Source organism: Notothenia rossii (assembly GCF_949606895.1).
Source record: "Notothenia rossii genome assembly, chromosome: 5".
In the NCBI taxonomy this organism is placed as follows: Eukaryota; Metazoa; Chordata; class Actinopteri; order Perciformes; family Nototheniidae; genus Notothenia; species Notothenia rossii.
Genome location: NC_136903.1, coordinates 50,069,014 through 50,202,732, shown reverse-complemented (window position 1 = coordinate 50,202,732; position 133,719 = coordinate 50,069,014). Strand labels below are relative to the sequence as shown.

At 41.2% G+C, this 133,719-nt stretch overlaps 5 protein-coding genes and 1 long non-coding RNA gene across 11 annotated transcripts; 3 read left to right on the top strand and 3 right to left on the bottom strand.

Moving 5' to 3' along the window:
- The first annotated feature begins 12,273 nt into the window (after window positions 1–12,273).
- Window positions 12,274–34,818, top strand: camk1ga (calcium/calmodulin-dependent protein kinase IGa). The gene is made up of 13 exons (XM_079681895.1): window positions 12,274–12,894; window positions 14,298–14,409; window positions 25,951–26,076; window positions 26,235–26,309; window positions 26,662–26,800; window positions 26,900–27,023; window positions 28,366–28,441; window positions 28,687–28,799; window positions 32,117–32,195; window positions 32,265–32,352; window positions 33,617–33,834; window positions 33,967–34,062; window positions 34,181–34,818. Exons 2-12 carry the CDS (start codon window positions 14,324–14,326, stop codon window positions 34,028–34,030), a joined length of 1,188 nt encoding a protein of 395 aa, XP_079538021.1. The 5' UTR covers window positions 12,274–12,894; window positions 14,298–14,323; the 3' UTR covers window positions 34,031–34,062; window positions 34,181–34,818.
- Window positions 34,819–34,951: 133 nt separating this feature from the next.
- Window positions 34,952–51,607, bottom strand: lamb3 (laminin subunit beta 3). Of its 2 annotated transcripts, XM_079681893.1 has the most exons (23): window positions 51,506–51,607; window positions 51,368–51,416; window positions 50,233–50,387; window positions 47,335–47,449; window positions 47,105–47,178; window positions 46,784–46,975; window positions 46,140–46,203; window positions 45,871–46,061; window positions 45,316–45,436; window positions 44,206–44,394; window positions 43,902–44,057; window positions 43,452–43,645; window positions 42,939–43,035; window positions 41,600–41,975; window positions 41,359–41,519; window positions 40,703–40,893; window positions 39,826–40,032; window positions 39,588–39,732; window positions 38,997–39,204; window positions 38,302–38,443; window positions 38,041–38,217; window positions 37,201–37,363; window positions 34,952–35,742 (listed from the first exon to the last, which is right to left on the bottom strand). In XM_079681893.1, exons 2-23 carry the CDS (start codon window positions 51,390–51,392, stop codon window positions 35,612–35,614), a joined length of 3,474 nt encoding a protein of 1,157 aa, XP_079538019.1. In that variant the 5' UTR covers window positions 51,393–51,416; window positions 51,506–51,607; the 3' UTR covers window positions 34,952–35,611. The 2 variants fall into 2 exon arrangements, with proteins under 2 accessions (XP_079538019.1, XP_079538020.1); XM_079681894.1 differs by lacking the exon at window positions 51,506–51,607 and having other exon boundaries at window positions 51,368–51,505.
- Window positions 51,608–60,068: 8,461 nt separating this feature from the next.
- LOC307040463 (G0/G1 switch protein 2-like) lies at window positions 60,069–61,705 on the top strand. Of its 2 annotated transcripts, none has more exons than XM_079683310.1 (2): window positions 60,069–60,176; window positions 60,522–61,705. In XM_079683310.1, exon 2 carries the CDS (start codon window positions 60,565–60,567, stop codon window positions 60,919–60,921), a length of 357 nt encoding a protein of 118 aa, XP_079539436.1. In that variant the 5' UTR covers window positions 60,069–60,176; window positions 60,522–60,564; the 3' UTR covers window positions 60,922–61,705. The 2 variants fall into 2 exon arrangements, with proteins under 2 accessions (XP_079539436.1, XP_079539437.1); XM_079683311.1 differs by having other exon boundaries at window positions 60,093–60,145.
- Window positions 61,487–114,616, bottom strand: LOC307040461 (uncharacterized protein). Of its 3 annotated transcripts, XM_079683309.1 has the most exons (4): window positions 113,039–114,616; window positions 107,341–112,529; window positions 105,659–106,114; window positions 61,487–61,583 (listed from the first exon to the last, which is right to left on the bottom strand). In XM_079683309.1, the coding sequence occupies exons 1-2, from the start codon at window positions 113,694–113,696 to the stop codon at window positions 111,301–111,303; spliced, it is 1,887 nt and encodes a 628-aa protein (XP_079539435.1). In that variant the 5' UTR covers window positions 113,697–114,616; the 3' UTR covers window positions 61,487–61,583; window positions 105,659–106,114; window positions 107,341–111,300. The 3 variants fall into 3 exon arrangements, with proteins under 3 accessions (XP_079539435.1, XP_079539433.1, XP_079539434.1); XM_079683307.1 differs by having other exon boundaries at window positions 105,659–112,529; XM_079683308.1 differs by having other exon boundaries at window positions 61,488–61,583; window positions 105,663–112,529.
- On the bottom strand, window positions 77,521–78,996 carry LOC307039294. The gene is made up of 2 exons (XR_013808197.1): window positions 77,890–78,996; window positions 77,521–77,669 (listed from the first exon to the last, which is right to left on the bottom strand). It is a non-coding gene; the product is annotated as an uncharacterized lncRNA (long non-coding RNA).
- Window positions 89,448–105,381, top strand: LOC307040460 (E3 SUMO-protein ligase ZBED1-like). Of its 2 annotated transcripts, none has more exons than XM_079683306.1 (2): window positions 89,448–101,986; window positions 102,284–105,381. In XM_079683306.1, exons 1-2 carry the CDS (start codon window positions 101,708–101,710, stop codon window positions 103,685–103,687), a joined length of 1,683 nt encoding a protein of 560 aa, XP_079539432.1. In that variant the 5' UTR covers window positions 89,448–101,707; the 3' UTR covers window positions 103,688–105,381. The 2 variants fall into 2 exon arrangements, 1 of the variants encoding a protein (XP_079539432.1); XR_013808501.1 differs by having other exon boundaries at window positions 89,821–101,986.
- Window positions 114,617–133,719: the final 19,103 nt, after the last annotated feature.

Below are 133,719 nucleotides of genomic sequence, written 5' to 3'. Positions count from 1 at the left end.
TTTATTCCTGCTCAAGATTAGATTCAACTTTATTGTTATTGCGCATATTACAGGTACTGAGACAACAAAATGCAGTTTAGCTTCTAACCAGGAGTGCAAAAAGCAATAAAGTGAAAAGTAATGTGCACAATCTACAGAATAAAATATAGAATGAATTGAATGATGAATAAACAGTGAGGAGTATGAATACACTATACCAGGGCTATTCAACTACACATTCAGTTGGGCCAGATTTTATAACTACAAAATTCAGCTGGGCCAGACATTCAGCGGCCTGTAAAAAGCGGGTAGTGACACATTTTAAACCAACACATATTACTGCGATGAAAAACATGCAATTTTTATTCATTGTTCATCTAGCAAAGGTAGGTCAAAAAGTGCATAAAAACACAACAAATTAGCATTAATTTAACAGAATCTGAAAAAAAAGTGCACAGTTGTAGCATTACATTTGTTTGCTTTAGAAGTCAAATATTCAGGTTATTTTTTTTGAACCAGGCACATCACAAAGTGCATTTACTGAATACAATAATAGCAGTCTTAATAAATGTCCTCACATACAAAAAAAACAGCTAAAGAGCTCCAATGCAACACAAAGAGGTAGTACTGTAGCAATATTTTTTCACTTTTCAAGTAACAACAACAAAATCATACGTTTTGGTCACATTTGACCCAGACACATTACAAAGTGCACTTAAATGAATACAGAAAGAACTGTCAAACCCTTCAGTGCACAAACCCATAAAAAGGGATACGGGTAACTATATGAATGAATACTACACAACACGTCTACTATAGTAAACTACTCTAGGTGCTTACTATCACCTCATTTGTGATTTGTCATCGCTGACTTTCTAAATGGGAGAAGGGACATTTTTAGTTTTGAACAAGAGCAGTGATTTTTGGCTCATAGGATGTCAATGCAATCCTAACGGCCCGTCTACACTACAGGCATGAAAAAATCTTGAAGCTGGGCGTGTCTGAAGCTTGGAGATTTTTTGCGAGCAACCAATCACATGAATCTCCCGCCCCCAACATACAAAGCAATAGCAATGTTAAAACGAAGTAAACTGGATATAAACTCTCCAAACAGGCGAAAAAACTATCAGTTTCACCCACTGTCTCTGCCACCTCCCTCCATGCCTGGTTCCTCCGGTTTGTATCCCGGTAAATAGTTCCGGTCGTAAAGAACCGGGTGATTTGCTACCGTAATATCTCGTTTGGAATATGAGGAAATGAACTGCGGTCTGGCTCTCCCAGCTTGCACGCGGTTTGATTGGCTGCGCTTGCACTGGCGGGATTTGCATAAACGGGATTTGATTGGCTGATGCCAAGCATCGAGCCTCAAAAGTTGAACATTGTTCAACTTTTGATGCCGATAGATGCTCGTGATGCTTGCAAAGCCATGCCATGCTCCCCACAATGCAGTTCGGCGAAGATTACAAATCTTCTACGTCACCCCGTTCAAGTGAATGCTTTCAACGCTTCGCCCATTCACTTGAACGGGGTGACGTAGAAGATTTGTAATCTTCGCCGAACTGCATTGTGGGGAGCATGGCATGGCTTTGCAAGCATCACGAGCATCTATCGGCATCAAAAGTTGAACAATGTTCAACTTTTGAGGCTCGATGCTTGGCATCAGCCAATCAAATCCCGTTTATGCAAATCCCGCCAGTGCAAGCGCAGCCAATCAAACCGCGTGCAAGCTGGGAGAGCCAGACCGCAGTTCATTTCCTCATATTCCAAACGAGATATTACGGTAGCAAATCACCCGGTTCTTTACGACCGGAACTATTTACCGGGATACAAACTGGAGGAACCAGGCATGGAGGGAGGTGGCAGAGACAGTGGGTGAAACTGATAGTTTTTTCACCTGTTTGGAGAGTTTATATCCAGTTTACTTCGTTTTAACATTGCTATTGCTTTGTATGTCGGGGGCGGGAGATTCATGTGATTGGTTGCTCGCAAAAAATCGCCAAGCTTCAGACACGCCCAGCTTCAAGATTTTTTCATGCCTGTAGTGTAGACGGGCCGTTAGACATTGGTGAAGAGTGCTGTCAGTCAGGGAGCAGCGAGTGCTACTTTTGATTGAGTTCATGTGTGAAAAGCTTGATTCACATGTGTACAGGACTGTCTCAGAAAATTAGAATATTGTGATAAAGTTCTTTATTTTCTGTAATGCAATTAAAAAAACAAAAATGTCATACATTCTGGATTCATTACAAATCAACTGAAATATTGCAAGCCTTTTATTATTTTAATATTGCTGATTATGGCATACAGCTTAAGAAAACTCAAAAATCCTATCTCAAAAAATTAGAATAGTTCCTCAGACCAAGTAAAAAAAAAAGATTTATAACAGCAAAACACAATCAAACATTTGAAAATGTCCATTAATGCACTCAGTACTTGGTTGGGAATCCTTTTGCACGGATTACTGCATCAATGCGGCGTGGCATGGAGGCAATCAGCCTGTGGCATTGCTGAGGTGTTATGGATGCCCAGGATGCTTCAATAGCGGCCTTTAGCTCATTAGCATTGTTGGGTCTGGTGTCTTTCAGCTTCTTCTTCACAATACCCCACATATTCTCTATGGGGTTCAGGTCAGGGGAATTTGCAGGCCAATCGAGGACAGTAATGCCATGGTCAGTACACCAGTTACTGGTGGTTTTGGCACTGTGGGCAGGGTGCCAGATCATGCTGGAAAATGAATTCCTCATCTCCATAGAGCTTTTCAGCAGACGGAAGCATGTAGTGCTCTAAAATCTCTTGGTACACAGCTGCATTTACTCTGGGCTTGATGAAACACAGTGGACCAACACCAGCAGCTGACATGGCTCCCCAAACCATCGCTGACTGTGGGAACTTCACACTGGATTTCAAGCAACTTGGATTTTGCTCCTCTCCAGCCTTTCTCCAGACTCTGGCGCCTTGACTTCCAAATGAAATACAAAACTTGCTTTCGTCTGAAAAGAGGACTTTGGACCACTGTGCAACTGTCCAGTGCTTCTTTTCCTTAGCCCAAGTCAGATGCCTCTTCCGTTCTCTTGAGTTCAGAAGTGGCTTGACCATGGGAATACGGCTATTGTAGCCCATTTCCCGGACACGTCTGTGAACAGTGACTTTTGATACCTGGACTCCAGCTTCAGTCCACTGTCTTTGAAGCTCCCCCAAATTCTGGAAGCGACTCTTCTTCACAATGCTGTTAAGGCTGCGGTCATCTCTCTTGGTTGTGCAGCGTTTCCTGCCACATTTCCCCCTTCCAACAGACTTTTTGTGGATGTGCTTTGAAACTGCACTCTGTGAACAGCTTGCTCTTTGAGAAATTTCTTTTTGTGTCTTACCCTCCTGATGGAGGGTGTCAATGACAGTCCTCTGGACAGCAGTCAGATCAGCAGTCTTCCCCATACTTGTGATTTAGTTTACTGAACCAAGCTGAGTGTTTTTCAAGGCTCAGGAAACCCTTGCAGGTGTTTCGAGTTAATTAGACGATTCAAGTGATTCGTTGAACACCCTGCTAGTATACTTTTTCATGATATTCTAATATTTAGAGATAGGATATTTGAGTTTTCTTAAGCTGTATGCCATAATCAGCAATATTAAAATAATAAAAGGCTTGCAATATTTCAGTTGATTTGTAATGAATCCAGAATGTATGACATTTTTGTTTTTTTTTAATTGCATTACAGAAAATAAAGAACTTTATCACAATATTCTAATTTTCTGAGACAGTCCTGTATGTTGATCCAAACATACTGAGCAAACAGATCGCTACTTTCTGAACGTTAGGGAACTGCTGTTTTTTGACATCACTCCAAAACTTCGCTGGCCCGTTAGTGCGCTGCATGTCAATAAGCTCCAGTGTATATTTCCCCTTGTCGATGCAGGGGACAACTTCCTTTGCTCCGGTTGATACGTCCCCCTCTATTGCAACAGTGAAGGGGTCTCTGGCAAAGCCCATCATCACGTCTGTGGGCAGAGCAAGTCCATCCAATCGACCGGCAAAGTTCTCTTTCAACCTCGCAATGAAATCTGTCATCACATCCGTGATTTGTGTCGGAGATGTGATGTGTTTGGGGAGCGTCGGAAAATGCAGTATCCGACCCGTGCTCAAGTCGGTAGCGAAAAGGTCCAGCTTGACTTGGATCTGCTCCACAAGATCAATTACCGTTTTGTCTCTGTTTACGCTTCAGAGTTGAGAGGGACATGTTTTAGAGTTGCTATCATAGGACCACCGTTACTAGCACCACTAGATGCACTTTCAAAAAACGTGCTGCGTTGTGGTTTGGTGGTTTCTTGCAACGCGGAGTGTTGCGTTCATGGTCTGTACTATTGTAGGAATTTGGCTACGGGAGGCTGGGCCACTCGGGAGTTGGTTCTGGGCCGCACCCGGCCCGCGGGCCGCCAGTTGAATAGGCCTGCACTATACACAGCAGCCTGTGAGCAGTATGAACAGTGTGTATGAATATGCTAAGATATATAAAGTATGAAAACGGTTAGCAGTGCAAGTATAGTATAACATATATAGATATTAATTTCATGAGGATAAACATTGTGGAACAATGATCAAAAATGTGAATGGAAGTGGCGACGTAAAACTGACACAAACAACAACAAACTTTTGCCGAGCCAATTGGAGAGTTTCACCACCAGCACGTGGTAAAAACCACCAATGAGCGATCAGCTCGAGATACCAGTGAGTCGCTTCCCATCAAGCATTTCGCTTCCGCAGCCAGTGGAGAGAAACTGCGCCGCCTCGCCGCGCCTTGCTCTCAAGTCTGCGGGCGTTTTTGTCCCCCGAGATTTCAACGTCTCATGTAGGCGAGCCTCCAGAGCAAGTCGGACAAAATGACTAACCATCATGCAACGCACTAGCAAGACGTTGATCGCAATTGCGCAGGTCTAGCTTGTCTCAAACAAGCCTACTGACACCGGCTCGCAGTTTTTGTTGATTTGAGCATATTTCCTGGACAGGCTACTTTGTACAGACAAAGTTAATAATAATTGTAATATTCCAGTTATAAAAATGCATTCATCATCATAATTATTCTATCTATATAATTTACACAGTGCCTGTAAACCGGAGGAGAACGCTGGCATTTCTCCTCCTACGTGAAAGACTACAGAGGGTTAGGGTCTGCAAAATTAGTTTGTGTGTGTGGGTTACGGCTGCTGCCTTCCTGATCGTCTTGAGTGTTTTCAGCTGTGTGTTCTATGTAAATGAGCTGTGCGGTTGCTCTCCCGTCATTGGCTGCCATCTCCTGGTCCGCCCCTGAAGATTGTGATTGGAGCACGCCGGGCCCGACGCACTCCAATCGCAGCGCACAGCCGGCGCACACCTGCTGGAGATTACTACAAAGCTTGGGGACGATCATCACTCAGGAGGCTCTGTATGTGGACAGACGCCTCTCGCTACGTGCTCCTTAGTGAATTATGTTGAACTGTGGTTAAACTTGTGTGAGTAGTAGTGTCTAGAGTAGCTTAGTTAGTGTTTAGATTAGCTTAGTGTTTAGAGTAGTTTAGGATTATGTGACGGTAGTGATGGCAAAATGAAGCTTTGAATGAAGCGTCGAACCACTTGGACAATTGTGTCGGAAATAGGTTCATTTCTCGAAGCTTCAGTTTCAGCGACCTCTCCTGGCGAAGTGCAAGGCTGCAGTGGGTTTAACGCATCTTTGCCTTGAAAAATATTCCACACACACACACACACAAACACACACACACACACACACACACACACACACACACACACACACACACACACACACACACTAAGACTGAATATCATGTTCTATTTGCAATTAAAGATTGATAATAGTGTGTATTGGGTTATTGAGAAGAGACTCGAGAGTGCTTGACATTTTTTTGGGCGGAGAGGGCCTTTTATCAGTTATTAAAGTATTAAAGTTGAAAAGCAATGATTAAAAGTTGAACTATTCCGAGCTTTGAACCAGCTGCGCGGAGGACATCGCCGCATCCTAGCTGCCGGCTCTATCCACTGGCTATCAATTCCTTAGACCAGGGGTGGGGAACCTCCGGCCCGCGGGCCGTATACGGCCCGCGAGACAATTTGATACGGCCCTCGAGGTAATTTATAAATACACGCAAAAAAGAAATCTAAACCGCAAAAGAATTAAACTAGCGAGAGCCTGTTTTTCCTGGCCAAGATCAGGGTCCTTGAACACAACACGAGCCTAACATGTCATCACGTGGTATATGTCTCGTTCATGGTCTCGTCTGACAGGGGTGCAGTTCTGACGGAGAGCACGGCTCCGGCACTTCAGATAATGAGCATGCAGCAGTTTTTGCGCGGCTGTGTCTTTAGTTGTGAGCCCAGTGGCGATCTGTCCATCTGTCATACTGATCAATCAATAATCAATAACTGATCAGTCAATAACTTTGTTGTTATTAGCATCTGGTTAGCTAGCTATGCTAACGAATATAAGAAGCTTTTTCTACAACCATTGAGGTAAAGGCACATCTTTATATGTTCATTATAGTTATAAAAAAAATAAGAGAACAAAGTAAACGGGTATAAAATACTATATGACAGTAAAAAAAAGTTGTTATTAATAAACAAGAATACAGTTTGAAAGGGGAGTGATTTGTAAAATATCCATAAAGAAAAATAAATCTCCTTACAGTTCTGTTTCATATGGGTGTTGAGAGATGTATCCATATATCTCTTAATGTTGCTCTCAAAGTGCAAAAGATTGATGGTTTTAACTTCAACATTTAAAAACAAATCTTCCCGGGGGAGCATGCCCCTATACCGCCCTAGAGGAGGTTAGGTTCCCCCCCCACACACACTTTAAATCATGTTCACATGGATAGGAAACTAAATTGCACATATCTTGCGTCCATATATTTCTTTTTGGTGGTCATGCCACAACCGTGCACGCATACGCGAGTCATGGTAAGATATCTGGATTAAGAGGTTGCTTTTTCTTTGCACAGCATGAAAGAAAGGCCAAATGAATGGGCTGTGATTTTATTATTTTTAAGCAGCGGTAAATAATTTGTACGGCCCTCGGAGGATGTTGAACAAATTGAAATGGCCCTTGAGAGGAAAAAGGTTCCCCACCCCTGCCTTAGACCATCGAAATGTTTTTATATTACTCATTGTCTTTTTGTTCACAACTTCTCCACATTTCGAAGTGTTTCACGAGCCAGAACGACCTATTTATCTTCCTCGCTTGCTCTATAATGATCCAATTAAAATACAATGCCAACAACAACTCAACAGCAACAATGCAAACTACGACAACAACCCACACATTGCGCATTGTTTAGAGTGGTTATAAAGTGTTGAAGCGCTCAAATGTGAAACTGTTTCAACCTGTCACCTGTCAGAATCGAGACGAGGCAGTGCATTGAATCACCTGATTGGACGGCGAACCAGTGAGTTGATTCATTCAGGAAATGAAGCAGTTGCTGGTTCGGACGTCACATGTCACGTGATTTGAAGCAGTTGCTGCTTCGGACGTCACATGTCACGTGATTTGAAGCAAGCTTCGAAGCACTGCTTCTATGGAATAGGTCTAGGAAATCCAGGGTTGAAGCTCCGTTCGAAGCTTCAGTGTCAAACTGCAATCACTATGTGACGGTTGCCTGTAGTTTAGTTGTGGTTTTGTATAGATTCTTTGGTTATTTGTACCACTTTTAAAGTGAGGTTTTGTTTCGTTCTTTATATTAGTATTTATTTTTCCCTGTATGCCATTCAACTCCTTTTTTAGAGTCCTCCTTTTGTTTGGTTATCAACGTGTGCCCTTTTGGCTCTTTTGTTTGTTTCAGGCTGCTTGCCTGCCATTTTGTTTCACCCGTTTATAATAAAGCCACTTATAATTATTACCAATTACATACTGGTTTGTGTTGCATTCTTCTTCCCCTAGTTGGGACGTAACAGTGTGTGTGTGTGTATATATATATATATATATATATGCTCTAAACATTCCACTTCCTGCCTGCCCGACATTACCTCACGGCTGCGTCGCATCAAAAATAGGATTCATCCTAATTTTAGACTTGCCCTGCGCCGAGACGCTTCTGAGCCGTAACGGTACATCTTCCAACGCTTCTCTGCCCATTGACTTTGAATGGGGATGACGTCACTTTGCCTCACTTTTCGCCGAACTGCTTTGTGGGGAAGCAAAGCGAAGATTTCCAGGATTTTCAGGATTTTCAGGATTCAAAAGTTGTGCAATGTTCAACTTTTGAAGCTGAGTTGGAAGCGTCAGCCAATCAAATCCTGTTTATGCAAATCTGACAGTACAAGCGCTAGCCAATCAAACCGCGTGCAAGCTGGGAGAGCCCGACCGCAGTTAATTTCCTCATATTCCAAACGAGAAATTACGGTAGCAAATCACCCGGTTCTTTACGACCAGAACTATTTACCGGGATACAAACCGGAGGAACCAGGCATGGAGGAAGGTGGCAGAGACAGTGGGTGAAACTGGTAGGTTTTTGCCTGTTTGGGGATTTTATATCCAGTTTACTTTGTTTAAACATTGCTAGCAAGCATAGACAGTATCTTTAGCCAGCATGGAATGTAGCATAAAATAGCACCATAGACATTAATCTAATACATGTTCATCATAGCCCTTCCCGCTGACACTTTACCTCTGCCACATCATAGACTATATTCATAACATTAATGCACACAATGTCATACTCCTTTCTGCACATATTCTGAGTGGAGAAGAACCGGGAGTTTTTGCTTTGTATGTCGGGGGCGGGATATTCATGTGATTGGTTGTTGGTCGCGTTGCTTGCAAAAATCCCCAAGCCCTCAGACACGCCCAGCTCCAAGATTTTCAAGGTTTTTTCAAAGCTGCTGTGTGGATGTACCGTAACGCGCCGCGTGTGGTGGAATAGCACCCATTGACTTGAGTGGCCGCGATCTTAGTGGCCGCGATCTTAGTGGCCGCGATCTTAGCGAACACTGCGGCGCAGCTGTAACGCGGCCGTAACGCGGCCGTAACGCGGCCGTAACGCGACGCAGACGGACCCGGTGGAAACTGGGGGTTACGCGGCACAAAGGGACCCGGTCTAATCTAGGGATAGTTTTAATATTAAAAGACAATGAAGGCAGGTTATATTGATTGACTGATGTGTATTATATTAAAAGGCAAATTAATACTTAGTCCCCTGAATAATGTACAATTCACAGCACAGCCTCACAACGTCAGGAACTTTTCATCTACAGATTGCTTTGGTCTGGCTTTACTCTTCACCAGGGGCGTCGCCTGGGGTGGGCATCCGGGGTTTGAGCCCCGGATGTTTTTTCTTTAGCCCCGGATAAATTCTCCCTCAATAATATAATACATTAACCGTACTTTACCTAGAGGACGGCAGGATTTAAATTTCCCGTGTTCAGTGAATGCAACAGAGGCAAGACACCAACAGACCAATCAGAGAGTCGCATGGAAATAAACGTGTTTTATTGGCTGACAGATACGTACCTCTCCTCTGTGACAATGTTTAAACTTTAAACTGTCAGCCGTGGACTCTGAGTTTCTAAAGATGGACTTAAGACCTTTTTTATCATGACAATTCACAAGTGGTGGCTCACACAACAACCCCAGAGCCACCACTTGAGCCAGGTGAACAAGGTATGTAAATGTCAGTAAACTTCCAAGTTATGTGAACATGCATAAATTACAGCCACGTTGACGTTACTTTGAGTCGCGCGGGTAAGCTAAACCGTTAGCAAGTAGCAATAGCTAGCCAGAGATATTAAATAAACACTTTCATACAATCTAAATGTTGTGTTTTTTAGCATTACCTGGTGATTTCAAATAAAGCTCTCTGGAAAATATTGACTTACTGTCAGTGTTCGACATGAAGCTAGAAGCTAACTTACAGTACACAGTTGATCCTGAGTCCTGTCAGTTAAAGTGTTTCATAGTTAGCTTAGCTAAGCATCAACCTAGCACTGAAATATATGGATGTTATGTGACAGTATTTCTGAGAAAAAGTCAGCTGAAATGGTGGCATAGTTGTCACTGCTTTACGTGTCGACAGCATGTTTGAACGTATTTGCAGCAGTTAATGTGGCTGTTTGGCCACTGACGTTGCCATAGCAACACCTGAATTTAAATTTTTGCATGACTCTCTGCACTGGTTGTTGAAGGAGCCTCTGGTTCACAAAGCCAGGTTGGACGTCAGCAGCAGCGAAACGCCCGGCCTGACGGTGGCGCTATGCTGATCCAATACCCTGTGCCTTTGGCAGCTGGTGGATGCAGTGGGGCCGGAGCTGAGCGATGCCCGGGCCTTGGGCTCTCTGCTGGGTCTGCACTCTGTCCGGGTGGCCGAGAGGATCCGACAACTCTGGAGCCAGATCCTCTGCCTTGATGAAAAAAGATGTTAAGGAGCTACGGACAGGGAAGAGCCAAGCCGGACCCAGCAGACCCCTTCCCGGAGATCTACCTGAGTCCAGGGCTCGGAGAACTGACCGGCCCCCTGCTCAAGGTCGCAAACCAAGAAAAATGTACTACCCACAAAGCTGACAAGAAAACAATTTACATGAACATTGTAAAGACAACACATTTTTTTTTGCTGAAGGACAGGGTGCAGGAAGCGGACCAGGCCCACAGTGGAGGATTTTATACAAACCTCCCATTAAAAAAACGTACTGCCGACCTCCAGTGGAGAATTTTACACGGTGCCATCGCCTGTAATTCTTTTATCTCCATTATTAATCCTGCTGTTTTTAACAAGTGTCCATTTTGTGGTTTTAGAGAGACTGTTTTCCATGTTTTTAAAGAGTGCATAAGACTCACGGGGTTCTTCTCTCTTTTAACATTGTTTTTTTGTCTTTTTAGTATAGCTTTTACCGAGAGTGTCTTTTTAGTATAGCTTTTACCGAGAGTGTTTTTATCATGGGGGCTTTATTATTTCAAATAAAGAAAAGTGGCAGCTCCTGAATTACCTCTCTAGCGAAGCAAAAATGGCCAGTAGAAAATAGGAAAGGAGAAGAATCAAAAGCAATCTGGCTGTGCAACATCAGAGCCAGACTCTGGCTGGATCATCGTTTTTATAAGCATGTGATTCTATTTTTTTATTTCACAATGAAGTACTTTATTTTAAGAATGAATAATCCTTCTTCTTCTTCTTCTTCTTCTTCTTCTTCTTCTTCTTCTTCTTCTTCTTCTTCTTCTTCTTCTTCTTCTTCTTCTTCAATTTAGCCTACAGAAGGATGACATGCAGTATGACCCATTTCAAATATATGAGGAGGACATAGTTATACCATGGATGTATTGGTGAAAAAAAGGAAGATGAAAATCAGTGTGAGTTTGGTGAATAGAAAAGATGCCTTCATAATTTGTATGACAAAAAAGAAAATAATGTTTAGTAGCCTATGTATTATTAGCCAGGGGTGGACTGGCCATTGGAGGGGTGTGCGCATTGAACGATCAGGAGTGAGTGACTGAGAGACCTAGCTGGCAGTTGCTTACAGGTGGATAAACAAACTCCAAAGCGTAAAGGCGTTTTTGTATAGTTTGTGTATACAGTATACAGTATTGTAGCGAGCCCTGGGTTCAGAGGGGGGGGCTTGCATAGGTGAGGGGGGGGGGGGGGGGGGGGGGGTTGGCAGGGAAACGGGGTTCAGGGGGAGTGGCTGTACCCGTAGAGGTCGCGCGGCTGTGGAGAAGAACGTGTGGCCGTTTCTCAATCGCGAGGATGCTTGCTTGGTAGCACATGTCTTCCGAGTCACTTCCTTATTATGCCAGCGTCAATCCTTCTTGGCATTCGGAAAACAAAGAGTGGAACAGGCTAGCAAGTGTGCAGGTGTGCGTTATATGAGACATACATTTTCTGCCACAGATTTGGGGAAATTGGTCCGTGCGCAAAGCATTGTGGGGATTTGAAGGACGCGAAGTCTACCCATGTGCAGCCTCGAAATTACCCTCAAACCAACGACACGGCCTTGATGGAATTCCAAGTATGCTGGAGATTGGAACAGTCCTTCGGCGGCACTCGATGACGTAGTATCCTTGAAATATTGGCTTGGAAGCGAGTTTCCTCGCGATTGAGAAATGGCCTGTTACTGAGTTTAGGCTAGTTAGCTAGCAGGTTTATTGTTTTGGGTGCAGTCACTTTTGCCTCACTTGCTGTTCAAATAAATGTTGAAAGAAAAAGTAAATATGTTTACAGTTCTGTTTTCATATGGGTGTTGAGAGATGTCTCCATATATTTAGTCCCTAATTTTGTTCTCAAAGTGCACCAGATTGATGCATTTAACTTCCGGGGGTGCATGCCCCCGGACCCCTCTAGAGGAGGTGAGGTCCACCACCTGCCCACACCCCCTGTTAAATTGTCTCACCCACATTGACGATGCTTCCTACGCCCAGTCAGGCAAATTGGGTCCAAATGTTATTGCATCAATGATCTGTTAAAATGAATAAATATATGCCTGTAACTATTTTGCTCTAGGCAACTCAAGGGCTCAGGTAGTGTGATTACTATATTAATAATGGTCCAAAATAACATTAAATGCATATGTTTTTTTGTTAAGTAACATACTTTCGTTGCCGGCCGGCCGATACATGCCGCGCATTAAGTTCCTCCCAGTCCGCATTAAGTTTCCTCCCAGTCCGCCCCTGTTATTAGCTAAATCTCTTAAAATTGTTGAATGGACATAAACTCAAATCAAGTGGAGAATGAACTATAATGAACACATTTATTGGCAAGAATTGTGTTTCAGTTTAATCAAAGGGGAACAACTTTGTAGATGGCATGAGGCAGTTGTCAAGGGTCTTTAAATGCAGCACGGTTGATTGACTGATGGCCGAGGCCCCGCCCCCCGCTCCTGAGCTCAGCAGCCTGTATTGTGTAGAGAAACAGTCAGGTGCCGCGGAAACCTCAGCGCTAACACCCTCCGCCGCCCGTCAGGTAAAAACTATTTTTATTACACCAAACAAAGTACATTTACTTTAAATGTAAGGTATTATGGATACAATTCGTTTCTCTTTGTTGTACAAATGTGCCTCATGCTCTCATCCTAATTGAGTTGTACCATTTAGCATCCTACCTAGGCTACATGTTTATTAGTAAACCCCCATAGACAGACCAACCTCCTCTTGACTTTAGACAAACTGCATTTCAACACAGGCTACTGTCAGTTCTTTACACGCTTTTCCCTGTTTGCTGGATTTTAGTATGCTTGTCTGTATATCTATCATTATATATCATCACACCTTGGTTCCCTTAATCATTTAATATTATAATAATATTGAAACAAATGTTTGACGTTTTAGTAGCTTGAAGAGTCTTAAGCAGCATTATAGCTTTAGGAAACAAAACAACTATTTTAGAGCAGGACTAAATTAGAGTTAAAGATATGTGCCAAATGGACAAATGTTCTTGTCTTATAAAGTTGAAGAATTCAGCGAACATATATATTGTGAATTATCACCTGATGATTATTTTTAAAAAGAAAGTAGTATATAATCAGAATGTAATCTCATAAATGTGAAAATGTTTTTCTGAAACATTGTCTTTCATTATTTTCATAATTTCAATGTCAATGTTTGGACGTGTCGCTGCATTTCAAATCATATTTATATCATGAAATTGTAAGGCAGAGTTCATTGGCCTTTCAATTCTAGGATATAATTGACCCAGTGTTTGTCCTGTCAGGGAATCAGCCTCTAATCTGTTCCCACAAACAGGGTGAGCACAGGTGGAAGGAGGGAGGGCAGGACGATAGGCTGGGAAGATTTATTAACCACTGCTTTTCACCTCTCTAATCTCCTGGCTTCTTGAATCGTGTGTAACTGATAGGTACAAATAGGCTTTACCCAGTCAGGGACTGACCTGAGTCTTAGAAATGTGATTGTTTATGTAAGCAAAACAGGTGGGGGGCTAGGAAACTGGGAATGGTGAGGGAGAAAGGCTTAGGACCCCCTCCCCTAATGACTTTGTTTATCAGGTATGTTTGACCATATCAAAGAAGGTGATTACAAAACATGTGTGTTTTCTGATCAGCTCCCCCTTTGAACAGCACACAACCTGCAATTATATGAATGAAGTGATGAATAATACGGCCGGAGATGCTGAGATGAAATGATGAATCAAATTCGGTTTGATTAATTTAGAAACATGTAAAAGGTATATACTACTTAACTCAGTGTGTAGTAAAACACATAATGCCAAGATGCATAAATTCACAGAATACGATTTTCTTTAGGGCTTAACTTTAGCTTAGCACATTCATGTGGGGACAGATAATGCATCATGAAGTCTCCCTGTTTCTTTATTAAATGTGTAAATCAGTCTTGTCATCTGTGCTTCAGGAGTCTACGGCAACGTCAGAGCCAGAATGAGGCGGAAGGAGATCATCTGCAGCTGGAAGAAAAGCACCAGTAATATCAGAGATGTGTTCGACTTTAAGGGGAAAATGGGATCGTAAGTACAGCCTTTTACGTGTGTGAAAATGGCCTTGCTAACAAGTGACTAGATGGGATACAGAGGTTATTAGCAAAGTTAAGTGTAAAACCCAGGGAAAATCCTTCACTCAGTGACCCATAACTCCAAAGACACTTTGGAGTCATGCGGCCATGGTTTAGTCCATATACAGTTAGCTTTTTCTTCTGTTATAAAATGTATATGTCAATTCAAAGATCATGAATCATAAAAATGGGTTAATTTTTGTGGATTATCTTGCTGAACAAAACACATAAGAATAATTATATTGGTTGTTTGTTAAGGCAATCAGGGAGATGCTGCCAACAGGTTGTAGTGTATTGGAATTCAACTTTAATACCATTTGTGGATGGTAATTGGCACAGACAGGAAGTGAGCTGTGTGCTGCAATGGGAACTTTATGTGTCCATGTCAATTTACCAGTCATGAGAATCATTAGCCAATGAAGAAAACATTGTGCAATGTCTTCTGGCACGGCACAGACAGAAAGGGGCAAAACAATTATGCTATTTAGATGCATTATAGCAAAGGTAGAATCTAATATGCTTGGGGTTGACCCAGCGTTTCCGCCAGGGGGGCGTCTTGCCGTCATTTGACGCCCTTATTCAGCTCGGGATGCCCTGGGCCCTCATTTATAACGCAGTGAGTAGGATTCACGTGGGAAGGTTGCTTACGTAGCCTAGTAGAAATCCAAAAAATAGATTTTGGTTATTTTGGGGAGGTCGAGATAAATCATATAGTTTGGTGAATGCAGTTTGAAACAGAGTAGCAGCATGGAGGTCGGATCGTCACCAAAATAAATAAATAAGTGGTTCGAAAAAGGTTAATGACAAAATAAATACACATAGCCTTCCTCAGGCAGTGTGTTTGTACCGGGACAGGAGACACCCCTTGATGAGAAACTGTAAGAAATGATCGGGGAATCCCTCCGGAGTGGAGTCATGACACGACTGGATCTGAATTATGTTTTTGCACAATTTGGGCGCGACGAGCAGTGAGAGTGGAGCACAAACCACCAAATACAAAAAAATCATTCAGATCCAGTCGTCATGACTCCACTCCGGAGGGATTCCCCGATCATTTCTTACAGTTTCTCATCAAGGGGGTGTCTCCTGTCCCCGGTACAAACACACTGCCTGAGGAAGGCTATGTGTATTTATTTTGTCATTAACCTTTTTCGGACCACTTATTTATTTATTTTGGTGACGATCCGACCTCCATGCTGCTACTCTGGTTCAAACTGAATCCTACGCACGGCGTTATAAATGAGGCCCCTGGTCTGGCGGAAACACTGTGTTGACCCATACTACTTGAACTTGAGACTTGTTTCATATCACCAGTCACAGTAAGAATGCTATTAACACCTGCTGTTAGGTTACCTGTAGGTGTCGACTCCTCAGAGCTGTCTTGCAAAGCTACTTAAAACCCTGTGTGTGTGTGTGTGTGTGTGTGTGTGTGTGTGTGTGTGTGTGTGTGTGTGTGTGTGTGTGTGTGTGTGTGTGTGTGTGTGTGTGTTTGTGTGTGTGTGTGTGTGTGTGTCCTAGTTCCTGAGCACTGACGTAAGAACGGGAACATCCTAGCACCACTTCATTATACGATTAAAAGCCTGACTCATTTAATTGCTGGATGAGTGCACCATATGAAGGGGGGTGTGTGAACAGGTATACCTAGGTGTGTGTTTGTGCCAACATTGTTAATCAATTAATGGCGTACTTACACTACTTAGCAAAGAGGCATTCAGTTTTCAATCAAAGGGGCACTGTATAATGCCTGGCCACATGCTCCAGATAAATAAGGGCAGCATTTTACTTTACGTTGAGAAGCCAACAGCACGGCAAGAATACACAAAAGTAGACGAAACTGAATTATAGCTGAAAGGCGGTCAAAATAAGACTGCTGTCTTGTAATTTTCACTGGTGGCACTGCCTATAGTTTGCCACCTGTGTGTAGCCGACTGTTTTCCCGCCTCCCAGCCACTAGAACACCAGAGAAACCTTCAGTTAGTGGCTGCAGCAACTCCAACCCAGCGCAGGAAGTCAGTGTTCTGGGGCCTCATTTATAACGCCGTGCGTAGGATTCATGTGGGAAGGTTGCTTACGTAGTAGAAATCCCAAAAATAGGTACAGAAATGTTCAGACATTTTCCGATTCACCAAACATTGCGTACCGGCGAGGAGAGTGCGTACAGCACTTCCTACGCCGGTTTCCCTTTTATAAATCACAATCGACTTGAAATGTAGTGCAGCTTTTGCGGGCTTCACGTAACGCCCATATTTGCCTATTAATAGTCAAAGAAACGCCCAATCATTCATTCATTTTGACTGACTTTATGAAGAAGATAGCAGGAAATGACGACAGAACAGCTAAAAAATACATCTCACACCGTGTCAGATTTTTGTTATTTTGGGGAGCTGGAGATAAATCATATTGTTTGGTGGATGCAGTTTGAACCAGAGTAGCAGCATGGAGGTCGGATTGTCGCCAAAATAAATAAATAAGCGGTCAGAAAAAGGTAGCCTACCGGGGACAGGAGACCCCCCCTTGATGAGAAACTGTAAGAAATGATCGGGGAATCCCTCCGGAGTGGAGTCATGACGACTGGATCTGAATTATTTGTTTTTATTTGGCGGTTTGTGTCCCAGCTGTCAATCAGCTGTGCGCAGCGTCTCCACTGCAGCAACTCTATATCCACCAGTTAAAGGAAATACAACTAATGTGTTGTGTTATATTAGCTGTAAAATTTACCAAATCAGGGGGGTATACTAAGAAGCAGGATTTTCGCTTAGCCGGCTAACTTCAGGGAAAACTCTGGGTTTCCGGTCCTACGAAGCTGGTTCTCTTTTTAGCAGGCTAGATCTCCATTGTAACTTATGCTGTGTGGCTAACCTGCCCCGGAGCAGGTTAGGTTGCAGGCTAAGAGCTCAACTCAGTGAAAGCACTGCCTGCTGACCAATCAGAGCTCAGTGTGCAGAGTTTAAAGCGATCAAGTCATATTACAGGAGAAAGGAAATACAGAAAAGCTGCTGTTGGAGGAAAGACGGCCGGCAAAAATGACCGACTGTGTGAACGTGAACATTAATAGAATATCACCTCCCATCTTCAGAGCAATCTGACTATTATAACATTAGCGTTAAGAAAGCTTACTTAAATATCTGCCACAACATAAGTAACCGGATCCGAGTAACATCAAGTACAGTCCGCGGCATATCACATCGTAATGTATCATATATTTCCTTATCTGAGTCAGCTGAGCCGTATCTGGCTGTGCAACACTAACAGTATCACATACTGTATGCAGAAGTATTATTTTAAGCAACACATTAAGTTGACGAAACACTCGAGTCAAATGTAATTAAAGTCAGATCCACTCGTGTCTTAGACGGGGCAGTGATATCATAAACCTGTTAATGTACGCATTCAAACACTTTTTCTTTTACCAGCTGTATTCACCTTGCAGGTGCAGCTATGTGGCTTTTATCCTGGATACAGTTTTTAAGTCATGGATTTTTAAAGTTTAACTTCTTCATATGTTTAATATTATAGTTGACTTTTCATTCAGGAAGTGTGACGCTGCGCTGTCAGTACGCTTCTCCATGTTTGTGATTGGTCGAATGCTCCAAATACCACCCCTTTCATGTGAACGCGCACCTAACTAAACGTGATAGTATATAAAACCATGCTCGTATCTACAACCTATAGAAATGCAAAACGGCGTCAGTTTAGACGTAATTCTCTTTCTCCAAGTTATGTTTTTGTGTGCACTGAGGATTCTCAAACAGGCGTTTGTTTAATCATTTTATGATTGGCTTTAATCAATTTGTGAAAATGAATTCTTCATATATGATAAATGAGAGGTAACATTTTATTTATGGTATTATTTCCACATATTTCTCTCCATTCTTTCTTCTGCCAACGGTGTCGCAGTTTCTCGTCTCTCCCCTTTTTGTGCGTACGCATGGGTTAGCGTTTGCGTGGTGGACCGCACGTTTTCCCGTCAAGTACGTAGAAACTGACGTACGCCATTTTTTGAGCGTATATCCCTTTTATAAATGAGCCCCCTGGTCTATAAGCCCTGACACACCGATTATACAACGGGTCAGTGACCAAGATGGGCATCTGTCGGCCATCTGCAATTTTTACACACTGCCTACATCTTCATCAGAGCTGTTATAGAGAGTTAGTTCCTTGCCTGCAGGCACAGAAAGTGTATGATTGTAGGCCATGGGCTGAACTCTTTGCGTTGTGTTCAAATGCAACTTTTTGGCAAAGACGCAGATAATGTGACCCCCTGGATCAGACAATTGGCTCTGAGGTTTGGGCTGGCTTTTTTTATTGTATCAGTTTTTTTTGTATCAAGGACAGCCAAAATATCCCCAAAAGATTATTGGTGGCTAAAAAGGTTATAGGGTATGGGCTCCAGTGACATTTCTAGGTTATAAAAGTTGATAATTTATATAAGTGTGCTTTAATTCTATGATAAAAGTCTCAGTATGAGTCTAACCCTAATTCAGAACACAGTGTACAATACAAGTATTGCAACAGCGTTTTAATATATGTATTGAGTCTCCTTTATTGGGATTGAGAGGTTAGGGTTAGAGCTGCAGTGTAAATCAAGCCTCAAGAAAGTGATATATACATACAATTTTGTGGTGATCAAATGGTGGTTGTACAACTTCCGTGTCAGTCACGTGACGTCATTGGGCTCCAAAATATTTGTTCACAATGGCTAACATTGGCAAAGAAATGTCTGTAAATCACAAGATGCGATGAACTAAATCAACCACCCAGCACAAACACTTGAATAGCCCTTATTAAATCACTAGCTCCTAAGTGTGTCAAATGCACTAAAAGCTGAATCCAGAGTTATTTTCCCTCTCCATTAATTTGAGCTGTGACGGAGTGGAGGCAGACAGGGCTTAAGGGAAACACAAGTGTGCATGTTCAGAGGGCCCAGGTCCCCCAATTATCATCAGAACAGATGCTTGACTTTTATTTATAGCCAATCACAGCACAGTAGGGCAGATCCGGCTGCAGTCAGGTTGCATTGTGAAAATCATAGGAGAGCAGAATATAAAAATCATAAAGTTAAAGGAGGTGGAATGGTTTGGTGTGTGAGTGAAAGCTACCTTCTGATTGCTTAGTGGAAAGATTTGAGGTGGTACCTAGATGGTGTGGACTGATCCCGATGGTAGCATAGAACTTGGTGAACTTTTTTCAAATCTGGTTAAAACTATTCTTTATTTAGACGTCATCAGCTCGCGCATCACAGAATGTAAACAACACTGTATAGAGCTCATTTACCAACGAACATTTTTACTAAAGACCGGGCAAAAAGTTGGGGGAAACTATTCTGCACCCCGTGCAACTGTGTGTTGCAGCATAAGAGAACATCGACGGTGGCGACCCACTTTGATTCATTCAAACATTCGAAAATGCTTTCTGCTGCTGCGGACAAGAAAGCCATTCAACTCCCGTTCACCGAGGGATCAACCTCCAAAACCCTTTCGAGGGCTACAAGAAACGAAGTGAGTAGCCTACAAGATTGAAGCTGGTCAGATAACGAACGAGTAAATGAAAACAGAATGAGGCGGAGAAGTGTGTGTGTGTGTGTGTGTGTGGGGGGGGGGGGGGGTGTGTGTGTGAGGTTAAAATAGCCCAATTGCTTTTACAATAAATAAACATTGAATGTGTTTAATTGAATGGTAAAGGGGTTTAACGTTAGTGGCAGGTTGTGTGTGAGAGACAATAAATAAGACAGCCCAATATTTAAAAAAATTGTTATTCTTTCCCCCCGCATTTTTAGCATATTTCGCAACTTTCCGCATATTTCCTAACTTATCGCAATTTCACCGCATAAAATCACATAAAACCCCGCATGTTTAATCGCATAATCAAGGATTTTAGCCCGCATAATCAAGGAATTTAGCCTGCATAATCAAGGATTTTTGCCCGTGTTTTTCTGGAGGGTCTACCTTATACATCCATGAGCAGAGCCGACAGGCAGGAAGACTCGAGCACACAGCTCGCACTTCATTATAATATATAAAAAAAGAACACCATGCGTGTCATGATGGCACATAACAGCTCACGGCCGCAGATTACTCCGGGTCCCAGACCCCCCCATACCCCAAAAATATTTTTATTGCAGATCTACATGAAATGTAGACATGAAATCACTGACAAATATATACTGTATTCAACTTCATTAAAACGTTATTAACGTGCCTAAACTCAGTAATTCACTAAAAATATTTATATTTTAATGGAGCCTCGTCGGCAGATCAGGATGCCAAAGCGTAGCGGATCCCGTTGTTACCGTTTTTTAAACAGTCTGAATGAAACGGCAGCTCTCAGCTGTGTATTTACACAACTAATGGCCCATCAACCACAGCTCTCTCCCCCCCCCTCCCCCCCTGATCTTTCTTCTCCAGCAGCTAAATTAACTGTAGGTTACTCTGAGTGACAAGCTTACAGTAGACACAACACTGTCATTGCAAGTGACCCTCAGTTAGTTGACTTTTATGTTCAACTGCTAAATGTGTTACTGATAAAAAAGGGCTTCTGCTGTACCTAATTACCTTAACACTAGAACCGCCAGAGGTTTTTGTATAGGCCTACCTAAACCCGTCAAATCCCGCTATTAGAATGCAATTTTTAACAACATAGGGTGCTACATAACACACTTTCAGGAAAAGTCACGGACTGGGAGACTTTAATATTTTATTGAAAAAAAGTTACATTGCACACACACAACAGTGTTGTGTGTGTGCAATGTAACTGTTGTGACAACACACATCACACAAATTGACCCGATTGGTGGTTCTAGTGTTAAATAAACTCACTAATTAATGAAACTAGTTCAATACGCATTATTCTTATTCTTATCATTCTTTATGAGCGCAGAAATAGTCTTAAAATCAGATCTGTTTTTTAAATGAAATCTGACGGCAGGCAGTTAGCTCTGATCACCTATGATAAATGCGCCACACCTAATCGCTGGGCATTCAGCCACAGAGCTCCCTCTATACAAATCAAACTGTAGACGGTGTGAAAGCACCTATTGTTTTAAATAATGGTCGGAATGTGACCTGTGAGCCTTCTGAATTACCGTGGGACAGCACATTCTAAACTAAAATGTTCAATCAATAAAGACATCTTATCTTATCTTAATAATATCTTCATATTAATAATAATAATAAATCATACAGTATGTGTCCGAAAGGGAGCAGGAGGAAGCAAACACAAAAATATAAAACAAATATACTGCATATTAAAGCAAACGATTGTAAAGGTAAAAGTATGAGCATAACAAATAAAGAAGTGTAATCTAAACATTTACATTATTATGATTATTTAATATATAAAGACTATATATTATTGAATTACAAGATTAGATATACTTTAGTATAGTATCTAAAATATTGACGTGTTCAAATGCTCTTCAAAACACAACTGAAAGTCCATGAAACTTGTCTTTCTGTATTTGTGAATGAAGCGCCATCTCCTGGTTAAAACCTGAAATTAAAAATCTGGCAACGCCCTCTTGGAAAATAGTGGGAGGGCTTAACATTCCGCTATACTGGTTTTAGGCAGGTCGTAGGCAGGAAGCTGTAAGCAGGAGTCTGAAATGAAGTGCTACATCTGTACATGTAATTGTTTACAGCTCCTGTACATTTTGTACTTTTTTTTCTGGGTTTATATCCTAAGTATTTTGTGTGTGTGTTTTGTATTATCTGTATGTGTTCTATGGTCAGAGTTAATACATATCTTGAAATGATAATGCTAGCACAGATTAGATTCTGATGCTTTACCTGGGAAGGTATTTAAAAGGGTTTGATTACAAAATCAATATCTGAATAGAGAAATTCTTAATTTAAGTCATGGTGTTTATTTCAAATATATTGAAGACATGAATATATATATATGGACAAGTGTTTATATTGAAGACAGAAAAGGGCATTAACAATTGTGTGTGTGTTGTATCAAATGGTTAAGGACATTAACAATTGTGTGTGTGTCAAATGAATAATAGATTCTGGCAAGACCCGCCAAACGAGCAGCTAAGGATTTCGTTGTTCATCATTTCTCCTGTTTTGCAGGAATACTATCTGTCATCGCGCCCTGCATAGCGGGGCGTGTTACAGAAACATCATGCTTTCGGGCTGTTTTTCTGCAAAGGGACCAGGACGACTGATCCGTGTAAAGGAAAGAATGAATGGGGCCATGTATCGTGAGATTTTGAGTGACAACCTCCTTCCATCAGCAAGGGCATTGAAGATGAAACGTGGCTGGGTCTTTCAGCATGACAATGATCCCAAACACACCGTCCGGGCAACGAAGGAGTGGCTTCGTAAGAAGCATTTCAAGGTCCTGGAGTGGCCTAGCCAGTCTCCAGATCTCAACCCCATAGAAAATCTTTGGAGGGAGTTGGAAGTCCGTGTTGCCCAGCGACAGCCCCAAAACATTGTGTGAAAACCTTGTGAAGACTTACAGAAAACGTTTGACCTCTGTCATTGCCAACAAAGGGTATAACAAAGTATTGAGATTAACTTTTGTTATTGACCAAATACTTATTTTCCACCATAAATATATTCTTTAAAAATCAAACAATGTGATTTTCTGGAATTTTTTTTCTTCTCATTTTGTCTCTCATAGTTCAGGTATACCTAGGATGAAAATTACAGGCTTCTTATCTTTTTATGTGGGAGAACTTGCACAATTGATGGCTGACTAAATACTTTTTTGCCCCACTGTATCTGTCACGATCACAGGTACAGATCAGAACCCAATAGCACGACACAGATACAACCAGTGTTTAGCAATGTTCAGTTAATCAGGTCAGGGACAGGCAGGGTCAAAACCAGGAAATCCAGCAGTAAGGCAAACAAATCCGAAAAGGGGCAGGCGGAACAGGGCTCAGAACCAGGTGATCCGTCCGACAGGCAACCAAATCAGGCAGGAACTCGAGGTCCGAATACAGGCAGGCAGGGGTCAAAACCGGGCAGGACAATAATCTAGGGAATAGAATAACAAACACTGGAGAGCTTGGCAGAAAAGACAAGACAATCTGGCAAAGGACAAGTGATGAGGGAATGAGTAACAGGTGAGGGGAAGGCAGGGCCGGCCCTTGGCATAGGCAGTATAGGCGAATGCTAAGGGCATATCAATCAATGGGGGGCGCCAACATTTAAAAAAAAAGAAGAAAAAAAAAGTTAGAAATAAAAGATAAATAAATAATATTTTATTTCATAACAACACAATTTCCCGATTTTGAATCAACAAAGTACATCTTATTATCTTATACTAACAGAACTACACCTATATTGCGGACAGCGCCCATAAACTATGGCACCCCCCCCCAAATCAAGTTGAACCGCCCCAGTAAAAACCAGGGGCCGTATTCACAAAGGATCTTAGGGCTAAAAGTAGCTCCTAACTGGCGAATTTAGGAGAAACTCCTAAACATAATGGGCGTGTCAGTCTTAAATGTAGGTCTCCTAATTTTATTCACTAAGAGCAATTCACAAAGTATTTTAGGCCTAAAAGTAGCACCTAAGTTTAGGAGAGCTTACAAGTCCTCGAGAGGATTCCTAACTCAGTAAGACCTATTCACAAAGAATCTGAAAATGGCTGCGAGACGAAATGTTTTGGAGACAATGGAAGACTGTGAATTGATCAAGAGATATAGGCAAAATCGTGAGGGTATCAAACTTGTTGTAGAATTAGTGCGGGATGCAATAAAATCCCCGACTAACAGGAATAACCCGATTAGTCCGGAAATAAAAATGTTGGCAACACTACGATATTTAGCAACAGGGAAAATGCAACTTTGCAATGCCGACGATTTAGGAATATCGCAAACATCAGTCAGCCGTGCCATAAACCAAACCATCAACGCGCTCTCTAGACCACATATCATCCAACAGTTTATCCGGTTTCCTTTGGACAATCAACAACTACACAGGATCAAAGCCAACTTCATCGCACTTGCAGGTATGCCCGGTGTGGTCGGTGCTATTGACGGGACGCACATAAAAATAATTGCGCCCTCAAAAGATGAGGACGTGTTCGTCAATAGAAAGAAAGTACATTCCATCAACACGCAGATTGTTTTCATTCATCATGATAGGGTGGCTTTAACGGCGGTATGGGCTGTTATTGAAAGTGTTTAAGTGCTGGAAATATGCTCATTGGATAATAGATTGCGGGGTGCTTTTAATTGCCTCCTTGATTTAATGCAATTTACGTATTTTTATTGTTTGCTCTCTCTCTTTAACGTGCATATACAACGTCATTATCGTGGTCTGCACAAACTTGTCATCATGCGTGTATTCTGCTAACTGCACTGTCCATAACTATTTGATAGGAATACATTTCTAGCCTAGGCTATTTCCTTGTTTTAGTGGGCTCGTTTGTGGGATGTTGCGGATGAGTTTCACCGAGACCGCCTGCTCTGAACAACCAATCACCGTACTGACCGCTTCTAAACTCATGCACGAGAATCGACGTAATCCATAGCAACGGCGCATCACTCTTAGTTCACTCTTAGTTCACTCTTAGTGATTTATCCTTAGTATGAGTAGGTCTCAGCGGCTTTGTGAATAACTTTTAAGAAAAAACTCCTACGTAAAATGTTTTAGCGCGAGTTAGGAGCACTCCTAGCGGTAAGATAAAATGCTTTGTGAATACGGCCCCAGAGGTTTATGTGAAATAGTAATTTTTTTTTAAATAATGCTTTTAGTGTGCAATTATAGGTTTTAATTTTGTATTTGTGTTAATTTAAAATAAATCAAACTCCCCAAAAAAGTATACAGCTTTTATTAACATTGGAATTTACTGTGTAAGCGGCCGCGGGGGGAGAGCTTTAGAGAACTCTCTCCTGAAAGACTGAGAGGCTCTGATAACCTCAGCTCAGTGAGGTAAAGGCACACCTTATTATAGTTATAAAAAAAATTAGAGAATAGATTTTCATCTATTCTCTTATAGTATAAAATACTATATGACAGTAAAAAGTTGTTATTAATAGAATACAGTTTAAAAGGGGAGTGATTTGTAAAATATCCATAAATAAAAAGAAAATCCGCTTACAGTTCTGTTTCATATGGGTGTTGAGAGATGTATCCATAGATCTCTTAATGTTGCCCTCAAAGTGCACCAGATTGATTTTTTAAACTTCAATATTAAAAAAAAAATCATCCCGGGGGAGCATGCCCCCGGACCCCAGAGGAGGTTAGGTCCACCCTCCACTTAAATCATGTTCAAATGGATAGGTTACTAAATACATTTGCACACATCTTGTGTCCATATATTTCTGTTTTGGTGGTCATGCCACAACCGTGCATGCATGCGTGAGTCATAGTGAGTGTACATTTTTTTTGGGGGGTGGCGCCAGCAAAAATCTTGCCTAGGGCAGCAAATTGGTCAGGGCCGGCGTGACCAGGTGAGGGAAGTGAGCTGATTGCAAGAGCCTGGAGGAAGGCACACTCTTCACTCTGTGTATTCTGTCCTCCCTGTTTTTGTGCAGGGGGTCCTTTTCCGAGGTTTTTATGGTGAGAGAGAAGAGAACAGGAAAAATGTACGCCCTGAAATGCCTGAAGAAGAAACATCTCGCTCATAGCAACCTCGAAAATGAAATCAATGTACTGAGAAGGTAAAAAGCACACACACACACACACACACACACACACACACACACACACACACACACACACACACACACACACACACACACACACACACACACACACACACACACACACACACACACACACACACACACACACACGCCTAATTCTCTTTCTCTTTCAGGATACAGCACGAGAATGTGGTAGGACTGGAGGATTTCTATGAGAGCCGGACACACTATTACCTGGTCATGCAACTGTAAGAGAACTCCTAACTGTCACAAACTATTACCTTGGTAAATCTAAATATTGACAATGGGTCTAATTGAGGGTAAAACAAATCTGCCAATAACAACAACATAGGGTTAGTGTGCTTCTTTTATGTATGGATGGCTTATAGTGTCTTTTCCCCCTTAAATTACTTTCACTCTAAAGTCAGAAAGGGATTCTAAATGTTGTGTGCATTATTTTGTACACATTTTCCCTCTTGGTATATTGTGGTGTGTGCGATCTTACACAAAGTTCTGAAGTGTGTGTGTGTGTGTGTGTGTGTGTGTGTGTGTGTGTGTGTGTGTGTGTGTGTGTGTGTGTGTGTGTGTGTGTGTGTGTAGGGTGTCAGGTGGGGAGCTGTTTGATCGCATTTTAGATAAGGGGGTTTACACCGAGAAGGACGCTAGCATGGTGATAAAGCAGGTGCTGCAGGCTGTCAGCTATCTGCACGAAAACAGCATCGTACACAGGGACCTTAAGGTGATACACAAAGAATACATCTGTACGTTTACAGCATTTTCTCTCTTTCCCTTTCTTTAACTTCCTTTTGATCTTCTTTGTCCCTCTGTCTGTGGTCAGCCTGAGAACCTGCTGTACTATAACACAGACGAGAATGCGAAGATCATGGTGAGTGACTTTGGTCTGTCGAAGACATTGGAGCACGGCGTGATGTCCACAGCCTGTGGTACACCGGGATATGTTGGTGAGTGATGGGTGCGGGGCAGACACGTACACTTCTTTTGAAAGCCACCTTGTTATTTATACCTGATATACAATTGTACATTTAAATAATACTACTACAAATTATGTTTTAATCTGGCAATATAATACAAGTGGTATTATTCAAGTTATTTAGTGACACAAATAAAACAAACCAATTAGATAGAATAGATAGAATCGGAGGAACCCCTCTTTAATGGTCACACATGCAGAGCACACAGCACACACAGTGACATGTGTTCTCTGCTTTTAACCCATCTTAGTACCAGGAGTCTAGTACTAGGAGCAGTGGGCAGCTATCGTACAGCGCCCAGGGAGCAATGGGAGTGAGGGGGAAGGGTGGTGTCCGATGCCTTGCTCAAGGGCATCGCGGCAGGGCCAAGGAGGTGAACTGGGAGTAGCAGTAGTACTCTACAAGTAGCAGTCCACACTCCATATTTAGGTATGTTCAGGGACTTGAACCAGCGACCCTACGGCTCACAGTCCAAGCCCCTACTGACTGAGCCACTGCCGGATATGTCTCTGCCTTTGACCCATCCCAGTGTTAGGAGCAGTGGGCTGCCATTATGTACGGCGCCCGGGGAGCAGTGCAGGGAAATGTGCCTTGCTCAGGGACACCTCGGTAGCACTTGGTCTTTCCCGGGACTTGAACTGGTGACCTTCCAGTTGCCAAGCCAAGACTTTGCTACCACCGCCCTTAATTAAATTAAGAGCTATCATTAAAGTTGCATCATATAGATTGCATGCTATTAAAATGTACAAGTGTAGACCGTACATCTGCTTCCTCAGCAAGGCAGTCTGAATCTCAGCATCTCTTACCAGTTCCTCCTGGAGGGTCCCAGCCCGAGGAGATACAGTATGCTTTGAGGTTCAAGGTTTTTTCTTTTGTCATACAAACATACTGTAGCTACAGTGTAGTTATGACGATGACAATCTTAGGTCACAGGCTCCGGCGAGATTTCATCCTAGGTTGTGACTAGGTCTGAACATCGCAGTCTGGAGCTATCGCCTCTGACATCGCAGCTCCTAGGTTTACTCACTCTGAACCATGATAAAGGTGGTGATTCTTGGAGGAGCAAACAGTCATATCAGATTTCATTAAAAAAATGTAGGGTTGAAGGGTGCATGTGCTTACAATTGTATACGTTGAAATGTTTGATACATGTTCAAATGTGTGAAATGCTTAATGTATTAGCAGTTATGAAGTACACATTGTTATTTGAAAAATAGAAGGAAAACAATACAATTAGAGATATCCATGGTAAAAGTATCTATATTGAATGTCTTCTTGCTTTGTTGGCTGAATTACTTTTGTGGTTCTACAGCCCCTGAGGTTTTGGCCCAGAGACCCTACAGCAAAACAGTGGACTGCTGGTCCATTGGAGTTATCACCTACATCCTGTGAGCATATTTCTGTTCTCTATCAAAACATAACACGTTACATGGCTGTGTGGAAACAACCAATACAACATTTAGATAATAACCTAAAGGTCAGGAGCCTGAGATTATACAGTAAATTCATTGATTTATTTTGTTAAGAAATCATATTCTTCTCATAAGTTTGACACCACAGTCACAGTAAAATATTTTTGATGAGGACAATTAATTGGGATTAGCTGAGTTAGCTTGCTGTGTCTGAGTTGCAGGCTCTGCGGCTACCCTCCATTCTTTGAAGACAACGAGACGCGTCTGTTTTCAAAGATCATGAGGGCTGAGTACGCTTTTCATTCACCTTTCTGGGACGATATCTCCGAGTCAGGTATGAAAACAGCAGCAAATATGAAAATCTCAGTCTTCACAAACAGCTTTGACATCTGATATCCCTGTCCTTTCTCTTCTGGTAATTGTACTGATTTGTATTCAATAGTGAAAAAAGCTCTAAAACAACAAACTGACTAACTGGTGAACCAGATAGTTCCCTAAATAATTGTGCATATTGGACATACATCATCAGTTGGCCAAATGAATGATAACGTTGCTCCATAACATCCTGCTGTACAAATAAGCAACTGAAGCTAATAAGGACCATGACCTGAAATGTGGCTAACTTTTTCATGCTAACTTTGAGTTATGACCTGTGTTCATTCTCATCAAGTTAATGTTGTTCTTTAAAAGCAGTTTGAGGATTCCTTTGTCTATTATTGAATAACAATCTTCTGTTACATAATTGGCTGATTGCTGATCTGTGATTGCTGATTACATGATTTTGGTTTCTTGGTAGGTTACCAAGAAACCAAAGTGCATCACAGCATGCACTGGGGCAAAAGATTCATTGACATAAGTCTAATGATATGTCAATGTCATCTATAAGCATGCATGCTTTTCTGTTTACACTCAAATATCTTGGTCATGATCCAGCTGACATTTAATAGGTCTCTTTTGAGTGTGGGCTCAATAACTTGTTGCTCTACAATAATTATAGTTATCCATCTAAGAAGAACAATGGAACTGGGCCACATGGCCCTGATGATAACACATGATAATATGTCCATGTTTTGTTCACAACTTGCTGGCTGCCCCCAAGTGAGCAAAATTAATCAGTTTTTATTCAAAACACTTTACTTGGACTTAATCTACTAAATCACTCGACTGCCAAGGCCCTGACACACCAAGCCGATTTCGCCCGTCGATAGATGTCTGGCCGTCGATGAGCGTCCTGTCGCCCTACTCAGATTGGTGTGTCCTGCACATGGATGTATAATAAGAACTGGATACTGCGTGGGAGGCGGGGCCTCGTTCATTCCTATGAGAGTTGCTCATTGGCGCATGAAGACAAAATGGCCCAACTTTTGAGAGAGCGAGACGTCACAAAAGTATTCATATAATCATATAATCCGTTCTTATTGTGCATCCATGGGTAAAGGTAAAACTCATGTAGTACTGAACATGTCACATTTCCCTCCTCACCTCATACCTCAAAGACCGTACCTACAGGGTAACTTGGAGAGGGTCCGAATAAGACCCTTGTCAATTAACTACAGGGGTCCCTCAGGGCTCTGTTCTTGGTTCCTCTTCTCCTTGTACACAAACTCGCTCAGATCAGTCATTAGCCCGCATTTTCATACCACTGCTACGCTGACGACACCCAATTGATTCTGTCCTTTCCCCGCTCAGAGACCCAGGTCGTCACACGCATTTCTGCTTGTCTAGCAGACATCTCTCAGTGGATGTCTGCTCACCACCTCAAACTCAACCTTGACAAGACTGAACTGCTTTTCCTTCCGGGAAAAGATTCTCCCACTCTTGGCCTAACAATCAACATCGTCACCTCTGTTGTTTCCCCGACTCAGACTGCAAGGAATCTGGGTGTGACCCTAGATAACAACCTGTCCTTCACTTCAAACATAGCTGCTTCAACCCGCTGCTGCAGATACACTCAGGAGGATACGACCCCAGCTGACCCAGAAAGCAACGCAGGTTCTGGTCCAGGCTCTCGTCATCTCTGGCCTAGACTACTGCAACTCCCTCCTGGCTGGTCTACCTGCATGTGCCATCCGACCTCTGCAGCTCATCCAGAATGCAGCTGCTCGTCTGGTCTTCAACCTTCCTAAATTCTCCCACACCACGCCGCTCCTCCGCTCCCTTCACTGGCTTCCAGTAACTGCTAGCATCCACTTCAAGACACTGGTACTTGCGTACCAAGCTGCGAATGGATCTGGCCCTTCCTACATCCAGGACATGGTTAAACTGTACACCCCAGCACGTGCACTCCGTTCTGCATCAGCCAAACAGCTCGCTGCACCCGCACTGCGAGGGGGACCCAAGTTCCCATCAGCAAAAACACGTGGGTTTGCTATCCTGGCTCCAAAATGGTGGAATGAGCTCCCCATCGACATCAGGACAGCAGATATTTTGCACATCTTCCGGGGGAGACTGAAAACTCATCTCTTTCGACTCCACTTCGATCGATAGAATTACTAACAAAGAATTGCTAACAAATCATTTATATACTAATAAAGGACTGGCTTATCTAAAGCCAGTTGAGTAGCACTTGAAATGTTTTAGCTCTATGAAACCTGATGTACTTATATGATTCTGTTTTCTTCAAGTCTGTATCTTGTTGGTCGAACGCACTTATTGTAAGTCGCTTTGGATAAAAGCGTCAGCTAAATGTAATGTAATGTAATTTCACATGAATGTGCTGGGCACAAATGTTCATACAGGGTAGTTTATTTAGTTTGAAAAAAAAAAATCAAACGATTTACAGACGTCTCTTTCCCAATGTTAGTCAATGGGAAAAAGTTTCCGGGCCCAGCGACTGATACGGAAGTGTAGTCCCGCTGTTTGGCCACAACCAATATTTTCCTCAGAGTCCGGCGCACGACGGGACCTAATACAAAAATAAATCCTGAATATAAATGCAAAAAGAAAATGAAATACATGTTTGAAAAGTGAACATGAAGATGAAGAGGAGGTGTTAAAGGCAAATAGATATTTTAAAACTAATGCATTACTGGATCTACTTTCCCTGCTGTTTTATTTCCTGTTATGTAGCTTAAGCATTAGCACAGTGCTGCCACTGAATGTTACATACCTCCACTCCACAGGAAGACCAACACATGAAAATGTCCAGAAACACTGGGACAGTGCAACATAATTAGTGAATTAGTTAACTTGGATAATTCAAATTAAACACCATGTTGTGTGTTTAAAAGCTATACAATGGTATAATGAATCAAAAGGAGTTCTGTTATCGAATCTTAATATGCTGTGTTGAACAGAACGGAACAAACATGTATACCAGTTATTCAAGGCTCAATGTTCCTCAAACATCCAAGCATTAGTCTTTCTGTGGATGGGTTTCAGCGCAGCTTTATTTTTCACATGACATACTTTCTTGGTTTTTCCTTTATCTGGTTTAAGGGTATCTTTTTTTTGGTCTTTACGTCTGAGTCCTGGCGCTCAGTTGTTGCCGTGTTTCGCTGAGGCCTAACAGTATAAAATGTATGTAACATTGAAAAGGATTCATACATTATTAAATTGAAGGTGACCAAATGGGTATATTTCTATGCTAACAGCAGGAGTACTTTTTCTATATATCGTCAACTAACAGATGACTATTCCATGTCTCAACAGCCAAAGACTTCATCAGGAATATGATGCATAAAAACCCCACAAGACGCTTCCTCACCGAGCAGGCACTCAGACACCCATGGTGAGTCCTCTCTGTCTGACACGCACGCACGCACACACAGATGATCTAATGTCATTGGCTTGATTGCAGGATTGCTGAAAACACAGCTAAAGACGTGGACATTTCTCAGTCTGTGTGTGAGCAGATGGAGAGAAGCTTTACCAAATCCAAATGGAAGGTGAGTCACACTTCCATTTATAAATAAAGCTTATGATGTCATATTTTAGCTTAAATTTCCCATGTCATGGCCATTTCTACTGATCATAATTCCATTGTTGAAGTCTACTAGAATAGATTTAAACTGTGCAATGTTCCAAACTCACATTGGTTTGTCATACAGCATCTCTGTATAGTATGTGTTTTCACTCTCTGTCCTAAACGGCTTGTTGGAGCTCCTGCCCCCCCCCCTCCCTGTGAGCCCGGTGGCCGTCTGCGAGACAGCAAAACCCAGCCCGAAACCAGCCCGAGCACACACACACACACGCAGCCTGGCTGGGAGTTTGTGTGTGTGCTCAAACACAAACTCCCAGCCTCGCAGCGTCCCGCCGTCTCAGGGAGGAGAAATCGGCGGAGCTGCAGCTGAGAAAAGATTGAGTGTGTGTCCCATCCTAGTGTTAGGAGCAGTGGACTAGTGTGTGGACTTAACGTAACGGCTCCACGGATTGGACCAATCGGTCCATTTGGGTATGGGCACGTCACTATACCCAAGAAGTAAACAATGGAAAAAGAGAAATCTCCAACGAGGCGTTCTGGGGCAGCATAGACAGGTCTTTTCTGTGTTCGAGTTTTATTCGCTACAGGGTGTACTTTGAGGGTTTGTGACTCTGCAGACCGTTTACATGCAGAAAAAGCTTCATCACACACAAGGGGACGGGTAAGAACCGGAAAAGCATGACATGGGCCCTTTAATAAGAACGTTTGAAACATATTGCGCCGATTACCAAACAAACAGTGATAAAAGGATTATGCTAAACAAGTTTTTAATCAACATTCAAATATTTGTTTTACACCATGACAACTTAGTGCTACAATTAAGCATTATATAACTATCAGAATGTAAATAAGCAGCGCAACAAAGGGAACACATATTTGAACTTTAGTAATCTAAGGAAAAAGTTTATTGGAAATTAAAGCTTCAAATACAAGTTGACAAATGCCATAAACTCTTTATTGACACTCTACTGTGTAAAGTTTCAAACTCTATTATATCATCTGATATTTGCTTTTATATTTAATAATGTCATTGAGACACAATAACTCTGTACTCATTTCATTTAATCTAATCTAATATAATTTTGAGGTTGAGTAAATGGTTCATGATTTAGTGACTTCTTTTATATAAAACCATCCTGTTCATGACAGGCTGTCCTGACTTACAGACACGTGTTATGGCATACGTAGCAGCGGTGTAACTCTCTTTTTGTATTTCACGTTTCCCACAGCAAGCCTTCCACGCAGCCTCAGTGGTTCACCACATGAAGAAACTGCAGTCGTCCCTTTCCGAGCCCCTCCCCCTAGATCCCTGCAGCCCTGAGGCCCTGGACCCGAACGGGAACCTGGTCCCGGGGGCCGGCAGTCCGTCCTGCAGCAGTGCTGAGGAGTCCAGAGAGGGCAAAGACTTCCTCTCAGAGACTGATGCTGCTTTCAGGCCCTCCAAGAGGTGGGAGCTGTTCCAGAGCCAGACAAATGTTGATATTGCAGTAACTGTATTTGTGTCAGGGGTCTGGGTTTCGAACAGTGACATATCGTCTATGATTATCTATAAATCTTTCCAAATTGTGGTGTGTTGCAGTGTGGACAAAGTGTCTCAGAGGAAGAACCCGCCCATTCAGTCTGGAGTGTGTTCTGTCATGTGATTGGCTGCCTAACCAAGATGAATCCCATGCAGGTAAAGAGTCATCGCTCTTGTTCAGAATAAAGATGTTAGTTAAATGACTCTTTAAAAACAACTTGTTCATATTAATAACTGATTTTCAAAAATGTGTGTTTTTTTGTTGGAATTGAAGCCACTCATTTCGTGGTATGAAGATGTTGACACTCAGCTTTTTCCTCTCTGCTGCGGTTTACACACATGGAGTATCTGCACTATAAAAAACACTTTCACAAGCAAGGCCTGTTTATAAGGAGAAGGAACAGAAACAACAGGAATTCATCATTTAGAATTCATACAATTTGTGTTACGCTGATTGTATTTATTTTTCTGTATATAACTGTAAATATGTCACTAAATACCATCAAAATGTATTTGTTTGGAAAAGATTCATGTGAGATATGCAAACGTATTACGGGTTCTATTTGACTGACGTGGCTGCTATGAAATGTAACAGCGTATTTTTATAAACTGAAACTTCAGAGTCATGTTGTTTGTGTGCTCTGTATCTTTTCTAATAGGCTATTCCTAATGCACTGTATATTCACCATACACTTACAGAATGTATGAGTGTACCTTTAACTTTTAAACATTGCAAAGGAGATTTTAGGGAAAGTATTGTTATGTTCAATTCATGCTGGATTATAATTCTGATTTCCATTTTACAAAAAGATGGTTTATTTGATTTATGAGATGAAACTTTGATTTCAGTGATATGTAAATGATCTGCTGTCTTGTTAAACAACTGAACTCATCAAGTGCCACACTCTGGAGGAAATATCTATCACCACTAGTGATGTCATGGAGTATTCTAAATGAACACATGTAGTGACATTCTGTTTGTGGTATGTATAGGTATGTAGTACTTGTATCTAGTACCATCTCCCATGAAGCTCCAACGCATGCATCAAAGTCATAAACACCTTTATTTAAATACTACAGATTCTGCACAAACAACAGATGCAATACAAAGAATAAATAAGTTAACATTCACCCTTTTTCCGTTTTGTATTATTCAAATACAATAATTGTGGTGCAATGTTCACAGTGGAGAGTATTGCTGCTGAAAAATAAATCCTATTTGGGTTTGCTCTTCGCTCTCATAAAAACAGAAGCTGTGTTTTCTTTTCAAATAAAGTGCTAAATGATGAAAATGAAACTGATGGACTCAAAATATCACTACAGTATGTGTTTGACCAAATATTGAAATGCACCTACATAATGTCATAATACTGGTACTTTTAAAAGTATTTACGCACTGTTACTTACAATGGTCTTTAATGTTCAATAGAGTTATTTTGGGATAAAGAGTACTCAGTTATGTGTCTTCCTGAACCCTCTTTCTGCCCCCCTCCTTCTATCACATTCAACTCCAGATAATCACGTCCTACATTTCCCACAATTCATTGAACTGCCCTGGATAATGTTATAGACAGGAGTTATAGCAATGTTCAAAAGGAAAGAAGTGACAGCTTTCTTCCTGACAGTAGAAGCAGTGTGTGTGTGTGTGTGTGTGTGTGTGTGTGTGTGGGGGGGGGGGGGGGGGGGGGGGGCGCCTGCGGGCCTCTCAGCCATGGCAGATGGCAGATTTCCGACGAAGCTTTTCCAAAAGATCTTTAAGCTTGACATCCAGCCCTTCAAGCTGTGAGGACTTCTGTAGGATCTCGTCCTGCAGTGACCTGAGGGACTCGGCTTTACCTGAACAAAAGAAAGTAGAGGAAGTGACTGAGGGTGTGATCAAACACTGCAGGAACAACTTAAGTCAAAGTACAAATACTACTGTCTCCCTTGGTATTATTATGTCATTGTCTGTGCCTTGCTTTGTAAAACACGTCTGGTGTCTATATGTGACAATGTTTTTGTCGTCACATGTTCTCTAATAATTCTGAATAATAAAAGTGTAATTCTAGTTTCAAAAGTAACTCGTTATGAAAATTGGATCTTTTCACAGTATCATATAAATATGATTATTATATTATCCTGTTTTTAAACATGTACTGTACTTTGTCAATGTGCACCAAGTCTAGATAAATGTAAATGATAAATGAAATACTGCGTAGATTAGTAGTACAGCACAGTATCGTACCATATCATCATATTATGTGTTTTCATTTGTCCAAAGTAACCTGTAACTATGAGTGTTCAAATGAATTTAGTGGATCTTTACAGAATAGAGTAGGACATTTGGTTTTCTAAAAGTTTGTGTGCAGTGGAAGTATAAAGTAGCATAAAATGGAAAAACAAAAAAAAGTACAAAAACGTTTATTTCCGGCAATATCCAGAAGGCCAAAAGTGAGACTTAGGGACAAACTGCATGTAGATCAGTCCTTACTTATAACCTCTTCGAATCAGAGGGGAGAGTTTGGGTGTATTTATCAAGCATCTCACATTCACCCGGTGAAATGACCTTCAGCTTAATGGTGAAACGTTTCAAATCCTCCCTCAGCAGACAGGAAGACTTATTTATAAAGTGTTCTTATTTGAGAGTGACTAACATTACTAAAAGGTTAATGAAATCAAAAGTTGAACCACTCACTTTGTGGTTTGGTGCGCTGCATTACCAGAGGTGAAAGAAGTACTCAGATTTACTTGAGTAAACGTAGAAATACTATGGTCTTAAAATACTCTGTTACAAGTAGATGTGCGAAATGTTACTTAGGTAGAAGTACAGAAACAATATGTACCGGTACTTACAGTATCAAAAGTAAAAGTCCTTTCACAATATTCTATTTTTGATATCATATTTAATATCCTGTTTTTATCACTAACAAATACATATCAGGGCATTTCAATGTTGTAGTTTGTCAATATGAAGCCAATTTAAGATACGTAAAATGAAAATACTGGTTTGAATTGGTAGTGCAGTACTGCATCATATCATATAAGCAAATCACATGTTTTAATATGTTAAGTAAACTGTTGCTATTAGTGTTAAATACATGTAGTGGAGTGAAAGTACAATCTTTGCTTCCAAAATGTAGCGGGGTAGAATAATAAAGTGTCATTAAATGGAAATACTCAAGTAAAGTACAAGTATGTAACCTAATACAGTTATGTGAAATGTGTTGACATTAAACATTTAATTGAAGTTTTTTCAGTGTACTTTAGCATGGTACTTGAGTAAATTTACTTGTACTTTCCAGCACTCTACAGTACCTTCCAGAGCCTCGGTCATGGTGTCGGTGGTGTTGGCCAGTTCTCCAGCGTCCTGCTTTAACTTGGCAAGCCTGTCCCCCACGGGCCCCGCCCCCCCCTCCGGGCCCTTGGCCGCAGCCTTGTCCTTCAGCTGCTGCAGCTTCTCCTCCAAAGGCACCAGGTCCTACAAACACACACACAGAAACACACACATATTTGAATTCTCCAACAATACCCAGCAACAATAACAGCGTTCCTAAATGTTTCAACAAATTCCTTACCGGGAAAGTCTTAATGACGTACCCTGACAGCAGACATTTGCAAATGAAAAAAAACCGTTTCAGCTCATTTCAGGATTTATAGTACATTACTCATTGGTGGAAAGTGACTTTGTATATATGAGGTACTTATATTTAAATTGAGTATTTCCTTTTCCTGCTACTTCATACTTCTACTCCACTACAATTTGGAAAATAAACATTCTACTCTTTACTCCGCTACATTTATTTGAAAATATTAGTTACTTTGTAGGTACAACATTTTATTACAAAAATGTAATGTAATGTAAAATATCTGCTGTAAATTGTATTGTAAAGTTAATAGATCATTCATTGGAATCCAGTGATAACATATATATTATTGTTTCTACAGTGGTATTGTAACTTTGACCTAAGAGTAAGAGCTGAGGACTCTTCCGCCGCTGACGTTGATACGAATGTAAGTGGTGTGACCAAGTATTTGAGACACTTGAGTTTAGTAGAATAAAGAAAGCCAACAGCTATAACCTCAACCCCAGATGGTTCTAGGTCCTCTTTGTTAACTTAAAGGTTTATTTAAAAAAAGGCAGAGCAGGTCCCCCACCTCTTCAGCAGCATCTGCCTCATCTTGAGCCTTTTCTGCATCTTCCTGTGCATCCTCAGCCAGCTGGCCTCCGTTCTTCAGCAGCTCTTTAAGCTCGTCCAGCTGAGGCTTCATCGGCTTTATCAGTTTTGACACATCATCCAGAGTCTTCTCCGCCGGGATCAGCTGCTCTTTAGTCTGCATGAAGAGAACCACCAAAGCTCAGTCATTCTTTCTTTGGAATGAATGTGCCCAACGTCAGCTACGTTTGATGTGTCCTACCTTGTTAAGGTTGTCGCTCAGGTTCTCTATGAGATCCATGCTGTTCTGCAGTTTGACATCCAGGTCAGCGAGGGAGCCCTCCTCCGAGACGATGCCTTCCAGCAAATCATCCACACCGTCCTTTACTCCTAGTGCCGTATCCCTGTAGTCAGAGAGAGAACTTTGACATCAACCTGACATAAATCATCACAAAAAGACACAGCAGAGCATCCTGGGGAAGAGAGGAAGGAGGCCCCTGTATTTCTACATTTTGATTTAAATTGTATTCCTGATAAAAACTATAGGGGCAACTTTTGATGAAGTCTTAAATGTTAATTATCTCAGTCTTAGTAACAGGATAATAAGATCTGTGTGTGCCATTTTGGAATTTGGATTTGTTATCCTAAACTCAACGTAACTAGAACAGATATGATGCTAGAAAAAAAAGAACAATCTTACAACATTTGACTTGAAAATACTATATCTATAATGTATCGTACAAAATGATTGTGGTTTAAAAATGTCAACATCTTGATTAATGTTTTCAACCTGTTTAATGATATATATTCTGTGATGTAACACTACATGTCCTTGTTAATAATTTCATTATTCATTTAGGCTAAAATCTGTAGTTTTTCCACCTTGGCCTTTTTATACGTATATTTTATTAAACAGACTGAAGCGTCAGCAGTGTGCTCCTGAAGGTTGAAGCCCACCTGGCATCCTTGGCTTCCTGCAGCAGTTTCCTGGCTGTCTCCAGCTGTGGCTCCGCCTCCTTCAGCACGGCCGTGCTGTCAGGCAGGTTGGCGGCCAGGTCCTTCAGCTCCTTGAGCTTCCTCTTCAGAGCATCCAGACTGAGAGGTAATTTGGCTTTCAGGATCCAGTCGCTCACCTCCTGGATGTGGGTCAGGTTGGAGGAAGGGTCTGCACAGAGAACAACAGAAACAGCTTAGCCAATTAGTACTGGAACCAGGAGAGCCTGAACCTCAGACAGTTACAGCGGCTGTCCAGCTCTATATTGGAGCTAAGTGTAGAAATAAGCAGCAGCCTTCGCACCAATGAAGAAGTTGTAGCAGTGTGTCAGTCGGGTGCTATGGAAGCAATGCGAGAGATTTGTCTGTCTGTGTTGTTTTAAAACGTGTGTCATAACGGATCCCTTGTCTTTTACCTGCATCTCCCAATGGGAACAAAGGAATAACCTGAACCTGGAATCTTCCTTCCATATATCAGGGGAGGGGGTCAGATGTACTGTATGTGTTGGGCCACCAGCCTCCTCTCGCTATATTCTGCACCACAACAATGTTTACCTGATAGGAAATCCTTGAGATCGTTCACAACATCACGTGTCTCCTTCAAGTCGTCTTCTAGATCTTCTCTGGCCTGCTTCATCTTATTGGAAAGCTTCTCTGCAATCAGTCTCACCTGATTGGTGTTTTCCTGTGCATCCTGGAGCTGTAAGGGATTGATGTTGTGTTATACAATACCTATAGAATCTGAAAACATTGCTTGTAAAACCAGAGCAGAAGTGTTGGAGTGTGTGTGAACCTTCTCTGCAGCATCGGTGATCTTCCCAGAGAGCCGGTCCAGTCGCTCCTTCACATCCTTCACATCAGCGTCGGCCCTCTTGCTGAGCGGCAGGGCGCCCACACACTTTTCGCCCTTTTTACAAGGTGGGGTTCCCTCCGGAGGACACAAGTCTTCACCCTCACACTTCAGAGGGGTGCAGGGCTCTGAGCGGACACTGCCACATACCTGAGAATATAGGAGCCATGGTCTCATTGTAGGAAAAAGTCATCAAACAGGTGTTGATACAATTCTCAATGAATGCAAAAGTAATCAACCAGTATCTTCAAAGCTGTAGTTTTGATAATGCTCAGTGATGGATAGTAACAAAGTAGTATTAGTATTAAGTGGTAATCAAGTACAATTCTGAGTTACTTGTACTTTACCTGAGTATTTTCAGTTTATGCTACTTTTTACTTGCATTCCACTACATTTTAGAAGCCAATATTATACTTTTTGCTTCACCACATTTATTTGACAGCTTTTGTTACTAGTTACTTTTTAGGTTTACTGTAGATAATTAGGTAATAAGAAATCTTATTAAATAAACTGATATATATTTCTTGTTAAAGATATCCAACAGCATATACAGTTATTTAAATTAGCTCTACATCACATACCAGTTGTTATACAAATAAATCAATAATCATAATAGTAACCCATTAACTCAATATATATAAGATTCTAAAATGAGCTATCATGCAAAGTAGTACTTTTACTTTTGGTACTGTCATATTTTGAAGCTGATACTTTTGTACTTTTTGAATGTAATATTGCTGAATTTCTGATTACTTCTTCCAACACTGATCGTGCCACAAAGCACACTGTATCTGTCTCCCTGCCTGAGGCTGGCAGTCACCTGTCTGGCAGCAGGAGTGAGGTCCGGTCGGGAGGCTATGTCTCTGGTGTTGGCGGGCTGTATTTGGTCGCGAATGTCATTAGTCTCTTTTCTCAGATCAGCTGATTCCTTTACTGGGGTTTTGCTGTCATCCACTTTCTTAGCTGCATCGGTAGACTCATTGTAGGCATTCTTGATGGTAGAAAAAGCTCCTAATGGGACAGTTAAACAAAACACAAGTAAATTCTACGATGTTCCCATATAAGAACGTATTTTTGAGAGAAATTGTGGAAATGGTGCATTTTGATTAGAGCCACATAAGAGAGAGTCTATTTTACCCTCTTGTTTTGTTGTAACTTTGGTGTTCTCCGCCAAATTTGATCGGTCTGTTTCAACTGCTCTTATATTAACATTAAAACCTACAAAATGTTATTTAACACCCTTTTAATCGGTAAATAATGTCTCAGACCAATGGTTTACGTGAATAACTGCAGTAAATATACAAATAATAGACACTGAAAATGTATTCCAAAATTTAAATGTAATCAAATCGATGAAATCAGTCAGATTTGACCCGGGCACAACAGGAGGGTTAAATCATGCACACAAATAACTGCAAACAATGATCTGTCACTAGGTGTAGTGTGTAGCGGTGATGGTGTGTCCTTGTTTCTGACCGGAATTGTTTTGACTGACGGAGTTGTCCTTTGCATCTTTCTTGGCTTTGTACTGCAGAGTGAGACTGTCCAGCAGAGCCTGCAGTTTGTCCAGCTCTGAGCCAAGACCAGGAGTTCTTTCCTTGGGTGACAGCTCATTGTTAACCTTGTCCACCTGGTCCCTGCAAGACAAAATTAGGCACCAGTTAGAGAAAAAAAACAGAAGTTAGCGGATTCCCATGTTTCCTCTGTGGAGCCTTACCTGAGCTTGTCCAGTTTGGACAGAGCTTCATCGATCTGTGTGGTGGTATTGAGTGGAAGAAAGATGGATCCCCGGATCAGGTTCAGGCTGTTCTCCAGGACCCGGACGCGAGGTCCAAAGTTTCCAAGATCACCAGAACCTCCAGGACTGGTAGGGATGCTGGGGGAGAGTCTCCCCAGGGCTGTGCTCAGGTTCTGTCTCTGGGCGTCCAGCGTGAAGAAGCAGGAGGGACATGTGGTGCAGCCCGGGAAGGAGTCGCAGTGTCCCCGACTGCAGGAGTCGCAGCGGGGCCCCGTGACGCCCGGCCGGCACAGACACACTCCGGTCTGCTTATCACAAACTTCTGGAAGTGTTCCTTCAGCATCACACCGACACGCTGCGGAGGAAGAGACCATTACAAGACGATAATAAACTGAAAATAATCTACACATTATACTTTGGTTGAACAGTTTATATATAATAAATATAAATACACATTTTAATTATTATAATTTTTTATATGCATTTTTATAATTTCATAACAAGACAGATATCACTACACACTGACCACACTTGTACATGCTGTTATAATGCATTTTCCACGTAAATGTCCAAATATATTTTTACATGAATCGCTAGACACAATGATTACAGATATAGTAGCCTTGAAGAGGCCTGCTTTAGTTGGAATGAAGCCCCCCTGTACACCCCACTACAGCAGCCTTGGTTCATGTCTTGAAATAAGCAATTAAGAATGGACCTGGGACTGTAATCTGGTACAAAAACATAACTGAGACCAGATTAGCCTCTGCTAAACACGGGATCTGTGAGTGAACAATATCTTGTTATTATTTATTTCAATTAAGTACTGTCAGTCCTGCACAACCCTTCGAATGTATTTCACATTTGTATACAGAGCTACCTCTTTTAATATCTGCACAGCTTTCCAATTTTCGTAACAATGCACATAATTAATGTATTTTATTATTCTGAGTATTTTGTCATATTATATTATATTTGTTATCCTTTGTTTTTGGTTTATCAATATTTCATGTAAATACTTCTCTATATTTTTATGTTACAATAGTTTCTTTATTAAAGTTTTTTTTTTGGGGTTGTTTTTCTTACAAGGTATCTTCTTTAACTGTGTTTATGTATGCACCATACACAGCTAGACCAATCCCTGGTATGTGTAAACTTACTTGGCAGTAAACCTGATTCTGATTCTGAACCTTTCTTAAATGTGAATCCAACATGTACTGAATATAAACAATTAAACAAGATACACTTGTACCTTAACCAAGACAGAAAACTACACATACTCTAGGATCGCCACTGGGAGTAATGAGAGAGAGCTCACGCTTGCAGCCGATGAGAGCGTCTCCGTACGTGTTGTCGGGGCACTCGGTGCATCCTCGGCCTCCAAAGCCCGGTCTGCACTGACAATGACCGGTCACCTAGACAGGAGGAAACGGAGCTGATTATAGTCAGTACTGTTTTCAGTGTAGTCACATTGTCAGTTGATATTCACTGATACACTAAAAAAACAGAGACGTTGACTTAACTAAATGAATTATGTCAACAAATCATACACAATTGTTTTAGGTTAGTTGAAAGCAATAATATTAAGTTTAAATAAAAAAAGAATAGGTTTAACTAGATACTATTGCTTTCAACTAACCTAGTACAATTATGTGGAACCTGTTGACGTAATACATTTAATTAGAGTCAAGGTTTTGTTGAAACAATCATTTGGGAATGATTAAGGGATTAGGGGAAACGTTTTTAAAACTGATTTGATTTTATATTGAATTTCATTTGTACTGGTATTTCAGTCAAATGTTCTATTACTCTTTGGGGTCAAAGGTGGTACCTGGTCACATGTGTCACTGTAGGACCTGGTGGGGTCACAGTTGCAGGGGGTGCAGCGTCCTGACAGAGAGGGTTTCCAGTAACCTTTAGAACACACTTCACAGGTCAGGCCGTGGAAGTGAGGACGACACGGACACTGGCCGGTGATCGGGTCACACACCTCTGTCAGAGAGCCGTCCACAGAGCAGGAACACTCTGCAAAGAAGGAGCAGTTAGGAAGATCCCCAGACACACACTTCAGACTGAGTGATCCACTGCAGTAACAGTGATAGTATAATGAAGGTTTCAAATGGAAGCTAAAGAAGAGTGAAACATCTGATATCTTGGGATTATGTGTTTAAGGATTCTCAAATTCAGGAGCATGCACTGAGACCCTTCCTCTGATCTGGCTGAGCTAGTATTTGTGAAACAAAGTGTGATATACAGTATATTATTATTATGTTATACTCACTGGAGCAGCCCAAAGGGTTGGAGGTGCTCAGGCCGTAGTAGCCTCTCCTACAGCGGTCACAGCGGGGCCCTTCAGCATTCACCTTACACTGGCACAGACCTGTGCTGTCGTCACACCGGCCCCCGTTCATCGTCCCCTCAGCACTGCACACACAGCCTGTAGCAACAACACAAGGATGTTATACAAGAGAATATTTTGAACATTTTGCATTCTCAATTCAAACATGCATGCCATTGTAAGATTTGTTTTGTGTTGCATAGCATAATGTTCAGAGTGCTTTCCATCCCACTGATGATCTACTCACGTAGGCAGGCATCAGGGCGGTCCATGTGGCTGCGGGGGTTGGGCTGGTAGCCTGGGGCACACTGGTCACACTTTGGCCCAGTGGTGTGGTGCAGACATCCCTCACACACACCTCCACTCTTCCGCCCGCTGGCTTCGTACACCGCCTCGTCGAAACGGCAGCGCTGAGCGTGGTTGTTACATTCACAGCCTGAGGAGAAAAAAACAGTAATAATTAGTTAACTGTTGATATTTGAACCCCAGCCACTGCAGGCAACATGTCCAATAAACTAAACCCCAAATCAGAAAAGGCTTCAGTGTGTGAGTGAAGGCTCGTCTCATGAGCAGGAGCACTTTGTGTGGCAGGCAGCCTCTGCCTTTGTATGAATGTTTAAATGCTGACTTGTACAAATCAGATTTCCTGTTTTCAGCCTCCACCGTGACAGAGCTGGACACCAGTGAATGCCAATATCAACGTACAAGGTTAGCAATGATAAATACAGTAAATAACCTCACCCAAACTGCAGAGGTGGAAGAAGTACTCAGATCTTGTACTCAAGTAAAAGTAAGTAGAAATACCACAGTACAGGAATACTCTGTTACAATGGAATGGCTGCCCTTTGTAGAGATTGAGATTTAAGAAAAATGTGGAGTGGTCTCTTAATTTTTCTCCAGAGCTGTATGTTTTGATTATAATGATTGATCTTTAAAGTGTTCTCAAAGCTGGTAAAGGTGCAGCTAGTTTGAATGACTTTGTATACTGCAGGGTAGCTTGTGGATTTACTCCAGGTGGAACTAAAGTCTGATTTAACACTTGATTATATTTCACATCATTCATCCACATCTTTAAAGTAACTAAAGGTGTTAAATAGATGTAGTGGAGTAAAAGTAAACCATTTACATCTGAACTGTAGTGGAGTGGAAGCACAAAGTAGCAACAAATCGAAATACTCAACCAAAGTACAAGTACCTCAAAATTGTACATAAGAAGTGTACTTGAGTAAATGTACTTAGTTACTTTACACCACTGCAAGACTGTAGCCTTATGTAAAGTAACTTCTTCTACTAACTGCTCACTACTTTATTTAATCGCCTGCTTGTTTAGAGGAGGTGAAGCAGGAGCAGGTCTTACGTTGGCAGCCGTGTGTGTCCCCCTCCTCTGCAGGGCTCCAGGGACGGTCGTTGTAGAGGTCTTCACAGTGCTCACAGTTCACACCTGCTGTATGATGCTGGCAGTCACACTGATGATTCACCTGCAGAGCAACACAGAGAAAGGATCACTGCAGCAAATAAAATAATAATAAACAAAGTCTTAGTTCTGAGAATACGGTTCTGAGACATTTGGGGTCGAAGCTGGGTTTAGCATAGTTCACTGAACAATCTGAAACGTTGACTCTAACTAAATGTATCATGTCAACAGATTTCACATAACTGTATTATGTTAGTTGAAAGCAATAATATTAAGGTTAAGTAAAAACATTAAGTGCAACTTATTATTTTTGCACTCAACTAACCTAATACAGTTATGTGAAATCTGACATAATACATTCAATTAAAGTCAACGTTTCACTTTTTGTGAAATAAACCAAAAGCATGAATAAGCTGTATAAAGAAAAACATTTGCCTACCGGCAACTCCATAAACCCCCCCTTCCTCAACCCCCCCCCCCCCACACACACACACATACCTGTATGCTGCTGGCCTGCGGGCTGCTGTAGGCCTCTGGCAGGCACCGGTTGGCGTGTCCGTGGCACATGCAGCTGCCCACCACCCTCATCTCCTTCAGGGCGTAGAACCTGCTGAGCGCTCTGCCTGGCAGCCGGGGGACCTCGCCCAGCTCTGTGAGCCTCACCCTCAGCCCCGTCACCCCCGACACATCTGAGGGGGAGAGAGCAGGTCAGCAGCGTACCCTGTGACCCAGTGAACTCATTCATGACAGACAATTGAGAGACTCACCTTCAATCTTTTGGCTTTTGGAAGCTGGAACATAGGCATACTGACGCAAAGGACTGTATTGGATCTGGAAAAGAGACATTTACAGTAAATGTCATTTTAATTTATATAACATCATTGTTTTCCTTCACAGTGTGATTTGCTCTTATTTCACAACACAATTTTTTTTCTTTCTTTGTGAATGCATTCCTGCCCAGGCCTTAACAGGTTGGAACTGTGTGTATACTTGACTAAACATCACATTTATCATGAGTTAAAGCTAAATCAATTACACATTTTTTCCACAATTACAGATACAAAACTGTAGGAATGAAATCTAGTTTGTAAAGGTGTTTATTTTTAATAATTAAAGTTAATTGAACTCCTCAAATCACACACAAATTACAAAGTGTTTATTGATTTTTTGCCTTAAAACCTACCTAGATATTTTCTAAAGAAAGCAAAACACCTTACACTGAATTTGGCCAAATTGTTTGCCCACAAGCAGCAAAAAAACAAGACACTGAAACAAGGTCTTCTTACGCCGAGGACATCACAGTTCTTCAATTTAATAACAATACAAATGTAAATAATGTTTGATCTTATTTTAAAATCGGACAGAAACTAAACATTTAGAGAAATGAGCCTTGAAAAAGGTAAAGCCTTACGGTGTGATCTTGATATGGGCTTGCTCCAGTAGGGGGCAGTGTGTAGCAGTATGTGTGCTCCAAAGTCAGAGGACTTGCTGTGGGGATGCCAGGAAAAGATTTTGCACAGTCTGTAGCCAGGTACAGGGCAGGCTGCCACCCTCTGCCGTCATCCAGAGTCCTCTCTATAACAAAGGCATTGGGACGAGGACCCTGCAGAGAAATACAAATGCTCTGTGATGCAAAGATACAATACCATCCTAAAGAAGATTTAAACATCCATCTAACAACAGAATAGACAGAAGTGAGTGTGTTTATTTGTGTTGATGTGATCCAGCATACCTTAAAGCTGAGCTGCAGGTTGTCCAGCTGGAACAGATTGCCCAGGTCCAACTGGAGGGTCACCGGGGTCACCTCTACAGGAAACACAGCACAGCAGCACACATGTTCACAGAGAAATACTTTAATACTCAAATACATGTTTCAGATAGATTTCATGACGTTTGGTTTCCAACAGCCAGAGGACAGCACTATTTTTCTTTCTTTATCTCTTTATTTCTTTCTGTGCCCACCTTTCTTGGACTGCCACCATCTCTGCGGTCCGGCGGTGGACAGGACATCCCGGACAGTGTGGGCCAGCCGAGCGTTTGGGTTGGTGGAGTCACATGGACAACACTTCATCCTCCTCTAAGAATCACAAAACAAACAAACATCAGTATCAACACACTTTCCCACAGAACTGCATTGTAATATTTGTGCATGCATTGCGACTCGTCATTAGGGGCAGGCACAGCCCCACCTAGTGTCAGCAGAAAGTAATGCAAATAATAATTCCCAAAATATGCAAAAAATATATATGTTAAAATATATTCTAAGATCATGTTTAGTCATCTGATTCGTCTGTACGTTGCTGTTTTAGTCTGTGTTCTTTTAATTAGTGCAGTGTTTCTCAAAGTGGGGGGCGTGGAGGCATGACAGGGGGGGATCAGGAGGAAAAATTGTTATGACAAAGAAAATAAAGAAATACAAAAAATAATTCATAATTTGAAAAATGAATTATTAAAAAATAATATGCTACAGTACAGTACAAGTACATCTGGAGCAAAGTCCATTTGTGACACCTGTGGAACCTGACTAGTGAACATGACACAAATTAATTATAAAATACAAATCACACAAACCCGATACAATTTGAAAATTATTTCGAGCAGCACAACACCGGTTTCCACAAAGCTAACTGAGGAAAGGTCTTTTTAAGATGAGTATTACCGTGACACTTCATGTGTTTGTATTTGATGAGTCAATATGATTCAAGCTTGAAAGCATAAAATAAACATTGTCGTTATAAGCAGGAAATAAGCATTGAATTGTAATCACTATTTTTTTTCTTATAAAAAAAACAGTGAATCTTATTTTAATGACATGAGAGGATTAAACTCTTACAAACTTGGCTGTGTTCATGTCATGTTGATCACCACCTCTCCTCAGTTAGCTCAGAGGCTTATAAACTTGACATATGTGGGTTAAAAGTGATTTCATGTGGAGGCCTTTTCCGAAGGTTTGTGGCTTTTGGCACTGAGGTCCGTCACCTCAAACACACGTGCAAACACACACTGTTTGCATTTAGTTATTGCCAACTGCTGTTGCACCAACTGTACATGTTATTATGGTAGAAACACATTAAAAATACTTTTAAAGTAATAGTCCCACATTAAGAATATTACAAAAAAAAAAGTGTGTTAGAAACACATTGGAAAGGATAAGTGTATGCGGGAATAGGAGGGGTACATGATACGTGTAATATACAAAGTGTGTGAGAGTTTGATGTATTCCTATAATTTAGCTGTATTGAAACGCAACCCCATTTATTTGAATTCATCAAGATTTTTCTCTCATTCTGGATTCCTTTCATAACGTGGAGGCAAAAAAATAGTTTACTTCAAGAATTAAAAATACAAATTGGTAATATCATAATCATATCGGGTTTTAAGTATTATTATTTGTTACTAAACGAGCTGCTCGGAGCAACGTGATGACGCAGAGCGAACAAGATGGGACTGGCCCTCCAAGCTGGAAGTGAGGGCTTTTATCTTTACTATTGTGGGTCTTTACTGGTAGTTATGCGTGTGTGTTGGTGTGTGTGTGTCAGCGCTGAGGTACAGCTGAGTGTTGTGGCCCCTCCCTGACTGGACGAGGTGCGGCTCAGGTATTACAAAAAGGGAAAGCATTGATCAGTCAGAGAGAGTCCCCACCCAACACAGCTATCCATGCCCTGAGGCGCTGTAAACACACACTGTGAGGGACGAGGGTTACACAACATCACACACGTCCTGATGGGATGCTCTGTCTTGAGGAGGGTTTGTCTGATGTGCTAATTAACTGTAACTCAAGTACTGTCTTTATTATAACGTGCAGGAACTTTAATTACACTATACAGAAGGTAGGAGTTCAACAACATTACAGAGAAACTATCTTGAAGGTGGGATCACACACACAGACACACAGACACGCACGCACGCACGCACGCACGCACGCACGCACACACAAACACTTTACGAGTACCCCTGGTACTTTGTACTGCAGTTTGGAACCTCTGGGCTTCTGTCCAGCTCCTGACCTGTGCTGCCTTCTCACTCTGTGTTGCATCATTCTTTTAATTATTATTTGACTATTATTGAACTAAAATACTGCCCACAAAAAAAATCTTGTAGAACACATCTTTAAAAACAATCTCTGTCTGGGGGAATTCTGACAGCACAGCAGACAAACAATACCACATTTAAACTTCAACAAGATTAGATGTTGTAACTAAACGTCTGCAGCTGGGTTGAAACTATTCATCAAAGTTCCAGTGCAGTTTCACCACAAACAAAATGTCAGCGTGATACATCATGAAAGATGATCTGTTGGGTTTTATCTCACATTCTCTCCCCTTTTGGAGCAAAACATTTTCTGTATGACTCTTGCTCACTGTTTGACCTCTGCCCTCTCTTATTACAAGATGTAAATCCAGTAAGAGGGTGTTTGTGCTGAGCCAGCAGATGCACTGATTTTTCAGACGCTGGTCAAAGAGAACAGTTGCAACATGATGCCCTGGCATTGAAATTAGAATGTTTCACAAATGGGCTGTGGACAGTCTGGCCAAACCCCCGCAGCCTCCCCCTGTCTGTCTGGTCACCCTGACCCTTGACCCCCCACGCACAGAGCCATGCGAGGCCCGGCTGAGACGTGACTGGGTGGTTTCACTGATATCAGCTTTTGAGGGAGATGTGCCTTTTTGATGTCTTCTCCACATATTTAACCCAACAGCTCTTTTAAGCAGCCCCGCTCTGCATAGCAGTCTCCCTCGATCAGGAGCGTTTACTGAGGTTTGATTACAGGGGATTTTAGAGGTTTTGTATAAAATTGTAACACAAACCAGAGACACTTGTGTCATCACATCTTTGATGGTTCACACAGGACTGTCCTACCTGTTCGTATGGGGTGCAGTACACCTCGGAGCCCGTCAGGCCGCAGGTAGAGGAGGCATGGAGCTTGTGAGACCGGCCCAGCAGGAGGTCATTGCTGGGGGGGTAACAAGCCCCTTGAGAGCAGTCAGTCTGGGCCTGTGATACTGCAGCTATGGCTGTCAGGAGGGGGCATCACAACAAGAAATGAAACGTTACAATGGGTTTTATAACTATATGAACAATGTAAGTCCTCACAAACATGAATATCACACTTCACAGCAAATACTGACCTTAATCATGCAGGACCAATCCTAGAAGGTGGGTCTACACAGGAAGTCAAACTAACTTTCCCCTGCACTCTGCGCAGTAATGTTTGTAATGTTAAAGATTGTTTCTGTTAAACTAAAACACACCACAAATCCTCTAAAATGTTGTGTTATCTGGATTAAATAAATTATCTTTCATTTATTAATACATTTACTTTTTTCTACTCAGCAGATGGGAAAGTATAAATACTTTAAAAACGTACAACTCCATGACATTGGTAATTAAAAGGCATGTAAACCCTTACAGTAATGTGATACAAGTGTTTTGATATCATATGAATGTCTCTTTTCAACAGTAAAATGTAATGCCTTTTACTACAATGACCTCAATCACATGATACTTTATCAAACCAACCTAACCTGATTATATTGTTGATATTCTGCCTAATCCAACCTTTAAAATGAATTCCCTAATTTATCTATATACTCACCCCTAATGAAGCACAATGAAACGTCTGCAGTACTCAAAACGGATGCTTTCTCAAAGGGTAGACACAGCCAATGTCACTCATTGTGTCTGAATTTTATATAAATGTTATTTGTACATTTGTACTAACACGGTTACGAATATAATTTATTTTGTTAAATTTGAAGAAAAAGGTGTTTTAAGTATTTCCCCTAAAGTAGTGTGAAATCATTCGAAGAGAGTATGCAGGATTTCATTCCAACCAATCACTGCAGCACAGATCAGGTTCGTTTCAACTCTCTGCTAAAATGCAGAGACGCATATAATCAGCTGCTGAAGTGTTGGGCTGGAAAACCTGGTGAAAGTTGCAGGACATACTTGAAACAGAAAGAGAACACAAAAGGAAAAAGGAACAGATTCTTACCAGCTAAAAGTAAAAGTAGTCTCATGTTTTGTTCGTCCTATGAAAAAGTCTGGTGAGAAAACAAAACAAATATCAGCAGGCGGGAACGATCGAATAGAATCAAAGCCAGTCGTCTGTATTTCCTGAAGTGGGACTCACCTGCAGTGTGTGTGCTATCAGCTCTGTTATCTGCTCTATATAACTGTGTTGCTGCCAAGCTGCTGCGTTATAAACACTGTCTCACCTGGGCGCTATGACACATTGTGTGTAAGAGTCACACCCTTCCCCTCCACTCCCTTCACTCCATGAATCAACACACACACACACACATACACACACAGACAGGAAGGCAGACACAGTCAACACGAGGAAACCACAAACTTAAAAAGACTCATCCAGGTGTAATACAACACAATCCTGACCTCAAATATAAAACTTAAACGGAGCTCCAAACATTCCATCTGCTCATTGAGCCAGTTAGAAAAACATCAAATGTTCGCAGATGTGTTTCTTGTTACTGTGCAGGCTAAAACATGTCTTTACAAAATCTAGTATTTACTCTCCCAGAGAACTCTGGGAATCCTCTGACTTTTTCATGCAGCACCATCATCATGTTAGCATGTCTTGTGAACATTTGAACATGTTAATGTTAGCATATAGCTGCTATACACTTTAAGAATACATCGATAGCCATAAAGCCATTTTTGATATTCGCAATAAAAGTATTACTTTTAAAAACTCATTAAAAAAAATAATACAATAAAATGTTTACGATTAATAATTTGATTTTCAGTTGTCAAAGGTGGACCCGCTCTTTGTTTGCTCAGATTCTTCCCCACAGTGGCTGGCAGAACACATTGAACCTTAACATTCCTTAAACGCCGGGGACTATCATGTCTCAACATATCAGAAACATGATGCCTAAGTTTGAATCTGTAATGGCTATTTATTTATCATGACATTTATGTTACACTTAAACACTGTTTTGTGTTTTTCCCATTCATAAAAGCAGATTTCTGGGAGGGGGGGGGGGGGGGGGGGGGGGTACCCTGTCAGATACATGCCTGTGGGCGGTCTTACCCAGCCTGTGTGCTAACTGTGAGTGTGCAGTGCTGCTGATCATCACCTCTGTGTAAGAAATAGTAGCCTGAGGGCAGCTAAACACACGTCATGTTTTTCTCCATTCTCCTCAGACACACTGACTAAGTCCAAGTAGGGTGTGTCTACTGACTCAACTAACACACACACCCAAACAGGCACACAACTTCAGGCATGTACGGTCACGACTTCAATTACACAGGAGATCAGATATAACTGTCTTTTTATTATTCTTGGTAACATCCTGCTGTTTCCTCTCTGTCAACCCGATCCCTTGGTTACAGTGAAATTGAGCCATGACTGCCTTTTTAAAGAATCGGTGACCGATAAACATCACTGCAGAGCAGATACCTGGGAAGCACCTGGGAAACAGTGGGGAAAATAAACTAGAACAAAACAAATTACAATCACATAATAAACTTCTTTGTGCCTGAACACGTTTCTGCATTTATTTACTTTGGATTATGTGTTCTTCATGTCTAGAGAATGTTTTGTACAGGGATGTATTGGTTTTAGTGTGGTGTTATTACAACGTACATGTGAGAGGATCATTGCACTCCTGAACAACTTTTTGTAAAGAACATAATATTTTTGGAACTTAAAGACAGGGTTGAGCTAGCCACAAAGCATTTTATACTATTACAGCAAATCGTTTTCAGTTGAATCTTCGTTTTTGCCACGCAAATGTACAACCGTACTGACATACATCTGAACATTAATGACAGAGCAAACCAATGGCGGTTGATTAATGTCCATGTAGCCGAGGAAATGCAGTCATAAAATAATTAATTAGTAAAGTTTATAAATATACTGAACCAAAATCAGAAGATACCAGACTTGACACGATAAAGAAAATGCAATTTGCAAAAGTCAATGACCACAAAGACAAACAACAATGGGCCTAGAATATACCCCTGTGGGACATCAGCAGAATCTGAATGATCTGAATGATGTTTCTTATTTGTCTCATAATAATAATAATAATAATAATAATACATTTATTTTGGGGGGAGCCTTTCATAACACCCAAGGACACCTTACAGGGTTACAAATGTACAATTAACATTTACACATTTTTTACAGTTTTACCTTACAAATTAAAACAGTGGATTTAGTGAAGTATCAGCCGGGGTAAGACAAGACAAACAACAGGAAATTGACTACAAAAGGACACAAAAGGACACAGGGTACAGATTATAAAGAAAATGGCAGTTTGAACAGGTGGGTTTTGAGTTGGGTTTTGAATGTTGTTATGGAATCAGACTGTCGGATGTGTAGGGGCAGGGAATTCCAGAGTCTGGGAGCCGAGCAGCAGAAAGCTCGAGCACCCATGGTTTTGCAGTAGGGCCTGGCTCATTTCGTGGCATCTGCAGGCAGTGGCAAGTACTTCCGGCATCTGCCACAGAGGCCGCTACTCCGTGGTATCTGTGGCAAGTATATGCCACAGATGTGGTATCTGTGGCAAGTATATGCCACAGATGCCACAACTTGCCGTGGCAAGTATATGCCACAACCATGCCACAACTTCCCGTGGCAAGTATATGCCACAAGTTAAGAGTTAAGAGAAGGCCTTCCGTGGCAAATGCTGATATTTAAACCCGTATTTATCGCGTAAAATGTCGCTGTTTTGGCATGACTTTATCGGACTGATCTGTACACAAGACTGATGATCTGTTACTGATGGTCCGATCTCTATTTTTCAAAAAGATTAAACATTATATGTTCTATAGATTTTACTTCGAGAACGTGGTCTGTTAAAATAAATAAACGTGCTATTTTTATGATAATACTCAAGATATATTATTATAAAACATCACCCATAAAAAAATGTATTTAAATGTATTTTTAAATGTTCTAAATTTGAAAAAACTAGATAAAAATAAACTAAAGTTAAAATCTTGTTTTTCATGCCCCAAGAGCAATAAAAACACCTGGTAAAAAAATCCCGAGTGAGGCTTTCATAATTCATGCATGAAAGGGTTAAGAAAGACAAATATATGTTTCTATTGGTTTTAGTAAGATGGTTTATTATAGTGTATTCTTACATATTCAGTAGGCTATATTGTTTATTCTTTAGATACTCTGTAGATACATATCTACTAATAATGTGTAATTATTTCCTGTTTCTTTTTATTATTATTATTTTATGTTTCCTATCCCTTATCACTGCTGTAACGCAAAGATTTCAACATTTTAGATAAATAAAGTAAATACAACGTATCATATCAAAATCTGTTTATGTTAATTAGCAACACATTGATTTGATATTTGCATGCATGACATATAACCTTTTTACTGATGCACAAAAAACGTTTTAACAAGGGCGTAATTATATTACATTGTAACCCTCTTTCCTCAACATATTAAATCAACTTTATACGGTTAAATGAGGATTGCTTGGAGTATCATGCTTAAGAGAACATTCTTCATGTTTATTTAAGTATTTATCATTCTCATGGTGCTGCCCTAAGTCTGTAGCCAAGTCTAATAACACCATTGTACACGTTGCTGTATCAATACAGATATTTATTTTTTTATTATTTGTCTTTACTAGTAAGAATACACCTGGTTATCGTAGCAAGCAGTGGAAACTCCCCTCAAGAAGCGACAATTGCCAAGGGCTTGCGTTGCAACGCTCACTTGCCAATATATATATTTTTTATTACAATATAGGCCTATGTTTAGCCTACTATCATAGATATAGCACGTTTGTTTATTTGAGCAAACCACGTAGGCTATTCCAAGTAAAATTGAATATAAATGATAATTTATTATCTTTTTGAAAAATAGAGATCGCACATCAGTCCTGTGTACAGATCAGTCCGATAAAGTCATGCCTAAACAGCGACATTTTACACGATAAATACGAGTTTAAATATCAGCATTTGCCACGGAAGGCGAGTGGCAGCTACTGTAAAACTTCTCTTAACTCTGGCATCTTGTGGCAACTCCCGTTCAGCATGCGCAAATGCCACGGCAAGTTGTGGCATATACTTGCCACGACAAGTTGTGGCATATGCTTGCCACGGCAAGTTGTGGCATCTGTGGCATTTACTTGCCACGGCAGGTTGTGGCATATACTTGCCACGGCAAGTTGTGGCATCTGTGGCATATACTTGCCACAGATGCCAGAGTAGTGGCCTCTGTGGGAGATGCCACAAATGCCAAGGCACATGCCAGGGCGAGTAGTGGCAACACTCATTGTGTTCTAGTATGATAAATAAAATAATATTGTACCTTGAAAATCAATGCATTCGTTCATTTGACACGTTGGTGGTTTTAGGTAGGCTATACAGCGACCCCTGGCGGTTCTAGTGTGAAGTAAAAGTAGAAGTAGCCAACCTAAATGTTGGAATACTCTGTTACAAGTAAAAGTCATGCATTAAAATCTTACTCAAGTAAAAGCGCAAAATTATTAGCATAACAATATACTTAAAGTGCATATGACATGTTTTCATTATAATGATTGATCATGAAAGTGTTCTCAAAGCTGGTAAAGGTGCAGCTAGTTTTAATGACTTTGTATACTGTAGTAGGGCATCTTGTGAATTTACTCCAGGAGTAACTATAAAGTCTGATTTAAGACTTGATTATATGTATCATCATTAATCAGAATCTGTAGTAAGTAACTAAAGGTAGCGTATTAAATAAATGTAGGGGAGTAGGCTACAATTACACAATTTACCTCTGAATTGTAGTGGGGTAAGTAGCCTACTACGTAACATACCATTTACATACTCAACTAAAGTACAAGTAGGCTATTTCTAAATCACAAGTACAGTACTTGAGTATACAAGTTAGCCTATTTCCCACCTCTGGTCAACAATGTTAGATCTTTATGTCAACTTACTAATAAAATTTGAGTATTATCATAAAAATAGCACGTTTATTTATTTTAACAAACCACGTTCTCCAAGTAAAATCGATAGAACGTAATGTTTAATCTTTTTGAAAAATATGATCGGACCATCAGTAACAGATCATCAGTCTTGTGTACAGATCAGTCCGATAAAGTCATGCCAAAACAGCGACATTTTACGCGATAAATACGGGTTTAAATATCAGCATTTGCCACGGAAGGCGAGTGGCAGCTACCGTAAACCTTCTCTTAACTCTTAACTTGTGGCATTTGCTTGCCACGGCAAGTTGTGGCATATACTTGCCACAGCAAGTTGTGGCATATATAAGTTGTGGCATATACTTGCCACGGCAAGTTGTGGCATCTGTGGCATATACTTGCCACAGTAGCGGCCTCCGTGGCAGATGCCGGAAGTACTTGCCACTGCCCGCAGATGCCACGAAATGCGCTTGCTGTCTCTCTGGTTTTGAGGCGATAGCTTGGGACGGTGAGAAGTCCTACGGACGAAGAGCGGAGGGTGCGGGAGGGGGTGTATTCCTGAAGGAAGTCGGTGATGTAGATGGGGGCAAGGTTATGGAGAGCTTTGTATATGAGTAGAATGTTTTTGTAGTCAATACGGTACCGTACAGGAAGCCAGTGTAGCTGAGTGAGAATGGGGGTGATGTGGTCGGATGAGTTGGTGCGGGTGATGATCCGGGCAGCAGAGTTCTGGATTATTTGCAGTCTATTGAGGAGCTTGATGGGAAGGCCAGTCAGAAGTGCATTGCAGTAATCAATCCGGGATGTGACGAATGAGTGGATCAGGATTTCAGTGCTGGGTTGGGACAGAGATGAGCGGAGTCTGGAGATGTTCCGAAGATGAAAGAAGGCGGTGCGGGTGATGTTTTTTATTTGTGGTGCGAATGAGAGGGAGCCGTCCAGAATGACACCGAGGCTTTTCACTTGGGCAGCGAATGGTATGGGGAAGCCGTCGATGACGATGTTTGGTGCTGGGGTGTTATGTGAATTGGTGAGGGTGGATTTGGAGCCGATGAGCAGGGCCTCAGTTTTGCTAACGTTAAGCTTCAGGAGGTTCCTGCTCATCCAGCTCCAGATGTCCTCAAGGCAGGTGGTGAGGGAGGTTGGGGGGAGGGCAGTGGTGGGTTTGGAGGAAATGTAGACCTGTGTGTCATCGGCGTAGCAGTAAAAATGAACCTCACGGTGACGGAGGATTTTGCCCAGGGGGAGGAGATATATGATGAATAGGAGTGGACCCAGTACTCATATGTCTCTGTTAAATGGAGCAAGGTGTGAATTGAGCAGAGCCCTGTTTACTTTTGATTCGCTGTATCCTCACAGCTACAAATGGCAAGATAGAGTGCAGCAGTGACGCGTCCTAAGTGTGTGTCAGCCACAGACCTCATTTCGAGCTATTTTCCAATACCCTATGGAGAAATTGCATTGCTTTTTTGTCTAAGGAAACCATGCGCAGCTTACTTCCGCGTTTTAGGACGCTTCACTGTGACACTCTATTGTAAACCAAAGATTCAAGTGAGGGCCAGGAGCACCAAAGTTTGAATAATGGGCTCAACAATCATTTGACATACGAACAGCTGTGACTAATATTGAGGATTATGATGGTTCCTTCTCATTTAGGGGTGTAAGTTAGGCAGCACGCACAGAATCACCTCTGAAATGTGAAATGTCCATGCAGCCATTCATCACTTATTTAGCTAAATCTTATTCAGCCAATCTGCAGTGAAATTATAAATTCTATCAGGGCTACGAATTGAAGCAAATTTAACATCACACTACACTAGAAAGCTAGCTCTTGAAAAAGAGTAAACGTTTAGGTATGGAAAAATACATTTTTCATTGTGTATGCCAGTTTTCTCTTTAAATATTTGAATAACAATAAAACAATAATCAGAAATCAATACCATCCCCATATTCAAGTTGATGTAATCATGTAATCTCTGCTTCTCTATGTGTCGTCACACGTCTGCACTCTCAGTGCTGCTCCATGTGAGTCAGCACTATGTGGCCCAATTCCAAACCGCCCCCTACACACTACCCCTCCGTTTGCGCGTTCGCGCGGAGGGTCCGCCACATTAAGTGCTGTTCCAAACCAACGAGTGTGGAGGGGGAGTGGGTTATCAAGCCCCCCAACAGCGAGTCTGCATCGGTCCTGACTTCACCTGAAACTGCACAACAAGAGCTATTTAATATCTTCATACAGATGTTAACAACCTAATGGTTACTTCCTATTTGTTTGAACATAGGATAATGTACTCATGTCTAGTCTAGAAAACGGTAAAAGTTGTGTATATTTACACGGACTTTTGCAAAAACGAAGCCGTTTATAAACATCAGATTTTAAAACAAAAATATGTTTACTAAAAATATATGCCATACAAACATTTTAGGGTTTTATTTTTGTTATTTTTAATCCAAGAGATGCTGATTTGAAACCGTTGTTACGAAAAATGATGGCATTTCCTGTTTCAGCTGGAGAGAGGGGAGTTCATCCCAAAGCTTGCCGCTGTTTTTACACCCTCCATCTGGAAGAAGGGAGCCTCTTTAAGCTGAGAGTGTGACTACAGACGGAGTTTACTCCATCACGGAGGGGGAGTGGGTAGGGTGTGGTTTGGAATTGGGCCTGTGTGTGCTCCTCTCTTTGGTTCCACTCTGTGTGTGCTCCTCTCTTTGGTTCCTCTCTGTGTGTGCTCCTCTCTTTGGTTCCACTCTGTGTTTGCTCCTCTCTTTGGTTCCACTCTGTCTACAGGTCACAGCAGCTGAAATGCTGCAGAGGACTCGATTTACACAACCTTTCCCCTGATTTGGAGACTGTTGATGTGGAAGATCCACATGGACTCCCATCAGCTGGATGGAAAGCCCTGATCACCTGTATGGTTTCAGCCTATAGCTACTAGCAGTGCACACCAACCTAACAACACCTGAGGAACATCACGTTCATTGTTGTTACCTTTGCTTTTTTTGGTCTTTTGATGTATTCATGGCTTTTGACTTATTCACGCTAACATCTAACTAGAATCAATAAATGTGCTATGTACACACTTCACAGTATATTTAAAGGGGACCCCTATTAGCTGTTACATTGCCAAACGGTTTCAGTTTTAGATGTCGCATCAGTTTTCTGAAGGGGAAATAATGACGTTAGTTGGACTAGGAACTTTAAAGGTTCACTATTATGCCCTTTTTAGGTTCATATTCATATTCTGTGCCTCTACTGTGACATGTTTAGATGCTTTAAAGTTGAAAAAGGTCTTTATTTTTCTCTTACAGTCTGTCATATTCAGTATGAAAAGGAACAATGTCACAACATAGTTCTTATTTGTCTAAAGTCTTCAAATCTGTTACAGACATACTAAGCCGGCAAGTATCAGTATAACATCGTTGTCAAGTGGTCGAGTTGTGGTTGTTTTTCCCTTGCTTTTAATTTTCAACATATAACATGTTGGTATGATACTGTACATGGTATGGTACAGTACTTTACATTTGGCATGGTACCGGTTTGTCCTCATTATCTTCACAAGGTAAACGGATACAATATTCACACACTGTTCATTCTTTGAATGAAACTCATAACACAGCACTCACTCCATTGTAAACCCTACTATAATGGAATATTACTCATAGCACCAGTGACAGTGACGACTGCAATAAGCCAACACAGACCTGGGTCAAAGTTTCTCAAATCCTTTTTATTTCCATTGACAGTCCACCATGAATATTCAGCAGCTGTGTGACACTGTGCGGGTGGGGGGAGTGGGGCTATAAATGAGGACAGTGTCCACGGAAGATGTGTTCTGCTACAAACTGGAGCTCAGTAGGGTCAACAAGTAAGTCGAACAAACACCAGACTAAATCAAAGTAAGTTTTTATTATTTAGTATTCAGTACTAGTGTTTGTGCTGTGTGTGAAATGCATAAATGGAAAAAAACATCACTGTGTTTGCAAAAGTCATCAATTGCCTACATTGCTATACCCTACATTGTGTTGAATTTCTATTTTCAAATTAATTAACTGTTGATGACATTTACATATATTTCATATCATATGTATATACATGAAAGAGTATACACTGTCCAACCACTGGAAAGACAATCACATTTAAAAAATCTCATCAATTGTGAATGATGTGGAATCAAAAGGATTATGAAAGACATTTTTTATCTGAAAACAGCTGATAACCTCTAAAATCTTTTTTTTTTCCAGGTCTGTATTACGCTTAGCCCACCATTGTGTCTCACCGTTGTAAATGGGAAGCATGCAGGAGTTGATCCCCTTCGCCAGAGAGATTCTGTCTCAGAGACCCAGCCGGGGTCTGCTGAAGGTCTACCTGCTGGGTTCAGTGTTGGCAGTGCTGGGGACAGTCATTGGCCTGCTGGAGACCGTGTGCCAGCCCTTTTCCTATGGTGAGACGATGGACGCCGAGATGGTACTCATGTTGGCCCGGGAGCAGAGAACAATGGAGAGGCAATGCAGTATGGGGGGGAAAGAGGAGGAGGATGAAGAGCTGGTGCATGAAAATGGGGCTGCGACCCAAAATATGAACCTGGTCCAGTCCCACAGACTGAGCCAGCGCAGCATGGCCAACCGGCTGCACGCCTCCTGAAGCAAGGGGTTGGCCCCATGCAAGGACTCGAGATATTTATTAAGAAACTGCTGCTGAGAGGTGCAACACGTCAGAAACTTTCCATTATGTGCTGCTTATTATTGATGCCTTCAAGTGCATTGGGAAATGTGTTTAGTTTTGGTTTACCTTTAAGGATTGAAAACACATGAGAGACCCCCCAATGAGAGCCTTCATGGATCAGTTGAGACCTTTTGATAGGGCAACCTATATCAATCAGTGAAGTGAAGTCCACAAAAAAACAACAAGAAAACGAATCTGTTAGAACATGAGTCATAGACAGTAGTGTAGAGTTGTAGAAGTAAAACAGACATATTCTACATATTCCTCTCTGGAGTATTCTTTTAGGTCTGCAGGTAGATATAAAGCAGTCAGGGTTACAAGATATGAAAACCCAAAATGAGCACTTAAATAAATAAAAAACACTCATTATGTGTGTCACATAACTCTATGCTTATTTTGCTACTGGGCAGCAACAGACAAACTAAACTGCTCTCTACAGGGTCCATCTATTCTCATATATAGTAGTAAATAAATAGTATTGAGGTTGAAATACTATGTGAAGGCTTCATGGTGTTGAAAGGCTTCCTGCCTGTGGTGAGCTGCTGTGTAGCGCCACCTGCTGGCTGGTGGATGTAAGTGATCTGCAATGAGAGGAATGTTTGTTGAAACGTTATGCGATTTGTAAATACTGTAAATATACAATCGTTTTCATACCAATATGTGGTTATGTAGAAAAACATAATAAAAAAAAGTTTGCACTGGCTGACAGATCTTCACAGAGCACGACCTAATTCTCTAGCATCACTTTGGTATTGACCCAAACACATTGCAAAGTTGAAAAATCCATTGATACAGTGTTATGTTAGTGCAGGTAACATTATCCACAGCAGGTTAGAACCCATTCAAACTTCTCTCCCTTCCTGTCTCTTTTTGGCAGGCGGTAACCTGTGCATCAAAATATCCATGGTGTTCAAGGACAAAACATACATCAAATTCTTCAGATTGTTAGAGAACTACCATTATTACAATTTCAGAAATCATAACAATATTTAATCTTTAATTAGGTACCCATTAAGGTTTCAGGCATATAAACACATAAAACCTTCCTTTCTTTCGATAAGTCACTTCACACACATTGTAACGCTGACACTTTCAAGGCGTTATTGTTCAATTAATTCGTTTTACTCACATTTGTAATCACTGATCTGGCTTCCAATGATGGCTTAATGTTGTGAGGCTGGTGTGGTTCATCAAACATTCAATACCATTGTGTCTACACTCATTTAACAAGGACACTCTGCCTTTACAAGAGTCAAAGCTAATTAAAACAAAACAGGCAAAACTCAAATTAAATTATAAGGACCCTTGGATTGTCTTTCTTTCTGATTAAAAACGGTCTCTCAGCATCTTCTACACAGATTGCCCATACGTCTCTTAATTGGCTGTTGCATGGGTATTGTAATCTTTTATATTCCATTGACTACAAAGTTTGCCACAAGATGGCAAAATTGAGATAAAATGTGGTTTAGCTAAATTATACTTTTCACTTAATTCTTCCATGCCATTGACTGTAATGCTAACTCTTTACCACCAGAGGGCATAACATTGTTACTTTCTGTAATGCTTAGCATCGTGCCCTCTCTATCAACCTGGACATGTCTGTTAGATATGTTATTTTAATAGTGTCAAATAATACACTCTTAAATATGAAATGTTGTATAAGAGCTCATCAATTAATTTAAGGGCCAATAGCATAAATTATTTCGAGAATGTTTAAGCAGTTCACATCTGCTTTGCAAAGCAAGACGTGTATGAAACAGGGATGTCCAGTGGGCAGTGGCAGCTCCAGAGTATTTTTGTTGGGTAATCTATTTGAGGGCTAACCCATACAGTGGTGGGGCTCAAGTCAGTATTTGCAATGTAATTACATACATGCTCCCCTTGACAGTGAAACGCCATGCTTGAGGTTTTATATACTTCTCTGTCTCAATCCAAATTGAACTGTATGAAATAAAAAGGCACATTTGTCGTAAATAAAAAGGGCGACCTGGAGCCAATCCTGCAATTTCCCCACAGGTGAAAGAGTTGACATGCTGAAAACCCAACCCCTGAAGGGGGGTCTGGGGGTTTCTCCCCCAGGAGATTTTTTTAAATACTAACATAAAATACACATTCTGGTACTTCTCTTGAGAAGAAAAATAAATAAATCTATTACTACACGACATATTTTAAAAAATGAATGCCATTTTAGTTTTTTGTTACTTTGTTCTGAAAGCTGAACCTGCTGCTCCTCAGAGAGAGAAGAGGGAAGAGGCTGTGTGAATTACTTTATATTGTGGATAAAGGTGGATAGCCCCCATTGTTCTGTGTGTCAAAATGAAAGACAGCCCACACACCTATCAATCATCAAACCGTGGGGTCTTATTTAATTACGTGCTGATAGAAATCAACACGTAATGTTGTATCCATGGATGTATAAAGAAAATAAAAATTCCAAGGCAACGCCTACCAAAAATATGTGGGGCACCGGTAAGAGGCGCAGTGAGAACCACGCACCTGTCAGACTAGCGATTGGGCACATTTACATTTCAGGAGAATAATGAAGATGTGATTGGTTGTTCCACTCTCCGTTTCGCACGAGACCAGCGCGCTGCTGTTTGAATTACGGAGCGTCCACACAGCAGCGTGCGTTGACGCTTGGCGTGTCTCAAGCTTGGGGAGTCAACGCGAGCAATGCGAGCAACAACCAATCACATGAATCTCCCGCCCCCGACATACAAAGCTAAATGCTAGCATTCCATGCTAGCTGTCTATACTGTATATGCCTGCTAGCTGTCCATTCAATGTTTAAACGAGGTACACTGGATATAAACTCCCCAAACAGGCGAAAACCTACCAGTTTCACCCACTATCTCTGCTACCTCCCTCCATGCCTGGCTCCTCCGGTTTGTATCCCGGTAGATGAACAGAGACTGATCATATAGCACCGGGTGATTCACTACTCGCAGCATACACGCGGTTTGATTGGCTAGCAGTTGTACTGGCAGATTTTCATAAACGGGATTTGATTGGCTGACGCTTCCGTCGAAGCTTAAAAAGTTGAACATGGTTCAACTTTTGACGCGAGCAACGCGTAGCTACGCTCCCCACAATGCAGTTCGGCGAAGCGTGACGTCACCTCATTCAAAGTGAATGGGCAGAAGCGTTGAAGCTTCAACGCACGCCACTTTGTGGACGGGCCGTTAGTGTGGACTGGACCGACTGAACTAACGCCGGCAAGCTTAATAATTGTGGAAGGATGGACCCCTATCCTGTGAAAAAAAGGAGGAAAGGTGGTGCAGAGAGGGAAAGGGAGAAAAATAAAAAAGCATGCGGGGAGGAGGGAGCGAAATTTGCTAAAATCACAGATTTATTCAGAAGTATGGTACAGAATAACGAAGCAGAAAGTAAGTGGAGAACATTATGAGCCACATTTCTTTCTATATTGTAGCCTGATGTGCATGTCAACAAAAAAGTTTCTCAGTCCAATGTTAAGTTAGTGGCAGACCCTGTGAGACTGAGACTGTGAGGCTACAAAAAACCCAAACATAATGTTACTCAAGGCAAATATATGTAGGCAGTGGCGGCCGGTCAATAGGGGCGCAAGGGCCGCCGCCCCACCTCTTCCAACATAAAAGAAAAAAAAAAAAAAAAAAAAAAAAAAAAAAAAATGTTTAATTTTCTTTTTTCTTTTTAATAAAAAAGGTAAATATTATATAATTTGTATCAGTAAAATGTATAATCTACAATAAAATCTCGTTTAAAATTGTGTTACGATGTCTAAAGTTACTGATAAGTCACATGTTTCCTGCCTGCCTGGCCTTGCCCATGTATCAACATCATTACCCTCTCTCGCCTGGGCGCTAAGAAATCAGCCTTCATCCAGTGCAGCAGCAGCCACTAGCAGCTGACTGTTGCGGAACATAATTTCAGCCAATCAGCGTCGTCAAATCTGATTTTGACCGGGTGCCAATGTCAGCGCCTGGTCCAATCTGTGAGTAGTTTGGACAGTGACTCGTATCCGGGTGACGCACTAGAGCAGAGGATGGCTTCGTGTGCAGGTGGAGTCTCCGGACCTCTGTCCCCACCCAATTCAGTTCAAGAGCTAATCTCCAATCCTTTCGAAAGGAGAAGTTTGGGAGATAAACAGTTGCTAAAAGATCTTGGACCGGACAAACCCGATTTGAATATATCGCAGCAAGCTCGTGAAAAAAATAAAACCTATCAACGAGGCTTCTCACGTAGCTGGTACACCATAAAGGCATGGCTAACTGGATGCAAACAGGTGAATGCTGTCTTTTGTTTCCCATGGTTGCTCTTCAAACAGCCGGGGACAGATACGATGTGCCCGTGGACTGTGACGGGGGTGAACGATATGAAGCATTTGTCCGAAAAAATTAAAAAGCACAAGTGCACGAAGTTACATATGACAAGTACCTTCAAGCTAGCTATGCTAGGCAAAGCTAATATAGCCGCGCAGCTAGATCAAGGGTACAAGATCTCATTGAAAAAACACAATGAAGAATTGGACAAGAATAGGCACGTCTTGTCTAAAATAATTGATTGTGTGGCATTTTGTGGGGGCTTTGACCTAGCTTTGCGTGGCCACAACGAGACTGACACATCCGACAACCCCGGCGTTTTTCGGGGTTTAGTTCATCTTCTGGCCTCGTTAGATAGCGTGTTGGATTTGCTGCATTTTTCTCCAGGTCATTTAAGCGAACTGCGATCCTGGATGAAGTGGTGGCACACAGACTTCCTGGCACTTTCACAACAAGATGGAACTTTCACAGTCGTGCTGTTAACACTGTCTATGAGCACAAGGAGAACATCGTGAGGTGTTTCCAGACAATCAGAGACTCAGTTGACTTTGATCCCATAACAGTGAGAGAAGCCGGGGGCTTTGTGAGAATGATGGAAGATGACGTTTTTAGCTTTTTCCTGACATTTCTTCCACAAGATCATGCCACATATAGACATGCTGTTTAGCCAACTGCAGAAGAGGAACATCGACTCTGTCTACATCACAGGACTCATCAAGAGGTTCACCAGCAGCATACAAACAATCAGGTAAATCATTATTTACAATGGCTGAGATGTGCTTATTATAGGAAATCTGTGAAACCTAAATGTGATTTAGCTGAACACAATAGACCAACTCATACATACTTACAGCTGTTGGCTAGAGAGGTAAGCAGTAATAGGAACGTGTTCTATGACCAAAAGCTCCTTTCATAATATATAGGTAATTTCATATCACAATAATGATACATTTCACAAGAAAGCCCATTTTCTGTAAATTCAATAAATAGCTAGGCCAGTTAAAATATCCAAATGGAAAGGCCTATTGCTTATTGCATTCTGAATTGTATACACTTAACAAGGCCTAAACTGCAAAAAGTGTCCCACAGTCTCTACATTTCAAAGGGGATCAAGACAGATCAGAAAAGGTTTAGGCCTCCAGAAGCAACCACAGTAGACAGAAAGGGCCCAACAATGAATGAATGAATGAAATACGACATACAAGATGTGCCTTTAATAAATCTCACACTACTAAGGCAGCCGGCGGTTCCACCAGGGGCGTCAATCCCGGGGGGGGGGGGTTTCATCTCCCCCTAGTTTCAGATTGGACCCCCCTAAGTCATTTAGAATAATAAAAATAAATGTTAAAATCATTAATTTTTTGATAATAAATCGGTAAAATCAGGCAAAAATAAGAATTAAATAACATAACCCTAACCCAGGGGTCGGCAACCCAAAATGTTGAAAGAGCCATATTGGACCAAAAAATAAATAAAAAATCTGTCTGGAGCCGCAAAAAATTAAAAGCCTTATATAAGCCTTATAATGAAGGCAACACATGCTGTAAGTGGCTATATTAGCCTACTATCAAAATTATAAGTAGGCTACAAATACATAATGAGCATTCATGATTAAATGTTTATTTTCCCTGCAGCGCATCCTGGAGAGAATGACGCACCACGTGACTACTCTGCTGTACGATGGTGCTTTAAGTTGAACTTCCATTATAATATTAATGTATTATGTTTCGTTGCATTGATGAAATTATAGAAATACAATAAAGAAATCAGATTTTTTATGTCATTTTTATTTTAGGATTCGAAAAAACAACAACAAAATGTGCAACGTGCATAATAGGCCTCCTGTAATTTCAGACCTCCCCATGGAAATAAAATGCAGTCCTTTTCAATCCTCAATAATACAATACAATACAATCCTCTTCTCTTTTCCCCCTTATCTGGGCAACAGACAGAGTGCAATAAAACAGCAGCCTTTTGAAAAGGTAAAGTATATACAATTAAAATAATACAGTTTAAGTTCGATTTCTGTGCATTATCCTCTTCTCTTTAGTTTTCTGCAAATGTGCAAGGGTAAAATGCAGCAGCACCCTCTTCTCTTTTGACACGCACAATCCTCGGACCTGAGCAACAAAACACAATAATATCCCTGTGTCATTCCAAATATATACTGACAAAAATCAGAAATCACTTTATAAAAACAGCCACTTTGTTACTAAATATGTGCCTATGACAGGATTGTGTTCTTACCCGTTTAATGTGACTTCTGTTTTCGGACATCACTGGACAGCTTCTCAACATCGGGCATGTAAGATGTAACTTTAATCTTCACGCAGGACTGCAAGCTCTCATCTGTGAGGCGGGTGCGGTATTTGGATTTTATGTAGTTCATGTTTGAGAATATCTGCTCGCACAGGTATGTTGATCCAAAGATGGATAATACTCCAAATGCATATTTCTTCATGTTCCTATAACTGTCTGGAAGAGCATTCCATGTTTCAAACACAAGTTTCTCGGGTGTTGGGAGGCTTTCAATTTCGCTCCATTTGTGGCTTTGGGCAAGCTGGGCTTTCTGGCGAGTGACGTCTTCAAGCTCGGCTGTCAGACTTTTGAATTTGGACATCCATAAATCTTTGTCAGCTATATCAGCCATTTCCATTTCAAGGTCAGCTTGATTTACTCCTGGGAATGTGTGCAACAAAGACGGGTCAATCTCCAGGGGTGTGACAGGGAAAGATAGTGTCATTTTTTCCTTTCGAACTCGCTAAATCTGCTCCCAAATGCAGTTTGCATATCAACGATCGCACCTTGTAAATAATCACCGTTGAGTGTGTGATCGTGATGGGCTTCTTTGAACTCTCTCAGGGAGGGGAAGTGAGAGAGCGTGCCTCGCTGTACATCTCTGGCGAATACAGTCAGCTTGCGCTCGAATGACAAAACAGCTTCCAGCATTTGCAGTGCAGTGTTTCCCCGGCCCTGGAGACTTTTATTCAGCATGTTTAGGTGACTTGTCATATCCACCATAAAGTGCAGTTTTTCCAGCCACTCGGTATCTTCCAGTTGCGGGTAGTTCAGGTTTTTGCTTAACAGGAATGTTTTCACATGTTCTAAACAAGCAACAAAGCGACGCAAAACCTCACCCCTGGACAGCCACCGGACTTTGTTGTGTAGCAGGAGATCGGAATATTCGCTGTCAACTTCATCTAGAAATGCACGGAACTGAAGGTGGTTTAATGCTTTTGCAATTATCTTGTTCACCATCTCGATGACAAGGTTCATCACCTCCATACACTCCGGTGGGAATGTTTGTGCACACAGTGCTTCTTGGTGCAAGATGCAGTGAAATGCAAGCAGATTTCGATCCAACGCTTTCTGTAGTAAAGTCACAAACCCCTTTTGTGATCCTCTCATACTGGGTGCCCCATCTGTAGCCACTGAAATCAGGTGGTTGGTGTTTATTCCATTGTCATTTAAACACTTCAGCACAGGCACAGCCTCACATATGTCCTCCCCGCGTGTTTGGCCTTTCAGTGGTATTAATTCGATCATTTCTTCTTGCGGCCCATCAGAGTTCACATACCTGCATAACAGCGCTGCCTGTTCAATATCGATCACATCACACGACTCATCACAGGCAATTGAGTATGCTGGAGCTGAATTAATGTCCTTGATTTGCTGATTGGTGATGTTGTCTGCCATTTTAATGGCCCTTTCCTTCACTGTCTTTGCGGAGAGAGGCATGTCTTTAATTTTCTGTATTATCTCGGTTTTGTTTTTGAAGTCTGAAAATAGGTGCTCTGATATTTTAATGAATGAATCCTTCATGTAGTCACCATCTGTGAACGGTTTTCCACGCTTTATTATCTCCCGGGTTGCAACAAAACTAGCAGCAGTAGTGGAGTTTGGAGATGCAATCCACTTCTTAAATCTATCTTTGCGCTCCTCTAATTTCTCCAGAAGTAATGCAATCGCACTTTTTCTCTCACTCCCAACTGGGTACTCGGATGCAAATGTAGCATGCCTTCCATGGAAATGTCTTTCCACGTTACTCTTTTTGTTATTTGACAATTTCTCATTACAAAGCAAACATACAGGCAATCCTTCCGCATTGGCAATGAAAGCAAATGATTCGGTCCAAGAACTGTTGAATCCTCTGTTCTCCTCAGCTATCTTTCTCTTGTTCCCTTTGGGATCCATGGCCCATGACACACCCGCCGGTTTGTTAGCAACAGTTAGCACCTCGGAGTTACGCGGTTAAATTACGCGGTTAAAACACGCGCAACCTGAGGCGGAGTTCCCTCCCCCTACGCTGCTGTGAATGGTTGATGACCTGAGGCGGAGTTCCCTCCCCCTCGATGACGTGAGGCGGAGTCCCCTCCCACTCCTCCGTCGCGAATATCCAGTCTAGCCCTGACCCTGGCACTACGCCGAGCTGAAACGTGTGTCGCAGGCTATGACGTAAATCTTCGTTGACAGAAATGTTAAATTAAATTAAATAAAATATTTATTATACACATTTTTACAGCATTGGATAATAAATTATATTAAAACAAAAAATATATTCACACCATCTTTTTCCATTTTCATATTTTTGAAAAAGCTCCAGGGAGCCACTAGGGCGGCGCTAAAGAGCCGCATGCGGCTCTAGAGCCGCGGGTTGCCAAACCCTGCCCTAACCTAACCCTAAAACCGAAACAAAGTAACCAAAGACCGAAAAGAAACTAACATTTTCGCGCACAATTTCGGAGCGCACAATTTCGGCTGCCACGACGACTCAGAAGGTGCCAAATATCCTTATGTTGCCATGTTAGCAATGCGCTGCCTGGCTGTATCTGCTACCTCTGTCCCTAGCGAGAGGGTGTTCTCCACACAGGAGACATTGTTAGTGCCAGCAGATCTGCCCTTTCGGCAAGCAATGTGGACAAGTTAATTTTCTCTCTACATATCAAACATACCGGTAAAACAGCATCGTTTGCTGTGAAAGCATATAACTCTGTCCACACAGAATTAAATCCTGTGTTCCTCCGGTATTTTTCTTTGATTTATCCATAGTTCGCTCATCGAGCCGGGGGTCAGTTTATTCACCCGCAGGAAAAGGCGCTGGCGCGGGACCGTAGCAGGATGTGACGCATATTTTAGTTGACCTAATGTTCCCTAGGACAGGGGGTTGCCGACCCCTGTCCTAGGGGAATGATCGGAAACATTCCAATCCAGGACAAGTTCAGCCCCTTTCCAATGTGATGCTAAATTGCTAAATAGTTGCTAGCTCAAACGGGGAGCTCGTAAGCTAACGGAGAATGTACAATTTTTGACGATTTACATCTCACAAATTAATCCAAACTACTACATTTCCATTTTTGGAAACCTTTACAAAGTGGCACCGTAACTCCGATTGACCTGACATTTTGCACACTTATTCAGGTGGACCTACTCTACATATTATCTCCTTGAACCCCAAAGCTCCGCCTACTTCATTTTTTTTTTATTAGCATAATGTTAAAAACAGTAAAATATTACCTTCAATTTCTTCTTTTTCAACGCCAAACTTAGTATACAGCATCGGTGGAGGGTCAAACACATTACCGTAGAAAATGAGTATGCTCAGTCGATAAATATGCCCGTCATTAATCTAAACCTGTTTGCAAAAAGGCGGGGCTTAGAAAGAAATGCTCATAACTGTTTAGGGTTAGGGTTACCCCTAACCCACACACACACCGGCTCTGCTGGGGGCAAATTCAATTACAACAGACACCTATACAATCAACAACAGACACCTACTGACTGTACAACACACACATACAGCTCCTAAAGCATATCATGTATATCAGCTACAGCCCTTGTTTATTTTATTATGTGAAGCACTATATGGTTTCATGAAAAATATGTACTAAAGCATACAAATAAAGTGTGTAATGTAGGCCTGTTACATATATTATTACTGTTCTCACTGTAAACATCGTGTCTGAATGAAACCAGTTGTATTAAAAGAAAATACCCTAACATCCAGGGGAAATGTGATTAGTGAGTAAACAAACGGTAGAGGGCAGAAAGTCCGATGCACATTTGATCATCTTGAATAACTTATAATCACAACGGGAACCGTTTGCAGAGCTGTGCTTCGTTGACATAAGTCCAGCCATGCGTCACGCCTCTTTTAAACATCACTGTTGGCTGAAATCGTCTCCGGAGAATACTTCAGTGTACCCTCGGTTATAGCTCCACCAGAGAGACTCCTCTCTCCTCTACATCTTTGTACCCTCGGTTATAGCTCCTCCAGAGAGACTCCTCTCTCCTCTAAATCAGTGTATCCTCGGTTACGGCAGCTCCAGACAGCCTCCTCGAAAATCGATCTTCGACGAGCCTTTAGAGAAATTTGTTTTCCTTCGAGAAGGCGCGCCGACATCCGTTTCCGGGTCGCTGCCGGAGGACCTGGGAGTGTGGGACGCGAACATTTGAGAAATGAGAAACGGCTAATTTCCAAGGATGCGCTACCATGGAAACCAAACAATGGTTTAGCTGTATTAAAGTCCGAGTGGAAACAGTCCTGAGTAAATCTGATTGTGTCAAAAATCGGGAGAAATGCGGGAGAAACATGACCCCGGGAGGAAACCGGGAGAGGGCAATGAAAATGGTAGTCTCCTGCGAAAATCGGGAGGCTTGGCAAGTATGACACACACGCACACGCACAGACACACACACACAGACACACGCACACATACACTTTGTATTGTATTATTGTATGAGAGAGGTTCCAGGTTGAATTGAGGCGAATATTTGTAATGTTCAGATGTTGTTGTGTTTAATATTCATGAGTATATTTGTCATTGTTCAAATGATAAACATTAGCATAAAGCATATTTGTCCACTCCTATGTTGATAAGAGTATTAAAAACTTGAAAAATATTCCTCTAAGGAACATTTAAAACAGATAAAAAATGTGCGATTAATCGCGATTAACTATGGACAATCATGCGATTAATCGCGATTAACTATGGACAATCATGCGATTAATCGCGATTAAATATTTTAATCGACTGACAGCCCTAATAGTTATTGATAAGAGTTTAATCCTTATGCTGGCTCTTATTCAGTACCAGCAGATGCCGAGGAGGTCGAAAAGATTCAGGGTCCACCAGGGAAATTACAACTGAGGCGAAAGAAAGGGAACGACAGGAAGTACAGGAAGTTGACAGAGGTCTTTTCATTATTTTGCTCGCCCTCAGCCAAAAGATTTTGACTTATTTTTTTCTTCTCACCCACAACAAACTTCCAAGAAAGCCATTCCTAAAGTATTCCACACTAAGGATGGGACAAATAGGAAATGGTTAACTTACTGTGAATCATCGCACTCTCTGTATTGCTCGCTGTGTCTCATGTTTGCCAAGCCTGCCAGTGACAATGCTTTAGTGAAAGGAGGCATGCAGGCATGGAAGCATGTTCACCAGAGAATTGAAGAGCATGAAAGAAGCGGGTTGCATCGAGATAGTGCAAATGCATATTTCTTAAGAGCAAGCAGAGCTGATATCAGTAGCCTACTGAGAGACAAACAAATGTCAGCCCACTGAGAGGAAGTGAGGAAGAAAAGACAAGTTATGGAGTGTGGTTAATGTCATAAAGTTAATTGCTAAGCGTGGACTCAGCTACAGGGGTGGTAGTCATGAAGCAGCGTATAGCCTTGAAAATGTGGCCTTGGACTAGGGATGGGAACGATTAATCGAATATTCAAAATTATTCAGGTATTCAAATAATTATTCAGGTATTCGAATATGAGTTATTAATTTCTTTTTATTAATTATCTTTTTTTTTGTTTTTTTGGGAGGGATGCCTAAATTGATTACATATTATCAGATTGAATAATTCAATCTATACGACAGTGCCATAGCTAAATGTGTTAGGTGGCGCCTAAAGGTGTGTTTTGCTCCGCTCACCGGTCCCTCACAGCGGGCAGAGCTGCAGGTGCTGATCTCTCTCTCTCTCGCGTCCGGTTATACTTCACTCGCGTTTATGTCCAAATCCATCAGATCTAGCTAGTTCTAGCTAATGATATGGCTGCTGCCCCTCCCTACACGCAGATCACGCAGACTTAAACCTCATCTTATGCCCAAATGCGCTCCGCAGCCGTTTCGAGGTTCTGGCGCTAACAGTTCATGAGCATGCTCCCCCGCCCCCTGTCAACACTTGCGATACATGAGTGGCCAGCCTAAACAAAAATAAGCGCTGCTTGGCAACCGTGTGTGGCGGCAAAGTACATAGACATTTTGACAGGAGAGATTTAGCTTTGCTGGTATTCAACATATTTTACCAGTCATAGTCCGGTAATTATTTACACTCTAAGAAGAGTTCTACACAACAGACATGGCGTCAAAAAGGAGTAATGTGTGGAAATATTTCGACCAGGTTAGTGAGTGCGGTGTAGAGTGCAAACTATGCCAAATTAAACTTATATACATACTATAATACCCGCAACCTCCGTTCCAGCTGAGAGGGTCTTCTCTACAGCTGGCCTGATTGTGAATCGCCTCACATGAAAGCTGTAGGCCTATAGCTGTCAAATTGTGATCACCAGTTCAATACATTTGACAAATTCGACTTCGTTTCTATACTTATTTGAACATGTATTTATTTATTTCCAAAAGTTAATGAAATCTTTTTTTTTTATATATATATATATAGGATATGTACATTTCGGTTAACCGGTTAATCTTTTTTGGGGGGTCGAATATTCGAATATACATTTGCTTTCAAATTCCCGTCCCTACCTTGGACCATGGGAACTTCTTGGAAATTATTATGCTGCCGAGCAAATATGATACCACCCTTCAAGAACACGTCAATAAATGCATTAAGAAGAGCAAGAGGTTGCATGAGGCTGGAGGTGCAGGAAGGGGGTCTTTACTAACTCTGCTCTCAAAGCAAACAGTGAACAAAATCATTGATGTCATTCGTATTTTAATCCAACACACAAAGTTTGCAAGTGAAGTTAAAAATGCAAAGATGTTTTCGATCCAACTTGACACAATACAAGATCTGACATCCAAGGACCAGTGTGCAGTAGTCCTGAGGTATGTGACTGATGTCATCCATGAGAGGCTTATAGAGAGGCGAAGTCCCGCCCATCTACTTCCGACCCATGGGACCCCGGAAGCGGAAAATTATACATTGACGTCAATGGAGAGAGAAAAGTCATCTTTCGATCCCGTTTGAATTGTGCCACGAATGACACATATGATGTTTTTCAAATTAAAAGAACATTTTGCAAGTCAAAAAAATAAAAATGTGTCGTAAAACTGTGAAGTTACAATTTTGTTTGTGTGAAACCGCTCAGTGAACTACAGGTCTCTGGTCTCGCACAATACGCGTCACCATCACAAAGATGGCTGTCACGTTAGTAAATTTCACCTGTTTCTTTCAGAATGAGGCGAAAAAGTATAAAACGAGGTGAAAATCACTACAAGTCTGGGCATGTTGAGAGCTGTACATACACGAAAGGGAGCGGTTCTGTAAGAGCCAGCATGCGGGACCGGCTTTACAAGGTTTCAGTGAGTAATATGAGTGCAATGTTTAAGGTTAATGTCAGCTAGCTAACAAGGTACACTAACGTGTTTTGTTTTAGAAACTAGTTTTCTCCTTAAGAACTTTGTGGTGTCTGTGTATGCTGTGGATAACATTAGTGTTCACAAGAACAAGATACACTCCCGTGTTTTGTTTTAGTTGCTCTTCAGATTGAAACGGCCAGTTCTATATCGACTATATGTGTGATCTCCTTTTTACATCTCGTTGTGTCATTTGAGTTTATTTGCTGTGTGTAGATTCAAGGATTTTGGTTATCTTGTCCAGGGATGCAAACTTGTCACCTTTCGCGAAATTCTCCGTTTTGAATCCAAAATAGGTCGTTTTTGTGATTCCTGTAGATCTGCAATAAAAATATTTTTGGGGTATGGGAGGGGGTCTGGGACCCGGATTAATGTGCGGCCGCGAGCTTTTTTTATATATATTATAATGAAGCGCGAGCTGTGTGCTCGAGTCTTCCTGCCTGTCGGCTCTGCTCATGATGTATAATAAGCCTCTGCTGCTCGGCGATGATGGTCTAGCTTCAGCAGCTACATTACCTACGGTGCGTTCGTTAATATTAACTGTGCGTCCGGAGTCCCTGTGGCACAGACTGGACCGCTGGTGAACAGCTGTTAGAACGGGCCGTTCAGGTGTTCACAGTAGAGCTCCCTGTCGGAGCGGCAGAGCGTGATGTGCACTGAAAAGTTTTTTTTTCCCGTCGCAATATTATCGTTGAGCTAGCTAACTAGCATACATTGTCACTATCTGCTAACGTTAGCTTTAGCCTTCGTTTTCTAATCGTTTTTTTCATAGGCTATAAACAGAGGTGGTATAAGTATATCTTGTAATTGATTAAAATTAGAAGTACTCAGTTCTTGTACTTGAGTAAAAGTAGAAGTACCAGAGTGTAGGAATACTCTGTTACAGTAAAAGTCCTGCATTCCAAATGTTCCTCAAGTAAAAGTAGAAAAGTATTATTATCAAAATATAGTGAAAGTAGCGACAGTAAAAGTAGTCATTTTGCAGATTGGTCCATTTCAGAATAATATGATATGTTTTATAATGATTGATCATGAAAGTGTTCTCAAAGCTGGTAAAGGTGCAGCTAGTCTGAATGACTTTGTATACTGCAGGGTAGCTTTTGGATTTACTCCAGGTGGAACTAAAGTCTGATTTAACACTTGATTATATTTCACATCATTCATCCACATCTGTAAAGTAACTAAAGGTATTACATACATGTAGTGGAGTAAAAGTACAACATTTACCTCTGAACTGTAGTGGAGTAGAAGTACAAAGTAGCAAAACATTGAAATACTTAAGTAAAGTACAAGTATCTCAAAATTGTGCCCAAGTATAGTACTTGTTGAGTTTATGAACTTAGTTACTTTACACCAGTGGCTATAAAGATAGAAAGACTAAGCCTTGCACAGAGGCCTGAAAATACATTTTCAAAATGCTCAACAGTGCTGCCAAAATTATAAACTGACTACTACACAATTAAAATAAATGCTTTTTATATATTTCTATTAGATGTGACTCTATGGCGTTTCTGTTAATATTAACACTGCTGCTTTAGTTGTTCTGACTGCTAAAATCCTGTTATTCCTCATTTTAAAGCCGATATTCTGTGGGGTCAGGGGGCTCGGATCCTTGTCACCTTTTTCATACCTGATGAGTTTGCATCCCTGTTAATTTGTTTGGTTATCTAGGCACAGCTGTGTGTGACTCCCTCTGGTACACTGGTATGTGTTTTCCTAATGTAGAGAGCATTGATTAATTAATAAACTACACACTGACTCTAGATCCTGACCAAATCCTTATTTTTTGATCAAATGTTTTTCAAAAAAATGTATTGTATATTATATAACAGCTGCACATCACAGACCGGAGTCTCTGCTACTGTGGACCACGAAGGAGGGGATCATCATCCCCATCCCCAAAGACCCTGCATGGCATGGAAATCTCCTCCTCCTGGAACAATTCTACACCCAGCATATGCTCCCTGTGTTGGCCAGTAGAGAGGAGGACATTTAAATAAACATACTCTTAACACCCTCGGACTCTGCGTTGTGTTTCGTATGTGTGATGGGGTGTTATGCAGAGGGGAGGAAAACAGGACACAGCAGATTGGGATTGTGGTGGAGATGCTGAGCAGTTATTTAATTGTTGCGTGTAATTATTATTATACTGCGTGCTTCTTAGTTATTCCATCTTTTGCTGTAACATGGATCTGTATGTAACTCTATATTTACTTGTTATCTACCACACTTCCTTCTACATCATACACCATCATTATACATGGTGTATATAGGATATATATATATTTGTATAAATATCTGTAAATTGTATAATTTTATTTTTCGTATTTGGGATTTCTCTTTTGTCCACTCAAATACACTTGGCCCTTTCTCTTTTCCATGTGGAAAATGGCAGCTGCATATTCTGCTTTTCTCATCTGCTCCCTGTCTGCTCATCTACGATGAGAAAATTATATAATTAATTACTTATAATCATTTAAACCTGTTATTACCAATATTTCACAAATTCTTCATGTAAACTTAAGAGCACAGCTGTATGTTGAGTATGTCAGCTTTGCTTGGTTCATCTTACTGGGGGGGGGGGGCTGCTACATGGATGTCGGTGCAGTCCACAATAATTTTGCAGCTGAAGGCAGAATGAATTTATTATTGACTCAGAATGAAGCACAACTTAATGTCATACAATACATTGACTTTATTTGTAATTGTGTAAAAAAAATATGAGCATTGATTAGCAAGCAGGACCTGCAGGAACAGAGAATGGTGATGGATGGAGCTGGGAAGAGAGAAGAATAAAGAAAACAGATCAACTTTATTATCGGATATTAAAAATTCAATTTCAAAACAAGTTGCCGCTCCAACAGTTTTCTAGTGTGTAAAGATGATTTCACATGACCAATGCAAAATATCACACTCAATACATGTGTGTCTCTGAGGGGTGCATTGTGCCTTTGATGTATATAAATAATATACCATAACCAAATACTATTACGTACAGTGGAAATCAGGTTGCCAAAGCAGGTCAGTCCAATGTGCATGTTCCTCAGGGTCTCAGCAGTTACAGGTGAGGTAAAGAAAATAAAAGAGAAAAAGGTCAGTAACAACACTTTAAAGTAACAACACTGAATAATTATCTCTTAATAATTTTCTCTCAGTAATCACTCAACTACTGTCTTTCCAACAAACAGATTGACTCACTCGCACTATCATCACAATGAAACACGTCCAGAAGAATGTCATGCAAAGCTGCCTGCCTTCCTTCCTTCGACTCTCCCTGAACTGCCTGATCTTTTAATGGTCAATGTTAACCATTTGTGCAGATAGCATTAAGTAGAAAAGATCGCTGATACTAATGTGGCGTTAGCCTACCTCCCGCCCCCTTAGCACCTGGTGGAGGGGGCGATAGGCTACTCTTCAAATGTTTCACAAAATACTTACCATCATGACTACTCTTACTGTTTAACATTTTGGTTTACTTCATGTTAAGGCTAATACAAATGACAAGGCTAAGTAATGTAATATAATGCTAACTAACATGCTCGCTACTAGCTAGGTAGCTAACTTGACTATGTTCCATGCAAAACATGTAGCCTATATTGCCTGATATGTTTGGTCCAACGACTCCTGGTCCTTTCATCAGACGGGAAGCGATAGAACGAGCAAGTGGTATGATCTCTTTTGTGATTACAACCTCGTACAAAGCACACAGGCATCTTGTAAAAGTGAATTTATTGGAGCAATCTCTTATATTTATTGGAGGGAATAAATCAGTCTTCTTCTTCCTCTTTGCTTTGCGAGTCACAACCAGTCTTGGAGCATTATCGCCTATGACATCACTTACGCGACCCAGAATGCATTTGGGATTTGTAGTCTTTCTAGTTGCGTATTATTCATAGTCTTATATTTCAGCATTTTTACGACAAACTGTGACTTTTTTTGCATGGAAATGATTGTTTAAGATTGACAAACATCATATGTGTCATTCGTGGCACAATTCAAACGGGATCAAAAGATAACTTTTCTCTCTCCATTGACTTCAATGTATAATTTTCCGCTTCCGGGGTCCCATGGAGGCTCCCGGAAGGGGAGGGACTTCGCCTCTCTATAGTAGGGGTGGGCGGTCCTCCCCTTCCGGGAGCCTTCATGGGACCCCGGAAGCGGAAAATTATACATTGAAGTCAATGGAGAGAGAAAAGTTATCTTTTGATCCTGTTTGAATTGTGCCACGAATGACACATATGATGTTTGTCAATCTTAAACAACCATTTCCATGTAAAAAAAAGTCAGTTTGTCGTAAAACTGTTGAAATATAAGACTATGAAAAATACGCAACTAGAAAGACTACAAATCCCAAATCGCATTCTGGGTCGCGTAAGTGATGTCATAATGCTCCAAGACTGGTTGTGACTCGCAATTAAAGCAAAGAAGATCTCATAACTGATTTATTCCCTCCAATAAATATAAGAGATTGCTCCAATAAATTCACTTTTACAAGATGCCTGTGTGCTTTGTACCAGGTTGTAATCACAAAAGTGATCATACCACAATATACATGTTTTGCATGGAACATAGTCGAGTTAGCTACCTAGCTAGTAGCGAGCACGTTAGTTAGCATTACATTACTTAGCCTTGTCATTTGTATTAACCTTAACATGAAGTAAACCAAAATGTTAAACAGTACGAGTAGTCATGATGGTAAGTACTTTTTAAAACATTTGAAGAGTAGCCTATCACCCCCTCCACCAGGTGCTAAGGGGGCGGGAGGTAGGCTAACGCCACATTAGCATCGGGGATCTTTTCTACTTCATGCTATCTGCACAAATGGTTAACATTGAATATTAAAATATCAGGCAGTTCAGGGAGAGTCGAAGGAAGGAAGGCAGGCAGCTTTGCATGACATTCTTCTGGACATGTTTCATTGTGAGGATAGTGAGGGTGAGTCAATCTGTTTGTTGGAAAGAGTGATTACTGAGAGCAAATTATTAAAACAGATAATCATTCAGTGTTGTTACTTTAAAGTGTTGTTACTGACCTTTTTCTCTTTTATTTTCTTTTCCTCACCTGTAACTGCTGAGACCCTGAGGAACATGCACACTGGACTGACCTGCTCTGGCAACCTGATTTCCACTGTGCGTAATAGTATTTGGTTATGGTATATTATTTATATACATCAAAGGCACAATGCACCGCCCAGAGACACACATGTATTGAGTGTGATATTTTGCATTGGTCATGTGAAATCATCTTTACATACCAGAAAACTGTAGGAGCGGCAACTTGTTTTGAAATTGAATTTTTAATATCCGATAATAAAGTTGATCTGTTTTCTTTATTCTTCTCTCTTCACAACTCCATCCATCACCATTCTCTGTTCCTGCAGGTCCTGCTTGCTAATCAATGCTCATATTTTCTTTAGGACTGTCATTCAATTAAAATATTTAATTGCGATTAATCGCACGATTGTCCATAGTTAATCGCGATTAATCGTAAATTAATCGCACATTTTTTATCTGTTCTAAATGTACCTTAGAGGAATATTTTTCAAGTTTGTAATACTCTTATCAACATATGAGTGGACAAATATGCTTTATGCTAATGTTTATTATCATTTGAACAATGACAAATATTTTCATAAATATTAAACACAACAACATCTGAATATTCGCCTCAATTCAATCTGGAACCTCTCTCATACAATAATACAATACAATAGTGTGAGTGTGTGTGTGTGTGTGTGTGTGTGTGTGTGTGTGTTAGGGTGACCAGATGTCCCGCTTTGCGCGGGACTGCACAGCATTTTCACGACTTTTGGTGCGTCCCGCAAATTGAGACGATGTCCCGCATATTTCATTTTGATTGGCTAAAATGCTTTTCTAAAATCACCTTTATTCAATGGCTGTTGAGAAAGCAGGGAAGGCTATCATCACGGGGGTGTGTTTGCTGTCAATCAAACTGTAACACACGGCGGGTACTGGTCAAGTGTTAACCAATGAGAGTAACTCACTCACACACACCCCGCCGCGGCCCCCGCCAAACAACAACAACGAAAGTCAGCCAATAACGCAGGCGACGCAGCAGGTTATGGAAAATGGAGGAAACTGAAACTACAGCTAAGAAGAAAAGAAGATGCACATACAACAAAGACTGGGAAGAAACTTACCCGTGGGTGAAGCCGGTGCAGATTAATTTAATAATTGTTCAATTTCACAAGGCGGTGAATACGACGTCAAAAGACACAGAGAATGCGATTCTCACAAGAAACGTGTCGCTCAAAAAGAGACATCCCACTCTATGGAGACATTCCTACTCAAACCAAAAAATGATGGCCACTCAGACAAGGTAACAGCAGCAGAAATAACAAGTGTTTACCATACAGTGCAACACTCCCAACATACAGGTCAAATGACTGTGGTAACAAGCTAGCGCCGACCATTTTTCCAGACTCTGAGATAGTAAAGAAAATGTCATGTGGTCGTACAAAAGCAGCGTCCATAATAACAGATGTGCTTGCCCCTGCCTCTGTGGAGAGTTGTTTGACAGAGTTAAAGACACCAGTGGTTCTAGGTGACAAAATAGCCCACACACTTATTTTATGTATTATTATGTTTTTGTTCCCTCCTGGCCAGTTTTGATTTGTATTTATGTTTTAATTGTATCTATTAATTTATGTTGTACCTACTTTTACAGGTAATACACTAGTTGAATTAGGAAGATGCATTTCTAAACACTTGAAGTGAATAATGCCTGCTGCCTTGGTTAGCCTTAGTTTACTTTTTCTTCATCAAGATACTAAATTGTTACTGCATTTTGACTTCACTTTCTGTCATTGTTTATTTGATGCTGTTGAATAAACCAAATGATGCTGTTGAAAGGGCGTCCCACATTGTCCCACACAAACATACTCCTTGTCCCACATTTGGTTTGTTGGGACCTGGTCACCCTAGTGTGTGTGTGTGTGTGTGTGTGTGTGTGTGTGTGTGTGTGTGTGTGTGTGTGTGTGTGTGTGTGTGTGTGTGTGTGTGTGTGTGTGTGTGTGTGTGTGTGTGTGTGTGTGTGTGTGTGTGTGTGTGTGTGTGTGTGTGTGTGTGTGTGTGTGTGTGTGTGTGTGTGTGTGTGTGTGTGTGTGTGTGTGTGTGTGTGTGTGTGTTGGAGCTATGTGCAACCAGTATGCAACTCAAGGCATATGCTCGAACGGGAGCTGCCTGGACGCTGCAATCATGTTGCAAGCACTATCCGTGCTGAGTGTGCTGAATTCTCGTACAATGTCCCGCTGTCTGGCTACCTGCATTAAGTCAAGTGCTCGGCGCAGTTGTCGGTGAAATGTCGCTCCTCTGTTTTCACAGCTCCTTATATCCCTTAGCGCAGCTAGCAAGCACCAGATGCTAACAACAATACATGTAAGATCTCTTTCTCGCACCACACATACACACACCCTCCCGGTCCTCCCGATGGCCAGTCGGTGACTGCCTGCCGGTGAACGTGGAAGTGTGGTCTGCCGCAAGCGGACTGCAGGAGCGGGGCTGTCAGCATCAGCTTGTAGATGGCATTTTAAACTCGATGCGCTCTGAAACTACGGGGCGGCCGAGGACAAAAAATACAAATGCGTTAATCGCGTTAAAATAATTAGTGGCGTTAATTTTTTTTTTGCGTTAATGCGTTATTAATGAGTTAACTTGACAGGCCTAATTTTTTTACACAATTACAAATAAAGTCAATGTATTGTATGACATGAAGTTCTGCTTCTGAGTCAATAATAAATTAATTCTGCCTTCAACTGCAAAATTATTGTGGACTGCACCGACATCCATGTAGCTGCCCCCCAGTAAGATGAACCAAGCAAAGTTGACATACTCAACATACAGCTGTGCTCTTAAGTTTACATGAAGAATTTGTGGAATATTGGTAATAACAGGTTTAAATGATTATTAGTAATTAATTATATAATTTTCTCATTGTAGACGAGCAGACAGGGAGCCAGATGAGAAAAGCAGAATATGCAGCTGCCATTTTCCACATGGAAAAGAGAAAGGGCCAAGTGTATTTGAGTGGACAAAAGAGAAAGGGAGCTTAGCTGTTAATCAGTCCAGGGAACTGAAAACTACTAACTCCACTAACCCACTGAAAAACAGTCCGTAGAGATTTAAAGGCATAGTTGTAGTTCAGTCCAACGTTTCATATGGATTCATTTGACAACAATCAACTATTTTCATAAAGAATATATATTTTTTTCAAATTCAAAGTCAACTTTATTGTCAATCTTACTCAGTTTGTGTTTATAGACAGAGAGATCAAAAAGACGTTTCCAACAATCCCAAATACGAAAAATAAAATTATAAAATGTACATATATGTATACAAATATATATATCCTATATACACCATCATGTATAATGATGGTGTATGATGTAGAAGTGTGGTAGATAACAAGTAAATATAGAGTTACATACAGATCCATGTTACAGCAAAAGATGGAATAACTAAGAAGCACGCAGTATAAAAATAATTACATGCAACAATTAAATAACTGCTCAGCATCTCCACCACAATCCCAATCTGCTGTGTCCTGTTTTCCTCCCCTCTGCATAACACCCCATCTAGACCCTCCAGAAAAACGTGATTCTGCGATCGCAGAATTTGCCGCATAATCAGAAACATGGCGCAGATTTTTAAAAGGCCGCATATTTATCAACAGGCCGCATAATCCCCGCATTTTTCCACACAAAGTTGAGAAAAAAAAAAGTTAACTCGTCTTGACGTGACGTCATCAGCTCGCGCATCACAGAATGTAAACAACAACTGTATAAAGTGAACGTGTGGTGCTCACACGATAGAGAAAACACCTATAGATGAAAAATCTAATCCATCTCATTTACGACGAACATTTCTACTAAAGACCGGGCAAAAAGTGGGGGGAAACTATTATGCACCCCGTGCAACTGTGTGTTGGAGCATAAGAGAAAATCGACGGTGGCGACCCACTTTGATTCATTCAAACATTCGAAAATGCTTTCTGCTGCTGCGGACAAGAAAGCCATTCAACTCACGTTCAGCGAGGCATCAACCTCCAAAACCCTTTCGAGGGCTACAAGAAACGAAGTGAGTAGCCTAAAAGATTGAAGCTGGTCAGATAACGAACGAGTAAATGAAAACTGAATGAGGCGGAGAAGTGTGTTTAATTGAATAGTAAAGGGGTTTAACGTTAGTGGCAGGTTTTGTGGGAGAGAGAATAAATAAGACAGCCCTATATTTAATTTTTTTTAAAATTATTTTCCCCCGCATATTTAGCATATTTCGCAACTTTCCGCAACTTCCCGCAATTTCACCGCATAAAATCACATAAAAACTCAGCATGTTTAATCGCATAATCAAGGATTTTAGCCCGCGTTTTTCTGGAGGGTCTATCACACATACGAAACACAACGCACAGTCCGAGGGTGTTAAGAGTACTTTGGGGATGGGGGATGATGATCGCCTCCTTCGTGGTCCACACAACAAAGTAGCAGAGACTCCGGTCTGTGATGTGCAGCTGTTATATAATATACAATACATTTTTGAAAAACATTTGATCAACAAAAAAAAAAGGGATTTGGTCAGGATCTAGAGTCAGTGTTTAGTTTATGAATTAATCAATGCTCTCTACATTAGGAAAACACATACGGATCAGCTGACTCCCTCTGGTAGTCACACACAGCTTTGCCTAGATAACCAAACAAATTGACAAGATAACCAAAATCCTTGAATCTACACACAGCAAATAAACTCAAATGACACAACGAGATGTAAAAGGAGATCACACATATAGTCGATATAAAACTGGCCGCTTCAATCTGAAGAGCAACTAAAACAAAAAACGGGAGTGTATCTTGTTCTTGTGAACACTAATGTTATCCATAGCATACACAGAGACCACGAAGTTCTTAGAAACTAATTGCTAAAACAAAACACGTTAGTGTACCTTGTTAGCTAATGTTAGCTAGCTGACATTAACGTTAAACATTGCACTCATATTACTCACTGAAACCTTGTAAAGCCGGTCCCGCATGCTGGCTCTTACAGAAGCGACTAACTCCCCTTTCGTGTATGTACAGCTCTCAACATGCCCAGACTTGTAGTGATTTTCACCTCGTTTTATACTTTTTCGCCTCATTCTGAAAGAAACAGGTGAAATTTGCTAACGTGACGGCCATCTTTGTGATGGTGACGCATATTGTGCGAGATCAGAGACCTGTAGTTCACTGAGCGGTTTCACACAAAAAAACACACATTTTTATTTTGTTGACTTGCAAAATGTCCTTTTAATTTGAAAAACATCATATTTGTCATTCGTGGCACAATTCAAACGGGATCGAAAGATGACTTTTCTCTCTCCATTGACTTCAATGTGTAATTTTCCGCTTCCGGGGTCCCCTGGGTCGGAAGTAGATGGGCGGGACTTCGCCTCTCTATTACGTTACGTTTCAAAATATTGATATTAGAGCAAATAGGATCGATACTTTTATACTTTTTTTCCCCGTCTCCTCTACTCGTCAATTTCTTCAAAAAACTATCTGCAGACGAACACAAGTATATGCTCTTTTCTTCTCTCTCAACTGCTGTCCTCCTCTCCTGGAGGCTCGCGCACGCGCAGCGCGCTCCCTGCCTGAACGCCGATTATCAAGCTGACTGACAGCAGCCAGCAGGGCAGGACAGCAGCAGCCAGCCACTCACGAGTGCAACACAAACACGCACATGATGGCTGAGAGAAAGAGGAGCGTTGTGTGAAGCAATTTCACAACTGGCAATTCAAATTTAGCGAACTGTGATGTGTGCAAGAAGACAGTTCGCTACTCTGGCCACTTTGTATTGTTATTTTTCATGTTTGCACTTTAAATTTGCAAAAGTAAAACGTTTATTTGTCTATAAAAACTGTCCTGTCTTTATTCATGAAAATGAATTCAGATTTAGTCTATTTATGATGATTTCAGCTCAAAAATCATGTCATGCAGCTCTCCCCTATATGAAAGTACATAAGACGCTTTTCATTTAAAAAAGGTATCTGCGATACTGGCTCTGAAATACTTGGTATTGGATCGAATCCAGATTTTGTGGTATCGCCCACCCCTAGCTTATAGCAGTCATTGATTGTGAGTCTTCAACAGGAGCATTCTTTGTGGAGCTGGTGAAAAAAACTCTGGAGAAAGTTGACATTGACATCAAGAACCCGACGAAGGGTGCAGCCCCTGAATTGAGACACGGCCACTCTTTACGTCACAAACAAAGATGGTGGATGAGAATAGATCTACGTATAAAACGATAAGCAATGCGCCAGAATCAAGGTGAGACTTTCCGCATCCTTTAAAACTCTACGCACATTAGTTTCACCGAAATAAGCAAACGGCTGTATTTGAGTGAGTTAAGGCATTAGTTTGCTTCATTAAAGAGCCTGTGACAGCATCCCAACAACTGTTGTGCAATGAAATATTGGGCTACTAGTCACCTCGAACCGTCAGTTTAAGAAAGAAGGTGCGATACCGTTCCGATAAATATCAATAATTTCGAAAATTGCAGGGAAATTCCTTCGACTCATTTTAAAGTTTTGGGGGAAGCCGGAAGTGACGTCAATGCGGGAACGCTTCACTGTGCGGCGAGAGAGCCAAACACGGACAAAGTGTGTTGTCATGCGTAGAAATGGTGAATTACTGAGTTTAGGCACGTTAATAACGTTTTAATGAAGTTGACCACAGTATATTCATATTTGTCAGTGCTTTCATGTCAATTCGGCGAACATAAAGGTAAATTATCGTGGTGAAGATGTTGATTAAATTAGGATTAAAAATTGGTAGTGAGAGCTGCTGAATTTCCTCCCGTAGGATGTGATATAAAAACAAATCGATTATTTTTGTAGTTGTAAACTCAAGTGGATTACACTACATTTATTAGTGCTTTCATGTCAATTCGGCGAACATATGATACATTAAATGATCGTGAGGATGATTTAAAAATCGTTTGTTTGAGCCGGTCTGCATTTCCTGATGAGAAAACAAACAGATGCTTTTTGTAGTTGTTGTAATGCACCAACATGGATTAAACGTGTTTTTTTTTAGCACAATGTTGGGGAAATGAATGGATAAAATGCACGTATCATTATTATTCCCACTCCGATCGGGACACTAGGTCCACCGTTTCCCCGCAGCGAGGCTCCCCCCATTGACAGTTTACATGGCAGTGTGAGAAAAAGTTTTTAGAGAGTACTTGTCCATGGACAAGTGAGTTTGGCAATTTACTTGTCCGAATACATTTTTCACTTGTCCAGAATGGACACAAATTGGGGCCACTGGAATCTTCTTCTTCTCCATCGTATTTTACATTTTCCCACGGTTTTACGACACCGCTAACGTAAGTGAGCGGTGAGATTTTACTGCATCACACATAGGGTTGGGTATCGTTTGGATTTTAACGATTCCGGTTCTGCTTTTCGATTCCAGTCATTTTCGGTTCTCGATTCCGGTTCTTTGAGAGGGTAAAAATAAGTCCCATGAAAAACTGGGATAAAAATATATTTATGAAAACATTAAGTCAAATCTGTATTCCTATTTACAAATCACTTCATACTGTTTAATCTATTACGGTTATTGAATACAATTATATAAAAATAATCTCTGCATTGTTTATTTAGTTTTAAGTGGTGCAGTTTGAGAATGTACAATTGGCCCAGTCTCCTCTGATGTTACACTGCAACCTGCCTGTGAGACAGAGTCCAACCACACATGTTCAACGCATAGGCCTTATAATAATAATAATAATAATACATTATATTTATAGCCTATAGGCCTAGCGCTTTTCTACAACTCAAAGACGCTTGCACGCTTACACATGTCCTGCAATACACATGCTGCAGCTGCCCAGCTGCTCACTGTTTGTAAAAGTAAATAAATAGTATTTTCATTTCAATAATGTACTTTCTATACCCTGCTTCATAAACAATACTGACATCCCTTTGCTCCTCCGAGTCTGGGGGTCCGGGGATGTGAGGAAAGCGCTAGGACACAGGGAGGCTGCTTCACTTCATAAATGAAATGGCGGTCAATATTAACAACACAGGAGCTAAAACGCTTAATAACCTTCATTACGCGTTAAAGAAAGAACATAAGAAAGTTTGACAAAGGTGAGGCTGTTAAACGGGCAGCAGATCCGCTGTGTGTAGAAAGAGAGAGAGAGAGAGACGCTGAGCCGCACCGTGCAGCGATCAGCTGATACGGAGCATAGACTAGAGAGAGCTGCGGTCCGCGGGGCTCGGCCTCCTTTCCTCACAACTCTTATCAATCCCGGGGCCGGCCAATTGTTATTTCTTGTTCCTACTCGGAACCGAGTTTTGCTTCCCAACTCTGCCACTGTGCTACACTTCCCGCCCCGCCCCCGTCTAACTGTACAGACAGCGGCGAGATGCATTTCCTTAGGAATCGACAAGCAGAACCGAAACTAACATTTCTAAACGAACAATGGTGGACACGTACAATTTGCGAATGAGTTCTGCCTTTTGTAAACTGAATTTATCAATAATTTTTCAATAAATCAGGGCGAAAAACGTCACTTGTCCGCCGGACAAGTCAATTGAAAGATCTACTTGTTCGATATTGTAAATAACACGTCCCGGACGGTGGGACGTGTACTTTTTCGCACACTGCATGGCTGGGTGCAGTGGCGGACTGGCCATCGGGACGAATCCCGATGGGCCGGTACCGAAGTGGGCCGGTCGGATAAGTCACTAGCACATCCTCCTCTCCCCACGTTGACAATTTACTAGCGGTACCGAAGTGGGCCGGTCGAGAGTCCCGGGATGATTTTTAGTCCCAGTCCACCACTGGCTACATGACTGTATGATCGTCCATATTGACGCACCTAATTCCTAAACTTCTAACAGATATAACATAAACCGATCCTTCAGCCTCATATGAGCTCTCAGACACGTTCAAAATTAAACTGTCTGAGCTGTCTGAGCTTGCTGCTGTGTGCGCCATCGTGCGTTTACATGCAGATGCTGGGATCCTGAACGGTGCAGCTGGAGCGCTGTGCCCGCAATGACGTCACACATAATTTTGGCGGGACTTGAAGAATCCCCGAGAAGATCCAGAAAATGGTCAACATTGAAGGGCAGATTAATGGTTATCAAAGTACAAATATCCAAAATCAGTTCAGTAACGGTTTTCAAGGGGACAATATTTACTCAAATTGATGGGTTTGGATGATGGGGGAAAATCGTGTCACAGGCTCTTTAAAGGGTGTTAATGAATAAGTGTTCTCCAGTGCCTATTGTCTGCTTTAGGGTATTATTAAGGTAGGATTAATGTTGCTCTCTAAGTGCACCAGATTGATGTTTTTAACTTCAATATTTAAAAAATAATCTTCCCGGGGGACAATGCCCCCGGACCCCCCTAGAGGAGGCGACGACCCCCCTAAAGGATGTTCGGTCCACCCCCCACTTGTAAAAAATAGCACTTTACCCCTGCAACCCCCCAACAACTCCTGGGCTAAGACCCGGATCTCCGATAATCCTAAATCCGCCACTGGCCAGCAGTAACAATGCATCTACTGCAGGTAATAACATTTCAGATCATGGGGACATTACGTTACCCGCGGCCACTGTCGTGGACATTAACGTCCTCCCGCCCGACTCGCCGGCTTTGCCCGTCTCGCCCACGGAGGCGGAGCAGCCGCATCCGTCTTTGTTGCCCCAAACACCGCCACGCCTCGGCGTCCCGCAAGTGCCAGAGGACCTCGGCAAAACAGAGCCTGCCCAGGTATATTTAAAAAAGTACCCAACTCGCCTGTACAGTGGAGTAAGGCGCTCATTTTGCAGCTCATGGTTTCAAAACAGAGATCGGCTGGAATATTCATGTAAAAAGATGCCATCTTCTGCTATGCATGTAGACCAGAGGTGCCCAGTACGTCGACCGGGGTCGACCAAATGCTGGTAGATCGCGAGTCATTCATAAAAAAATTAATCCAGCTCCCTTAAAATAGACAAAACTGGTTTTGATCCCTCCTCCCTTGGCCTCCCTGCCACTTAATTCAGGAGTTTACTTGATTGACAGAAAAAGCGACCTATCGCTTTCCAGTCTGTCTGGAAGAATATTTTGTTGTGATGTCACAGTCAAAGGTTATTTGCCTTATTTGTAAAGAAAGCGTCGCTCTGCCAAAGAAAGGTAACGTGGAGAGGCATTATCGGAGTGTTCACAAGGCATATGACAGCGACTTCCCTCCGAGTAGTGTTAACTATGTTCGTTATTCTCGCGTCCAGGAGAGAAGCTTTAAAAAGGAGACTTATTGAGTCTCTGAGAAGGTTCAATTGGGTACTTTAATTAAAAAAGGCGCGGGTATGTTACAAACAGGATATTGTTCAGGTGAGGAGAGAAAAGCAGCAGCTCACTCTCGCAATGGCAGCCGTGAAGAAGAGAGCACACAAGTCTTCGTACTTCCCGCTTGCTGGCTGTTCGCTCCTCCTCTCTGGGAGCTGTAGTGACGTAGGGGATTCCCCCTCGTTCTTCTGAGTCCGATATTGCGTTATACGGAGGATTCCGACATTTTACATTCATTGCTTATTTCCACATGCCTTTTCTCCTCATATTCTCTTTCATCACTTTTCATTTAACACATTCTAAACGCTGTAATTCATACTTTAAAAATACTGGAAATACTTCACGGCATTTTGGTTTCCGGTGGAGTTCCGGATGTTGTCACATGCTAGCCACGTCTGTAAACAATAATGTATTCAAATAGACTGTACCTTCATTTAATATTCGGTATGGTAGTATCTCGACATCTATAGTTGTAGTGTTAAATCAGTAGGTTTCGGTGTGCATCACTCCATGTCATTTCGCTACTAAATTCACCTCTTTAGGAAATAGTATATTAGCCACATGCTAAATGCTAACCGAAGATGAAGGATTTTCTGAATAAAAGCTTAACAACTGGTTGTGCACGAGAATTTCTGTATTTTTCAGTATAAAACAGCATTTAAACTGACGGTATGTTTAAGCCACATTATACCATCAAAACATTGATTTTAATTTCTAACAGTCCCTCCTTACACACCTTTTAGGTGTGTATCTAATACTGAAATCAATGAGTTCTTCATCTGAACTTTGCATAGTACATAACTCATATTACAAACATACAATCAAAATGGAATGGTTCAATAGCCTTAACTTTACAATAATACAAAAAAACTTTGACTGTGCCCAAACATAAAAGTTTTACCTTGTGCATAACTTCTAGTGTTACATTCAATATCATTCTTCAAAATAGCAGCATGGCTTGGTATCAGAACATTTCTTCCTCCCTCCTTTCACAGAAACCGTTCTCATACCACGCTCAGTGTTAAGGCACTTGTTTTTACAAAGTGAAAAGAAACAAACCATTTTAGAATAGCAATGATTTATAAAACATGAGATCCACCATATATATAATAATAAAGAATAAAATAAAATATCTTGGATGGTGTAAAGTAAATTGAAATGGATTAACTCCATTTTAGCATTTTAGTTTGTTCACTTCTTCACATGATTTCATCATTTAAAGAATCACATCGGCTGGACATTCATTGATCAATCTCATCTCCGAACATCCACAGGGTATATGCAGGAATCCTGAGGTCAAATTTAATACCTTTTTTAAGACCCTTTCCATACATTTTAAGACCTCATCGCAACTTTGAGTTCTAACCGGTTACATTGGCAACACACTTTACCTCACATTTATTATATTGATTGTAAGATAGCAAAACTAAACAGAGTGCAGACAGACTACTGAAGCCTCCTCTCCACATGAACTTCAACCTCTCTGTGAAGGTCAGGTTTAATGCAGTATGCTGCTTTGTTGCTTCTGTACTCTGTGCCGTTTCATTCCAGTAAAATTCCTCAGAAACCATTAGAAACCAGTATTTGACCAATAAACAAAACAATTATCAAAACTTTGAACTATGAAATATATTAAACTTTGGTGAACTTCAGCGGGGTAATGCCATATAGGAGCTCCCTCACAAATACCCAGGGGTTAAATTGGGCTGGGGCTGTCCGGGTCTAAGCCCTGGCACACGATGCTCTGACGTCATCACCCTCACACATTTGTCATATGTTTACAAAAAACGATATATATGTTAAGACTTTTCTCGTTCTTAATATAGACTATATTAGGGTCGATATGTGTTGACTTTACTTTAAAATAGCAGATCTTTGTGACCGGATATAGTTTGGCTTAGACCCCGGCCCCACGAGGACGCATACGGTAAAACGCATACGCAAACGCAAAAAAGTCTTCCGTTCACACGCATTCGATTAATTAACGTGTCCGTTCACACTAGACCGCTGGAAATGTTGGAAGCGCTGTAGTACATATGCCAGGCCTGTAAGTGGCGCTGCTGCCGCCACAAAATACACCAAAAGCAGCGAAGAAGACCCCGGAGCATGGTTGCCATGGTTGCCCTTCTGTTTATTCTCCACGGTGGACGGCGTGTTCTCCTGCTGTATATCTCTCAGGTAGTCCACCAGCAGATGAAAAACACCCACCTCTCCGCCTCTTCCAAGGAACGAGGGGACCGTGCGGCAGAGTTTCCGTTAAAAGAAATGTTTCACCGGTCAACATGTCCGTTAAAGTTTAAATCTTCCGTACAAAATTAGAAAAGTGCCGGTCAGAGGTCTTCTTTGTTATTTATTGAGCTTTAAAACAAATTGATAACGACTCTGTTCTCTGTATAATAATATTTAGTAAACTGTGCCTGCCTCTCTTTTCCTCCCCCTCTTCTGACAGCCCAGCAACAGCAGGAGACGTGGGGAGAGGGAGGCGGGGCTATTTCATCGTTATCAGAAAATCATCATATAGGGCACACACGGAGCCGTTGGACCCCCCAGAGCGTTGCGTATGCCGGTCTACCCACCTTGGGACCCGTTATCGTTACCGTAGTCGTTTAGTGCCCCCCCTCCCCCCACAGAGCGGAGCAAGGCAACGAAACTTAAAATAAGAAGCAGCATTTTACGGCGCGCTATGCATGGGGCCGCCTTGAGGGGGTTTCCCGACATGTCGTTTCAGTAAATTAAAGGGTGTTTCATGTTGTCGTTGCTGTGGGACTTCTTAATACCTTGGAAAATGCCGTTTAATGCTTTTTAATAGCCTTAATTTTCGCTAAATTGATTTATCAACTTTTAATACTTTTAAAGACCCCGCGGACACCCTGATCCATATCATTCAAACTAACTCATCATTTTCATCAACATCTGTATACGGGGCTGGGTCGTCTTGTTCTGCTAGCATTTCTAACCGTCTCCCCATGAGAAATGTACCCTCCCTCCTTTCATACCATTTAAGGTATGAAAGTAATATGTTCTCTAGAAGGGGCCGTCGTGATCAATCGGTACGTTCTACTCTGGGGTACGGCATTCTAGACAGTAATTTCTGGGAAAAGATTTTGGTCAGTTACAACAGTTGTAGAATTTCATCACATAAAAGTTCCTACTCAGTACCTTTGGGTGGTCTGTTCTAATGCAGTGATAAAATCCCTGAAATGGTGTGAAAACTGGTGGAATATCAATAACTCATACTAATTTATCTTCAATTCTGGTCTACTGGATGAACTACAGATGTAGCACTGCATTTCGGACTCCACCTTACAGCTTCCTGCCTACGGCCTGCCAAAGACCAGTATAGAGGAATGTTAAGCTCTCCCACTATTTTCCAAGAGGGCGTTGCCAGATTTTCAATTTCAGGTTTTAACCAGGAGATGGCGCTTCATTCACAAATACAGAAAAACAAGTTTCATGGACTTTCAGTTGTGTTTTGAAGAGCATTTGAACACATCAATATTTTAGATCAACTCAAGTATATCTAATCTTGTAATTCAATAATATATAGTCTTTATATATTAAATAATCATAATGTAAATGTTTACATTACACTTCTTTATTTGTTATGCTCAGGGGTGCACATAACTGGTACGCAGGTACACATGCGCGGCCTAAATGTGGAATGCGTAACGTCCCGTGAGTCATTGCGCGCCTTTGCGTACCAGGTCAAATCAAAACATATTTGGTGTACACGTGTTTCATGTAAAAATTCAATGGAGTAGACATGTCGAAAAAACAAAAAACACTGAGCAACTACTTTGGCATTTCGCCAACTGCAAAGAAACAACAAACCGAGCCAGAGCCGAAGAAACGATTATTTTCTGTTAAGTGGCTCCAAGACGTGCCGTGGCTGGATGCCGATGATGATCGCACGGAAATGTGGTGCAAAATATGCCGCTCGCATCCACATCTAGCGGACAAAACGGGTACGTTTTATACAGGCTCGAAAAATGTCAACCACCCTTTGTTTGAAAAACATGAAAAGAGCAAGGAGCATGTTAATGTGGCACAAGTTATTGCTAATAAACAAGCTACTACAGAAGAACTATCCAACCACCCACTTGCTAGATGGCAAGGCAAGCTGAATGAAGAGCAACGGCAAGCCCTGTGTAATATTTTTCTCCTCGCCTTTCATAAAGCTAAACATGCACGTCCTATGTCTTCCTATGCTGAGGATATTCCTTTACTGAAGCGGCTCGGAGTAAATATCGGAGGCGCATATCACTCACGTGAAGGGGGGACACGAATAATGCAGACCATTGCGCAAACTATCAGTGGGGAGTTGAGACTAAAGTTGAAGTCTGCTGAATTTTGGGGGCTACTTTTTGATGGATCTGAGGACATCACAAAAACCGAGCAGGAGATCGTTTACATCGTGTCCGTGTCCAGCAACGGAGAGTTTACTTCGGACTTTCTTGGACTAATTGAACTGGGTGCTGACCGAACCGCGCAGGCCATAACAGACGGACTGGTGAAGCTTTTCCAGGAGGCAGGCTTGGATGACTGGAAGAAAAAGTTGGTCGCTGTGTGCACAGACGGAGCTGCTGTTAACGTTGGTGTGTACAACGGAGTTGTGCCAAAACTACGCCGACTGGCTGCGGTGGGAGACTCGCTTGTGCACATCCTGTGCACCGCGCACACACTGGAGAACTGCGCCAAATCAGCTGATCGTAACGTTCCTTACTGTGAGACTTTTAATCGATCTGTGGTCAAGCTGCTCCAGTTTTATTTACAGAAAGGAGGAGCAAAACACACTGCTGTGCTAAAGAGATTGTGTCATGAAAATGGGATCCCCTTTGTGAAACTGGGTAAGTTTCACAATATCAGATGGTCTGCGTGGAGGCATGAAACACTGTTAAAAATATCAAGACTATTGCCAGCCATTAAAATGCAACTGGCTACAAGTGATAACAATGACTTAAAGCATATATGCTCTGAGCGTTTTCACTGTTTTCTGGCCAACATGCTTGACATTGGCAACATTTTGAAGATCACATCCATTAGGTTTCAGAAGGAAAAACTGACCATTGGGGAATGTAAGGATGAATTCATGGTGGCCATTGGACAGTTCACACTTCTGCTTGATGCTGAAGGCCACTACAGGAGGACACACACTGTATCTAATGATGATGCTGACAGGGACAAGACAAACGTACTCAGGGGGTTAATTGAAGAGTTTGAAATCAGATATGACTCCCTCAAGTCATCTGATCACTTCTTAGTGTTTGATCCTTCAACTTGGCCTCAGGAAATGCAAGGAATTCACAGTTTTGGCAACACAACAGTTTGCAACATTCTTCAGAAATATGAGGCCACCTTGCAACTTGACAGAGACACTATACTGAGAGAATGGATGCGTTTAAAGCAAGCAGGAAAACGCTTGGCTGCCACCTCTGTGTATGACTTGCTCCAAATAATAAATTGTAATCCAGATGCTTACTCCAGCATCAACACATTAGTTAAACTGTCTCTTACACTGCCTTTGAGCAGTGCAGCTTGTGAGAGGGGATTCTCACATCTGAACATAATAAAAACCAAGTACAGATCTCGTCTGTCACATGCTCGTCTGTCAGCCCTGATGCACATTCACCTGTCAAAGAAGACCACAGAGACATTTGACCCAAAGCCAGCTGTTGACCTGTGGATGGAGACAGCAAGTCGGAGGTTTAAACAGGGACAGGGAGGTGCATCTGCAGCATCATCCTCTACCATGCAAGAAGTGGAAATAGAGGACAGTGAGGAAGACACTGAGGTAGACACTGAGGAGGACAGTGAGGAGGAATAGACTTATTGAAACCACGGTTCCTGTGGGGTGAGTACCAAACCCTGTCTCCTGGTACTCATCTGAGTAACTCCCTGAAAAAGTTATGTGCACCCCTGGTTATGCTCATACTTTAACCTTTACAATCGTTTGCTTTAATATGCAGTATATTTTTGTGTTTGCTTCCTCCTGCTCCCTTTCGGACACATACTGTATGATTTATTATTATTATTAATATGAAGATATTATTAAGATAAGATAAGATGTTACTTTATTGATTGAACATTTTAGTTTAGAATGTGCTGTCCCACGGTAATTCAGAAGGCTCACAGGTCACATTCCGACCATTATTTAAAACAATAGGTGCTTTCACACCGTCTACAGTTTGATTTGTATAGAGGGAGCTCTGTCAGTTTTCGAATTACCCATTTGCTTTCGGGGAGCCCTATTTTTCAGAGCACATCCTGCTACTAAATATGTCAAACGCAGGCCTCTCCCTCGGTGTGGAGCTGTCAAGCTCGACCCTAACGCTGCACGGCCAACTAAAAGTTGTTTTCCGTTCACGTTGTCATTTTTAGACTCCTTCGCTTCTTTGCTTGTGAATCCAAAAGCTGTGACGTTTGGCTGTTTTCGTTTTGCCATATTTTTTTATTACACAGCCAGAGTTAAAAAAATATCAATATGAACATTTCAAATACCGCGCCGGCATCACCGCCATAACCATAGCAACGTAAGTAAGAATGCAGCGCCGCCACGTACAGATGGCAACACCCAGACATATTCACAAATATAAAACAAATATTCAGAAACTGTAATGAACAATAACTATTATTTATTTCAAGAGCTGTTATTTACATAAACTCAACATTTCTAATCTGTGTGACACAAATATGCACGATTGTTTTGGGCTCCCCCTATTTATCTCAAAGTCAGCCTTCAGGGGAGCTCCCTCCCTCTTCGGAGGAGCGAAGCTCCCCCCCATTTCGAACAGTGTCTGTGGCTGAATGGCCAGCGATTAGGTGCGGCGCATTTATCATAGGTGATCAGAGCTAACTGCCTGCCGTCAGATTTCATTTAAAAAACAGATCTGATTTTAAGACTATTTCTGCGCTCATAAAGAATGATAAAAATAAGAATAATGCGTATTGAACTGGTTTCATTAATTAGTGAGTTTATTTAACACTAGAACCGCCAATCGGGTCAATTTGTGTGATGTGTGTTGTGTGTGTGCAATGTAACTTTTTTTCAATAAAATATTAAAGTCTCCCAGTCCGTGACTTTTCCTGAAAGTGTGTTATGTAGCACCCTATGTTGTTAAAAATTGCATTCTAATAGCGGGATTTGACGGGTTTAGGTAGGCCTATACAAAAACCTCTGGCGGTTCTAGTGTTAAGGTAATTAGGTACAGTAGAAGCCCTTTTTTATCAGTAACGAATTTAGCAGTTGAACATAAAAGTCAACTAACTGAGGATCACTTGCAATGACAGTGTTGTGTCTAACTGTAAGCTTGTCACTCAGAGTAACCTACCGTTAATTTAGCTGCTGGAGAAGAAAGATCAAGGGGGGAGGGGGGGAGAGAGCTGTGGTTGATGGGCCATTAGTTGTGTAAATACACAGCTGAGAGCTGCCGTTTCATTCAGACTGTTTAAAGAACGGTAACAACGGACTATTTTTCTTAGCGGATGCATGTCAATTTAAATCAATAGATACAACTATTTTTTAAATCAATAACAACATTTTCTAAATCCATAAAAGCATTTCAATTAATATTGGGAGTCATGTCGTTACTTTGTTGAGAATGTGGCCGTGTAATAAGCGGGATAATTTGCAGCGACTTGTTCCTTATGGGGAAAATAACACCCGTCATGTGTGTGTAGAGGTGTGTGTGGTTAAAACACTTTCATGAAGTGAAGGAATTTCCTTCTATAAAACAGCTGTGGGCAGCAGTGAGTGTCACGGACATGAATTCAAAGATCAAGGCAGACTGGTGCACACACTCTCCTGTCCTGCCAGGCGACACGCCCGTTATAAGCCGTGTCCCTCACTCTTCACATCCCAAGCATCCCCGAAAAGTGTATTATGTTGTTACATCTCAGATGTTATGTTTCAGTTGTGCTCTGTCTATGTTCAGTGATGCAAACTTGTCACCTTTCGGCGAAATTCGCCGTTTTGAATCGAAAATAAGTCGTTTGTGTTATTCATGTAGATCTGCAATACAAATATTTTTGGGGTATGGGGGGGGCTGGGACCCGGAGTAATCTGCGGCCGTGAGCTGTTATGTGCCATCATGACACGCATGGTGTTCTTTTTTTATATATTATAATGAAGTACGAGCTGTGTGCTCGAGTCTTCCTGCCTGTCGGCTCTGCTCATGGATGTATAATAAGGCTCTGCTGCTCCGAGATGATGGTCTAGCTTCAGCAGCTACATTACCTACGGGTGCGTTCGTTAATATTAACTGTGCCTCCGGAGTCACTGTGGCACAGACTGGACCGCTGGTGAACAGCTGTTAGAACGGGCCGTTCAGGTGTTCAGAGCAGAGCTCCCTGTTGGAGCGGCAGAGCGTGATGTGAACTGAAAAGTTTTTCTGTGGCAATATTATTTAAGGAATCGTTGATCTAGCTAGCTAGCATACATTGTCACTATCTGCTAACGTTAGCTTTAGCCTTCTATTTCTAATAGTTTTTTTCATAGGCTATAAACAGAGGTGGGTATAAGTATATATATATTGTACTTGAGTAAAAGTAGAAGTACTCAGGTCTTGTACTTGAGTAAAAGTAGAAGTACTCAAATCTTGTACTTGAGTAAAAGTAGAAGCACTCAGGTCTTGTACTTGAGTAAAAGTAGAAGCACACAGATCTTGTACTAGAGTAAAAGTAGAAGTACTCAGGTCTTGTACTTGAGTAAAAGTAGAAGTACTCAGATCTTGTACTTGAGTAAAAGTAATCGTGCCAGAGTGTAGGAATACTCTGTTACAGTAAAAGTCCTGCATTCAAAATGTTCCTCAAGTAAAAGTAGAAAAGTATTATCATCAAAATATAGTTAAAGTAGCGACAGTAAAAGTAGTCATTGTGCAGATTGGTCCATTTCAGAAAAATAGATATGATATGTTTTATAATGATTGATCATGAAAGTGTTCTCAAAGCTGGTAAAGGTGCAGCTAGTTTGAATGACTTTGTATACTGCAGGGTAGCTTGTGGATTTACTCCAGGTGGAACTAAAGTCTGATTTAACACTTGATTATATTTCACTTAATTAATCCAGATCTGTGAAGTAACTAAAGGTATTAAATACATGTAGTGGAGTCAAAGTACACCATGTACCTCTGAACTGTAGTGGAGTAGAAGAACAAAGTAGCAAAACATTGAAATACTTAAATAAAGTACAAGTATCTCAAAATTGTGCCCAAGTATAGTACTTGTTGAGTTTATGAACTTAGTTACTTTACACCACGTGGCTATAAAGATAAAAAGACTTAAGCCTTGCACAGAGGCATGAAAATACATTTTCAAAATGCTCAACAGTGCTGCCAAAATTATAAACTGACTGCTACACAATTTAAAATAAATGCTTTTATATATTTCTATTAGATGTGACTCTTTGGCGTTTGTTATTATTAACACTGCTGCTTTAGTTGTTCTGACTGCTAAAATCCTCTGTCATTCCGTGGGGTGGGGGAGCCGGGGGCTTGGATCCTTGTCACCTTTTTCATACCTGATGAGTTTGCATCCCTGTATGTTAAAAAGCCTCAGTCACCTGAATTCATGTAATAAAAACATCTCAGGTCAGTAACACTCAAAGCTAAATGTGCAATACCATGTTCAGCTATGTTACTATTTATAATGTTATTGTTGTTACATCAGAAGATGTACATATTGAAATGATTTCTTAACTTACAGTAGGCTATTTTTTACAATGTGTGTTGGAAGGATTTATTAAATTACAATGAATATTGTCATTGTTGAAGGCTTTTAGAGAAGGGTGAACTATAAGCCTGAATTACATAACATTTTATACCTAAAAACATAAAAGCCACAATAAATAAATCACAATTATTCTAGTTATTTTTACCTCACGTATTGCTTTCAACCCACCAGCTTTTATGGTGTTGTTACGTCACTAACTGTAAGCTTGTCACATAAAGTCTATGGTCACTCAGAGTAACCTACTGTTAATTTAGCTGCTGGAGAAGAAAGATCAGGGGGGGGGGTGGGAGAGAGCTGTGGTTGATGGGCCATTAGTTGTGTAAATACACAGCTGAGAGCTGCCGTTTCATTCAGACTGTTTAAAAAACGGTAACAACGGACTATTTTTCTTAGCGGATGCATGTCAATTTAAATCAATACATACAACTATTTTTTTAAATCAATAAAAACATTTTCTAAATCCATAAAAGAATTTCAATTAATATTGCGAGTCATGTCGTTTAGGGCTGCAACAACTAATCGACTTAATCGATTAAAATCGACTACCAAATTAGTTGCCAACTAATTTGGTCGTCGATTCGTTGGTGACGTCATCACGTGTGTTTTACGCGCTGACGTCATCACGTTTTTTTTACGCGCTAACGTCATCACCGGTGTTTTACGCGCTTACATGTAGATATTAATATACTGGAGTTTGATAAGCTAATGGCCCACTAAAAAACCCAAAGAGAACAAGAAGCGTAATGGCAACACCTAAAACGAAAACCTCAAAAGTGTGGGATCATTTCATACTTGACAATGTGAAAAAGGTTGTTAAGTGCAACATTTGCAAAGGCGATCTAGCCTGGCATGGGAGCACTTCATCAATGATGGAACATCTCAAAAGAAAGCATGTCGGAGTTCTGGAAGATGACTCCACTCGGTAAGTCAACTAACCTAGCTAGCTAGCAGTAGCTAGCCAATGTTTAAATTGCATGTCCTTGAACACAACTTTAGTTTTGATCACAAAACAGCAGGTAAGACGTATTTATATATATGGCTCTGTAAACGGAAGTTGTTTTCTTGCTCTTTCCTGGCTGCTAGTTCAGTGAGTTTGAAGTAGAAAAGATCGCTTTTGCCAGTTATGTGCTGAATTAGCACCGAGCTAACGCTACATTAGCACGTCTTACAATAGCTGAGTTTCTTCCCGTTAAGTGGTATGCATCATTAATAGGTTGTTAAATATTTAGAAGCCCTGAGATGCTGTTTCTTGCAAGATGTTGCGTCTGCCCCGGCAGTCTCACAATAATAAGAGCGCTGTTAGGAGAGATGACCGGCAGGAGGCAGCGGGGGATAAATATTTTTTAAATATATATATATTTTTTTTTAATATTGCAATCAGTATAGAGCTGCAGATGTAATTGATCGAGTGCACAAGAGAACACCGGATAATTGGGAAAACATTTAATGTGTTTGTGTCCAAATGGGATGTGTAGAAGTTGTTGTTACTTGTTACGTCACCGGGTGGCGCTGGCGCACTAGCTACAGTGGCCTGCAAAAGACACACTTTAATCATATGAGAATGATCTCCAGGATGCTTTTGATTTAACTTACTCGAACGATCTCCGGATTTGTTTTATCTCGTGATTTGACTTTTACAAATTAAAGTGATAGGCATAACAAAGCTCAACTTCATTTAATGTGAAATCAAATGTAATTGATTGCATATGAATGTTTTTAGAAACTAATGTTACTCTTTTGCCTGACAATAAAATATGTATTTTTATATCAAATGCAGGCCAAAGAGGAGCTGTGCCAGTCCCACTGCCATGGATCAGTATCTTCAAAGGAAAAGGCCTGTACCTCTCCAACAAGCCACTGCGCTAACAAACTCAATCCTGACCATGCTGGTCAAGGATATGAGACCAATGTCGATGGTTGATGGTGAAGGGTTTCGTGAAATGATGAGGCAGTTTAACCCTGAATACATCCTTCCATCCAGAACCCACTTTACTCACCTGATGGAAAAGAAATATGAAGCCATCTTACTGAAGGTAGGTACAAGTGTTTAACTCACACACACACAGAAATATTAAACAAACTTTCTGAAGGTACAACAAGTGTTTATCACTCACTCACATTCACTCACTTTCTCACTCCCACAGGTACGCATAGACCCATAGAATATCATTTGTATTTATTAATTGAAAAGTAGACTTCATGAATAAGACATAAAATCACTGATACATAATTGTATTTAAATTAAAGTATAAAGTGTCCCAAACATCTTAACTGTATACACTGTATGCGCTTACATTTTTTAACTAAGATCACATCTGATATCTTTTAAGGTAAAGGAGACCATTAAGGAAGTCAAAAGCGCCCTCACACTGACAGCTGATGTCTGGACTAGTCGTGCAACAGAGGCATACCTTGGCGTGTCCTGCCATTTCATCAGTGAAGATTGGGAAATGAAGACATTGAATCTTGCCACCATGCCTCTTGAGGAGAGGCATTCTGGTGTGAACATCATGACATGGCTGGAGGAGGTGATAGCTAACTATGACATCTTGCCTACCAAAATAAAAGCAGTAGTTCACGACAATGGGTCCAATATTGTGGCAGCAATGCGAATGCTGGAGGAAAAACACGGCTGGGCCTCTGTGCGCTGCAGTGGGCACACACTCCAGCTCATAGTTAACAATGCCCTCAAAGAGCCCAGCATCAGCAGAGCTGTAGGGGCTGCAAGACACTTGGTTGAACACTTCAGAAGAAGCGAGCTGGCAAATACAAAACTGAAGGTGAAACAGCAGCAAAAGAACACACCACAGCATAAACTGATCCAGGATGTCAGTACAAGATGGAACAGTACATACTACATGGTAGAGAGACTCCTGGAACAGCGCTGGCCAGTTACTGCAACTCTATCCGATCCTGAGGTAACTCCAAGGGGCAAACAGTACTTTGACTTGAAGCCAGATCAATGGGTGCTGCTTGAAGAGCTGACACAAGGGTTGCAGCCTTTTCAATGTGCTACCGTTTACCTAAGTGGACAGGAGTATGCAACCGCTTCATGTCTTCCACAGCTGGTCAAAGGGCTGCAACGGTCCACACAGCAAACCCATTTTGAGACGGGCGCAGGAAAAGCATTTTTGGCAAGTGCAGAAAAAGGGATAAACGAAAGATGGGGGTGTCTGAACACCATCTCAGCAGAGAAAGAAAACCTGATTGTTCTTTCAGCTTCCCTTGACCCAAGATTCAGAAAGCTTAAGTTTATGGGAGCTGAAGATGGCACACGGGTGCAAGGGACAATTGAAGTCCTTGCAATCAAAGAGGTAAGGGGGTCTGAGATACAAGGCTGTGAGCGAGTTCAACAGCAGAGGGTCAGTGTTCCAGGCAGAGGGGACAAATCAGCACTGGATAACCTCCTTCAGTCTGACACAGACAGTCTGAGTGAAGAAGAGGATGAATCTCACGAGGACCAAAAGCTCCAAATGGCAAGGAGCGAAGTTCAGATGTACTTCGCAGAGCCAGCCATTCACAAAAAAGATGACCCTCTGAGATGGTGGAGGGAAAATAAGGGGCGTTTCCCTGTATTGTCAAAGCTTGCAAGATCTTTCCTTTGCATTCCTGCAACATCAACCCCGTCTGAGCGAATCTTCTCTGTGGCGGGGAATATCTGCTCTCAGAAGAGAGCAAGCCTCTCCGGAGATCATGTGGAGATGCTGACTTTCCTCCATTTCAACCAAGAATAATCTAGCCTAGATGCAAGAGAGTGTTTATCCCTTTTAAGTTGAAATAGTTTTTTTTATTTGATTAAGGGAAACTGCTGTAGTTTTTATTTTATATTGCTGCTGTCCTTGGTTTAAAAATGTTGAAGGACAGATTTTTTATTTATCTTTTATATCAGCAGAAAGTTTAATAAATATGTATTTTTGAATCAAGTATTTGTCTATTTTGTCTTCATTGTTAGTTTCCACATGCCTAAAACAACCTCAAACCTACATTTAAAAGTTGATGGCTAAATAAGAGCGTTTGAGAAATTGCGCAAGTAATAGTCCGAATAATCGATTAGTCGTTTCAGTAATCGATAGATTAATCGATTATCAAATTAGTCGTTTGTTGCAGCCCTAATGTCGTTACTTTGTTGAGAATGTGGCCATGTAATAAGCGGGATAATTTGCAGCGACTTGTTCCTTATGGGGAAAATAACACCCTTCATCCAGATGAGGATCCCTCCGCTACACTTTGGGATCCTGATCGACCGACGAAGCTCCATTAAAATATACATATTTTTGGTGAATTACTGAGTTTAGGCACGTTAATAACGTTTTAATGAAGTTGAATACAGTATATTCATATGTGTCAGTGATTTCATGTCAATTCGGCGAACATAAACATAAATGATCGTGGTGAAGATGATGATTAAATTAGGATTAAAAATCGAGAGCCGGGCTGCATTTCCTCCCGTTCGTTTTTTTCGAATAACAAAATTATTTTGTTAAATAACAACATGGTGATGTTTTGTAAATGATTACATGTCTCTTATTTAGCACAATAGTATGATATCCGTGACATATGGATCTTAACAAAGTTCCGCTGTACATCCAGCATACTGTATCTCACTTTATTTCACATGAGCTCCAGTGTGGAACCCCACTGCACCCCCTGGTGGATCAATGATCCATTGCAGCTGGCTTCATTATAATTACATTTATCTATCACGGGGGCGGTCTCAAGTCAAGCTGGAGGTTTTCCCTTGAGCGAGGGCAGATCACGTACCAATCACGGCCCTCGCGTTTCAAACTGTCTGAAATGAATCGCTACATCTGTATGCTAACCCCTTTAACAGTGTGTGGAACCTTGGGTGCCGAGCATGTGATAATTACTTTCTTCTTTAACAAGGATTTTAAATACAGAAGTCATTTCATTTAATGGTTTGTAGTTCAATTCAGGAATTTACACTTATGGCAGATATGTTTCTCCTTTAAATAACATCTCTAAATGTCAGGTCATCCCTGATTAAATGGAGCCGGTGGCGCTTGTCTTTTAAAACTCATACTCTGGTGCCGTGCACTCCCTGTGAAGCTGCAAGTAAGATTTAAAATATCTGCAGGGTGGGTCGAGCGACCCCTTCTCCCTAAACGATATTTGTTGTAAAAAATATACACCATTACAATGAGTGATCGAAGGCCTCGCATGTATTACTCCCAATTATATTAGTTTTTCAAAATTAAAATGTGCAATCTCTCTTTGCCCAGTGTCGTTTTAAAACTCTACATCTTGGACGACAAACAAATGTTATTTCCACCTTAATCTTCCCTCCTGAGGTAATAACCATGCTACAATGGAGAAATCAATACTCTAGATTGGAATACTATCTTTGGCTTGGTACTAGCTCTACCTTTAACATTTTCCATACAAATAAAGATTTGTCTGCTTTTATAGAGTGGTTACTAAAACCATCCCTTTAAACTGTAGGTCTATACTGTAACAAATTAAATGTTCCCCAAATTCACACATGCATAAAAAACTCTTAAAGAATAATTTGTTCACATGATGCAAAGATTGAATAATATGTTCTACCCTCAGTGTGTTTTTAGGGTTATTTAATAGTTTCCTCTTTCTTTCTTTATAAATTCACCAATTGATTAATTCATGGCTAATAAATCTTTCTCTTTACGTATTTCTCGTTGGTGAATAAGTGTGTTTATGTGTAAACTCACTCACTCCTGTTTTCCTTCTCTCCCCCTCTGGTTGTCAAGCCACGACCCCCTCACGTTCTGCCGGACCATGCCAACTCCTCCATCCTGTCCTCTTCTCCGTCCACCTTCTCCTCAGTCCATCTGCTGTAAGTCTTTTGAGTGGCCCAACTGCTTTGCATTTCATCTCCTCCTTTACAGTCTCTACCTTGTTGCATGGAGGGCGTATTCTGCTCTCATGTTCCACACTCTGCTCTTGTGCCCAATCCCGTGGCTCAGCTTGGAACTTCATGTCCTGTGGGGGACCGATGAGAGTGTGCCTTTCATGTCACCTGTAGTTCTGGATTCCTCAGGTGGGGATGGTTCTGGATAAAGTCTTGTCATTGTTGGTTCAGCTCTGGTTCTCTGTCTGTTCGATGGAGAAGGAGGAGTCTCCTGGTGAGGTCTTTTGTCTGCTTGGAAGATGGGATTCGTAGCGGTCTGACAGGCGGAGAGAGAGAGAGAGAGAGAGAGAGAGAGATCTCGGGATGGCTTACCTATAGTTAATTCTAACACACTGAGGTAAAATAAATCCAACCTTTTCCACTCTATTTTCCTAATCTTACTATCTATCTTAGTTGTTAAGTGTCACCTAAACACAATTCATGTCTACTAATAATTGTACCATATCCCTAAACATTGCTTTCACCCACTGTAACATGGTTACCCCAATTAACTCTTTCAGGAAACCACTTTCTTCTATACATTTAAATACCTACATGTTTCAAGCACCACATATTTCACACACTATAAAAGAACGTCCCCATATTTTTCTCCTTCATTTTAAATCTCACTGTTATTTAGAACATAAGCAACTTTTGTGACTGGACATATCTGCAATGTCGCCACTATCTGCTGGGAAATTTCGTTCATAGAGTTTGTACGTACTGCTGTACTTGTGGGTTAGTAGCCTGTTTCAACTGTAATCATTTTCAATAATTTTACTCAGGTCACCGGTCGGTTGTTCATAAACTTAACAGGGGGTGTTTCTGGTTCAGTCTAAAACATGGATCCAGTGTATTTAGAGATTCCCCTAATATCTTAATCCCCATCATTTACATATCCCGATCACTTAAACCCATCTCATCATTTGATAGAAGAACTGCATATAGGGGGGGTGAGACATCTTGATTATAACCGCCTCAACTTTGGGAATGAATATTTCTAACCCCTCCTCTTGTTGCTCAGCTGATCTTTTGGCTCTGGGGATAAGTGAAAGTCTCTGAAACACAGCTGGAGTCTTGTTAGTGATGTGGGCATTGTCTATGAGTGAATTAATGGTTCCACTGAGCACAATCAACAATGCTATTCTAACTCTTATCCCTAGGGGACACCACAATTGGTTTGGCTTTGTTCTTGACATCATCTCTATTTTATCCCTGGTTGTGTCAGTTACAGAATTTAAATAATGAGTACTAAAATAACATATACTAAAATTGGACTCTTTTTCAGATGTAAAACAAAAAAATAGGTTTTCACATTAATGTACAATCTATAAAAATCTATAGACAGTTCCTCTTTTGAGCTGTTTCTATCTTTATCTTATTTCTATTTATTGTTTTGTTCCAGCTCTGCCAAATCAGTCCTAACTCCCAATAATGTTCTGGAAGTTGCCAGTGAAGGGTGACAATGTGTGAGGTGGTGTCAATTTGCTCCTTTTTCTTTACCTTTAAACCGGAGCGCGTGTGAAGTTCGTTACAACTTCTCCCACTTCCGTCCACCGGGGATGAGCCCACTGTCTTTTGTGAACTTTCACCTTCACCCAATCACCTGGCCGAACAGGAGTCTCTTCTGGTGTATAGTCTGGTATCTCTGTAGTTTTCCTAGCCTGCTGTGTAGACAAAACTTGCATAATATTACTCAGAGTTCTGACATATTCATCCACTTCTATTTGTCTAATATCTAAAACTGGACCACTCCCTCCGTGGAGAAGGCCCTAGCTTCGGCATACCTTTTGTTGTTATGAGACCTATTGTTGACTACATGTTATCATTTATTAACTACAACGTCACTGAAATCAACATATCTGTATAATCATGACACTCCCTCCTTTGAGCATAACATGCTCAATTAATATTGCAATGATTACCCTATTATGAACAGGACATGTAAAACCCATAACGTTGGATTAAATAAATTATAACTTCTCCGTGTACCCACAAGGCGTACAACAATATCGTAAGATGTATGGCTTTCTGATGGCATAAATGCATATTCACAAAAAATCTTCTAATTTCTAATAGTTTACTTGTTTCAATAATGGCTTTTGTCATGGTATTATGCATTTTTTGCTACGAAAAACAATACCCCTGGTGTCGCTAATACGTCTCAATAACTCTATGATTAGAGGATTGGTTGACACTGCTGAATTAACATATGATAAAAATAATATTTCTCCAAACTGGAGGGAAAAATACGAACTATTCTCACAGAGGGTGACATGCATGAAGGGCTGGTGCCCCTCACTCAAAATGAGATATTGCCTTACGCACTACACTATAAATCAGTAAAGTTACTCAAGAATAAATAAATAAAAACTGATTCTTGAAACTGTTGTAAAAACCCTACAACTTCTTCCTCCAAGCTCTCAATAAGTGTTATGTTATTTAATCTGCAGCTCATGCCTTAAAACAGATACTTCAGACCGATTATAAAATTGTGTTTATGACAAATGTAATCTGACTCCATAAATCACATAATTGCTTGACTAAAAACTATACTTCCACTAACAGAAAATGAAGTTCCCCTTTAAACACAGCCCCGGTCTTCTGACGGGGTCTATCTATATGTACTGGCTGGAAAATGTTTGGCCAGTTTCTGTCGCTCCGTTACTATTCTCCCGCTAACAGTCACTCTCTAGTTCTGCTGGGTTCTTGTTGACTTCTTCACTGGTTTGAGACAAGCGACCCTATTGGAACACCTCCCTTTGTAGCCAGACTTCACCACAGCAGAATTGAGTTTCTGTTTTCAGGTCTGGACAGCTTCACGTCAGGTGTATCGCCGCCCCTGGCATATTTTGGGTGGAAGCCCATCGTCTTGACCTCACTAGCTGTGTCGACACAATAGTTTTCTGTGTGGGGGAACAACATCACTTGTAATCTGTATCCTTCTCATGATTACAAAAATAGTATGCTAAATGTTCTACTCTGCTACTTCTTATCTGTGGATGCTTTATGTGTAAATGCAATATTCTACTCACTATATTTTAAATAACATTCAACCTCTCCCTCCTGTGGTGACATATGTGGCTCTATGTAGCTGGATTTCAAAATACTCTAGTGCTGAAGATGCATCTCCTGATGGTCTGGTCCTCTAAGCTTCCTCATTGTTGTGGTTGATACCAGGCTGTCAGTGGTATTTGGTTAATGTTTGGCGATGCTGTTCCTCTTTGACATCCCTGGGACCCCCTGCTTCTGTCGTCATCATGGAAACCTCCCCTGGGGTAACTGCATGGAGGGCCGTTGTTTGGTGTACTGTTCTGCGGACACTCTCTGGACCAATGTGTCAGCTGACCACATTTGTAGCAGCCTTCATCCGTTCTTCGTCTTGATCGTTGCCCTTCTCTCCATTTTCCCTTTTGTTGATGCTGTATCTGAATCTTTGGCACTTCCTGAGCTTGAATTGTTGGAGGTGTCTGACCTGCCTTCTCTGGTTCTTCCTGAGCTTGAATTGTTAGAGGTGTCTGGCCTGCCTTTTCTGGTTTTATGGCCATCTTTGATGTAGCTGCCATTTGCCTTGCCGCTTTCTGGTTTTTATTAGCTTTGGTATCTTTCTCAGCTATTTGTATCCTCAGAAGTCTAAGTTGTAGTGCTTCCATTTCTTCATCATTTTCCCTTTTTGCTGCCTGGTATTTCATATCGTGGTGAATGAGATGTTGTCTCCATTCTTCAATGGGTTTAGCGTCTAATGCCACCACATCTCCCAGGCTTGCCTGCACTGATTGGGGAAGGGCTTTAATGACCGCATTCTTCCACAGCATTACGACAGACGGCGAAACGTCATGTCGTTCTCCAGTGCAGTCCTCCCACACTCCTTCACATCTCTTCAGGAAGGCATACATGTCTTCCCCCGGTTCTTTTCTCAGGCTGTTGAGGGTATGTAAACTGCGTGTTGTTTGGTAAATTTGACGAATGGCAGCCCAATACCTCGACCTGACTTTGTTGAACGAAGTATCATCAGGAGAGTTGTTGCATTTGGTCTTGGAATCCACTGCTCTTGCCTCTAGTCTTCCTTCTATCCGTCCAAGCAATGCCCTCATGTCTCCCAAGCACAGGTGGTCTTGGACAGTGTATTTCCCCAGATCATTCACCCACTTCTGACCTCCCTGGGTGAGTGGAGGTAGTCTTGCCACTGATGATTCCATGTCCCTATGAGTCCATGGTTGGTAGTCAAATCCTCTTCCAGCTGCTATCAATGGCATGGAGGTATGTGCACCAGTCTTGGTTCTTCGAGATGTCTTGTTTTTTTGTTTTTTAGGGGCATGTCCCAGGGTAATGTTGCTTGTTTTCGTCGCTACTAGTATTCTCAGTAGGAGATGCAAAACTGCGTTGTTGATTTGATTGTTCATGGTATAGGGAGTGTACACTGGTTTCCGACTGTGCACCGTCGTCATCTTCATTTCCCTGTCCATTGGAATTGTCAGGAGATTAGTTTGTTCGGCATGTTGTTTGTGATAGTCCCCATTTTTTTGTTATTTGTTATTTTCTTTGTCCTGTCTATGTTTTTCTGCCATCATCTCCTGGAATCTTTCCTCTTCTTGTCTTCTTTGTTTGTTTTCTTTTTCTTGGTAATCATCTTCCATCCTTCTTCTTTCTGTCATCCTGTTATCATAGGCCTCCTCTGCCTTTTGTCTTTCTTCTGCCTCCGCAACTTGTTTGTTTTCTTGAGGCTTTCCGAACTTTTCCTGCGCATCCATTCCTGTTTTTATTGGTAGTACCAGAGAGAAAATCGGCGTGACGAACCTGCCATTGATGATGCCTCAGCACCGGGAGGTTTGTTGTTGGGCTTGAATGACATAGGTGTTCGTAATGTGTTTTTCTGAACTTGGTGCTTTCTAGTCATGTCTAGAGCCATATGAAATCCGTTTTATTATTTTCCAAATTCCATTTTATTTTTTGCCAAATTCCGTTTTTTCCGTTTTAATATTTCAGAATTCTGTATTTTGCTTTTTACGCTAATTTTACCATCAGAAATATTGTCTAATAAGTGGGAATGAATAAATGTCCACAATTCAATAAGATATAACAGTCTTTTTTAATGTTTAAGTGCTACAGTTCAATTTTAAAGTGCTTATAAGCTTCAAGTAAAGAAAAAACTCTAAACAAAACATTCCCTTGGGTTCTGGCTTCTGAGTTAACACATTTTAAGCAAACTTTTCTCTCTGTGCTTCAAGTAAAAAAGATAAATAACTGTAAACAAAACACTCAATACAATAACTGTAAACACAATAACTGTAAACTGTTACGCTTTTCATTATAAATGAAAAAATGCATCAGAAAATATGCAACAACTTACTTAGTAACCTGAATTTAGTTGAAAACTTGAAACTAAAACAATAAAACGTGTTTCTGTTTCCCTGTAGTAGTATGACTAGTACTACTACTCCTTATTAGCTCCTGTCTGTCCATTTAAGTCTTCCATCTATCAGAGACATCTCCATTGAAGTACATGATGGTCAGCCTCTTTGTGTTGAGCTCGGTGAGTGCCTCTCGCTTGTCTGTAAGGAGAGTCTTGTACTTGCTAAAACTCCTCTCACAGTCAACTGAGCTGACTGGGAAGTAGATGTAGGACATTGCCATTTCTGCAACTTTTGGGAATCTCACACTCATGCCCCTCCAGTAATCAGCAAGAGTGACATCAGCTGCCAAGGGCTCCCTGGAGTGCTGGTAGGCAATCCATTGCTCACTGAGCTCTTGTGATGGGTTTGCCATGGGTATCAGTCTTGTGTAGGCTTCCATCCGCTTCTCCATGGCTGGTGCCTGCCTTGGATCGAACACTCTTATCAGCTTGTAGATCTCTCTGGCTGGGTGCGTGTCCCAGTGCTTGGAGAACTTTGTGAAGGCCAAGTGGAAGGCATCATGGAGATCGTCAAGAACCTGCTTCCTCTCTCGAACACCCGTCTTTCTCAGCAGCTCATCTGTCTTGGCACCAAACCCGCATGTTTTTGCTGTTCCATTCACTAGGTAAGAGCCCAGGTCCTCCATGATGTTGTATGCAGACACTGCTGTGGTACGATGGGTTCCTTCTAGGATAGTCAGAGCTGTCATCAGTTTGGAGCAGCCTTCTGCGATGAAGGTTAGCTTCACAGTGAGGGCCTGCATCTTTTCCTCTGTTTCTAGCAGGCTGAGGATGTTTGTGACTGCTTGGGCTGATGAATTTTCTTCCAACAGAAATTCTCTGTACAGATGAACATGCTCTGCGTGGTACTGCACTGCCTCAAACCAGCTATTCCATCTGGAGCCCACTGATTCAGGAGGAGCCTTGGTGTGCACAAACTCCTTGTTGATGAGGAAGCTCACCCATCTTCTCTTTCTAGCAGGCTTCCTGCAGAAGACAGATCTCATCGCTGCCACAAGTGATGCAGCATCAGAGAAGTATCTGTAGTGCTGCCAGGTCTCACCCACCAGATTTATGATATGGCAGAGGCACGTTACATGGACACTGTTGGGCATCACTCCTTTTAGAATCTCCCTGTATGCCTTCAGACAGTAGGAGGCATTATCTGTGACCACTGCCCAGACATCATTCAGTTCCAGATTATTGCTGTGGAAGGAGCGTATGATGGCTTGGGCAACTGTTGAGTGGTTGCATCGATCCATGAAAATTACATCCACCAGATAGTACTGGTTTTCAACACCTGCAATGAAAGATAACACAAGCAAAAGATTATTATATTTAAGCCAAATAATATTGTGACAAAATAAAAATGCACAATAAAAATACACATTTCAAGTGTAAACAATAGATACAGCTAGCTACTGACATTATCACAATGTCAGTAGCCTAGCTATAGTATCTATTCTATTGTGATGAAATACAGTAATGCATAATTTATGCACCTTTAGTTTATTTTGTTTATAAAGGACAGTGTGCACTGACAATCATTTGCATTAAAAAAATAGACTGGTGCACCAGATTTAGCAATGAGCTATAATTTCCATCTATAGTCCTAAATGTAGGACTACTGTACATAGCTATTTAATCACAATAGTGTCATTGATTAGCCTCGCCCTCTAGCTGTATCTATTGTGATCACCAGGCAGAGATCATCGTCATCACACTTTGCATGCTGACAATGCACACTGCAGCATGTAAAAAAAATTAGGATATTTAAACGACATGTTAATAGGCTGTTCATTAGCTCACCAATGACGATGTTTAGAACACTGCAGTCCCTGGTATCGGTCGTCTCGTCAACAACCACCGACAACTTCTTCCCACGGATTTTCTCCAAAACAGCCGTTATATGTTGGTCAAACACACGGGGCAGATGGATTTGACGAAGGGCTGTTTCGTTCTCGGGCAGCGCTCCTCCCTGCTTGCAGTGCTTAACTAGAAATGGTCGCAGCTTCTTCAGCTTTGCTAAAGGGATGTCTGACTCGGCGCAAACAGCTACAAAGTCCTGCACAAACTCTCGTCTTGAATCTGCTGACGAGGTACTTGCTGTAATTGTAGTTTGAAGTGCAGGTGTGTTTTGGGAAGCACAGTGTTTTCCCTTGTTTCTGACATGGCTTTTCGAGACTAAATGATCGTCGCACGTATTTTTGCGGGTCCAATCCACGGTATGTTGACAATATTTACAAAATAACTTATCGCCGGAGGCATAAAAATCATTCGGATACTGCTGTGCTCTGAATTGAGGGTTTAGTGTGGAATTTCGTAGCTTTTTAGATGATGATGTTGATACCGAAGCAGCTACACGCTTGGACATTGCTGTGTTGTTGTGAAGCAGTGTGGAAGTGACGTGTGCGTTGTAACACGTGTTAGCGTCCCGGTCATTTTTGCTTTGCACCAAACGTTCCATCGTTCTCCCGAAAACGGAATTTCAGTCCAAATTATGGCAAATTCTGCAATATTCCACGTTTTACAATTGATTCCATTTTTATTGGTCAATTCCGCGATTCCGTCCGCGATTCCGTGAACGCGGATTTCATATGGCTCTAGTCATGTCCTTCAATTCTTGTATTTCGTGTTCAAAAATCTCCCGCAGCTGGTCAGATTTACTGTGTAGCATTCTTACTTCATAGTCCAATTCTTTGACACTTCTTTCTGTGGGGACTTCGTCCAACTTCAATATTCCTCCAGAAACATTCAAAGTTGGGGCTTGTATTGAGGTTTGAGAGACAAGGTCTGCTTCTGTCATGTAAGGAGGAGGTTTTTCAGGCAGGTTTGGATAGAGTTTTGGAGTTTGGATTACTGGAGCCTCTTCCTTTTTTCCCGTTGTGTCTTCTTTCGCTAGCGAATTTGCTTCTTGGGCGATACCCATGTTTGCCATCCCACTAACAGAATACTTGAAATGGAGCATCAGACTTGTAACTTGTGCTTTCCCTGTCTCCGCTTTGTTCATAGCAATCTTTGCAGGTCCATACCAAGAGGGTTGTCCGGCTTTGATCCATGCTTGTTGTTCTCGCAGGTATTCTCCATTTTCATGGTCAATTACAGCTTTTCTATGGGCTTTCGTTGGTACTGGTTGATCATCGGCTGGATACAGTCCTCTCGTTTGCCATTGTTCCAACAGTTTCTCCATTCGGTTCCATGTCTTTTGTCTAAGATTTGGAGCTGTTATAGCATCTGATCTGATTTTGATCCTTCCCTTGATATCTGCAGTTGAGCCTGACTCTACGTCTGGTCTGAACTTGGTTTGTTTTGGTGACATGTTCTCTAACTATTTATTAAGTTATTAAAGATGAAGCACTAATCCTCTAATTAGCACCTTCGTTGCTGTTCGTCCGAACTTTAAATCTGTTTTTTTTTTTTTTTTTAAATGTTAGTTCCTCAAGGTTTTTTTTTTTTTTTTTAAAGTTTTTTGTAAAATATGAATAAGCCGAAGCCGCGGCGGGGAGCTGTGGTCTCAAGGTCCTAGGTGCCTCAAGGGGCGGTAACCCTCGAACCTCCTGGTGGACACCGGTGGTCAGGGAAGCCGTCCGACTGAAGAAGGAGGCCTTCAGGGATTTGTTATCTCGGGGGACTCCCGAGGCAGTTGCAAGGTACCGACAGGCCCGAAGGGCAGCAGCCTCAGCCGTGGCCGAGGCAAAGCAGCGGGTGTGGGAGAAGTTCGGAGAAGACATGGAAAAAGACTTTCGGGCGGCACCAAAGTTGTTCTGGAAAACTGTCCGACACCTCAGGAGGGGGAAGCAGGGAACCATCCAAGCTGTGTACAGTAAGGATGGGACGTTGTTGACCTCAACTGATGGAGTGTTAGGGCGTTGGAAGGAGCACTTTGAGGAACTCCTGAACCCGACAACTCCGCCCTCTATGTTAGAGGCAGAGCTGGAGTATGAAGGGGGATCGACACCAATCTCCCGGGGGGAGGTCACTGAGGTCGTCAAACAACTTCACAGTGGCAAAGCCCCGGGGGTGGATGAGATCCACCCAGAAATGCTGAAGGCTCTGGGTGTTGAGGGACTGTCATGGTTGACACGTCTCATCAACGTTGCGTGGAAGTCGGAAACAGTACCGAAGGAGTGGCAGACCGGAGTGGTGGTTCCCCTTTTCAAAAAGGGGGATCAGAGGGTGTGTGCCAATTACCGAGGCATCACACTACTCAGCCTCCCCGGGAAAGTTTACTCTAAGGTACTCGAAAGGAGGGTCAGGCCGATTGTCGAACCTCAGATTGAGGAGGAACAATGCAGATTCCGTCCTGGTCGTGGAACGACGGATCAGCTTTTTACTCTCGCAAGGATCCTGGAGGGGGCCTGGGAGTATGCTTATCCAGTCTACATGTGTTTTGTAGACTTGGAGAAGGCGTATGACCGGGTTCCCAGGGAGTCACTGTGGGAGGTGCTGCGGGAGTATGGGGTGAGGGGGTCTCTACTCAGGGCCATCCAATCTCTGTACTCCCAAAGCGAGAGCTGTGTCCGGGTCCTCGGCAGTAAGTCGGACCCATTTCAGGTGAGGGTTGGCCTCCGCCAGGGCTGCGCTTTGTCACCAATCCTGTTTGTAATATACATGGATCGGATTTCGAGGCGTAGTCGTGGGGGAGGGGGTCTGCAGTTCGGTGGACTAAGGATTGCACCACTGCTTTTTGCAGATGATGTGGTTCTGATGGCTTCATCGGTCTGCGACCTTCAGCACTCACTGGATCGGTTCGCAACCGAGTGTGAAGCGGCTGGGATGAGGATCAGCACCTCCAAATCTGAGGCCATGGTTCTCAGCAGGAAACCGATGGACTGTCCACTCCAAGTAGGGAATGAGTCCTTACCCCAAGTGAAGGAGTTCAAGTATCTCGGGGTCTTGTTCTCGAGTGAGGGAACAATGGAGCGTGAGATGGGTCGGAGAATCGGAGCAGCGGGAGCGGTACTGCAGTCTCTTTACCGCACCGTTGTGACGAAAAGGGAGCTGAGCCAGAAGGCAAAGCTCTCTGTCTACCGGGCCATTTTCATTCCTACCCTCACCTATGGTCATGAAGGATGGGTCATGACCGAAAGAACGAGATCGCGGGTACAAGCGGCCGAGATGGGTTTTCTCCGCAGGGTGGCTGGTGTCTCCCTTAGGGATAAGGTGAGAAGTTCGGTCATCCGGGGGGGACTCGGAGTTGAACCGCTCCTCCTTCGCGTCGAAAGGAGCCAGTTGAGGTGGTTCGGGCACCTAGTTAGGATGCCACCTGGGCGCCTCCCTAGGGAGGTGTTCCAGGCACGTCCAGCTGGGAAGAGACCAAGGGGTAGACCTAGAACCAGATGGAGGGATTATATCTCTTCTCTGGCCTGGGAGCGCCTTGGGATCCCCCAGTCAGAGCTGGTTGATGTGGCCAGGGAAAAGAAAGTTTGGGGCTCTCTGCTGGAACTGCTACCTCCGCGACCCGACCACGGATAAGCGGGAGAAGATGGATGGATGGATGGATGAATAAAGTAAATTAAAATATAAAAATAATGCAAATTAAAAAATATGAAATGTTAAAAATAAAAATTGCACACTATGGTTTTGACTTTGAAATATGAAAATAGAAATCTGGTGAAAATCTAAATCTACTGTGTACAGTGCATACCGAAGTGTATGAAATTATGCTAATGTGACAACTTTTGTTAGCTTCAATAAATTGGTGTTTGAATATTCTACAGTCTAGGTTATGTTATTTATGTAAAGTTTCTCATCTTATAATTAGAAACCACTTTGCAATTCTATTCTGGCGATACCTGTGTTTGTTTATACACTTTAGAATTAAACTTCAGAATGTTAAAGTATCTTTCCCTAACAGGTGTTCCCTCTATCTGTGTAATAATTCTGTATTACCAACAGAGTGCGCTGTTGTAATTTCCAGCTCAATCCACTAGGGCAGGGGTTTTCAAAGTGTGGGTAGGTGAGCTTCAACTCAGAGAACATAAGAACAGCCACGCCCCCCCTCCCAATTATTATTGCTGTTATTATTATTATTGTTGTTGTTGCTGCTATAATGCAGGGGTATTCAATTGCATTTCAAAGAGGTCCAGTAAGAGAAAATGTAATTAAATGCTCTGTTTTCGCTGTCTACCTTCCGCCATTTGAAATTACTCCGACTGTTTCTCTCCTCTTGTCGTGTCTCTGTGTGTGTTTGAATCTATCGTGCTGACTGCACCGATTTGATTGGTTGAGTAGCGTCACCTCCTTAAAACATTAAACAATAACTTTTTAAAACCTTTTTATTTTTATGTTTTAAAGATATTGTATAAAACTCCCCCACTACTTGGACTTGCACCCCTCTAGAATAAGCCTGAATGGTCTCAACCATATTGCATCAGTAACGTGCACTTGTTATTATAACAAGATCGCAAGGACGCTGGTAGCGATCGGAAAATTTAGTGTTGTTCAGTTTGTGTGTTGTGGAACATGCGTGTCCGTGCATGAAAATATACCACACACCCAATTACAATTGCATGTTCAATTCACTACCCTGGAAGTTAATACAGTTGTTAAAGTTGGAACAGCCTGTGGACAGCCGTTCTTCCTTGCATGTCAGTCGCCGACACCTTCTTACAGAGGACAGGCACATTTAGCTGCAGCACGACCCGTATATTTCCGCACGCCGTGTTCTCAAGACATATTTTTTTTACATTTTTACATTTTTAACATTAACATAACATTTTCAACATGGTGGATAAATCCTTATATGCTCCCGGTAACACACTGAACGTCAACTTTGCCTCCTTATTACACTCACCCCTACTTTAGTGGGAACAATGAGTCTGCGTCTTTGATGCACAGAGGAATAAACGCAGATTTTACTCTGGCTGCAGCCTTGACCGGTACTTGCTTTTGATCAAAGTCAATGCGGAAAACTTGCACTCACACAGGTAGGTGGAGGTGAAGGGAATGAGCACTTTTACAGCCTTTTTGGCGAGGTGGGGGAACTCGGTCTCCACAGACAGCCACAAGTGGGCAAGTGTCACTTTACTCGTCTTTTTCTCGTTCTTTTGTGTCTCACGCTGCGCCTCCCCTGAAGCTCTCTGGCGCCCCCCAGGGGAGGCGCGCCTCACACTTTGAAAACCGCTGCACTAGGGAATAGCTGTTGCAAAACTGACTTCTTTTTACAAGAAGAATGGTATTTTCCTTCTTAAAATGGGAAGAAAATTACACGATTGTTAAACAACACAGCACATAAAAACAAAACACATTTGCAAAGAGGAATATTTCAAAAACCGCCAAAACACATTTGCCAGCAGAATTACTTCAAAAATCAGCCAATACACTTTTGCCAGCAGAAATACTTCAAAACTTGTTTTGGAGGTTTTTTTAAATACAACAATCCTTCCCTTTAATATCCAAAACCTGATTCAGCCTTCAAGTTCCAACTGTGACAAGAAGTATGATTCGTTCTTCACAAGATCAAGGTCAGGAAAATGCCTCGTTATAGTGAAACCAGCTGCATAAGAACAAACAAAGGAGTGCTTTGAATTTGCATTTCACGAAATGGCGATTGCCCTGTGTCTGTTTGTCAATATGTGGTGAAAACAAAATGGCAACTGATTTTCCAACTCACCACGTGGCTCTCACAGGGGAGTTTTGAATAATGGCGGGGTGATATTTACTGTAACACTTCTATGTATTTTACAATTAAAAAATGGGCCTTAAACCCCTTTACGTTATAGGCCTTAAACCGAATCACGTAATATTTGACTTAGAGTCACTATGTTTTATCCGTTTCTATTAAGACACGCTATAATGGGACAAAGTAAGACGCTAATCAAACACAATCAGGAGAATATCGTCTATCTAACGCACGAATGTCGCATTTCTCGTCGTAATACACTCGCAATGTCTGGTCGTAAATAGAACAGAATAAACACTGATAAAGCCTTAAACTTTACTCAGGCCTATTACAAGGACTTTTTTAGAACAGCCTTAAACTGTTGCTAGAGAAGCACTCACTTCAATTTCCTCAGCCTTAAACTGACTCGCGATGTCTCCTTTATTCTAACAGCCTTAAACTGTTTAATGACCTTAAAACATTTACATTATAGGCCTTAAACCTAAAAACGTAAGAAGAGACACCTCCTTGAAGTATGAGAAGTATGATCAGCCTTAAACTGAGTACACACACCTTAATACAAAACACACACAAATTAATAACGTGCAGGGCTAATAGAACAAAAGAAATTGAACTCACCCTGCCTGTATGTAACAAAGCAACGCCACATGTTGTTGGATACCAATGTTTATCAATTTGGGCTTGTTTTAACTTAAATTGCACAGCTATTTTCAGGATCCGCTGGCCGCCGTCAAACACACAGAACTAACATTGTCCTGCATAAACTATTGAAGAATTCGATTTAAAAGGTTTCTCCTGACCTAGTTGATTCGAGCTCTCTGTGTGTCGAACGGATGCCAGCGGTTCCGGCCAACAGCCAGCTGTAGTCTCTCCCGGTTGAGCGAGGATCACGTCGGGGTCATTCCAATTGTTAACTGTGTTCGTTATTCTCGCGTCCAGGAGAGAAGCTTTAAAAAGGAGACTTATTGAGTCTCTGAGAAGGTTCAATTGGGTACTTTAATTAAAAAAGGCGCGGGTATATTACAAACAGGATATTGTTCAGGTGAGGAGAGAAAAGCTGCAGCTCCCTCTCGCAATGGCGGCCGTGAAGAAGAGAGCACACAAGTCTTCGTACTTCCCGCTTGCTGGCTGTAGCGACGTAGGGGACTCCCCCCTCGTTCTTCTGAGTCCGATATTGCGTTATACGGAGGATTCCGACATTTTACATTCATTGCTTACTTCCACATGCCTTTTCTCCTCATATTCTCTTTCATCACTTTTCAATTAACACATTCTAAACGCTGTAATTCATACTTTAAAAATACTGGAAATACTTCACGGCATTTTGGTTTCCGGTGGAGTTCCGGATGTTGTCACATGCTACCCACGTCTGTAAACAATAATGTATTCAAATAAACTGTACCTTCATTTAATATTCAGCATGGTAGTATCTCGACATCTATAGTTGTAGTGTTAAATCAGTAGGTTTCGGTGTGCATCACTCCATGTCATTTCGCTACTAAATTCACATCTTTAGGAAATAGTATATTAGCCACATGCTAAATGCTAACCGGAGATGAAGGATTTTCAGAATAAAAGCTTAAAAACTGGTTGTACACGAGAATTTCAGTTTTTTTCAGTATAAAACAGCATGTAAACTGACGGTATGTTGAAGCTACATTATACCATCAAAACATTGATTTTAATTTCTAACAGTAGCGAGTTGAGAAAGAGAAAGGTCAGGTATTACTGTCACAAAAACATTATCTTGCAGTTTGAGTGTCGCCAACTTGTTTCTAACATACAAAAAGACAAACACATCCGTCTATGGTCGGTGTATTTTCGACTTTCCCAATCCAGACGAGATCTCTCTCCCCCGTCTGTGTGCGAGGGGGCGGGGCAGTTTACACACACTCGGCTGCTATGCAGCAACACACGGAGGAGATCGCGGAGAGAAGCGCTCCAAGGTGTGGTTAAATGTTACCCGTCTTGAGGTGGACAATGCTCCTTGCCAAGAGTGTTTAGCATGTAAGGGCGGTAAAACAAGCATTTTGCCTAAACATTTAGCAAAGTGCACCACATTCAGACGGAGGAATGCACCGGGTTCGACTGTCTTTCTAGTAGCTCTGTAGCCCCGTCCACGAGTAACGTTTCCACGTCAGGTGTTATGTATGCTAGCAGCAACACACAGAGTTAACTCAATTATACAAACATGGGTTAATGATTAGAGGTAACTGAGTTATTTATTTTTGTTAAAATTTCGGCTATTCTGTTTACAGTTCTGTCATCAGATTATTTAATACGATTTGTTAAAACATTGTTGTTTCTTTTGATGTGAAATATTATTTATTTTATTTAAATAAAAAGCAATGTTAATGTTGTTCACAATTTGTTAAATGTAATAATATATGTATTTTGGAATCAAGTATTCATCTTTATTGTCTTCATTGTTAGTTTCCACATGCCTAAAACAACCTCAAGCTAAATCTAAAAGTTGATGGCTAAATAAGAGCGTTTGAGAAATTGTGCAAGGCATACAGTAATAGTCGTGTAAGAGCGTGTAAGCGAGTGGTAGCTAAATTGGTACTAACGATGCTAATAGTAGCCTCCAAGTTAAAATCATAGACTATATATAAAGGTTCAAACAAAATAGAGAAGTGTTAAGCATTAAGTGGGATAATACTGTACAACAAATGGCTTCTGTTTGAGGTTGATAAAATAAGGTCATCCTTGCAACTTAAGAGAAATATTTTATTATGTAGGTAGGAACTGTATGCATCACTAAGGTTAATTTAAATTGGCTATGCTCAAGTATGTAGACAAGCTAATGTCGAAGTAGTAGTGTATGTGAAATCAACCTCACAATAAGACGTGTGTATATTACAATTATTAATGTCATATTTCAAGATGATTACTTAGATATTACAATATGTTTGGTTGAGCTGGAGTTCATTATTGAGCTTCAATCAATCAATCAATCAATGTTTATTTATATAGCCCAATATCACAAATGTTACATTTGTCTCAGTGGACTTCACAGTTTGTACAGAATATCAGTATGACAATACGACACCCTCTGTCCTTAGACCCTCACATCGTACAAGGAAAAACTTCCAGAGAAAACCCCACAGTTTAAAGGGAAAAATGGGAGAAACCTCAGGGAGAGCAACAGAGGAGGGATCCCTCTCCCAGGACGGACAGACGTGCAATAGATGCCGTGTGTAAATTGAAAAGATAATACATTTGCAACATAGGTAGTCCAAATGTTTTGAAATGCATGTGTGTATAATAATAAGATGAATCCACGAGGATATCCATCCAGGACTTATGATCCAGGACCGCAGCCACGACTCAAGATCCAGGACTCGCAATCCATGACACAGGACCGCAGGATCATCCATGACTCCGGATCCCGGCGTATATAGACACCAAAAAGAAAGAAATTTGGGGAAGCTGGGTTAATCGGAACATGAGAGTACACAGGTATAGACAGAGAGAAGGAAGAAGTAAGGTGTCCCCCGACAAACTAAGCCTATATCAGCAAAACTAGGGGCTGAATCTAATCAGCCCTAACTATAAGCTTTATCAAAAAGGAAGGTCTTAAGCGCACTCTTAAAAACGGATAGGGTGTCTGCCGTCCGAACACAAACTGGAAGCTGATTCCACAAAAGTGGAGCTTGATAAGAAAAGGCTCTGGCTCCCATTGTACTTTTAGAGACTCTAGGAACAACCAACAACCCTGCATTCTTGGAACGCAATGCCCTAGTAGGACAATAGGGTATAATGAGTTCTTTAAGGTAAGATGGCGCCTGCCCATTAAGGGCTTTGTAGGCGAGAAGAAGAATTTTAAATTCTATCCTGTGATCTATAGGGAGCCAGTGTAAGGCAGCCAGAACAGGAGTAATGTGGTTCCTTTTCCTAACTCTGGTTAGTACACGAGCTGCAGCATTTTGAATCAGCTGAAGCGACTTGACTGACTTCTTGGTACACCCTGATAATAAGGAGTTACAATAATCCAGCCTTGAAGTAACAACTGCATGGACTAGTTTCTCTGCATCGTTTTGAGGCAAGATATGCCTGATTTTTGCAATGTTACGTAGATGGAAGTAGGCGGTCCTTGAAATTGATTTTATGTGGGCGTTAAAGGATAAATCCTGATCAAATATAACACCAAGATTCCTTACAGTCTCACTGGAGGCCAAATTAATGCCATCCATAGTTAATATATCTTTAGATAATTTGTTTCGTAGATTCTTCGGGCCAAGTACAATAACTTCAGTTTTGGTCGTGTTTAACATCAAAAAGTTTAAGGTCATCCACGTTTTTAAGTCCTTGAGGCAGTCTTGAATTTTATTTAGATGATTAATTTCATCAGGCTTGATTGATAAATATAGTTGAGTATCATCCGCATAACAATGAAAGTTTACAGAATGATTCCTTATAATATTGCCTAACGGAAGCATATATAGGGTGAACAAAATAGGTCCAAGCACTGAGCCCTGTGGCACTCCATGGCTAACTTTGGTTTGCATGGAAGATTCATCGTTGACACGTACAAACTGAGAGCGTTCAGATAGATAAGACCTAAACCAGCCTAAAGCAGTTCCCTGTATGCCAACTAAGTGCTCTAGTCTTTGCAATAGGATATCATGGTCGATAGTATCAAATGCAGCACTAAGATCGAGTAAGACAAGAATAGAGACAAGTCCCTTGTCAGAGGCTATTAGAATGTCATTTGTGACTTTAACCAGAGCTGTCTCTGTGCTATGTTGTGTTCTAAAGCCAGACTGAAAATCTTCAAATAAATCATAGTTTCTTAAGTAATCACACAGCTGTTTTGCGACTGCTTTCTCAAGAATTTTTGAGAGGAACGGAAGATTAGAAATAGGTCTATAGTTGGCTAAAACCTCTGGATCGAGGTTGTGCTTTTTAAGAAGCGGTTTTATCACTGCTACTTTGAATGATTTTGGAACATAGCCTGATAATAAAGACATATTCATAATATTTAATAAAGAAGTGCTAATTAATGGAAAAACTTCTTTTAACAGCTTAGTTGGAATCGGGTCTAAGATACACGTTGATGGTTTAGAAGAGAGAATCATTGAATTTAATTGTTCAAGGTTTATGGCTGAAAAGCATTCTAGTTTACTATCTAGTGTAATATTATTAGAACTTACGTTTCCGGGAGCTGTTGATAACACTATACTGGTCAAAGGCAAGAGGTCATTGATTTTGTTTCTAAGAGTAACAATTTTATCGTTAAAAAAGCACATAAAATCATTACTACTGAGTGCTATGGGAATAGAAGGCTCAGTCGAGCTGTGGCTCTCTGTCAGCCTGGCTACAGTGCTGAAAAGAAATCTTGCATTATTCTTATTCTCATCTATTAATGAAGAGTAGTATGCTGCTCTCGCTTTACGCAGTGCTTTCTTATATTCATTGAGAGTAATATGCCAAATTAAACGAGATTCTTCAAGTTTAGTGGAACGCCATATCCTTTCAAGTTGTCTCGACTTTTGCTTTATTTTGCGGGTTTCGGCATTATGCCATGGAGCTAATCTATGTTGTTTTATTTTCTTCTTTTTCAAAGGAGCAACAGAGTCTAATTTTATTCGCAGCGCACCTGTAGCACTATCAACAACATGATCAATTTGGGGTGGTGTACATTTTGTATAAGTTTCCTCCCCTACATGCAGACATGCTATCGAGTTAAGTATTGGTGAAATCTCTTCCTTAAATTTGGCTATAGCACTAACAGATAGGTTTCTGCTGCAGGAGCTTTTGGCTAATGCTTTGTAGTCTAGTAACAGTACTTCAAAAGTTACTAAGAAATGGTCGGATAAAGCAGGATTATGCGGTTCGACTAATAGTTGCTCAATTTCAATACCATAAGTCAGAACAAGGTCAAGAGTGTGATTATAGCAGTGGGTTGGTTTATTTACACTCTGACAGAAACCAACAGAATCTAATATAGAGTTAAATGCAACAGTAAGGCTATTTTTATCATCGTCAACATGAATATTAAATTCACCTACGATAATTACTTTATCTGTTTTAAGTACCAAAGCTGATAAAAACTCAGAGAATTCTGATAAGAATTCTGAATAAGGACCTGGTGCACGGTACACTGTAACAAATAAGATTGGCTGCAAAGTTTTCCAGGTCGGATGCGTAAGACTGAAAATGAGGCTTTCAAAGGAGGTATAATTTAATTTTTGTTTAGTATTGATAAGTAAACTTGAGTCAAAGATTGCTGCAACTCCACCTCCTCGGCCCGTGCCTCGGGCAATATGAGTATTGATATGGCTGGGTGGAGTGGCCTCATTTATGCTGACATATTCTTCATGTCTCAACCAAGTTTCAGTGAGACAGCATATATCAATATTATAATCTGATATTAAATCATTTACCAGTATTGCTTTAGATGCTAGAGATCTTATGTTTAAGAGACCACATTTAATCTTCCTGTTTTGTTGCACTGTAGTAGTTGTTACATTTACTTTTATTAGGTTATTATGTATGACACCTCTATTAGGTTTTACCTTAAATTGTCCTTGGGCAGACACACACACCGTTAATATTGGGTATTTTATTGGGGTCGGGATTCCTATGGATGACTGCCTAGGAGAGAGCGCAGAGAAGCGTGTAAGACTGCGACTCTGCCTCCTGGTCTCAACTCCAGTTTGTCATGGATTAAGTCCACAGAGCCCTGAAATGTTTGCCGAAATGAGATTTGCACCTTCCAAAGTAGGATGAATGCCGTCTCTCTTAATCAGACCAGGTTTTCCCCAGAAGGCTGTCCAATTATTCACGAAGCCCACATTGTTTGCTGGGCACCACCAAGACAACCAGCGCTGAAATGATGACATGCGGCTATACATGTCATCATTGATCAGATTGGGGAGGGGACCAGAGAAGCTTACATGTTAACGTCAGTCATCTGAAGAACGAACCCAAACCTTGTTGTTTTTATTAATTGCATTACCAAATGGGTATCAAATAAACAGTAAGCATTGGTAACACAACTTCCAAGGTTACAGTAAAATAAAAAGGACCCTTACTCGGACAATCCAACATGTTCAACAGAAGAGAATCAGTTATATTCAGGGGTACACATAAGTGGTACGCAGGTACGCATGCGCGGTGAAGGATTATTTGAATTATTTGAAGTATTAAAGTAACGTGTTATGGCAGGAAAGTTAAATCTGGTATATTCATTTTAATGTCACCTTATATATATTCATGTGTGTTAAATTTGAAGGGACAAAGTATATTTTCCCTCCCCAATATATTGAGGTGAAGTCTTTGTGTTTAGAGAGGGATGCAAGCAGGGGACATCCTAATTTGGGGATAGCTCCAAAACTCTGGAATGTTTCCCTCATAAAAGAAGAGGGTGCGTTCCACATGCTTAGTGCAAATATGTGTGTTTTCATTGCAGTAAATATATGTGCTACATGATTAATGTTCAACTATACCTCTGTTCTTATTCTTTCATGTGTGGGTACTAAATGGCTACAAACATTGTGGAGAAATTAGCTTAAACATGTTTTATTACTCTATATGAAATGGAAGCAGCTTTTATGATAGGGACGAGAGAGCATTTTCAGCATGTCAATTATCAGGGAAATCTACTTGTTTTCAATAGATGTGTATGGTTAATTACTTTGTATTAATAATAACAGTATGTGTAAAGGAAGCTGGAAATATACAATGTGAAACCTTTTATTTGAAGTAAAGATGTGAACAATAGCTCAAACAAATGGAGGGGCTATAGGACAAATGAGTGTGTTCTCTATATTAGGCCTGTGTGAAGTTTGACTATTTGAAAAGCATCTCTAGTACTGTTTAAGAGCATAGGTAATGTGTTCCTCGTTATTATTTATATGAAAGTGATTTACATGTATTACGTATATTTAGCCAACTATAACAACTATATCTTAAAACATACTTTTAACTTGTGTGTGGTAACCTGAGGGGGGAAGATGGACACAGGGACAAAGGGCCATAAAGGGGATGTGTGTGTGCTGGCTGCAAGATGTGAAATAAGATAAGGAAACTTGTTGTTTAGAGCAGGTTCGTACCAAAAGGTGTCTGGTCTTCGTCAAACTGAAAGAGACTTTTTGTTTCCGGGTTTCTTCTGCTGTGTCGCACTGATTGGGTGCGACAGGCCATGTGTTGGTCTCTCCCAATAAGATGACCTCTGGGGGAAAGCACGCACACACCTCCTTCTGTGTTTTTAGTATGAAACACTGTGTTTTCCTTTGGTTCGCGCTCTTGTTTTTGACCGGCCGTTCCTGAGACCTGTCTCACACGTGGTAGAACCTGAGCCCGGAGTACTCTGCAGAGTTCTTCGTGATTCCTTTGTATTTGTATTGTTACCTTGTATCATTAAAACAAAATTATTGTTTCACTTGCATTCTGGTGTTTCTTAATCCCTTCCTTTTTACGAATTTACCCAGCTTATCAAACGACACGCGGAGACGAGGTTGGTTTTAAACATCCTCCAAATCTCCAACAGCGGCAACAACCTGAAATGCGTACCGTCACTTGTGTCACAAAGCGCATTTGCGTACCGACGTACTTGTGAAGCTTTTCCAGAAGGCGGTTAGATCACCGGACGACAGAGTCAGTCTCCGTGTGCACACGTCTGTCTTGAGGGGAGCCAGAAGTTGGAGTACCAAACACTGTCTCCAGGTACTCACCTGAGTACCTCACTGAGAAAGTTGTGTGCACCCCAGCAAATAAAATCATTGCTACTGAGTGCTATGGGAATAGAAGGCTCAATCGAGCTGTGGCTCTCTGTCAGCCTGGCTACAGTGCTGAAAAGAAATCTTACATTATTCTTATTCTCATCTATTAATGAAGAGTAGTAGGCTGCTCTCGCTTTACGCAGTGCTTTCTTATATTCATAACAGTGGGTTGGTTTATTTACACTGACGGAAACCAACAGAATCTAATATAGAGTTAAATGCAACAGTAAGGCTATTTTTATCGTCGTCAACATGAATATTAAAGTCACCTACGATAATTACGTTATCTGTTTTAAGTTCCAAAGTTGATAAAAACTCAGAGAATTCTGCTAAAAATTCCGAATAAGGACCTGGTGCACGGTACACTGTAACAAATAAGATTGGCTGCAAAGTTTTCCAGGTCGGATGCGTAACACTAAAAACAAGGCTTTCAAAGGAGGTATAATTTAATTTTGTTTTAGTATTGATAAGTAAACTTGAGTCAAAGATTGCTGCAACTCCACCTCCTCGGCCAGTGTCTTGAGGAATATGAGTATTGATATGGCTGGGTGGAGTGGCCTCATTTATGCTGACATATTCTTCATGTCTCAACCAAGTTTCAGTGAGACAGCATTATATCAATATTATAATCTGATATTAAATCATTTACCAATATTGCTTTAGAAAGATCTTATGTTTAAGAGTCCACATTTAATCTTCCTGTTTTGTTGCACTGTAGTAGTTGTTACATTTACTTTTATTAAGTTACTATGTGTGACACCTCTATTAGGTTTTATTTAAATTGTCCTTGGGCAGACACACACACCGTTAATATTGGGTATTTTATTGGAGAGAGCGCAGAGAAACATATAAAACTGCAACTCCTCCTCCTGGTCTCAACTCCAGTTTGTCATGGATTACGTCCACAAAGCTCTGAAATGTTTGCTGAAATGAGATTTGCACCTTCCAAAGTAGGATGAATGCCGTCTCTCTTAATCAGACCAGGTTTTCCCCAGAAGGCTGTCCAATTATTTACGAAGCCCACATTGTTTGCTGGGCACCACCAAGAAAACCAGCGCTGAAATGATGACATGCGGCTATACATGTCATCATTGATCAGATTGGGGAGGGGACCAGAGAAAATTACGCCGTCCGACATTGTTTTAGCATAACTACACACGGACGCCACATTCACTTTGGTGCATTCTGATTGGCGTAAACGAACATCATTACCACCGACGTGAATAACAATCCTACTGTATTTACGTGTATTCTTAGCCAGCAGTTTAAGATGCGCCTTAACGTCGCCCGCTCTGGCCCCCGGAATGCATGTGACTGTGGAGGCTTTGGTCTCTAAATTCACGTGTCTCATAATAGAGCTACCAATAACCAGAATTGGCTTCTCAGCGGGTGTCTCGCTGAGTTGAGAAAATCTGTTAGATAAGTGAACGGGTTGGGGGGGACCTGCGAGTCTCGCTTTATGCCCCTTCTGAGCAGTCACCCAGTCTCCTAGCTGCTCGGGAGTTGCCGGGGAACGGCTAGTACAAGCTACCTCTTGCCGGTCTATACCGGCTAACATGGGTTTTAATGTAGCTGAGTTACTTTCTAAAATGCGGAGCCAGGCTTCTATGGCTATGATTCCCGCCTCCAACTGTTAGAAACTAAAATCAATGTTTTGATGGTATAATGTGGCTTAAACATGCCGTCAGTTTAAATGCTGTTTTATACTGAAAAACCAGAAATTCTTGTGCACAACCAGTTGTTAAGCTTTTATTCTAAAAATCCTTCATGACGACATCCAGGATTAGCGTCCATTAGTATCATTAAAGTGGCTATTGACGCCGTTAACATGTATTACATATAAAGTTATGAAATTGATAAGGAGGAGAAAGGGCATGTGGAAGTAAGCAATGAATGTAAAATGTCGGAATCCTCCGTTTAACGCAATATCGGACTCAGAAGAACGAGGGGGAAGTCCCCTACGTCACTACAGCTCCCAGAGAGGAGGAGCGAACAGCCAGCAAGCGGGAAGTACGAAGGCTTGGGAAGGCTCTTCTTCACGGCCAGGACTGCGAGAGGGAGCTGCAGCTCTTCTCTCCTCTGACTGAACAATATCCTGCTTGTAACATTTGTAACGCCTTTTTAATTAAAGTACCCAAATTGAACCTACTCAGAGACTCAATATGTCTCCTTTTTTAAAGCTTCTCTCCTGGACGCGAGGAAAACGAACACAGTTAACAATTGGTGATTCCACTGACGTGATTTTCGTTGGAGCGGGAGAGACTACAACCAGCTGTTTTCCGGGGACGCGGCATCCGTTCAACACACAAGCGAGCTCGAACAACTTCGGTAAGAGGAAACCTGTTATATCGAATTCCTCATAGTTTATGTAGGACAATGTTAGATTTGTGTGTTTGACGGCTGCCGGCGGATCCTGAAAATAGCTGTGCATTTAATCTTAAAACAACCAAATTTATAACAATAACAATTCTATAACACGTGGCGCTGCTCTGTTGCAGGAAGGGTGAGTTCACACTTTCTTTTGTTCTTCTATTTTAACCCTGCATGCTATTAATTTTTGTGTTGTATTTTAAATAAATGTGTGTGGTCATTGTACTTCGGATAGGTGTCTTGTTGCGTTTTCATGTAGGTGTCTCTTGTTACTTTAGTAGTTAGTTAGCCTATGACGTAAGGGTATACAGGACTGTCTCAGAAAATTTGAATATTGTGATAAAGTTCTTTATTTTCTGTAATGCAATTAAAAAACAAAAATGTCATACATTCTGGATTCATTACAAATCAACTGAAATATTGCAAGCCTTTTATTATTTTAATATTGCTTATTATGGCATACAGCTTAAGAAAACTCAAATATCCTATCTCTAAATATTAGAATATCATGAAAAAGTATACTAGTAGGGTGTTCAACGAATCACTTGAATCGTCTAATTAACTCGAAACACCTGCAAGGGTTTCCTGAGCCTTGAAAAACACTCAGCTTGGTTCAGTAAACTAAATCACAAGTATGGGGAAGACTGCTGATCTGACTGCTGTCCAGAGGACTGTCATTGACACCCTCCATCAGGAGGGTAAGACACAAAAAGAAATTTCTCAAAGAGCAAGCTGTTCACAGAGTGCAGTTTCAAAGCACATCCACAAAAAGTCTGTTGGAAGGGGGAAATGTGGCAGGAAACGCTGCACAACCAAGAGAGATGACCGCAGCCTTAACAGCATTGTGAAGAAGAGTCGCTTCCAGAATTTGGGGGAGCTTCAAAGACAGTGGACTGAAGCTGGAGTCCAGGTATCAAAAGTCACTGTTCACAGACGCTTCCGGGAAATGGGCTACAATAGCCGTATTCCCATGGTCAAGCCACTTCTGAACTCAAGACAACGGAAGAGGCGTCTGACTTGGGCTAAGGAAAAGAAGCACTGGACAGTTGCACAGTGGTCCAAAGTCCTCTTTTCAGACGAAAGAAAGTTTTGTATTTCATTTGGAAGTCAAGGCGCCAGAGTCTGGAGAAAGGCTGGAGAGGAGCAAAATCCAAGTTGCTTGAAATCCAGTGTGAAGTTCCCACAGTCAGCGATGGTTTGGGGAGCCATGTCAGCTGCTGGTGTTGGTCCACTGTGTTTCATCAAGCCCAGAGTAAATGCAGCTGTGTACCAAGAGATTTTAGAGCACTACATGCTTCCGTTCTTCCTGGCTCCAAAATGGTGGAATGAGCTCCCCATTGAAATCAGGACAGCAGATAGCTTACACATCTTCCGACGCAAACTGAAAACTCATCTCTTTAGACTCCACTTCGAGCGATAAAATTACTAACAAAGCACTTATATACTAATAAAGGGCTGGCTTTCTAAATGCCAGTTGAGTAGCACTTGAAATGTTTGGCTCTATGAAACCTGATGTACTTATATGATTCTGTTTTCTTAAAGGTTGTATCTTCCTGGTCGAATGCACTTATTGTAAGTCGCTTTGGATAAAAGCGTCAGCTAAATGCAATGTAATGTAATGTAATGTCTGCTGAAAAGCTCTATGGAGATGAGGAATTCATTTTCCAGCATGATCTGGCACCTGCCCACAGTGCCAAAACCACCAGTAACTGGTGTACTGACCATGGCATTACTGTCCTCGATTGGCCTGCAAATTCCCCTGACCTGAACCCCATAGAGAATATGTGGGGTATTGTGAAGAAGAAGCTGAAAGACACCAGACCCAACAATGCTAATGAGCTAAAGGCCGCTATTGAAGCATCCTGGGCATCCATAACACCTCAGCAATGCCACAGGCTGATTGCCTCCATGCCACGCCGCATTGATGCAGTAATCCGTGCAAAAGGATTCCCAACCAAGTACTGAGTGCATTAATGGACATTTTCAAATGTTTGATTGTGTTTTGCTGTTATAAATCTTTTTTTTTTACTTGGTCTGAGGAACTATTCTAATTTTTTGAGATAGGATTTTTGAGTTTTCTTAAGCTGTATGCCATAATCAGCAATATTAAAATAATAAAAGGCTTGCAATATTTCAGTTGATTTGTAATGAATTAGGAATGTATGACATTTTTGTTTTTTTAATTGCATTACAGAAAATAAAGAACTTTATCACAATATTCTAATTTTCTGAGACAGTCCTGTATATGCCCATTTAACGATTTTTGTTAAGATCTGTGAGACATAGCGAGTCGGTTAAGCACCGAGTAAGTGAAAACCAACAAGGCATAGCGAGTTAACCCGGGGTTAAGTAACTGAAGTCAGTGCTAGTCGAAAACAGTTGAGAACTGTTTTTAAAAAAAGTCATTTTCGAGGAAACGGCTTGGTTAAGGTCTAAGGATATTGCGGGTGGAATACGGTAATTAGAGTTACAGCAGCATTATGGTTTTTTTGACGACGGTCATTTAATAGTCGCTGATAGGCCTCCATATTGGTCCCACCTAACGTGTCCAAATAGCAACAGTTAACCAATAGTGGACTATAAAGTCAATTATTACGTAGACAGGTTTATGGCTTGTGCGTAAGGGTTCCTAATCTTAAGTGATGATATCAATAAGATAAAGCCCATTTTTAATAGTAAACTAGATAGAAAAGTTATTATTTTAAACTAAGTGTTGTTTTGGCTTGTATTTCAGGTTTTATAATACCACACCAGTGGTTTGCTTTGTTACGGTTCGTTTAAAGATCACCTCGCCATTGTTTAAACTCCTCTCTGAGAGCCACATGGTCTACTTTCAAGTCTCTTTGTCTACAGGTCAGAGTGCGAAATAATCGGGTGGCATCTTGTTTACACCCCACATGTTGGAAAACAAACACAGGGCAGTCGCCATTTTGTGAAATGCAAATTAAAGCACTCCTTTGTTTGTGCTTATGCAGCTGGTTGCAGGAGATGAGGCATTTTTCTAGGCATTCCATCTGGTAAAGAACATCATACTTCTTGTTAGAGTTGGAACTATTGGAAGTATTTCTGCTTGCAAGTGTGTATTGGCGGTTTTTGAGATATTCTTGTTGCAACTGTATATTGGCGTTTTTTTTATATATTCTTGTTTGCAAATGTGTTTTGGCGGTTATGTGCTGTGTTGTTTAACCATAGTGTAATTTTCTTCCCATTTTAAAGATATTTTTACAACAGCGCACTCTGCTGGTAATACATCATTTTTACACAGATAGAGGAAACACCTATTAGGGAAAGATACACTAACATTCTGAAGTTTAATTCTAAAAATGTATAAATGAACACAGGCATTGCCAGAATAGAATTGCAAAGTTGTTTCTAATTTTAAGATTGAAACTTTACATAATAGTCTTTGATACTAGACTGTAGAATATTCAAACACCAATGTATTGAAGCTAACACAAGCTGAGATATGAGCATAATTTCATACACTTCGGTATGCACTGTACACAGTAGATTTAGATTTTCACCAGATTTCTATTTTCATTTTTCAAAGTCAAAACCACACAATGTACAATGTTTATTTTTAACATGTCATATTATAACATTTGCTTAATTTTTATCTTTAAATTTACTTTATTAATATTTTACAAAAAACTTAAAAACTTAAAAAAAAAAAAATCTATAACTTTAAAAAATATATATATATATATATATATATATATATATATATAGAAAACTTTAGCAACTAAAAAAAAAAAAACCAGATTTGA

What these genes read in the sequence shown, in the direction of transcription:
- camk1ga (XM_079681895.1), top strand. Translation starts at nt 14,324, where the DNA reads ATGAGGCGGAAGGAGATCATCTGCAGCTGGAAGAAAAGCACCAGTAAT. An exon ending in GGAGTTATCACCTACATCCT is followed by an intron (nt 28,442 to 28,686) that starts GTGAGCATATTT and finishes TCTGAGTTGCAG; the next exon opens with GCTCTGCGGCTACCCTCCAT. An exon ending in GGACGATATCTCCGAGTCAG is followed by an intron (nt 28,800 to 32,116) that starts GTATGAAAACAG and finishes ATGTCTCAACAG; the next exon opens with CCAAAGACTTCATCAGGAAT.
- lamb3 (XM_079681893.1), bottom strand. Translation starts at nt 51,392, where the DNA reads ATGAGACTACTTTTACTTTTAGCTG. An exon ending in CCGCCCTGATGCCTGCCTAC is followed by an intron (nt 44,058 to 44,205) that starts GTGAGTAGATCA and finishes TTGTTGCTACAG; the next exon opens with GCTGTGTGTGCAGTGCTGAG. An exon ending in TCCAAACTGGACAAGCTCAG is followed by an intron (nt 41,520 to 41,599) that starts GTAAGGCTCCAC and finishes TTTGTCTTGCAG; the next exon opens with GGACCAGGTGGACAAGGTTA.
- LOC307040463 (XM_079683310.1), top strand. Translation starts at nt 60,565, where the DNA reads ATGGGAAGCATGCAGGAGTTGATCCCCTTCGCCAGAGAGATTCTGTCT.
- LOC307040460 (XM_079683306.1), top strand. Translation starts at nt 101,708, where the DNA reads ATGTATTTTTATATCAAATGCAGGCCAAAGAGGAGCTGTGCCAGTCCC. An exon ending in ATGAAGCCATCTTACTGAAG is followed by an intron (nt 101,987 to 102,283) that starts GTAGGTACAAGT and finishes ATATCTTTTAAG; the next exon opens with GTAAAGGAGACCATTAAGGA.
- LOC307040461 (XM_079683307.1), bottom strand. Translation starts at nt 113,696, where the DNA reads ATGGAACGTTTGGTGCAAAGCAAAAATGACCGGGACGCTAACACGTGT. An exon ending in TGTTCTAAACATCGTCATTG is followed by an intron (nt 112,530 to 113,038) that starts GTGAGCTAATGA and finishes CTTTCATTGCAG; the next exon opens with GTGTTGAAAACCAGTACTAT.